At 43.2% G+C, this 142866-nt stretch overlaps 10 protein-coding genes across 22 annotated transcripts in view; 3 read left to right on the forward strand and 7 right to left on the reverse strand.

The window, feature by feature from the left end:
• LOC306794089 (polyhomeotic homolog 3) overlaps window positions 1-8964 on the forward strand; it is a 13357-nt gene extending 4393 nt beyond the window's left edge. The window contains exons 3-12 of one of the 3 annotated variants that reach the window (XM_079291984.1): window positions 208-360; window positions 797-898; window positions 1691-1892; window positions 3101-4156; window positions 4320-4672; window positions 5154-5340; window positions 5999-6110; window positions 6300-6420; window positions 7179-7482; window positions 8227-8964. In XM_079291984.1, the coding sequence (XP_079148110.1) occupies window positions 208-360; window positions 797-898; window positions 1691-1892; window positions 3101-4156; window positions 4320-4672; window positions 5154-5340; window positions 5999-6110; window positions 6300-6420; window positions 7179-7482; window positions 8227-8381 (2745 nt within the window). In that variant the 3' untranslated portion in view covers window positions 8382-8964. The remainder of the gene's footprint in view (window positions 1-207; window positions 361-796; window positions 899-1690; window positions 1893-3100; window positions 4157-4319; window positions 4673-5153; window positions 5341-5998; window positions 6111-6299; window positions 6421-7178; window positions 7483-8226) is intronic. The other 2 variants (XM_079291985.1, XM_079291986.1) reach the window with 2 other exon arrangements.
• Window positions 8965-9347: 383 nt separating this feature from the next.
• Window positions 9348-11638, forward strand: LOC306794092 (claudin-11-like). The gene is made up of 3 exons (XM_079291989.1): window positions 9348-9942; window positions 10483-10647; window positions 11089-11638. Exons 1-3 carry the CDS (start codon window positions 9717-9719, stop codon window positions 11346-11348), a joined length of 651 nt encoding a protein of 216 aa, XP_079148115.1. The 5' UTR covers window positions 9348-9716; the 3' UTR covers window positions 11349-11638.
• Window positions 11639-12662: 1024 nt separating this feature from the next.
• LOC306794359 (putative cationic amino acid transporter) lies at window positions 12663-17106 on the reverse strand (the record flags this gene model as incomplete). The annotated part of the gene is made up of 7 exons (XM_079292392.1): window positions 12663-13033; window positions 13360-14135; window positions 14214-14422; window positions 14896-15042; window positions 15136-15353; window positions 15910-16146; window positions 16806-17106. 7 exons carry the CDS (start codon window positions 17104-17106, stop codon window positions 12663-12665), a joined length of 2259 nt encoding a protein of 752 aa, XP_079148518.1.
• A 4310-nt stretch (window positions 17107-21416) lies between these two features.
• Window positions 21417-23127, reverse strand: rpl22l1 (ribosomal protein L22-like 1). Of its 2 annotated transcripts, none has more exons than XM_079292460.1 (4): window positions 23086-23127; window positions 21986-22099; window positions 21690-21811; window positions 21417-21593 (listed from the first exon to the last, which is right to left on the reverse strand). In XM_079292460.1, exons 1-4 carry the CDS (start codon window positions 23092-23094, stop codon window positions 21446-21448), a joined length of 393 nt encoding a protein of 130 aa, XP_079148586.1. In that variant the 5' UTR covers window positions 23095-23127; the 3' UTR covers window positions 21417-21445. The 2 variants fall into 2 exon arrangements, with proteins under 2 accessions (XP_079148586.1, XP_079148587.1); XM_079292461.1 differs by having other exon boundaries at window positions 21690-21881; window positions 23086-23122.
• Window positions 23128-24201: 1074 nt separating this feature from the next.
• Window positions 24202-28994, reverse strand: LOC306794107 (eukaryotic translation initiation factor 5A-1-like). 3 transcript variants are annotated; one of them, XM_079292021.1, is made up of 5 exons: window positions 28954-28994; window positions 27332-27519; window positions 25944-26048; window positions 25587-25718; window positions 24202-25482 (listed from the first exon to the last, which is right to left on the reverse strand). In XM_079292021.1, exons 1-5 carry the CDS (start codon window positions 28985-28987, stop codon window positions 25417-25419), a joined length of 525 nt encoding a protein of 174 aa, XP_079148147.1. In that variant the 5' UTR covers window positions 28988-28994; the 3' UTR covers window positions 24202-25416. The 3 variants fall into 3 exon arrangements, with proteins under 3 accessions (XP_079148147.1, XP_079148148.1, XP_079148149.1); XM_079292022.1 differs by having other exon boundaries at window positions 28862-28966; XM_079292023.1 differs by lacking the exon at window positions 28954-28994 and adding an exon at window positions 28782-28919.
• Window positions 28995-30334: 1340 nt separating this feature from the next.
• Window positions 30335-73578, reverse strand: tnikb (TRAF2 and NCK interacting kinase b). Of its 5 annotated transcripts, none has more exons than XR_013772923.1 (31): window positions 73324-73578; window positions 68702-68767; window positions 63521-63577; window positions 63160-63285; window positions 62279-62389; window positions 60940-61030; window positions 60583-60713; window positions 59611-59665; window positions 58967-59045; window positions 58244-58419; window positions 58080-58146; window positions 57384-57582; window positions 56199-56315; window positions 52825-53025; window positions 51511-51795; window positions 48969-49133; window positions 47259-47498; window positions 46352-46458; window positions 46054-46166; window positions 44960-45051; window positions 42357-42538; window positions 41649-41763; window positions 40255-40363; window positions 39848-40042; window positions 39615-39758; window positions 38358-38492; window positions 38007-38107; window positions 37287-37436; window positions 36351-36510; window positions 33664-33783; window positions 30335-33035 (listed from the first exon to the last, which is right to left on the reverse strand). XR_013772923.1 is itself a non-coding variant. In XM_079292432.1 (31 exons), the coding sequence occupies exons 1-31, from the start codon at window positions 73429-73431 to the stop codon at window positions 32952-32954; spliced, it is 4092 nt and encodes a 1363-aa protein (XP_079148558.1). In that variant the 5' UTR covers window positions 73432-73578; the 3' UTR covers window positions 30335-32951. The 5 variants fall into 5 exon arrangements, 4 of the variants coding, with proteins under 4 accessions (XP_079148558.1, XP_079148557.1, XP_079148560.1 ...); XM_079292432.1 differs by having other exon boundaries at window positions 33664-33803; window positions 44960-45042; XM_079292431.1 differs by having other exon boundaries at window positions 33664-33803.
• A 5367-nt stretch (window positions 73579-78945) lies between these two features.
• Window positions 78946-99427, reverse strand: LOC306794360 (phospholipase D1-like; the record flags this gene model as incomplete). The annotated part of the gene is made up of 25 exons (XM_079292393.1): window positions 78946-82128; window positions 82243-82360; window positions 82824-82977; window positions 83793-83927; window positions 84113-84162; window positions 84572-84685; window positions 86026-86114; window positions 86394-86504; window positions 87409-87522; window positions 88278-88396; window positions 88484-88612; window positions 91934-92117; window positions 92623-92805; window positions 94388-94498; window positions 95035-95116; window positions 95626-95709; window positions 96928-97077; window positions 97667-97819; window positions 97901-97993; window positions 98121-98179; window positions 98269-98334; window positions 98413-98524; window positions 98700-98842; window positions 99023-99183; window positions 99271-99427. 25 exons carry the CDS (start codon window positions 99425-99427, stop codon window positions 81904-81906), a joined length of 3096 nt encoding a protein of 1031 aa, XP_079148519.1. The 3' UTR covers window positions 78946-81903.
• Window positions 99428-118121: 18694 nt separating this feature from the next.
• Window positions 118122-126714, reverse strand: mynn (myoneurin). Of its 4 annotated transcripts, none has more exons than XM_079292007.1 (9): window positions 126671-126714; window positions 125716-125771; window positions 124243-124516; window positions 123162-124159; window positions 122263-122422; window positions 121754-121932; window positions 121183-121269; window positions 120673-120798; window positions 118122-119974 (listed from the first exon to the last, which is right to left on the reverse strand). In XM_079292007.1, the coding sequence occupies exons 3-9, from the start codon at window positions 124506-124508 to the stop codon at window positions 119604-119606; spliced, it is 2187 nt and encodes a 728-aa protein (XP_079148133.1). In that variant the 5' UTR covers window positions 124509-124516; window positions 125716-125771; window positions 126671-126714; the 3' UTR covers window positions 118122-119603. The 4 variants fall into 4 exon arrangements, with proteins under 4 accessions (XP_079148133.1, XP_079148135.1, XP_079148134.1 ...); XM_079292009.1 differs by lacking the exon at window positions 126671-126714 and adding an exon at window positions 126092-126135; XM_079292008.1 differs by lacking the exon at window positions 126671-126714 and having other exon boundaries at window positions 125716-125841.
• A 410-nt stretch (window positions 126715-127124) lies between these two features.
• lrrc34 (leucine rich repeat containing 34) lies at window positions 127125-129913 on the forward strand (the record flags this gene model as incomplete). Its single annotated transcript, XM_079292394.1, has 10 exons — window positions 127125-127216; window positions 127589-127714; window positions 127754-127877; window positions 127966-128052; window positions 128202-128330; window positions 128461-128556; window positions 128644-128798; window positions 128906-129061; window positions 129541-129667; window positions 129740-129913. 10 exons carry the CDS (start codon window positions 127125-127127, stop codon window positions 129911-129913), a joined length of 1266 nt encoding a protein of 421 aa, XP_079148520.1.
• Window positions 129914-131608: 1695 nt separating this feature from the next.
• Window positions 131609-142866, reverse strand: part of LOC306794469 (vasoactive intestinal polypeptide receptor 2-like) — a 24715-nt gene continuing 13457 nt past the window's right edge. Inside the window, exons 5-13 of the mRNA XM_079292545.1 lie at window positions 140299-140396; window positions 139881-140019; window positions 139102-139252; window positions 138115-138175; window positions 136861-136930; window positions 135568-135659; window positions 134991-135129; window positions 134108-134149; window positions 131609-134021 (exon numbers count right to left, since the gene is read on the reverse strand). Of these exons, the coding sequence (XP_079148671.1) occupies window positions 133848-134021; window positions 134108-134149; window positions 134991-135129; window positions 135568-135659; window positions 136861-136930; window positions 138115-138175; window positions 139102-139252; window positions 139881-140019; window positions 140299-140396 (966 nt within the window). The 3' untranslated portion in view covers window positions 131609-133847. The remainder of the gene's footprint in view (window positions 134022-134107; window positions 134150-134990; window positions 135130-135567; window positions 135660-136860; window positions 136931-138114; window positions 138176-139101; window positions 139253-139880; window positions 140020-140298; window positions 140397-142866) is intronic.

The raw sequence follows: 142866 nt of genomic DNA on the forward strand, positions 1-142866 counted from the left end.
ATAACGCGCTCGCTTTGCGTAGATGCAATCTTAGATACGTCGCCGGCAACGGCAGCATGAACTTTGCTTACCAAATTCTTTTATGACAGAGCATCGGGTGTCGTGTGTTAATGTTGTAAAACTGAGGTTTTAAAGGCAGTCTTGCTTTTCTGTGGAAATGTCTCTAAAAGCTCTTCCTCACCCCCCCCCCCCTCTTTTTTGTTCCAGGTATCACAGGCTCATCCCCTGGGCACACCTGGTCTTGTGCGAGCCAATCAGAGCCCCTCCCCTGTGAGGCAGAGGGTATCCCAGCAGACATTGCTCCTGGGGAAAGGTCTCAAAGGGTCTGGCCAAGACCAGGTTCTGCTTAGGGCTCAGATGGTAAACAGTAAACATAGTCTCTCTCTCACACACACACTCACACACACACACTCACACACACACACACACACACACGATAAATCTTGCGGGACCCAGAGAACCAAATGTGGATTAATCCGCCGACAACAAATGCACCGTTTCCTCCTTTTTGATTGATTAAAAACTACAGTGACCAACTGTTGTAGGAGACTTAATACTGAATATATTTGTGAGCTGTTTGTAGAGATCCTCAGTAGGAGCCATGTCTCATATCTCAAGTGGTTGAAAACGTTTGTTTTTACAGTAACAGTAACTTGGACCCAGTCTGAGATATTATTCAGTGTAGAGCATATAAATCCTCACACACACATTCGTCTTCATGACCTGAGTGTGATCAGACTCTGTGCTTTAATTCCTGCTCTCCTCTTTTTATTTCCTCTTCTTTTTCCTCCTGCAGCTGATTCTCACGTCTGCTATGAGACCTTCCCTTTCCTCCTCTCCTCTTTCCTCCTCTCCTCTTTCCTCCTCTCCTCTTTCCTCTAACTCTGCCTCCGCTAAGGTGAGCTGTCGGGCAAATTCAACCTTTTGTGCACGTGTGATTTTCTGTTTGCTAAGCCCCGCCCCTTTTATTTACTGTTGCATGACTGTCAAGCTTTCTATTCTGGCAGGAAAAGATGTGCAGTTTACAGTGATGACATTCGTCATTAAAAACACTTCGTTTTTTATTTAAACACGGGAAGTTTTGCTTAAAACTCTCCCAAAATGTTTTGCTTTTTAAAAAAAACAGTCGTCTTATTTGCTTTCTGGATTAGAGTTGATGAGAAGATTCATTCCACTCTCACATCTGTGTATTAAATATGAAGCTACAGCTGGCAGCCGGGTAGCGTAGCTTAGCACAAAGACTGGAAACGAAGGGAAACAGCTAGCCTGGCTCTTTCAAATCACAACAAAACCTTCCAACCAACATTTCATAGACTCTGAATAGTAACCTCCTGACATTTCCCTCAGTTTGACAAACAACCCTCATTAAAGTGGACTGAACTGATGAACTGTAACGGGGTAATTCGGGCATTTAAGAGGTGCTGGATGGCCGATTTTGATCAGCATTTGACCCGAGCCAGGCGAGCCGTTTCCTGCCGTTTCCAGTCTTTGTGCCAACTCGTATAAACTCCCCCCAAAAAATAGAGAGGGACTGAGCTGTGAAGCTGAAGTAGCATCCAGGACCGACTTCCACAGACTGATGTCGTCAGTTACTGACATGCCGACTCTTCGAGGTGGCGGACATCATGCCTGGAAGTAAAAAGGTGTTTAAGGATCGAACTGATGTTTCTTTCTGTCTCCCCCCCTCCAGCTCCAGAGTCTCACCCTGAGGCCTCCCCCCCCCGGGGCCCTCACCATCCCTCCTTCACTTCGCCTCAAGCCTCCTTGCTCAGCCCCGCCTCCCCTCTCTCGCCCTCACGCCCCCCTCTTCCCGCCTCTCCGGCCGCGACCGCAGCCCTGCGCCACGGAGAGCCCCAACGCGCCCGGCCGCCACCTCTACGTCCCGCCTCCAAGTAGGTCCCCCCCCCCCCCCCCCCCCCGGGGAGGAAGACTCCCATGGGAGAGGAGGAAGATCTCAGACACTCCCTGTTTCATAGTGACCGTTAATCAGCTTATTATTATTATTTGTTTCATGACTGATAATTATAGATAATACTGATGAAGTCATTGTTTCACCCCACATGGCCCCATTAAACAGAAGGGAGACATTTGCCTTCTTCCCACAGTGGAGATCAAACTCTTGTGTTCAGGAACGAGGAGATAATCCTAACATGCATGAGCTTCATTATTAAGAAGCAGAAAGTGAGATGATGTAACCGGATCCTCTCGTCCTCTGTAGATACAGGTACCCACCTGGGCATTCGTGTTGTGCAGCGATCTGATTGGTTTGTTCGTTTGTGCAGCAATGATCTCAAAAACAAGCAGAGAATGTAGCGATTGTTCAGCACAACGGCTGCAAATCATTTCTCATTACTTTTGGATTCATCGATGAACTCTTTCATTCATAAAATGACCAAAAGAAAAAATGTTTAATTATATTATCTGACCATTAATCAAAGTATTTTCTTTTGGTCTTTTGCCGTTATTAAATAAGGACGAATAAGGTCCTAAACCTTTAGGCGAGCGGTTCAAATCAAAACGATGAACAGAATAAGAAAAATAGTATTTCTGAAAAAAATAAAATGGCTTATTCTTTTAGACTTTTTTTTTCCTCATTGTTTTATTTCTAGCAAAATATCGGGAGAATTTTCCCTCTTCATGCTCCTCGAAACACACAACAATGACACAACCTGGTTATAAATGCAACTCGTGACGAGTAAGTGTGGCCGAAGGGTCGGGTGCTTCTGCTCTAAAAGAGAAACCTGCAGATATTCTGCAGCGCTTTCGTTTCCTCAGTCAAACATGTTCTGACATACTCTTAACGTTCCGGCCTGGGGGGGTTAACGCGGTACTAGTTGCTCCTGTTTTACTTTCCCACTTGTTTAAACAAGAAAACCACATAAAGACGAACGTTTAGGCGAAAAGCTGGAAGCAGCCGGTGTGAAACGAACATTCAGAGGATCAGAGTTTCAGTAAGCGAGCAGTCAGTGAAGCCTCAGGTGACCCGGAGCAGAGATTTGACCTCTTTACTCTTCAGAGGATTTATTTTAAAATTCTAAAATCAACTCGAACTTTCATCTGCAATTAATTCGTCTTTCTTTCCGTCTCTTTTATCTCGCAGCTCTTTACTCTCCGGTCCGAGCCGTCCCTCTGAGACCCAGACTTCATTCTCCGAACGGTCACAGAGCGGCGTCGCCGCGCCAAACCTCGCCGCTGCAGCCGATCGCCGCCGCCGCCCCCCCCGCCTGTCAGGCCTCGCCCGCCGGCAGGCCGCTGGACGGGCTGAAGAGCTGCCCGTTGACCCAAACGATGCTCGGGGGGCCGGGCCAATCCCAGCGCGGCCCGCTATCTGTGACCAACCCCACGTCTGCTTCGTCCCGCTTTGAGCGCTCGCCGTCCGCAGCGAGGCAGCTGCAGATCATCGCCCTCTCTTCAGGACGCCAATGCACCTACGCCCACACGGTGCAGTCGGCACCCCCCGCCGCAGAACCGCCCGAGCCGTCCGGACAGCCAAAGAGGACGTTGAGCGGCGACGTGCTTCCTCTTCCTCTTAACCCGTCGTTGCCAAAAAACACCTCGCCACTTCCCTCGCCTCCGTCCCTCCTGAGTCCGGCCTCCCCTCCGAGTCATCCCGGTCCTCTGACACAAACTGTGAGCCAGAGAGGAGAGGGGAAGGACGGCGAGGAGCAGCGAGAGAGAGGACGAGGGGTGAGACAGGGAGGCAGAGGTGAAGCGAGTGTTGGCAAAGACCTGAGGGGGGAGAGAGACGACCAAAGGCAGGAAGGAAGCCTCGTCGGGCGGAAGGAACAGGAAGTTGAAACGGCCGGAGAGGAAGAGCAAATGGAGGTGACGGAGGAAGGCCGGAGGGACGGAGAGAGAGGCGAGGTGAAAAAGATGGAGGAGGAAGAGGAAGGAGAGACCGCCATGGACCAGTCTGAGAACCGGACCAGTCAGATTCTCCATCAGTGCCAGAACCCGGATCCTATCCCGACGCCAGTTAAAGACTCCAGCGTGGAACCGAAACCCATCCTGGGTCTCGTTCCTGTTCCAGTCCCAGTCCCTGTCCCGGAGGTCTCCGTCCAAAGTCAGAGACTACCAGAGGCTCATCGGGACCTGCAGTCGGTCCCCCAGGAGGACTTCTGTGAGAACATGTCAACGCAGTCCGACAACCAGTCAGGTACCTCAGAGGGCACGTTTTACGCACGCACACCAACATATCCTCGTACAACGGTTAAAACAGTTCGCTTTCACAAAAGATGGTGAAAACTAAACTAGGTTTAGCAAAACTATATATTTACTTTGTATTTATTGACTCTGATCCCCGTCTTTGTTCCTCCCAGCGCTGTCCAGCCTCTCCTCCCAGTCTCCCCCCTCCTCACCCTTCGTCACCCCCTCGTCAGAACACCCTCCCCCCCTCCTCCCCGCTCAGACCGCCCTCCCGACCGACCTCAGCCAATCGCAGCAATGCGACGTGGAGACGGTCGACGGAGCGGTCGGAGAGTCGCGGCGGCCGGCCGAAACGGAGACGGAACCTCTCGGCCAATCGGGCGACGAGTCCGAGAGCTTCGACCAATCGCCGGCCGGCCCCTGGGAGCCGAGGGCGTGGCCTGAGGGCCGGCAGGTTCTGACTCACCTGGTGGAGGGATTTGTCATCCAGGAGGGGCTGCAACCGTTTCCTGTACGAACACACACCGTTAGTTTCACATCGAGCTACAGAAATATCATGATTAATGATGTAACAAAGACATTTATCTATTTAAGTCTATTTTTGCCAGATTTGCATTAATATTTGAAGAAGCGACATGTTTTGCTCAATGCTACATGTAGCATGCCTGTGTAGCTAAATGCTACATGTAACATGCTTGTGTAGCTCAATGCTATATGTAGCATGTCTGTGTAGCTAAATGCTACATGTAGCATGCCTGTGTAGCTCAATGCTACATGTAGCATGTCTGTGTAGCTCAATGCTACATGTAGCATGTCTGTGTAGCTCAATGCTACATGTAGCATGTCTGTGTAGCTCAATGCTGTAAACTGCAAACTCAAAATTTTACTTTGGTACAAAAGTATTAGCATGAAAATATACCTAAAAGTCATTCTGCAGAGTGGTCCATTTTCAGAACAACACACAGTGAAATGCAGTGCGTTTAACTGCCTTTCTTTTCGTCGTGCAGGTGAACCGCTCGTCCCTGCTGGTTCAAAAGCAGGAGAGCAAACCAGAGGACGTGAACGGGACCAATGGCAGCGCGGCGTTGCCTGTGACGGACACGACGGACGACGCGACGGACACGACGAAACAAGCGGTGATCTCCAGCGAGTCGGAGGCCGAGGCAGCCGGAGACACGGACGACCTCGCCGACAGTAAGAGTCTCTCCTGTTGTAGGTTTTAAAGTCACAGACAACAAACAAACTGAGAAATTAAAGGTGACACAAAGAATGCATCCGTCTAATATTTTTGGGATTAATCAACTAATTTCATTGATAGAAAAAGTTTATAAAGAGATGGAAATCTTGTCTTTGCTGACCTCTGGTGGTTCAATGTCTCAACTTGCAGCGGTGATGTACAGGTGTACTTCAGGACGCTGTGACGTCACACATTGACTTCCTTCAACATCTGATTTGCTGCTTTTTTTTTGCCTTAAATGTTTTGTCATCTCCGAAGCAATTGAATGATTTTCAAGCAAAAAAAACCGAATATTCTCCGGTTGCAGCTTCTCTAAATTATTGCTTTTCATTGTGTTTCTATTTCTGAACTTGTATTTTTGGTGGTTTTGGATTGTTGGTCGGACAACACAAGCAATCTGAAGACAGTTTTCACTATTTTCTGACAATTAATGAACAATTATTTGAATAAATAATGAAAATAAAGGTTATTTGCAGTGAGGAACAATTGCACACGTGTGTCTGTTGCATCCAGAAGTACTTCGATAAAAAGAATGGCTTTTAAAAAAGTATTCTGGCAGCTTTTAAAAAAGGGTTCTGAATCAAAGCCAGTTGACCAGGTTTGACTCTCTCACAGGGTCGACTCACAGGGACAGGACGGTGCTGCACTGCCAGTTCTGCGGGAAGAGAGGCCACGCCCACAACTTCATGCGGTCCAAGCGCTTCTGCTCCACTTCCTGTGCACGCGGGTGAGACCCGATGCCATTGGCTGGATCGCAGAAAGCAGCCAACAGTGTCTGGTTTTCTTTGAGAGGCGGCGGTGTGTTCAGGGTTCAGGATGTGGTGTGAAGAGAGACGCGCAGGTGTTGAATGCAGATACGAGTGTGAGCTTAAAGCAGCAGAACGAAGGAGGCATCACCATTTTCTTTTCTTCTCAGGTTTAACGTCCGTCTGACGAAGCGTCTGCGGGCGCTGAGTGCAGGTAGTCGGTCCGAGAGGCCCCGCCCAGTCCTGAACAGGGCGGAGTCTGTTCCTGGGAAGCCTCTTCTCCTGCGACTGGTAGGGACCCTGAACTCACCACCAGTTTAAAACACTGATACCGGAAAAGAATAAACCCACGAGTTTAACTTTTCTTCCCAGAAAGAGAAATACATTGAACACCTCACACATTGAACACCTCACCTGATATTTAGACACTCACCTGTTGATGAAAAGTCGTCTTTAAAGAGTTTGACTGCTTCAGTTTAATCTACTTCTCTGTCGTCCACCTGTTTGCTGAGCTCACTCCAAACTGATCCAAAATACACCGACGACTCTCAGTCCTCCCACACAGGTGTTAACGAGCACCTGAGAATTATGGGATGTGGAGTTTGGAGGGCTGTCCTGAAGCATCGCTGCCATTTTCATGTAGTTTCAACAGGCTGAGCGTAGAGAGCAACAAAACATACTCATAAGTATTTTTAGCTGATGATGTAAGATTTTTTACTTTTCTTACTATTTTTACATCATTTACTTTCATACAGGTCAGCGCAGTTCAAAGTGCTTCACAGGCAACAGATAAAGCAAAAAAATTAAATAGGAGTAAAATCATTTTTATTTAACAAATTGAGATAATCGCATGAAAATTAAATAATAAAATGTTATAAAATAGATAAATATAATAACAATAAAACAGAGTAAAATGCTACTACTCAAAAACAATAAAATAAGTGAATAAAATAAAAAATACATTGTTGCATTTCCACCACATTTATTTAGACTTTTAATAATTAAACATTTAAGGATCCTCAGGTATTAAATAACTCACCTCTCTGCAGCCTCGTGATCTCTGGAGCGCCGGTCGGCGAGAGAAGGAGGGGAAGGAGAAGGCAGCGGCGGCAGACGACGATGAGGAGGAGGAGGAGGAGGAGGAGGAGGACATTGAGGGAGGAGCAGAGGAGGAGGAGGAAGATGAGGACCCTGCTGTTGCCATGTCGGCCAGGATGGAGCGTCGGGCGGCGCGGAGAGCGAGGAGGGCGTCGGCTCCGGCGTTGACCACCTCGACGCCCTCGAGCACCTTTAAACCCGCCCCCTCCCAGTGGAGCGTGGAGGACGTCACCGCCTTCATTCACACGCTGCCAGGTGAGCTTCAGCATTTAATCAGTAAAACGCTCGAGCGTGTTAACCGGCAGCAGATGACAATTAAGTATTGAGCAAAGCGCTGAAACTGAACCGCAGGCTGAGGTCACGTGCGAACTTTAAATCACACAACTGTCAGCGTGTCGCTGGGAAACATCTGGAAGAAAAACTAAACTCAAATCTGTAAATATCTGAAGTTCACTTCAGAAGATAAGATGATTTAATTGTGAAGATTTTAGTTTCATAACAATTATTACACTCACACCTCATGATTATTGTAAAGCTCTGACTCCTTTTCAATAAAGTTTAAAGTAGATGAATGACAAAACCACAGAGGGACTCAACTGAGCATGCTCTGTGGGCCCCTAAAACCTTTCCCACAATCCATTGCTGTGCAATGCAGCAGGTCTTTGACAGGAAACATCATCACATGTACCAACAGAGTAAAGTAGAGCAGTTCAGAGTCGTGTTCACTCTTTCATCTGTTTTATTTACAAAGAGTTCTTGTGTTTAGACATTAATATAAATCTGAGAACGTTTAATTTGTTAAATAGAAAAGATTGGAGTTGCAAGAAAACATGTTTCCTTAAAGTAAAAACTCACTGATCATGGTGACACTCAGCTTGTTTGATCACTGGGAGCTGAAATGTGTCACATGAATTGGATCACTGAACAGTTCATTTGAGGGGTAAAATAAATGAAGAGATGTGCGTTGGAGAACTCATCTTCATGCTTTGTGTGTTCCAGGCTGCAGCGACGTGGCCGAGGCTTTCCGGCTGCAGGAGATCGACGGTCAGGCTCTGCTGCTGCTGACTGAGGACCACCTGATGACCAGCATGAACATCAAACTGGGACCGGCTCTCAAGATCTGCGCTCACATCAACTCACTGAAGAACCAATGAGAGCGAGAGAGAGAGAGGAAAAACAAACTGATACCAGAAGAGACAGTCGGGGCGAGAAACCAGAGAGAAGAGAGAAGAGAGAGACAAACGCTGACACCAAGGATGACAGAACAAAGTCACAAAAAGAGATTCACGGTCATTTATGAGATTATAAATCGAGCTGTGGCCTTAGAACGGGACCAGACGCACGAAGACACCGGAGTCCAGGAGAAGGTTCATCCGTTTTGGGCGCTCTGACTGTAGCAGGAGACCGGGGCGGGGGGGTTTTGTAACTTTCTGTACATTTGAAGCTATTTCATGAAGGATTTTGAACATTTAATATATAAAATTTGTCTATTTAGTTTTTTTAGAACGTGACGTCAACAACAAATCTATCCAGTAGCTAACATAACCGGTGTGTGTGAAAATAATAATATTAATGATACGTAGACTTTGTAAGTGATTAATGAAAGTTTAATGTTTTATATCACTATATTCTGGACATGTCTGTGGATTTAAAAAAAGGTCACTATCAGGGTAGAGACTGGTGTCTTTAATCGTCACATTTTTATGGTATCATGCTTGAAATTATTTAATAAATCAATAATTAATCAAAGTGGTTGTAAAAAATTAGTTGTTTTTTTAACGCTGAATCACCAGCAGAGGGCAGCAGTGAGGCAGGTGAGTGATACAAGAACACAAATCTGTGTTTTATTAAATAACCTGATTTGAATTCAAGTCACAAAGTTCCTTCCGGAGATCTAAAAGCTCAAATTTAAGCGAAATATTCCAGTTCGGTCCGTATCTCCTGCTTTTCTGATGGATATAGGTTTTGTATTTCTGTCTCGAGTCTCTCCATATCTGGCTGAGGTTAATATCTCACATGCGCTCTGATTGGCTGATAGTTTGGACTGGAAGGTATGTTTTTCAGCACCCCGATAGTAAATCTTATTCTCTGCGGATCAGCCCGGGGCGCGTTAACGGCACACAGCAGGATTCCTTTTTAAATCGACTGTTTTTGAAAGGATTCTGATCTGAAACACTTGTTTTATTCACATTTGGAAAATTATCTTAATTGTGATTTTGAGATCTTTCGGAGCAGTGCAGTTCAACTATTTATCTTTTATGAAGAAAAGATAAAAAAGCAGCGAAGGATTGAAATATAACTTCTACGAGTTTGATCCTTTTTTACTGAGTTTTTCAGTATCTGGAAGAACAAACAAGGCTTTAAATTCATACAACTGCAGCGAAACAAAGAACAAAATCAAACACTGCAATTAGTTGTTTTTTAAATCCACATTTTTAAGATTTCTTTTTGTCGGAGTTGAGCGCGTAAAAACGCACGGCGGCGGCTCCATGGCGCACATGTGCAGGCAGATGACTGGCATCGCGGCGAGCTGTGCGGGCTGGGTCGGCATCATCGTCGCCACGGCCACTAACGACTGGGTCCGGTCCTGCAACTACGCGATGGTGACCTGCATCCGCATGGACGAGCTGGGCTCGCAGGGACTCTGGGCAAAGTGCGTCATCTCTCCCGCGCTTTATCACTGCATGGCGCGCACCCAGATAATCTCCCTGCCAGGTGAGAGGGGGGAACGATGGGTGGATGGAAGGAAGGATGAAACTATGGATGGATAAAATGATGGATGGATGAAACTATGGATGGATAAAATGATGGATGGGGATGCATGGGGGACAGATGGATGGATGAAACTATGGATGGCTGGAAGGACGAATAGATGGATAAAAGGATGGATGATAATGGATGAATGCATGGAGGGAGGGTGGGTGGATGGATGGAAGTATGGAAGGATGGATGGATGGAAGGAAGGATGGATGGAAGGAAGGATGGATGAATGAATGAATGGATGATGGAAGGTGGGAAGTGTAGATGGATGGATGGATGCAAGGGGGGACAGGTGGATGGATGGAAGGATGGATTCATGGGGGATGGATGGATGAATGGAAGTGTAGATGGATGGATGGATGGCTACAAGGGGGATGGATGGATTGATGGATGTATTCTCATTATATCCCGTATTTAAATGGCAGTATTGTTTAAAAAGCAACTCGTGAGTTTGTGACTGACCTTTAACCCAGAGTCTCTCTCTCTTCCTCTCAGCGTACGTCCAGACGTGTCGTGCCCTGATGATCTGCGCATGTCTGCTCGGTCTGCCCGCGATGCTGCTGGTTCTGATGTCGATGCCCTGCGTCAAGCTGCAGACCGACAACTTCGCCATCAAGCAGCGTCGCGCCATGGTGGGAGGCATCCTCTACATCCTCATGGGTGAGGACACACACACACACACACACACACACACACACACACACACACACACACACACACACACACACACACACACACACACACACACACACACACACACACACACACACACACACACACACACACACACACACACACACACACAGTTTTATAAGACTTTGATACGATTTTTAGTTTCAGAGGACAGTAGTTGTAGTTGCAGACTAGTTTTGGGAGGTACAGGACTCTGGTCTCTCCCAGCTGTTGCAGGAGGGAGGACGGGTGGAAGGAGGGTCAGGGTCTGTCAAACCAGGCCTCATCCTGATCGGCTTCATCTGCCAGAGCGTCCTCCTTCCTGTTGGATGAGACGAGCACTTCCTGTGACAGCCTCGGGGTCGGGACATCCACACAGATACATCATCAATGAATGTCTTCATGAAATGACGTCTCCGTGTCCTCCAGCTCTGTGCGGCATCATATCGACCGTCTGGTTCCCCGTCGGCGTTCACCAGGAGCAGGGCCTGATGTCGTTCGGCTTCTCTCTGTACGCCGGCTGGGTGGGCTCCGCCCTCTGCCTCCTGGGCGGGACCCTGATCCTGTTCTGCCGCGGCACCGACCCCGGGACCCCGAGCAGGGACAACAGCTTCTACTACTCCAGGCAGGGGGGCACGGCCACGCCGCTGGACCCCCCCGCCAACCACGCCAAGAGCGAGCGAGTGTGAAGCCGCTAAACTTAGAATAAAAGTCTGTGCATTTTTCTCTTTTTATAGTTTGCTGAGTTCAATAATGTCATCGGCCAATTTTGTGTCTTCTTCTTTCAGATTTTACATCATTTGAAAACAGCAAACTGTTGCTTGTATTTGTTTGAAAGCTCCTGTTGTATTATTTTACTTTTAATCGCATGATTTCCAAATATTACCTGAAGTACAGATAATTCAAGAAGATATCTGAGATAGATTCATGTACCTACAACACATTTAGCTTCATATTCACAGCATAATCAATATATGTATCAAGAAAAATAATAAAGGTCTTTCAGTCATTAAGAGTCTCAGAGTTTCACTCAAAATGAGACATTTATTCCTGCAATGCCCGGTTCTCATTTACACACGTGAACACAAAGTGCTGCTGCTGCAGACGCTAAATAGAGCAAACACGCTTTCACGGTAAACACCATTCACTCAAACACGTCAACAAACACAAAGTAACAGAAAGACGCCATGTTCTTCAAGCTTCCTCTTCAGATTGAAATTTGAGTTTTAACAAAAAACAACATTTAAATTCTGGCTGATTGGCTGAGATCAAACTCAGTGGGGTTTTTTCTGGGTAACTAACAATGAACAGAATGGACAATGTCCACCTTTGCCTTTTCAAGTCTGCTGATGAGTCTCTGGCTCCGCCCCCCCTGAGGTTTGACTCAACCAATGAGAGAAAACCTGCCTTCTGGTATTGATTGTAAAAGCCTTTCTGCTGAGGTAAGCAGCTTCACAAACAAGACCTTTGTTTCTACATTTGGGTCATAAAAATATCGAATGTGAGCGAAAAAAAAGAGCTCCGAGGGATGAAACGGATTTCCATCGAAGCCACAGAAGCCGTCCCAAGTCCTCTAACGTTGAGTATCTGGGTTGAGTAAAGATACAGAGTTCAATTCATCCTTTGCTCCAGTGCACACTGGAGATAAACGTCCTTTATAACCACCAAGCACGATCAATACCTGACTTTAAGTACACAACCAACACGTTAAACAGACGCAGGATACGTGAGGCAGAGGTGCTAGAAAAGCGTCGCCACCATAGATTGCATATAAGAAGTGGTCTTATAAGACGCAGTCGTCGTGACGTCGCTCGTTGGTTTGTGAACTGACGTTTTGAAGCCTTGAGTTCCAAACCACACCGAGCAGACAAAGACAAAGGGTTCTTTGGTGAGTATTAAAATAAAACCGTGTGACCTGTGATCATTTGATTTAGTGTCTCGGGTCGGCGGCACTTTTCTTAAGTCATCATTTTTAAAATCTTTTCAGAGGACGCGTCCTCCGTTCAGTTTTCCTCTTCTTCCTCCACATCAAAGCCGTGATTGGTCCTTCCTCTGGACTTGCTGGCAGACTGGCTTCCCGGTCCAGACTGATATCCATACCGGTCGCCATTATGCTCGTACTGCTCCCCATTTTCATATTTTGCCTCCTGCTGCTGGTGCTGGTGGTACCCCCTCTCCTCCGGGGCGGACCAGCCCTGGTAGGGCTTCTCGTCGCTCTCCTCGGGTTGGAGGTTGTCGTCGGTGGGGAAGACGTCGCCGTCGTCGTCCAGGTGGTCGTCGTAGCGCTGGTAGGAGCTGGCGTGCGCCTGCTGCTCCCGGGCGTTCAGCTCCAGCGTGCTGTGCCACACTCCGTAACAAGCGTAGATCAACAAGCCTGAGGGCGGACAGACGGCGACGGTTAAACCCAAAACATCAAGACAGTGTCCAACCGTCTACTTTCTATACGTAGTTTACATTTATCTCAACACACGCTTCAGTTTAGTGTCTCAAACTTGACACCATGAGAAGCACATCTGTCACAAATGTAATGTGGATTTCAGCGGACTGGGAGGACCCTGAGGTCTTACTGGACTCACTAATTGGACTTACAATAGCATATTCCTGAACTGAAGGCCCAGTCCAATACAGCAAATAACAGAAGATGAAGACAGCTTGTTGCTACTGCATTTGAAATCCAAGATCAAGAGTGTTTCCTCTCACCTATGAAGCACCAGACGGTGAACCTGGCCCAGGTAAGTGGAGACAGTTTCAGCATGAGGTAGCTGTTGACCAATATGGCCGCCGCAGGGACGAAGGGCACGCAGGGCGCCATGTAAGGCAGCCTCCTCCCGCTCTCCGGCTGCTGTATGATCGTGATCAAAAGCTTCGCCAAGGAACCCGCCATCAGTGTGGCCACGAGGCCGGAAAACACCGCCCCGGCGCCGGTTCCCTGCTCGACGCCGAATATAACGGTGGACCAGAGGAGGAAGGACGTGAGGAAGAAGAGGAGGGTGCATCGGGTCACTGTGCGGCCGGTGACAGGCGTGGGTCGGGCCGACGCGTCGGGCATCGCCAGCCGCAGCCGCAAGGTGTAGTAGTGACCTCCCAGGAGCCTTTTCAGCAGGGAGGCTTGGCCTGTGTGGAAGTCGGAGTCGTCCCCCTCTCCTTCAGTCCCGCCAGCGTGGTAGGACGCTGATCCATCGCCGTCCGAGCCTCCGATCAGCACTTGGTCGTCTTCGGTTTGGGCGGCCGCGACATCCGCGCTGCCCGCGTCCTCCCCGGGGTCCAACTGGTGCCCGTCGCTCCGTTCATCGGGCTGGTAGCGCAGCAAGAGCACGCACACGCTCACCAGCGTGTAGGCCAGCAGCGTGCCGATGGACATCATCTCGATCAGGTCCCTGAGGCTCACCAGCAGAGCCAGGAGCGCCGCCAAGCACCCCGACACCACACACGCCACCGCGGGAGTGTGCGTGATCGCCGACACGTGAGACAGGAACCTGCACACGCACACATTTAATCGCAGAGTTAGCCGGGAACCGGAGAATCCTCGGCACACCATTGTTGCGCTTCCTCACCCGAACAGCAGGCCGTCGCGGGACATGGCGTAGATGACTCTGGGCATGGGGAACAAAGAGCCCAGCAGAGACACGGTGAGTCCGGCTATGGAGCCCACAGCCACGATGTATTTACCCCACAGGAAGCCGTGCAACGCAAACATCTCCATGAGGGGAGCCGAGCCGTCGATCAGGTCGTAGGGGACCATGAGAGTCAGGATCACGCTCACCTGCACAGAGGACGGCCACTCATTCACTTTACGTTGTTCTGAATGTTGTAGCCGATGTGAAAGTCCCTTAAAAGCAAGTCCAGACACGTTTTAATGATGATATCAGTGATTACATCTAATTTTGCTTGAATTGTCTTTTTTATTATATGACTAGAATTGGTTTTATTAGAAAATCTGATGCTTTTATAATTAGATGAATTTAATTTGCTGCCTTGTGTCAGGCACTTTGTCCCATGGGTTTTGAAAAGTGCACCATAAATAAAGATTATTATCATATAAAACTGTGTATGTTTGAAGCTGTGTTTTTCTTGATTGACAGGTTTACCAGCCAATCACCTGCTGTCCAGTTCAACACAGGCGTCCATCTTCTTTGCCCATATTTGGATATTATGTCTCCACGCTCCAAAATGACGAACCCACATTTGTTTCAGAAATTTTGTTTTGTTCATGTTACATGCGCGCACGCCACTGACCGACACGTAGGCCGTGAGGCAGGTGACCAGCGAGGCGGTGATGGCGTACGGGATGGAGGTGTTTGGGTTCTTCGCCTCCTCTCCCGTCGTCGCGATGATGTCGAAGCCGATGAAGGCGTAGAAGCAGGTCGCCGCGCCTTGCATCACCTGATCAGCAACAAGAGATCACTTTTGTCTTGCTTTTCCACTCCAGTTTGAACAAGTGACAAAACAAAATGCCAAAGCGGTTGAACATCTCACCCCTGACCAGCCGAACGGCAGGAACTTGCCGCTCTCCCAGTTGCTGGCGGAGAGGAAGAAGAGTCCGGCGATGATCATGAACACCCAGACCACCAGGTTGACCACGTTGAGGACGTTGTTGATGCCCACTGTGTTACGCACACCGAGAGCAACGATCACTGTGACCAGCAGGGCGATGAACAGGGCCAGCAGGTCCGGGTACGTGTCCTCACCTTTACCTGAGACCGGCGGAAGCACAGCAGCATTCATGGGGAACATATTTCATCGTCATGAGGAGGAGACACAGGAAGGGGTTGCTATCTGTTGATCAGTTCGTCAGTTCATCACTTCTAGTCCAGACTGAAATATCTCAATGAAATTTGTGTTCATTCATGTCCCCCAGAGGATGAATCCTAATAACTTTGGTGATCCTCTCTTGCCACCATGAGGGTTAGATTTGTGGTTTGAAGTGAAATATCTCGACAACTATTTGATGCATTACCATAACGTTTAGTACAGGCATTCATGTTCACCAGAGGATGAATCATGATCATTTTGGTGACCTTGTCACCTTTCCTTTAGCGCCACCATGAGGGTTACATTTGATGTTTTAAGCAAAATACCTTAAAAACTATGACTGGATTGCCATGAGATTTGTTTCAGACATTCATGTTCCCCTCAGGATGAATTGAAATATCTTTATGGCTGTCCTTGGCCAAAGAAATCCTGAGTCGACCAATACTCCGGTGACATATCAGGTTAGTTAACAGACTTACACCGACTGATCGTACTGACCGAGTCCTCTGAGCGTGCCCAGATGTGTTATCATGTAGTTACTGATGCTGTGATTGGCCAGAGAGTCAAACATGCTACTGAGAGCCGACGCCCCCGCCGCTGTGCCAATCAGATACTCCAGGATCAGGTTCCAACCGATGAAAAACGCCACAAACTCCCCGACCGTCACGTAGCTGTAGGTGTAGGCCGAGCCGGTCGTCTTCGGGACCCGGACACCAAACTCTGCGTAGCACACACCTGAAGACAAAAGTACACGAATGTAATGAGTTCAATAAGACAACAGGCATTTTGTAAGATTAGAGTATCGTGACATGTTTCCTCCCTCAATCCGACATCAACCGTCCTGCTGCCACAAATACTCACTGGAGGACCAAATGTGGATTAATCCGCCGCTGAAAATAGGCCGCAATAAATGCTCTATTTTCTCCTGTTCGTTTGATAAACTAAGATTCCTGAGCATTGGAATATAAAACTGTTATTGGTAGAGACTCTAGGTGGGTTCCAGACAAAACCCTTGGAAAATGAAAGGGTTTTTGGTAGAACCTCCGAATGGGTTCTAGACAAAACCCTTGGAAAATGAAAGGGTTCAAGGGGGGAGGGGCGGTGTTTCTGGGTGGAATTTTTTGTAGATGGTTCTAGGTATAACCCTCCAAAAGGGTTCCAAGCAGAACCTTTCTAAAAGGCTCTATCAGGAACCAAAATGGGTTCCCCTTTGAGGAAAAGCCAAAGAACCCTATATGTTTCTAGTCGGCGCCTTCATTTCTAAGAGTGTAGGAACCAATGGGCTTGGAGCTGAGAGATCAGAAGTCGGACAGTGTTGAGAGACGGACGAACACATCGTTGATTTTGGTTTTAAGTTGAACAATGTTCTGTTGTGTCACCTCGTGTTGCCTCACCTGACAGAATGGACGCCACCGCTGCAATAATGAAAGACAGGATGACCCCAGGCCCAGCCGTCGCTTTGGCCACCAGCCCGGCGACCACGTACATCCCGGTGCCGACGCAGCTGCCCACCCCGAGCGACACCAGGTCCACGGTGGTCAGGATCTTGGCGAGCCCGACCTCCGACCCCTCCCCGAGCTCGGCGAGGTCGTCGGGGCCGTGAGCCATGGAGCCCACGGGTTTGGTTCGCAGCAGGCGGGAGTACATGTTGTACCAGGCGTCGCCCGACGACAACCGGCCGAGCCACGCCGCCATCACCACGCCTGTTTATCACCTGTTTAATGTAGGTCCGTGACTCCTTCTACCTTTTCTTTGACCCTCCCTCTATCATTCTGTCACTCCTCATCAGGCGTCCTCTTTCTTCAAGATCTAAATGAAGGGTATAGACAAAGCAGACATGGAAGAAGAATTCAGATCATTTGATTGAGTAAAAAGTATCAATGAAACAATGAAAGAAGTACAGATGGAAAAACACAGAAGTGCCCACAAATACCTTTCTTTATTATTAAATAATGACTCTAGTTTAGAATTTGTCTCCCTATTTTATGGCTTAAATGCTGTTTAAAATGTAAAATATCAATCTGGTGGAGAAATACTAAATCTTTTTTGATATTTTTGGACAAAAAGCAGTTAAATTAAGAATAAAACTCTAAAAAAATAAAACATATCTTTAGTAGAAAGTAGCTTTGGCTGCAAACGATTCACCTCCATTTGTTTGTAACATGGTGACTTGATACCACAACAGGTAACAGAACAATATGTTTTGTATAATTTAGGAGAACCAATTCTTTAATGAATTCTTAAATAAATAAACAGTGCAATCATAAAAGGCCAATGTCGGGCAGGTATGTGTGGATGTGAGCCAGCAGGTGATGATGGGATACCATCAGCTGTTCTCATCACTCACTGGAGCGAGACTCCCTCTCTGAAACTTTAATGAAGAACGAAGATCTGCTTTCACAACGGAAAGGTACGACTGAGGAAACTAAAACTGAACCAACTTCTACAAATCTAAAAAAGCCCCGAATGTAAATCAACACGTGATCAACATCAACAGGCAGCCTGACGACGGTGAAGAGCGCAGGCGGAGACGTAAAGATAAAAACACCCAACATGCCGGATGAAGACGCTCACCTGAGCAGACAGGTAATGAACTCACCTGTTGTGTGTTTGTCCTGAGGAAGAAGTGTTGGTTGAGTCCACGTCCTCTGCAGACCTGGAGGAAATGGGGAGGAGACGACAGCGTGAATCCTTCAGACCGGACACCACGCGATCGGGTCGATACATTATTCAACACCTGAGACTGGCCAGGTGTGTGTGTCATAATTCATTCATGAGCGGAAGGATAGAATAGCTGCTGTGAAGGTGTGTGAGTTAACTCTGTGCTGCAGCTGCCACAGGTGACGTTTCTTTACTCTTTGTATGCAGAGCTGAGAAAATCACCAGTGTGTGTGTTTGTCTTCGTTCTCATGTGTGCTACATAGTGAGGACCGTAACAATCAACACAGCGGGGACATTTTTTTTTAAATGTATTTATTTTTGGTGTTTCGGGATCTCTTTGTAGTTGTTAAGCATCTTATTGTGTCATTTTATATCTCATTGTATTTATTTTGTTCGTTTGGCGTCTCAAGTCCTTCAGTGCACAGACTTGTGTTCTGAACTTGTACACACTGAACGCTTTGTGTTGTCTGCTGGTGTAATCTGATGCACAGAGTCAGATTACACCCGGCAGACGTGGTAACGCGAAGGTCTAAAATAAGAGAAACAAGACACTCAGCTTCTGATTGGTTGATTATCAGCCAACCAACAGTCGGTTTTGTGTAAACGGTGATGGAAACATCAAGGTTTTCACAAAAGGAATTTGTGTGTTGGTGCATAACAATAAATACAGTAAGAGAAGTGAAAAACAAGCATTACAGCAGTCAAGAATCATGAATATGAAATATAAATGTATGAAGAAATAAAGATGTAGAGGAGAGGATGGACACTGTTAGGCCAAAGAAGAACCTGTGCAACATGTTGACTGAAGAAATGATCAAAGTGTGAGTTCGGACACTTTTCCTCGAAATTCAAAACCTTTTTTGAAACAAGTTCGTTAAAACAAGACTGTGACTGAACTTTGTCATAAAATAACATCGGGGGAAATAAGTGTCGACTTGTTGGGACTGAAAAGCGTTCACGATCGTTGACTCAGGAAATGAATAGATCCGTAGCAAACTCAAGTCAAAGTGCAGACACGAGTCGTTGGTGATGAAGTCCAAGTCGAGTTTCAACTCTTTTTTGATTTTGTTAGATCTAAAGTCTTCAAACTTGTGACTCTGGTCCATTTTTTTCTCGAGCTTTCACTTTCTGAATACTCGTCTTTTTGTGGTACAGATGCTGCGATTTGGAAAATACCTGAATCACCAAATATCAGCAGGCGGACGTGAAAAGTCTTGACAACATGTAGCTCCTCGATAGCAGCTGCTTTGATGACCGTCATCTTCTGTTTTTTACTGTTTATCTCGTGGACTTTTGAATGTACTGAGCACAAGAACAACAAATGGAAACTGACTGTGTGCTTTCTGAATGTATGGATCGAACTGTGAGCTGTTGAGTGTCTCTTTAGGGGCTCTGCATGTTATAAAATAACAATAACACATTTTTGTATGAAGATTTGAGAAGCTGACTGCAGAGCAGCTGAAGGTGAAGGCATTCCTGAAGCTGCGTGCTTTATACACAACAGATGAGCGAACGGGAGTGAATCCAGACACACACACACACACACACACACACACACACAGTAAAACATCCTTTTCTGTTTAAGGGCGTAAAGCTTTTGGTTGGCAGCTTGAAGCAACAGGAGATAAACTCGGCCTTATCGTGCCAGTCTGAAGACCTCAGGTTAAATAAAAGACCCGTTGGTATTTTCAGTGTCTTTTTGTAAAGCTGACACAAACCAGAGGTTCCAGTCCGTAGAACCGTTAATATATTGGGGAAATTAAACTTAATGAGACAAAATATTTAGTGACTTATCAGAGAATTCTCAAACTGAGAGAAAATCTCTGTTGAAATATTCAGCCTCAGTGTCATTTTCTCCACCCTTTAACCGTTAATAAAACACAAACGAGTGTTTCAGGAGCTCACATCTTGATTTGAACGCATCGCATTCATTCACAAGGACTTCAAATTGTTTTCCAGAAGTCACACATCTGTTCTCACAGGCTGAGTGAAGCTGGATGATGACATCAGGAAATGGGTCAAAAAAAATGGAAAGATCCAGTGATTTTGACTCATAATATAGTTTTACTAAAAGTCAGTCCAAATTCAAAATACGCTTTTCAATTTTTACCTTTTAAAAGAAAATAATAATTCTGTCCCAAGGGAACCCTTTGTTCCCTTTGGTTTCTGTGTATGAAAGTAAAAACTATCTGTAGCACCACCTAGTGTTCAGAGTACTGCCACACAACCGCCTTCAGGCAGAAGGACAAGAATCAAGCGGCGTCGATCTAAGGTGGGCAAAATAATAGGAACACCTGTTGTAATGCAGCGGGACCACGTGATTGGTTTGTCAAGTCTTTACAAAATCTGACGCGTCACAAGTGAAGTCGTAACTCAAGACTTCTGAGACCCAAATCCTAAACTTCTGAGTTTTGTGTCTGTATTAAATGATAAAGAGCTTTTTCGGCAAATGTAACGCCATTTAAACAAAACAGCAATACAAGTTTCATACAAATAGTTACAGGGTGGACAAAATAATAGGACAACTTTAGTATAACGCAGTAAAATTAGCCCCAAATAATCATATTGAACAACGCACAACGAACAACAAGACGGTTATATTATAAGCAAGATGTATTTCAGGACTGTAAAGCTTTGGTTTGAGGTCGTTGTAACTAATTCTCGGTTAATTATCTAATCAGAAAAATTGAGACACAAAATGCTAATTTTAGTACTTAGTTTAGACTATTTTTATGAGAAAGGTTACTTTATAAAAAACAACTTCCAATCTGTGAAAATTGACACATTTACTTTGTTCTGTTCTTAAAATATTTGGATTTTTTGTTTCAGACTTTTTTTTAAAGAACAAAATCACTTTCTTACCTGATCACGTGATGTTCTTCATTCTCCAGCTGACTTAATATTTGTGGTCCTCAAATCGGGATTATTTGCTCATCATGTATATGTATATATGTGTGTATATATACATATATGTGTATATATACATATATGTGTATATATAAACATATATATAAACATATATATAAACATATATATAAACGTGTATATATATATATACACACATATATACATACATATATACGCATATACACATACATACACACATATATACATACACACATATATACATACACACACACATATATATATATATACACATACACACACACACATATATATATATATACACACATATATACATACATATACACATACACACACACACACACATATATATATATATACACACATATATATACACATACACACATATATATACATATACTTTGTATCTTTCAACAGAGACTTTTTGACAACAGCAGAATAAAAACACGAGGCAGAAGTTATTTTCCCACATTTATTCTCCAGACGTTTACTCGTCTGCCTCCGACTCCTCTTCGTCGTCCTGGCTGATCTGGAAGTAACGCAGCTCGTACGTCTCCTTGTCGGATGCCACGACTCTCAGCCAGTCACGGAGGTTGTTCTTCTTCAGGTACTTCTTCGTTAGGTACTTCAGATACCTGGCGGAGGGCGGGGGAGGAGGGGTCATTCAGTCTCTGATTTTTTTATTTCTAATATTGTTTGCTCTGTTAAAATAAATAAAAATCCCATCCGACCTTTTGGAGAACTGCTTCTCAGACGTGACGTTGATCTTGTTCTTCATGCGGCCGACCTGGACCACGTTGCCCAGGTTGCCAGTCTTCCCGTTGACCTTAATCCTCTCTTTGAGGAAGGTTTCCTGTCGGACAGAACACAGTGACGCACTAGGGAAGGGAACCCTAGTATATTCGGAGCTAGGGAAGAGAACCCTAGTCCAGACGCAGGGTTAGCTGCTTGTTTCACGCAGTTTTCCTGATTCCTAACTAGCGTCTTTAATGAATGAAAAGGGTTTAATAAGAGGAGGAATACTTACAAAGCTTGCAGAGTCCAGGATCCCATCCTCCACAGGGTGGGTCAGGTCCAAGGTGAACTTCCATGCAGCTCCCTTTTTGGACTTCCTGCTGACAGTTGGTCTTTTCTGTTTGAGCTGTGAGGGAAAATAAAAATAAAGCAGCAACAGGTTCAGAAACGTGAGATGTTTCTGGTCCTCTTTAAAGTCCCGAAAGGCATTCTAGCTTTTACTGATTCTATATTTCACTGCTTGTAAACATATTAAAACATTGTGACATCTAGACTTCAGTAAATACTCTTAATTACAGAGTAAATCCTTTGTTTAAGTATCCTTAAGATATCTACAATCTAATTATTTACTAATTCTTAGGTGGTGTTATACTAAATGGGGGATATTGGTAACTTACAGATGCTCTTATTTATAAGAATGAATAAAATATAATCATAAAATGTAAATTCAGGATTATGCTAAATGTAAATTATATAAGAGATATATATATAGATATAGATATATATATATATATATATATATATATATATATGTAGGAATATATACCACAATACTTTAAATTAGTGAATACAAAACGCTCAGAAATTAGATGTTCATTCATTATAAATGCAAAAATAGTATAAATAAAAATGAAATATTTCTTTATATGTACAACATCAGTCATTGAAACAAAACGATTTGTTAGAATTTTGGGTGCCAAACAAATGGAAGCTCCTTTGGTAGAGACATCCACCACTAGTTTAGTTTCTACTTTATTATGATCTATTAGAGGGATAGTCAATATGAAAGTTATGCCGAACTGATCGGTGGGTCCTGTACTACATGTAGACTGTAACAGAAGTCAGGTTTACCGGTCAAGAGGCAGAAAAGCCACCGATAAGAACTAAAACACTCCTTTACTCTGTGGAGACTGGCCTTGAATGAATGGAACACGTGCCAGCTAACTCTGCTAGTTTCCTGGTTTCCTGCCCTATAAAAACGATGTTTAACACACAGTTACGCGCTTCAATCGTTACTTTGTTTTTAGTAGGTAATGACCGGAATAACTCTGGGAAACGGTAACGGAATAAACACTAAAATGCGCAGATTCCAGGGGAGCTAGCACGACTTACCGGCGCCATGTTGGAAAATCGGACGTGAAAGGGAGAACCGGATGTGACGTGGCTGTGACGGGAATGGCGCCGCGTGCAACGCCCTTACCATATATGGTAACCCCAGTATAGCTGCAGAGAAGAGGGAAAATAAACACAGGAATCCCGGAAAATAGCTCGATTAACGAGTTCTGAAGTGACCGAACTCATATTTATGAGTCGTATTTTTACTTTAGCTTCATTTGACCAACAATACCGACAGATTTATTTAAATTAAATTAAGTTGTCTTAAAATAAGAGATTTATAGTGGAGGTTTTGCCTCTTTTGTAGGACAAAAAGTCCAAAAGGTCTTTCACAGCCCAAACACACCCTGATAATAAACCTGCTGAGCCTGGTCAATCATTCACGATGTGTACACACATATATCTCTCTCACACACACACACACACACACACCCACAGGGCCTCAGACCAGCCATGTTCATTCAGCTGCATTTGTGTGAACACAAAATGAAATCCCTCCTGATGAGTCAGCGAAACTGTGACTGGTCAGGCGGTTAGCATGCATCCTTCTTTCCACCACTACTGGGGACCTTCAGGCAGGGTGTGTCGGAGTCTGAAACTACAGCAGTCTTTTCATATACTCCCTTGGTGGTGAGTCACCAGGTTTCCTAAATATTGTTTTGCAAGTCAGTGAGGATCTGCATCTGCAATAAGCTTTTTCCTCCAACATCTGCAGTGCAAAATAAACTTAAGTCCAGGTGTTTTTCTTGGTTCTAGAGCACCAACAGCTCAATATGTGTCCATGTTTATTTAACAGGTGTGTCACCTTGAAGAGAATGATTAAGGGATACGAAAACATGACGTCATGTGACCCACAACACCCGATGTTTACTTATTACACTTGATACTGGAGTTAAAGTCTCACTAACACGTATAACTGAAGTAAAGGTCTGAACCAGGACTTTTGATTTGTGTATTTACTTGAACCTGAAACTTCTAAGAACCCTTTAAAACATGCATTTCATCAAAAGTGCTTGTTTTTGCAGATTACACTTGTTTCCAACCTTAAAAGCATCCAGACATCCACAGTACAACACACCTCTCAGCAGCTTTCAGCACAAACTACAAAATGTACAACTTTATTGATATATTTTTACTATGATTTTAACACTTTATGTCCATCGTGCGTCACAAACATCATCCCTTTGACACCGTGACTGCACCTTTACAGCGTACATCAGAGACAGAAAACCAGACGTAGTTTGCAGTTTTTGTCCATTTCGTTTCGTGGTTTTATTTTATGTTTTTTGCCATCTCCAGTCAGGTGACAAAGGCCTCGAGTGAACAAAAGTTTGCAACTCTACCACCCTCCCCAACCCGATCGAGTCCCTCAAAAAAAAAAAAAAAAAGACACACTCCTCACTGCAAACCGCCTTCCACATTTCGGAGGACCACAACGCGACACACTCATGCCTCTCAAAACAAAATATAACTCCTTTTGTATTGGGGGGGTTAGGGGGGGGGGGGCGACCGCCCGCCCCGGTGGACAAGAGGTGTAAGCGCACACGCTCCCATCCAACTTCTACAGACAAGAGACTGACATCACAAGGGTAAATCACTGAAGTTTCTGTTCTTCTTAGGGGGGAAACAAACAAAAACACTTCTCTTTTCTTGGTTTTAGAGCTTTGACATGCTGGGGTGGACCTCAAGTGCTCATAAGTGCTAACCACCACCAATCCAGCAAGGAGGAGGAGCGAAAACGAGCCTCGTCGAGCCCCGAATCCACGCGGGAACCGGAGCAGAGGCCATGCTGGAGAGCGGTACGGCTGCGAGAGGGACGGCCTGAACCAGAATTTAAACATCTATCCATCTGCTTTAACAACTCAAAAACTGTCCCCATCCCGTTCCCTTTAAACCCGCTATTCAAGAATATATAAAAGAAAAGAATCATACAAAAGCTGAATCCCGTTGTTATTAAAACATTCAGGAATGCGAGCGGCAAAACCAACACTTTGAAGGCAAAAATAAGCAGGAATGAGCAACTGATCGATATTTTTGGAAGTCGTTTTTTTATATATAAAGTAGATTTGTTACCAAACAAAACCTCAGTGACCAGAGCAGAGGACCACGCAGCGAGCTGCAAGTGGAACTTTCCCCAACAAGCAAATGGAAAAGAGAAATGACAAAATAAAAAGGGAGGATGGGGAGGAGGATAAAAATGAGAGAAATCACAACAGAATGATTGAGGTTGTCTGTGAAGGCCGACCCTTTGGTGACAGAACCAATGAGGATGCAGGAGACTGGTTGTGGGTGGTGCTTGTTGCCTGGGAAGCAGAGTCCGTCTTCTCCTTATTTGCTGGCTAAGACCTTCGTAGCGACAGCACATTCCTCGCCCATGGCAGCGATGACAGTGACCTGCAGGGAGAAGCAGCACGTGTTTGAGTCAATCATCAGAAACTTTACACACACACACACACACACACACACACACACACACACACGACTAAATTTACACTCACCATGAATTCGTCACCAGCTTCAAACTTTCCCTCGATTTCTCTGCCGATTTCGCTGTCGGGGACACGCAGGTCCTCCCTGATGTCACCGGTGTCGCTCATGAGGCACATGTAGCCGTCATTGATGTTAATCAGCTGGGACGGTGGGGACACATTAGAAAACATTGTTCTTATTCCAACTTCAAAACTCGAACGAAAGAGCAGGACTGACATTGATATTTTTTGCAAAAATGTCTGATAATTCCAAAGCTCCGGAACTTAAAGCTCAAGAAAAGCCAGCAGAGACGACCGCGCTCACGTCCTCCTCTGGTTAACTGCAGCTACGTTTGTGTGATAAGAGTTCTGGGTTGTTTGTCTCACCTGGTAATCTATCCTCTTGATGGAGGGAACATCCATGTTGTGGGTGGAGGGGCACATATCTTCATGCTTCTTGTTGGTGAAGATGTCGATACCAACCATGTTAACCTTAAAGAACAAGATGTGGTTTATTACAAAGTGTCAAGTATTTCATCTGTGCAGGTATCAAGAGACCAAACAGGAGGTTTATGAACGCAGCACAACAAATCAGACAGAAAACAACAACATTATGATGCAAAACTTCAATAAATTAAATATTCTTTGATTTAACAGAAAGCAACTTTAATAAACATAGCTGTAAATGAGCCGTAACTGGCCACAAGGCTATTTTCCCCATCGGTAGTCCATGGACAGATCATAAAGAAACCAAAGCTCATGTTTTCCCTCCCGGTTTAGGAAGCAAGTGTCAAGTGATTCGAATATTTAAAATGTACTTCACACATTTCAAAATGTATAGCCAAAATCTTAATTTTTCCATCCACGTTGAGCACAAAGGGAGAGCAAAGTACATGTGGGAGAACCGCAGTGTTGGAAGAAAAAGTTGAGACTGTGCATTACTTAATGCTGCAACGAGGAACCTTCTTTTGGTGGCCCCCGAAGAGGAAAGTGGTAGTGTCTCCGAGCACCAGTCTCTTTAGAAAACCTCTCATTTTACTGCAGCAGGGTCTAGTATGCCCCTCTCAGTCCTGGTTCTCCCGTACCTCCAGCAATATGTCCTGAGTCCCAGAGAGGAGAAGCTCTGCTCCTGGAGGAGGAGACGCTGCTGCTGCCGGGAGCTGAGCTCTCCTCCTCCCTCCGGAGCTCAGAGGCTGCTGAGAAGCCAGATCTGGTCTGACCACCTCTGCTGGAGGATCTGGGTCCGTCCACGGTGGACCGGTCTCTGCTGGAGTCTGAGCTGAAGGAGGTTCTGGTGAACCTGCAGGAGGTCATCTGGTTTCACCAGAATCCGACCCGGTGGCCCCGATGACGAGCATTAAGAATAACTTTATCGAAACAGACCATCTTCTCTCTGATGGTCTCTTTACTGATGGAGGTGTGATAGAGGATCAGGACTAAACTGGTTCCAGAACCAGTTAAATGTTCTCCAGAGAAACTTTAAAGCAAGAACCACAGAGACAGCTCGGATCAGACTGGGCTGAAATCTGAGAAGCCCAAACTGAGCCTTAGCTCTCTGCCATCGTTGACACTGGTTCAGTTTTTTATTACCAAACTCCATTTAACACATTGCGCTGCTACTGAACAGCTGCTCTTATTTTGACGGGGCTTCTTAACCACACTTTAAAGGAATATATCCTCCAATCACTGAACAATATGAAACATTTTTTCCCCCAGGCTCTTATCTTTTATAACCGGTGTGACAATAAACAGCTTGAAAAACTAAAAGTTTTTACCTTGGCATGTCCGTGCTTGCCGGTCTTGGAGGTTGACATCTCCACAATTTTGCAGGGGTGTCCCTTCAGCACCACGTACCCGTTCTTACGCAGAGCAGAGCACTGCATGGGGTACGTGGCGGAGGCGCCAGACTCGCCAACCGTGAAGTCAAGATCGGGATCTGACATGGTGCGATGGGTCAGCGGTGCTGCAACAAGATATTCACAGATCAATCATCTTAGTATCAATCTGAGGAAAATATTAAATACGCTGCAGTCTGATTACAGGTCAAATAACTTATTTATATCACATGCATCAACATCAGTGTTTGATACTAAAACTGTACTGACACTACTGATACTAGATGTTAGGGAGGTGGTTGAAAACGGCCAAATACACAACTGAAAATACTCCAACAAATACAGTATGTACTATTGCTGGTTTGTAGATTTACATTTAAAGTTAAAACCAGTGGATTTGGTGGTAAGAGCCACAGACAGGGTGCAGGGTGGGATTAAGACACATTTACACATCCTATCAAAAGGTGTTGACAATAACAAAAATGTAATGTTTTGCCAGGTTTACCCGTTAATTTAAAGCGCTAAAGTTCTGATGTTTACATGACAGCTGCCATAATCTTTGCGTGAATATTATCAATTAACACCCTAACAAAAATATATTTTTACAGTCTCAATTTTGCTTAATTATTGTTGGTTAAATGCCAGTTTAATCGACTGTCCTTGGCTCTTTTTTTTGCTCTGGGCCCCAAACTGTGAATAGATTATCGCGAGATCTCGGGGAAAAGCAGCACCCCTCATGATCTGTATTAAAAATAAAGTCAAAATAATTAAGTCTAAATTAGGACCGTACAGCGATGCAGACATGTGGAAGCACGGACAACTTAGACCGCGACACAACACGAGGCTCTGGAAATTGATACATTTAGCTAGCGCGAGCAAGTTAGCCGGCCTGGAGTTTACAACAGCGGCAGTTAACGGTACACAGCCAGCTAACAATAACGTCACGTATACGGCTAAAATCAGCTAATATTGTGCTATATTTTTTATCTAAACGACATTTAGCAAATTAACAAGCCTGATTCAGATAAGCTTATAAAATAAGGTGTTTATAAAGTGGCCAAACATGCGCCCGCTTCAGCTGCACAAAATAAAGCGAGTACCGTTATGTTAGCTAACGCAATGCTAACGCTAGCCGTCTCCATTCAACTCTGTTGAAATTTAAAAAAAAAAGCCAGCGGATTGACGCTCGAGCGACGGCGGTTGGTGGGGGCGTTTTTTAATAAGATATTTAAACAGTGGGATGACAAATACACCGCAGGCTTCATATTCATATGTACCGGGAAAAATTTAAGTAAATTAGCGGACAGAATGACAAGCGTTCTTCCTCCGAAGGCCGCATGTCCCGTTTGATTAAACCCTGGTAACGTTAGCTGGGAACATGGACACCCACCCTTTAACCCTGCGACTCGACCACATCCACGGAGAAATTAGAAACCAGCCGCTCAGACCACCACGCGTGTACTATAGTACCTCTGAAACGGGTAACTGTTCACGTAAAAAAAGCCGTTAGGTCCAACGTTTATCCCCCCTCAAGGCAGAAACACGCGCCATGCCACACTTACCTTCCAAGACAAAAAGTTGACCGAATGTGCGCATGCGCGGCCAACTTTACTGCAGCATCCGTAGAGGTGAGGGAGGGGGGGGGGGGCGATTATGGGTTCCGGTGGCAGCCTGGCAGAAAGGGTTGCCAGGTCTGTGGTGAGCAAACATGGCAACCAGGTCAGCGGCGGTTCTCGGGATACCGGGGCTCCCCAAGAAGAGTTGGGGCACCCTCTTCCACCACCATTACAATTTATTACAAGTAATACTCTTATTTCAGTAAAAGTAGCAATATCATAGTGTATAAATACATTATTATGTACAAACTGTCATACAAATACATACATTATTATCTATCCCACACATCAAAATATACGTTAGAAAAATGAGCTGTGGTGGAATAAATACTCTTACTTTTAGAAATGCAAAAAATAGTTTGAAGCTTCTTTTCTTTACATCTAGCGCCATCATCAGGTCAACATTTTAATTTGTCCAATACTTTGATTTATGGCCAAATACTTGCAAAACTAATGACATTCCAGCCTTAGCTGTACTTTTCTGTTTTCAATTCCTAATTAGCAAATGTTAGCATGCTGATGTTAGCATATGTGCAGCATCACAAAGCTGCAAGCACGACTCTTAGAAAGAACAAGTTGATTTCACTTGACATATTGAGTTGGAACAACTACACAGAAAATGTAAGTAACTTTAACAAGTAGATATGTGTACTTACCTTTTTCAAGGCAATGAGTTTCCTAGATTTTTAAAAGTGAGATCAACTTGTCATATTCTACAGTATATTATTTATACGAGGTGATTTTTATCTTAATCGACTCATTTCAGCGCTGATGTCAAGCGCTAATGTTTGATGATTGTAAAAAAGAAACCCGGCATGACCTGTACTTGTTAATACAGTGAGTATAAGTGTGAAGCCTCACAAAGCTGCAAGCATGACTTTTAGTTCATTTTACTTTTTAAGTTGGAACAACTTAACAAAATGAAGCTACAGCTAAATGTAAGTAACTAACATAGATAGAAAGTACACATAACTCCCAGATCTTCTTTTTGAGTGAGATCAACTTGTCAGCTTCTACATTGATTTTATTAATAACTAATGAGTTGATTTTTCTCTAATGATTAACTCATTTCAGCACTAATGTTTGATCAGAGGTTGTCTGAGTATAAGTGTGAGATTTCTTTTGGTTTCTACGAATTCAATATTATTTTTTTATGACATGTTTTTATCCTGCGCACCACAGTGTGCAAGAAAAGTGTTGTTGTTGAAATCCTGCACAGTATTGATCACTTGTACTCAACAGTGATTCCTTTTGTCAGTCAATAACACCCCAGGGTGCCAGAGCGTTGTCGTACAGAACCAGCGTGAAGAAAGAGTGAAGCAGGAAGTGTTGCTGCACAAGGAGAGGACATTTATTTGTAGAGTTTTTCAACATCACAGATGTGTGTCACTAGATTGAGGTCGTCTTTTGACTGATTCCAGTGATTCAGACAAGGTGAAAACATACACTCGCATGCATGTCACACACCTGCTCTCTCTCGCTCACACACACACACTGGCTGGCAGCCGGACATACGTTCACAGTCTTGATACCTACAAAAATTGAAATACAAATACAAATAATACCACAATAAAAACATTGTATTGTTTTGTTTTTTTTAAGAAATTCTTATAGCTATGTTCTCTATTGTGTAGAAAGACAACTAAGCTTTAATAAGTGTTTGTTTTTTTGTCTTTCTCTAAAATGATCAGTAAGATATAATGAAAATTCTTACAGTATATATATCTTTTTTGTTTTTTAAATCTACGGTCTCTCACACGGACCCTGCCTCCTGACCTTTATTCACAGGGTGCTGATTAATGCTAACATCCTGCACATGTAAAAGGCTTCAGCTGGCCTCAGTCACACCCTTTAAGATCAATGAAGAAAAAAAGAAATGTCAAGTAAAAGGTGAACCACTTTCCTCTCTCGCAGCCTGAACGCAATCCCACAAACGTCGGCGTTTACGTCGTCAACCCAGCAAAAAATAAAATAAAAATAGAAAACGCCATCCTAAAGTGATGCTGAGCCCGTCCTGCTCGCTCCTTGTGTGAGCATAAAAAAAAAGCCTAAAATAGAAATTGAATGGTAAACTTGTAGTTATCCAGTGTACAATCTTGACTTAATCGTGAGATAAAAAGCCCACATGCTAAGCTGATTCTTACAATTAAAAAAAACAACGTTCACTTTACAGCTCAGTGTAGAAAGTTACTCTCAGCGTGCTGCTTCTACAGTCAGACCCGTCTGTGTATTGCCTTAAAACTTACAATTCATAACAAGTGACGACAGGTCAAACATGTGTCACCATGCAAAAAATGCACAACTAAATAAACAGTGATGAACTACGGAGGAAAAAAGTCGGAACCAAACTTTTGCGCAAGTCTTCGCTCGTCACAAAAGAAAAAGAAAAGCCGTCCCATCTGAGCGAAGCAGACAGATTTACAGAAGCATGACAAAAAGAAAAAGAGAGACCGATATTGTTTCGTTTCTTCAGTGTCATCTGCTTTTGCGAAGTCCGTCGTCAACATCAAAGTGAGTATTTACACATGTGCAGCGTACACAGAACAGCAGACAGAAAGAGGTGGAGAGAAACAAACAAACGGCAGAAAAAACATCCAGAAGTTTGGCAACTGCTGTACGCCAAGTTCTTCCTGTGAGAAATGAGGTGAAGATATTTTTTTTGTAATTGTGTTGCTGTTGCAGCAATAATACAATATCTACAACCTTCCTTGTCCCCTCCCAGAAACACACCAGGACGAAGTAGCCGCAACAAACCGTGCGGCATCCTCAGCGACGGGTAGAAAATGTCGACATTTCCTCTCGCTGCTCTGATGTGGCGTTTCTTTTTCTCCGAAAGGGGAAGGTGTTGTTCAGCAGCAGCGCTCAAAGCGAGTGTTCACACCGTGAGCAACGCCGTCATCGAGTCCATTCACGTCGACCAGGGAAACAACGTGCAACTGTTCTGAATGTCGTCATTTTGTTTTTTGCTTTGCAAAGAAAACATCCGACAGCGCAGAGAAGACGCCGCTGAAAGGTTTTGCTACAAGACGTTAGTCTAGAAAACATCTCTTGAAGTGCTTTAGATGATAACAAGACCATGATATCTATGAGCTGAATTCAGCTTCTGGTCAGTGGAAAATGACGTGCGTCCCACATTAGGTTTTGTTGTTTCTGTAAAGGTCTCTGTTCATTATTAAATGCATGAACATGAAACATTAAAATCCATTTTTAAGGCGCAAGATCAGTCCAATGAAGTCACAATCTGCGTGAGACTGAACAATTCAGGTTTGAGGCATGTCAGAGTGTCCGATGATGAATGTCAAAATGCTAGATTGAAGCTGTAAATTGTGATTGAGGTCATGTTTTCAGCCGTGGCTTTACACCATAGTGTTAGAAATAAGGGTTCCAAAGACTAACGGTTCCACTGAGAACCATTTGAACTGACCTTTGTATTGAGACACTTCAGTTAAACACACTTTAAAAACTGCTGCATCTGAGTTGTCTTCTTCTAACGATGCTACGTTAATAACCAGCGATGTTTACTCACGACAACATGCGCAGTAAACGCAGTCGAACGGTACTCGCAGTGTGAACACCCGGTAAGAACTCATGAAAGTGCTACACAGAGAACTTCTCCACGGCTCCCCATCTAGTCTAAGGAAGTCAAAAAAGGCTCCTCGGCATGATGTCAGTGTCCTTTAAAGCCTGGATCAAGACCCTTGAGAACAACCATCCGCCCAACGGGGAAGGGCGAAGGCATCCATGAGGCCTGCAGCGCCCCCTACAGCTGGAGGGTATCTTTACGGGGGGGGGGGGGGGGGGCTCAATCGTCTGTTCAGCAGTCCGTTGATTTCCTCCACAAACACACACACCACACACACACACATTGTCATCCTTCGCTCCTGATGTCGGGGCGATGCTCAGAATGAAGAAGAGGAGGAGGGTTGTGGGTCGAAGGAGAAAGGTTACCAGTTCATCATGGAGCTTCTGTTGAGGGTCATGAAGAAGACTTGACTGCTGCCTCCAGAACGCACCGAGGCGAAGAAAACCTGCAGGGGAGGAGACGGACGGCGTTGAAGCATGAACACCTGATAGGATGTTCATTTATCCATCTATTGATTGTGAAACTGATCGGAGGCTAAAGCCACAGTGTTGAACTATGTGTGAGATGTTCATCTGAATCTAAATGGAGTTTTTAAGGTGATACACCACAGAAGAAGCTGTTTTATACTGGAATCACACTGAATTCATTCCAGTGTGTCAGATACAGATTTAAACAACATTGAGGTTAATATGAGTGTCGGAATGAACTCCGTATCCAGTCGAGGAAATCGTTTTGCATTTGGTCCGAGTAACGTAGTGTAACGAACGAGCGTCATTGAGAGTTACATCGTATAACAAGTGAGAACTTGTTACGCAACACTGTGATTGTTATGTATTATGCTCGTTATGTTGTTACGTGACATTGTTGCGCTTGTAACATTAAAAAAGTCTGCTAAGGGCAATTTACGCTGTAGCGTTGCTACATGATGTTCTGACGCTTGTAACGTTACAATTGTTACGTTACTGTGCGCCGTTACCGTGGCTGATTTCACTGGCAAGGAAATCCCTGAAGTCGTAAATGCTTTGAGGGACAAACGCTGAGGGACACAAATGTCCAGGTGTCCTCAGACTCACCTTGTCGTTCCTCTCCGACAGGAACTTCAGTCGCTGAGCTCGCTTGTGCATGAAAACTCCGTCGAGGTGTCCCGTCTCCACGGAGCGGATCTCAATGGCCTTCTCTCCCCAGCCCATGATCTGGTTGGAGTGGATGTAGGCTGCAGGGACAGGAGAGGGCGCACACACACACACACACGCACACACACACACACACACGCACACACACACACACACACACACACACACGCACGCACAGAGGGGGATTGGACAGGAGAAGACTCAGAACCAGTCTCACACCCAAGCCAGTCACACATTGAGGCCTCACCTCCAGGGAGATTATTGCAGCAGTTTCTGACTGATTTGAACGATCGCGACCTCTGAACTCTTCGATTTTTGGGACGTGAGGACGGCGTGGACAGGATGCTCGCTGGCGTTTCCATTTGATGCATTCAGTGTTTGATCTAAATGAGTTACGCGAGCGTCAATCGACTGACGCCGGTGGTTTGCATGTCGAGCCCCAGCTTTAAATAAAGTTGTGACGACTCGCTTTTCTTTCAGCTGCTTTGCGATGAAAGTCCAACTTTTGATCTGAAGCATCAGCAGCAGGAAATGTTTGGGAATCATAAGCAGCTTTTTGTTAACACCGCTTCATCAGCACGCGAAGGAGAGCGAATCAGATATCGTGAAACCTTTAATCAACTTTCTTTTTCATCGGCAAAGACCACAAACGTTGAGCCAATTAGGATGAGGAACTTGGCTGTGGAGGCCATCTTGTTTTGGCACTTTAAGGCTTGCAGAGACTAAAGTGTGCGATACCAAACCAGCAGAAAAAGGGGTCCAGTTGGAAATGATGTGCACCTTCCTCTGTCAGAGAATTAAAGTCCAGTGGAAGGTCTTTATTTGTCACACCCCCCCCCCCTCTTCTTGCAATAGAGTTTATTTTCTGTTTGTTGAGGAAGGAGATCGACCAGCAGCTCAGATAAAATGATTTGTTTGAGGTGCCGGGCTTGGCTGTGAGAAACTCTGGCCTCTGATAGTAAAAATAAATTACACACACAAACATGTTAACAGGAGATGACGTCCACACAACCACCGGTGCTTCAGGACACAGACGCCAGTCAGCCAAACATTCATGTTTAATCAATCAGGATATTGTACACGGACATCGGAGAATCAAGAGAGTGAAGGCCGGATGAAGAAACACACACACACACACACACACACACACACACACACACACACACACACACACACACACACACACACACACACACACACACACACTCGGATCAGAAGATCCAAGATCCATCCTTGATGTGCTCGAGTTTCCTCTCTCTGCAGTTTGACTGGGTGTGCTAATAAATAACAGATTCATTTAGATGCACTGCATTTTTTATCTGACTTTTTAGTCTGCTGTTAAAAAACGATGTATATAAAAATATATCTTGTAAGTTGTTTTAGAGCTCACGCAATCAAGGATGAATGTGTGGATATTTTTTAAATATTTGTACAGAACAAGAGAACAGAAGACAAACAACACACAAGCATTTCCCCCAATAACATAAAACAGTGTTGTATCTAAACACAGCGTGTGGTGATGATGCTCTGTGATTCACTCATGCAGTAGATGGATGTTCAACACTTGACATTCAAGAGACACTCTGAGTTTTTGGGTTGTAAATATTTGGTCAAAGTGATGAGAACATATTAAAAACTCTCCACGTGTCTCCAATAGATCGCCACACTGCAGCGCTTCATGATAACACTTTGTTTTGAAGTTACGTTGATGACGTTTGTGATGTGTTTTCTGCACTTACGTTACATTATGTAGCAACGTAACGTTACAGCGTAATTCAACGTCTCTAGCGTAAATAAATTGCCCGTAGCAGATTTGTTTAATGTAACAAGCGTAACAATGTTACTTAACAACATAATGTAACAACGTAACGAGCGTAATGAATAACAATTACAGTGTTACGTTGTTTAATGTCGTACTGAGTTGAATTGACACGTGAAATGGCAGAAATGCGTCATTATAAAAAGGGGGATGTACTTAAAATGCTGCTTAAAGGCACGGCGCATGAGATCAAGTTGCTTGAATTGTCCTCTGGCACCATTTGTCTCACACTTTGGTTTATATATTTTTTCAGTTTCGTTATAATGAGCATTACAGCGTTAAAGAGCCGCTAGCGTGGCTATTGACATATGTTGGTCACAATTCTTCAAATAACACATTTAAGGAACACTTGTCTGTTTAAAGTTAAAACATGAATATCGGCCGATTTACAATCTTGTGATATTATTTCCCCTCATTCACCAAAATAAAAGCCCAAAGCAGCTTCTTACTCAACAAAGTGTTAGCATGAAGCAACAGAGCAATCAGTTTTACGAGGATGATGTTCTTGGGCTTCCGACTGCATGTTTTCATCACGTCACCAAATGAAGTTGAACGGTCGGTTCAACCTCCCAAAGAAACCCTGTGGTACTCCTTTGAGCCGGTCATGAGACAGGTGAGGCTACAGTCTGGGCTTCTCGTTTTAAAGGTGCAACTGAAAGCAGAAGGCAGGAGGAGAGAGAGGAGTGTTGCTTTGAACGGAGAAGGTGTGGTAGATAGTAGTGAGGGGTGAAAAGATGACCTGCTGACACCGCTTACAGGAGGTCAGAGGTCAGGGGGACAAGCGAGCTGATTTTTGGGGTTGACGTACCGACGGAGGTGGGCATCTCGCCCCACTGCAGCACCACGTCTTTGGTGATGCGTCCGTAGGTGTTGACGTAGACGCCCTCGTCCTCGTAGCACAGCAGCATCTCCATGCCGTCCGTCTTGGGCAGAACCACGATGGCGTGCGGGGTCACCTGACCCTGAATCTGCCGGGGCGACACACGGGAGGAGGGGGTTGGAGGGGGGTTCGGGGCAGGGGATTAGGAGCTGCCGTGAGCCTACAGGTGGGTAACCCCTATAACCCCCCCCCACCCTGAGAGAGAAGAAACTGCTGCAACAATAGAGTCTCCCACACCATCGCCATGGAAACAGACATGAGCACAGCGTGAGTCATGACTCCAGAAAGCAATGTGAGGCGGTTGCCGTGGTTACCGTCTCCTTCCAGCGTCTCTTACTGTAACAAGACCGGAGTTAGAAGAGGACGCTGATTCACCCATTCATTCATTAAGGCTGCTACACCCTCAATCAATCAATCACTCTCTCATACATTCATACATTCATCAAGGGAGCCGTTCGTTTATTCTCTTATTCACTCGCTCACTCACTCCCTCATTCACCCCTCGCTCGCTCAGTCGCCCCCTCGCTCGCTCAGTCGCTCACTCGCTCGCTCCCTCGCTCACTCCCTCGCTCACTCCCTCGCTCACTCCCTCGCTCCCTCGCTCACTCACTCCCTCGCTCACTCCCTCGCTCCCTCGCTCACTCACTCCCTCGCTCACTCCCTCGCTCCCTCGCTCACTCACTCCCTCGCTCTCTTAGTCGCTCAATCACTCGCTATCTCACACTTAAATATAACTTAATTAATTGCAGGACACACAGAAACAGACACACACACAAACACACACGTACACACACGGAAACAGACACACACACACGCACACACACACACACACACACACACACACACACACACACACAGACTAACATGTGAGGGGATGTAGATGTCGTAGGGGTTTCCAGAGTCCACATCGATGACATGGAAGCCGACACTGGAGCCGTAGATGACCTTTAACCTCTGTCCCTCCTCCACAGTCAGGTCGACCAGCTGGGGGCGATGCTGCAGCTCAGTGAACGACTGAGGAGGAACACAGAGCGATGAATCAAACACGTGTAAAATCAACAAAGGAAAGCACACAACAACCAACTGACACCAAGGAAAAAGGTTGACATTAAAATTGAAACGTAGGTAAAAGTACACAAGTATTATCAGCCAAATGTACTCAAAAAGGTAAAAGTACACATTATGGAGGTCTAATTTCCCCTCACTGCAAAAAGTGTTTCTTCTTCATTATTGATCCCTAAAATTCAAATTTTCCTTAAACAGATATACAAATTCAACCTGTCCAAAAGTTCAAATCAACTTCTTTTTAAGCATTTTTCAAAATAAAGTGTAATTTTTCTTCATTTGTACTTAAATCAATCGGGTTTATAGTTACACGACTTGATTTCTTTACATGTTTTTTTAAGCCATTGTTTATTTCTTTACCAGGCCCCCTTTTATAAAACAAATCCTGTATCTCAGGATGACTAAACATCATGCTGCTCATCTGCTTCCGTCTCGTTAGCTCACATGTTCCCAAAAACAAAGTTTATCCACATTTAACAATCTCTTCAACACCTCAGGTAACATCCTGACGCATCTCACCTTGAAGGCCATGAACTTGTGATACGGTTTAGGCGCCCAGGCGTAGATCTCCACGGCGTTCTTCAGAGCAATCACCAAGAATTTAATCCTCTCGTACTTCACTGCAGAAGGAGAGCAGAGCACCGTAAAAACAGTCCGATGTGTCAAATTATGCTTAACTACAGTTAAAAAAAGATGTTTGTTGCTTTGTAAACTTCACATTTAGTAATACAAATGTGAATTAATGTGTAATCAACCAATTAATCAAAAGATATAAAGAGGAAATCAACCCCAAGTTGGAGGATAGTCCCCACGATGCTGGTGTGTTTACATGTTAATGTCCCCACAACCCACATAAACGAGTTTACCTACCGACTTTGTAGTGCACGCAGCCCTCCAGCTCCCCGACAGTGATCCAACCCTGTTTCTTCTCCACCTCGGGGTCGTTGTGTAAGATCCTGTTCCTCAGCCAGGACAGGTAGTAAACACGCAGCTTGTTCTTCTTCCCTGGTGAGAGAAAGACAATTACAAAATGAAAACTGTAAATGTGCTCAGGGTTTACACTTCAGGTGTTGATGCTACTCGTCAAATGTGACTTTTTACTGCATCAGTGCAAAGATCTGTGATTGTACATCTTCATCGCCAGCATCTGGTGTTTATGAGGTGTTTTATTTTAAAAAACAGAAACACACGGAGAGACAAGAGTCAAAAATAGAAACATCTCCGTCATTAAAGAGACGACTGTGACCAAGTCACAAGGGAAACAGGAAACACTGACTGATTGTTGGAAACTTCACCTGCAATCGTTACCTCTGAGGTGTAGTACAGTAAAAAGTACAATATGTACCTCTGAGATGTAGTACAGTATAAAGTACAACCTCTGAGATGTAGTACAGTATAAAGTACAACCTCTGAGATGTAGTACAGTATAAAGTACAACCTCTGAGATGTAGTACAGTATAAAGTACAATATGTACCTCTGAGATGTAGTACAGTAAAAAGTACAATATGTACCTCTGAGATGCAGTACAGTATAAAGTACAATATGCACCTCTGAGATGTTGTACAGTATAAAGTACAATATGCACCTCTGAGATGTTGTACAGTATAAAGTACAATATGTACCTCTGAGATGTAGTACAGTATAAAGTACAATATGTACCTCTGAGATGCAGTACAGTATAAAGTACAATATGTACCTCTGAGATGTAGTACAGTATAAAGTACAATATGCACCTCTGAGATGTTGTACAGTATAAAGTACAATATGTACCTCTGAGATGTAGTACAGTATAAAGTACAATATGTACCTCTGAGATGTAGTACAGTATAAAGTACAATATGTACCTCTGAGATGTAGTACAGTAAAAAGTACAATATGTACCTCTGAGATGTAGTACAGTATAAAGTACAATATGTACCTCTGAGATGTAGTACAGTATAAAGTACAATATGTACCTCTGAGATGTAGTACAGTATAAAGTACAATATGTACCTCTGAGATGTAGTACAGTATAAAGTACAATATGTACCTCTGAGATGCAGACGTATCAAGTTGCATGAAATGTAAAAACACTGAAGTACATGTACCTCAACTTACGTACAGTACTTGAAGGACTTGATACCCACCTGAGATGGTGACCAGGACGTTGAGCCCCTCCAGGACGTCCATCTGTTGGAAGCGCCGTCGATTGATCAGGTTGTAAACTTTGCCCTGACCGCTTCGATCCAGCAGCATCAGGCCGTTCTCCGTCCCCACCAGCAGATTCACTCCTGCACAAACACACAGATGTTTGTTGTTTCCCGTCCGTGTGAGCGCACACTCATCAATGCCATTGTTGTGAAGCCGTCTCTCGTCTCACCCCAGAGAGCCGCGCAGAGGATCTCGGAGTTGAAGCGTTTCTTGTACTTGCGGATCTCCGGCGTGTCGCTGTGCGGCCTGATGTTGGTCGGGTTGACGTTGACCACCGAGATCTTCCGGGCCTCGTTGAGCCTCGCCTGCTCCTGCTCCTGCTCCTGCTCGTGCTCCTGCTTCAGCAGCTCGTCGGCAAACAGCGCTGCAGCACAACGCGACAACATTATTATTACGTTTCTCACGGTGCCACGAGTGCTTTTATCCTTTCTCTTCTGTGGAGAAAATCGGAGAAATAAACCTAATTTCCTGCAGAATGTTGTTTTTCTTCCTGTAACTGTCTCCAGAGCCGTTATATTCTTCTCGTGTCCCCCCTTCTTAGAGGTTGCAGGTTCAACGGCGTGAGTAAAAACCTACCCGAGGCCGAGATGTTGTCGCCGTCGCCGGTCGGGGAGGTCCCGTACACCCTCGGATCTACGAAGGGTGTGAAGGAAGACTTGGAGCCTCCGCTGCTTGCCATCCCGTACTGCAGAAATCACAGAAGCACAGGTTACAGTCACACACATGTTCGTCTGGTGGTACGTTCAGTCTTTTTGGGAAGAAACGGGAAACTGTTGAAATAAAGGAAACACGGTGCGGTCAGAGATTCGACAACTTTCCACTGTTCTCCAGCACCGACGCTTCAACTCTCAGCGTTTCTTTTATTCTGTCAGCTACCAGCGTCATGTGATCAGGACACTTTCGGGATCCCAAGTTGGAAAACTGAGAGCGGGAACGGGAGGGGAAAACGAGCGCAGCGAGGGAGGGAAGAAATCCATGTTTGTTCCATCTGAGAGGAAAAACACTGGAGGACAAGCTAAATATAAATAAACAGAGCAGGAAATGAAAGGTGCCACATGTTGTCATTTGAGTCTCATTTCCTATAAACCCTGAAGCTCTGTGATGCAAAGAAAACGAGTTTCTGTGTTTTACTGCAGTAGATGTAGTACTGGCGTAGGAGTAAAGTAATGTACTGCTCCCGCGCTGGTACTCCATCTGCTGTAGTAATACACTGTGACGAACATTGTCCACTATTTCCTGGCATTTTACAGACTTAACAATTAATTCATTTAACAATAAAATAATCAGCTAAATAATACAAAAAATGGAAATAATCAGTAGAAATCTGCAGTTAATACACCAATTAAAACGAATCACTGAAAAGTTTGTTACTTTCATTATTTATATTTATTAATTTAATTCTATTTTACTTCGTTATGATGTGTATATATATATATATATATATATATATATATATATATATATAGTATATATTTATTTTTTCCTCCCTCTATATTATTTGTATTATTCTTTTTTGTGTACATGTGTGTATGTATATATATGTAGTATATATTATTAATGTGTGTAGGTGTATATGATTATGTATTCACTACGTGCTGAATAATTATTACGATGATTATTCTATCTTGTCCCTTGTGTTTTGAGGTATTTTGTGAGGGACTGTTTAAGTTCTATTTGGTTAAAAATGCAAAATAAAAGTTCCAAAAAGAAACCTGAATCGCTGCCTTAATGAGCTGGAAAATAAACTAAATATATTTAATGACGAGAATCTGTTATGAAATAAGAATTTAAAAAAAGAACAATCCCAAATAACTCAACTGAGAAACATCCAGCCAGATGTTCAACCAGCCAATCAGCCCAAAGTCCAGAATCTTTCACTGGACAGACAAACGTATGAAAAGTGTCCGGTGACACTTTGTGCTGAGTCGGCGAGGAGACAGTCTTCGGGTCAAAGGTCAGCAGTGACTCACCTCACGCATCCTCAGGGTGCCGTCCTGAGAGCTGTTTCCATACGAGTCGTCGTGGCCGTCGTCGTGACCTCCCATCATGCCGTAGGACTCGTTGGGACCTTGACTCGCTGCTGGCCTGAAAGAGACAAGTCCACATTTTGAATCCATATATATGATCACATTATCGAGTTTTCATCTATCCAATGGTCCTTGAACACATCATGTGTGACGAACGCTTCCGTCTGGAAAAGAAAGCAACCAAATCGAAGCTTATAATTGTGATATTTCAGTATTCTACATGTTCTCATTTAAAAATAATAAACCGTTTACTTTAACCAGATTCTGTAAAAAACATTAAATTCTGAGCTCCTCAACGCAACTATGAAGCCATGGTTGATTCATCTGAGACCAACAGCCGTGTGACAACAAATCAGAGAAACTTTGACTGAACTGCTGCTGAACACAGAGGTGTACAAAGTTGAATGTATCTTTAAAAACTTAAAAGATTCAGAGACAACATTTAGGCTGGAACATTTCTGTGTTTGTTAATTGTTAGCATTGCGAATCTTTGGTTTTTCTCTTTGCATTTTGTGAGTCAATAATTAAGAGAAAAAGATGTTATTGGACTGCATCAGTGTCCCCAATAAAGTGGCCAGTGTGTGCACGTGTCGGTGTGTGGGAAGCCAGTTGGGGATCCCGTCCCAGGAGACAGGAAACACTTCTACTCACATGATGCGTGGTATGTCGCTGACAGCCACCGACCCGTCGTTAGCCCCGCCCTCTCCGTCCTCGTCCTCGCTGCTGTGAGAGTCCTCGCTGGATGACGAGTAGTCCGTCACTTTGACGGGCGGGCGGCTCGTCTCCTCCCCCTGGCGCAGCTCTCGCAGCTCTTTGGCCAAAGCCGTCAGGTCCTGGAGGACGAGACCACCGACAGAGTCACGCCACAAACGTCTCTGCTGACTGATGTTTACTTACATGCAAAAAAATGACTTGACTTCACAGGGGTCATTCAAGCTTTTTAAATAAATGTGTAGTTTTCGTTCTCTGAAATGTGTAGTTTACATCGGTCTGGTAACTACTCAATAAATATAACTTTAAACATAACTTCCTGCACACACTATTTCATATTATTATATGTTATTATTTTGTCTATTTTAGCTTGTCTATATAACTGTTTATTCATTTTATCTCGACTGTACACCACAGTGCTATAGTTTATAATATAGTTTATTGAATTCTATTTTATATCAATTCTATAGTTTAATTCATTCTATTTCAAATGTATTTTTATTCAATTCCATTCTATTTTATATATAAATAAATAGCTTCTTTAATTATATTTTACACATATTATGCATTTTATTTAATTATATTTCATATATATTATTTAATTATATTTTATAAATATTAAATAATTTATTTAATTATATTTTATAAATATTATATTTTATAAATATTATATAGTTTTCATTCTATTTCATATACATTATAAAGTTTATTTAATTATATTTTATATATATTATTTAGTTTATTTCATTCTGTTTCATATACATGATATAGTTTATTTAATTATATTTTATATACATTATATAGTTTATTTAATTATATTTTATATGAGGAAAAAGACAAAAATCTATTTTAGAAATAATCGGTGTTTTGAAAATAAGAAAATGAATTCATTAATTAAACAACGTTAATAGTGTTTATTGTAGTATTTGTCAAAATGAGAAAAATCAACAGAATAAAATTAAATAAAAATATATTAAACCAAAAAATATATTTTAAACGCAGTTACATTGAAGCTGCCTGTAATTAAATGAAAGTTTGGTTGGAAAAAATAATGAACCAAAGATTAAAAACAGCTGAGGTCGTGATCGTGTTTCCATCTGCGTGAAGATAAACAACTAATTTGACTCCGATCGGTGACGTGATTAACAGACGATCAGCAGAACGTGAACATGAACTGATCTCCAGCTTTAAAACAGTTCAACGTGTTTTTACCCAGAAATCATTTCAGTATCAGAGAATATACAGCTTTAAATAAAACAAGCAGGAGAGAGAAATAAAAAGGGTTATACGGTTTGTTTAACAGGCTGTTAATGTGTTGTGTCACATGACTGAGTGTTTGTATGGGGGGGGGGGGGATCATGCCTCAGTGCAGGAGGGTCAGGGGTTAAAGTTCAGGGACCTTTAAATTCATCCTCTGTGACATCATCAGCAGCAAAAAGGGGGCGGTGCATGTGAGAGGTTAGGAAACAGGAAGTGGACAAGAGGGGGAGGGGGGGGGGGTATCTTACCAGCTCCTCCTGATGAGAGAGAGAGGAGATAGAATGAGAGAAAGTGACTGGACATGAAACACGAGAGCAGAGATGTCTGAAGTGATAACAGGAAGTAAAGTGGGTGAGACGGGAAGAATGAATGGAGAGGTGAGTGTGAGGGAGACGGGGGAGAGAGAGAGAGAGAGAGACAGAGAGACAGAGAGACAGAGAGACAGAGACAGAGACAGAGACAGAGAGAGAGAGAGAGAGAGATGAAGGAGGAGAAATGTCACTGACCTCGTCTACAGCTTTCTTATAGCTCTGAAGGACGATGAAAGGAGGGATGGAGGACAGGATGGGAGGAAGAGAGAGGAGTGGGTGAGATAGGAGGATAGGGGAAGAGAGGGGGAGAGGAAGAGAGGTGAAGAGGGGAAGAGAGAGGATGAAAGGATGAGAGGAGAGGAAGAGAAAGGGGAGAGAGGAAGAGAGGATGAGAGGGGAGAGAGGAGGAGAGAAGAAGAGGTGAGGAGGGGAAGACAGAGGATGAGAGGGGAAGAGAAAGGGGAGGAGAGAGGAAGAGAGGTGAGGAGAGAGGATGAGAGGAGAGGAGAAAGGAGAAAGGGGAGGAGAGCGGAAGAGAGGTGAGGAGGGGAAGAGAGGATGAGAGGGGAAGAGAAAGGGGAGGAGAGAGGAAGAGAGGAGAGGAGAGAGGAGAAAGTGGAGGAGAGAGGAAGAGAGGTGAGGAGAGAGGAGAAAGTGGAGGAGAGAGGAAGAGAGGAGGAGAGAGGAGAAAGGGGAGGAGAGAGGAAGAGAGGTGAAGAGAGAGGAAGAGAGGTGAGGAGGGGAAGAGAGAGGATGAGGAGAGTGAACATGAACAGTAACGTGTTAGTTCAGAGAGTGTTTGTTTGTTTACGTGTTCTCCAACATCCTCTAATGTTTATTTAATCAAACATTTAATCTGTGTGTGTGTAGGTATGTGTGTGTGTGTAGGTGTGTGCGTGTGTGTGTAGGTGTGTGTGTGTGTAGGTGTGTGTGTGTAGGTGTGTGTGTGTGTGTGTAGGTGTGTGTACTCACTGCAGGCCTGCTGGGTCGTGTCAGTTCTCTGCCGTCATCTTTGGTCTCGTGGGAAGAAAGTGTTGAGCCTTCAGTCTTAGTGGCTGAATTACCTGAACACACACACACACACACACACACGCACACACACACGCACACACACGCACACACACACACACACACACGAGGAGATTTTTAAACATTAAGAAGTTTTGAAAGTGAAAAATGTTATTTAAAAAAACGGAATCTGGAAAAGTTAAGACATTTATGGAAAATTAAGGATATTTTTATAAAGTATGGATTTTTCCTTTTTAAAAGTGGAGACATTTTGGATTTCGGAAACTTCTAGCTTGATCCGTTGAATTATTTTCACGCAAGTCCCTTTTTATTCAGTAAATAAATGTAAAGTTGAGGTGAGCTCTGGAGGCTGTAAATGAATGAGAGTCCTCACAAGTAAAGAAGTGTAAACACGTGCGTGTGTGTGTGTGACTGTGTGTGTGTGTGCCTGTCTGTGTGTGTGTATGTCTGTGTGTGTGCCTGTGCATGTGTGACTGTGTGTGCGCCTGTGTGTGTGACTGTGAGTGTGTGTGTGTGTGTGCCTGTCTGTGTGTGTGTATGTCTGTGTGTGTGCCTGTGCATGTGTGACTGTGAGTGCGCCTGTGTGTGTGAGTGTGTGTGTGTGTGCCTGTCTGTGTGTATGTCTATGTGACTGTCTGAGTGTGACTGTGTGTGTGTGTGTGTGTGTGTGAGACTGTGTGTGTGTGTGACTGTCTGAGTGTGACTGTGTGTGTGTGTGTGTGTGTGAGACTGTGTGTGCGTGTGACTGTGTATGTCTGTGTGTGTGCCTGTGTGTGACTGTAACTGTGTGTGTGTGTGTGAGACTGTGTGTGTGTGAGACTGTGTGTGTGTGTGACTGTCTGAGTGTGACTGTCTGAGTGTGACTGAGTGTGTGTGTGTGTGTGTGACTGTGTCTGAGTGTGACTGTCTGAGTGTGTGTGTGTGTGTGACTGTGTGACTGTCTGAGTGTGACTGAGTGTGTGTGTGTGTGAGACTGTGTGTGTGTGTGACTGTGTGACTGTCTGAGTGTGACTGTCTGAGTGTGTGTGTGTGTGCACCTCGTTCGTTGGAGCCTCCCTGGGAGCTCGGGGTGGAGCTGGAGGAGCTACCGCTGCTCGTCCTCTTCAGGGGCGTATCCATGGAAACGTCGGTCCTCCGCAAGTCAGGGTTGCTACGGCAACACAAACACAAAAGTCTCATTCATTCATGTTGTTTAAAAAAACAAAAAACACGGTTGAAGTCATAACACCTGTGTTTCCACAGAGCTATGTGTGTGTGTAGGATGTGTGTGTGTACATGTGTGTGTGTGTGTGTGTGTGCACACAAGTGTGTGTACGTGCGTGCGTGTGTGTGTACCTGGCCCGTATGTGGTGAGCTCCAGCTCGAGGCCCGAGGCCGGGTCCGTTTCCAGGAGAGTGTTTCCTGACCAGAGCAGGAGAGATGGAGGTCGTCCTCTGAGGAACCTGGAGAACACACAGCAGAACCAGTCTGGGTCAGAACCTCACACATGTTTTATATTGATATATCCAGACTCTGTAACACAGAGTTTATCAGAGGGGACTTCCTGTTTGACTACAGAAACACGATTAGTTTACAGCAGTTACTGTGACTTTAAATGATTTAAATGAAAGTGATATTTCCTCTTTGAGGGCCTCAAGTTTGGGAAAAACATTCCTACATTTCTGTAGAATTTTATAAATACAAATTAAAAATATGAGCAAAAATAAATTCCCTCAGAGAAGGTGTATTTAATTTTTTCTACAACTAACCGCAAACAATACTTTGTTATTTAATATTAATATTATTTTTATTTACAGAATAAACCAAAACACTGACAATGAGGAATATGTTGGGAAGTTAATAACGAGAATAAATAAATATAAAATAAATAAATATAATATGTATATAAATAAATATAAATATAAATATATAAAATATATAAATATTTACATATAAATATAACTATAAAATAAATATATAAATATTAAATATTAAATTATACCATCTAAACAAAAAAAATAAAAAGTTTGCATTGAAATCAAACACTATTAATAAGCTCGTTTTACAAGATATTTAGTATATTTAGAAATCATCTGTTCTAAAAATAAAACAAACAACATATCAGGAGAGACTCCCAACAGACACAGAAACTAAAAACTGAACACAGACAAGAAAACAGAACTCAGACAAAGAAAAATAGAGCGAACACACAAACACACACACACACACGGTCAAAAACACACAGCTGGCGGCATGCAGAGACCTTCGGCGGCATGTCGTCGTCCTGCCGCAGCCAGGAGCTGCGGTCCAGCTTGTCGAGGGGGGGCGCCAGGCGGGAGAGGGACGGGGGAGGAGGGGTGTCAGAGGTGGGGTCGGAGTTCTGCCGGGGCATGGGAGGCCGGGAGGGGGAGGGCGACGCCGAGGAGGAGGACACGCCGTGGGGGTCGTACAGAGACTGGGACCCTGACAGACCGTGACTCTTCACCTGCACCAGGTGGGCCATCTGGACACACACACACACACACACACACAAGCAGGAGACAGGCAGGAGTGAGGAGGAAGAGCAGGATCAGGACGCGTTCACACAATGTGATCGAGATGAAGCAGGAGATGAAGAGTGATGAGGAGGAGAGAAAAAGAGAAAGGAGGTGCGAAAGAAGAAGAAGTAGAACCACATGCCTGCAGGGTGCGTTCACAGCCAGTCGTGTTCAAACACTGTTCGGTTCAGTTACAACTAAACGACATCTCCTCTAAGAACCCTGAAAACACAACGACTGTTCTCACCAGGCAGCAAAGCTTCACGTGTTAAAGCTGCATTCTCTCTAGTGTCCACCAGGGGGCGACTCCTCTGGTTGTATAGAAGTCTATAGAAAATGACTCTACTTCTCTCTTGATTTATTCCCTCAGTAAACATTGTAAACATGAGTTTATGTCTCAATCTCTAAAGTCTTCTTCAATACAGCATGATGTTCATTTAGTACATTATGGTCCATTTAGAGTCACACAGACCATAAAGCAGGGGATGCTTTAGGGCGGGGCTACACGTGATTGACAGGTCTCTACCAGAGATGTATACGCGTCTCTACGTCACTCCTTCACATTCCAAATACGATCACTTCCTGTTGCACCGGTTGCAAAAAAACATGATGGTACTCGAGGCATCAAAACATCAGTACACAAACCAACGGGTGACGTCTCCGTGACAATGTCCACTTCTTATCTACAGTCTATGTTTCTCCAGCAGGAAAACTACTGTGTGTCGGCTCACAATCCAGCATTTTAGGCTGTATCGAAGGCATTTCTGATACTGTTATCAGAATATGAACGACTCCATTATAGATGCTCAAGTCACTTTAACTCACTCAGTGCACAAACTGAAGCCGCCCCTCTACTGCCACAGGCGTAGCTTCATTTTCAGGTCCGATTAAACAAACAGAGCTGCATCATCTGCAAAGAAGTTGAACTGCAATAACAAAATCTCCACAGCAGACACTCCGATTCATCTTGCGATTACGGCCTAAAAATCTGAAGTGGAATCAGCTCCCTATAAACCACTACGGTGGCGTTTTTCCTCCCAGCTGCTTCACGTTTAGGTCCAGAGAAGCAAACAGAGCTGCATCATCTGCAAAGAAGTAGAGCTGCAATCCAATAATCACCACAGCAAATGCTCCACGGCTCTTTTGTAAGATTACGTCCATTCAGATAAGAAGCAGAATCAACTCCCTCTTGCACCACATGAGTCCTGTACGGTGTTTACATCACAATCCATCTGTGGATGTCCCAACCTGAAGGGACCCATCAATCGTTTTTCCTCGAGTCCTCAAGACATTGTTTCTACTTTCACACGGACCAACGAAACCAAACTCCAAGTGTGATCGCACTCCTGTAGGGATGTAAGTTTGTGTCGCATGCTAACACACACACTGTCGCTCAAACGCACACTCGCACACACATAAGGACGTAGGACACACACCTGGGGTTCGACGGAGCGGTGCATCGGCGGGGTCCGGGCCTGCTGGATGCCCCCGCTGCTGAAGGACTCGGACCGGGGCGGCAACGACGGGTCCGAGATCCGGTTGGAGACTTTGTGCTGCAATGCAGGAGAAGTCTGTCTGTTCATCTTATAATGCTCCTCCACCTGACACACACACACACACACACACATTGGTATTTCATGAATGGGTTTGAATTGGAAAGACATCAGTTCATCTTGACGTTGGATTTCCAAAGTGTATAAGAAAGATTTAATTCCGGCCGGCCTGGGGATCTGCCCTAAATGTGTGTGTGTGTTCAGTGGGGGAGGGGTTCACGTGAGTGCTTTTTAGGCCTTGATTTATGGGGAAATATTAGTAGAAATGTTATATAATATTCATAAATATTATTTTAATTTGTGTTTAATCACCGGAAATTAAAGAGAGTTGTATTTTCGTTCATTTAGATTGAGCCCTTCATAACTACATAAGGAGCGGGTCCATTTGAACTTGTCTTTTTTAAAACATTTTTTATTATTTTCAATAAATATATTCAATTTTACTTTTACTGACATTTATCTCCTTTATATTTAGGTTGAAAGATATTATTCAATTTTATTGTTATTTGAATTCTTACTTATTTCATTGTATTAAAGTTAGAAGAATTAAAAAAGTTATTTTAATTCACTTATTTTATTATATTTAAGTTGAATTTCTTTAAATTTTATATAATTTTTATTCTCACTTATTTTATCATAATTAAATTGAAAATATGTTAAGTTTTATTGTTATTTTAATTCTCACAAATTATAGAATTTAGTATATTTAGTAATATTATAATTATGTTTTATTGTATTAATCTAGTTTTACTACTTTTTTAAAATTGTTAAATAACCTAATTGCTTTATTGTATTTTGGGTTATTTTCACGGTCGACTCATCTGTGGTGCACTTTGAACGGCACTAAACTGTATGAACGGTGCGGTGCAAATGAAGTTTGATTGATGTGGCATATGACATATTTCTACAGTAACACTAAATAAAAGCAATAAACACATTAAAAAGAAAAGAAAGAGAAAGGAAAGACTTGAATTTAAAGGGACCGTGTGCAGGATTTGGCGGCATTTTATACACTCAAGAAAACCTACTTATTAATATTATATCAGTAAGAGAACATCAACAAAACCTGTAATATGAAGCAGATGCCGGTTTGAGATGTTGAAGTTAGCACCTGTTAGATAAATGAACCCATCACACCACAACATGCAACAAGCTGAGCGTTTGAATCTTTAGAAGACCAAGAAAATATTCCTCAAAACATGAGCGTTATTTCTCATGTTGCATCATAGTTATGGCGATAAGACCAGCAGACTGAGGCATGAGGAGGAATCACTGTGTCAGTAACCTGTAGAATGGAAAGCGAAGTTAAACATCGACACGATTCAGAGAAGATTGAACGTTATCGACCGGAGGAGGAAACATGACAACGGATTAACAGAGAGGAAGAAGAAGAATCAGGTTATTTAGGATTTCTAAAATAAAGATAATCTGTGAAAATTAATTTATTTTTAACAGCTGCCTAAGAATATTACATTTTTTTAAAATTTGACTACCAATTTGTTCAAATGTCGGCATCGAAGCTTCATCACTCGAGCTACTAAATGAAGGTGTCCACTTCAAAGGACCCGTGTGGACATTTAGCTTTGTGTGCGTCTCATTAATGACCTTTTGACACACCCTCGTAAAGCTGCACACAAACGCTGTAAAGCACCATCAAGGCCAGAAAAGGCACGCTGACGTTCGCACTTAGCTCAATGAATGCTACCGCGCAGCCTCACATACGAGACCTCGAACATTGTTCAGGACTATTGAGACAAGAGGCGGGAGTTAAACGTAGTTTATACTCGCCGGAGTGAAGCCGGCAGGAGGTCTTACAAATCTTCATTTGAGAAAATATTTTGCAGCCAAATCAAACAGTTTACAGGATATTTAACCTTCATTTCTTTATAATGCTTTTAATACTTGACTTCTTTCTTTACAGGTCTTGTATAAAGTAGTCCATGAATGTGAGATATAAGTTTACAGACGATTACAATCCCTTCTTGGCATATTGGAGGTTGGTTTATGGCTTTTTGCTGGTTATACCTAAAGTCTGTGGTTTACACTCGTCTTTTTGTTTCCTCAAAGTCAATTTAGTTTGTACGTTTTGCAGCGCAGAGAGTTCTTTCATGCTCGCAGCTCCCGAAAACAAAGCTTTAGTCTCAGTTTTGGAAGCACTGACGGCACCGATCAAAGAGGAAGTTAATCAAAAGACCCCCGTGAGAAACAGCGAGATGAAAGGCTGTTAAATGAATTAAGAAAAGAAAAGAGGAGTCCACGTTATCATCTCCACCGGCGGAAGTTAATTCATGCGAGTCCACCTGGTTAGAGAAATAAAAATGTGATTAAAGGAGGAAATCCCTCCAGCAGCCGGGGTTAGTAAATCAGCCCGTAACAGATCAGAGAAGGAGAGGAAGTCAAAAAGTCCGTCCGTCCTCCCACTGACCCGGCGGCCGGGGCTCCGGCCCCTGGAGTCGGGGCTCCTCCCGGTGTCCTGGCCCCGCATCCTCTGCTTAGAGGACTCGGGCACACAGGTGACCCGGATATGAGGCACGTGCTGTTGACTCCTAGAGGGACTGTTGTGGGCCGGGTAGGAAGGGGGGCGGCGGGGGCGAGGTTTGTAACCGGGGAGCAAGAGGAGGTTGCCGAGGTTGATGTCTCGCGGCTGACTGAAGGAGTGGTACTTCTTGGGAGGGATGCGAGGCGAGTTGCTCTGAGCTCGACGCATCACCTGGAGAGCAAGGTGAGTGTTTACAAGACAGCAGGTGGACACGGGGGGGGGGGGGGGGGGGGTGCAACACGCCTCCCCCGGCAGCCATATTGGAGGTTTACAGATCAGCTGATCAACATTTATCAAATTAAAAACACAGGTAATGATTCACTTTAGCCTGTTTTTGACTGGAAATCTAACCAGTCAGGCTGATTCTCAGTTTAAATAATCGTGCTGAACTAAATATCTGCTTTTTTACATTAATTGTGTATGGAGCACGAAATCTGTCAAAATAAAACATCTCTAAAATAATAAATGCCTTGATAAATAAATGAATATGTCATTAAATGTACCAAAAATAATATAAAAAATAAATATAGGCATTAATTAAATAATAGAATGCGACATTTTGTTGATATTTTTTTTATAATTAAATGTGTATTTATTCATGTATGTATTCATTTATTTATTGATCGATGCATCGTTTTTCCTTTGCATTATTATTACGATTATTTGATGTCTGATTTTGTCAGATTTCGTCCTCCATACTTTCAGGTCATACAAATAAGCCACTTTTTAGTTGTTACTAACTTAGCCAGTTCTTTAACAAAAATGTGCTCCGTCTTATAAATCATCTAAATAAAGACCTCAGCGATAAAACTCCACATCTGTGACATAAAACATAGAAGAGGAATTTCACAGCACATGAATTATTGTCACGTTGCTGCACCTAAAAACAAAAATATCAGACAGTGGTCAAAGGATGAGATGGACTCCTCTGCAGGTGAAGTACAGGTGACACCTGGAGGGCAGAAACTGAAACAAACATTCACATGTTGACAGAGTTGTGCGTGCGTTTGTGCGTCTCCTCCTCCACAATAAAATAAACATGGAACAAATCAAATCAGTGTTTCAGCAACAATAAAAATGTTATTTCATATAAACCGATGACAGCATGCAGTCTCATTTATTATTAATGTTAAACAAGAACAGTTTCTCCTCCACAAACTTTTATAAAGGTTTTCTGAAGTCCAGAATATTTCTTTTTACCTCTTTGGCCCAGGTCGGCTTGTCGTTGGCGACGGGCGCCTGGTCTTTGTAGTGGTACAGCAGCTTCTTGTCCTGCGGCGGCCGCGGCGGCTCCTGCTGCTGCTGCTGCTGCAGCGACACCAGGTACGCTCGCTCCTGCTGCAGTTGCCTCTGCAGCCGCTCGGCCTGCCGCTGCTCCTCGATCTGCTTCCTCTTGTACTCCTGAACGTCCAAAACACACCGAAGGAGAGGTTAACGGGAGGGAGGAACTCACGGAGAGTGGTGCACGTCTTAATGTTGAGGTTTCATCTTAAATCTACTCATTAAGAATATTTAAACGAGCTGATGAACATTAGTTTGCTCCCGTGTCCATTTAAAGAATATTGCAGCGCTTTGTCCATTATTTACGCTCATCAGAACACTTTCTCATGCATCCTCACATTAAAGTTAGAGATTTCTGTTTCCCAAAGGCCACACATCTATTCTGGAAAAGAAAACACAACTTCTGACATAAAAACTTCTTTCTAATACAGATTTGTGTGAGACAAAACTGTGAAATGTTCTTTACATTTGATGCAAAAGTGCATTCACTGTGATTCATGTTCAGTTGAAACATGATTTCCACTAGACAGCAAACAATGTCAAAGTCAGATTGATGAAATGCTTTTAGTGTTGGCAGCTCTTTCGTGCAGGATGACCCGGAGCACTGACTCAGTGGTGCAGAAACTTTACTATCTCTAAATAATAATCAATTCATAAAGCCATGAGGGAAACATACTGAAACAACTCCTGTGACAGGAGGCTTCACCATATTGATGGACATTAAAATAAAGATTATGACTGGTGTTCAACCCCATATCGGTCTAATATTTGATCTATTATTTTAGAGGGTGAGAATTTGTTTATGACGTTGTGAGAAGTTTTCACAAGTTCTCCAAACTTGAGAAATGCCAAACTTGTCTTTGCTTGTTTCTCACACCGTCCCGTCAGAGAAGTCTGGCATTTAACTGAGCTGTGTGTGGACGTCTGCAGCAGCCGGTGTGTGTGTGTGTGTGTGTGTGTGTGTGTGTGAACAAACGGCACACCGTAGAACGGACATTCCCATTCAAATAAACGTTGACGGGTGGCCAACATGTACCTTGCGACCGTTGAAGCGGACTAACTTCCATGTAAACTAAACCCACTTTGGATAAGTCGTGGACGAACGTGGGGCAGATTTAGAGCATTGTTAGCATTAGCTTGGGATACTGAGTGAACAAAAAGACAAAAGGTGACTTGATAACAAAGAGCATATATATTAAAATCCGACAAAGAATCGAAGTTTGAAAAGCCAGCTAGCTTGCCAATTCCTCCAAGCTTTACTGCTACATTGGTTACAGCTAGCTAACTAGCAGCTAGCTTTCTAATGTCACCCTGCTTTACTGCTACATTGGTTACAGCTAGCTAACTAGCAGCTAGCTTTCTAATGTCACCCTGCTTTACTGCTACATTGGTTACAGCTAGCTAACTAGCAGCTATCTTTCTAATGTCACCCTGCTTTACTGCTACATTGGTTACAGCTAGCTAACTAGCAGCTAGCTTTCTAATGTCACCCTGCTTTACTGCTACATTGGTTACAGCTAGCTAACTAGCAGCTAGCTTTCTAATGTCTTTAATGCTACATTGGTTACAGATAGCTAACAAGCCAGCATGTTACTAATTCCACCATGCATTAATGCTACATTGATTACAGCTAGCTTAATAGCTAGGTTGCTTGCAAATTCCTCTATGCTTTAATGCTACATTGGTTACGGCTAGCTAATAAGCCAGCTTGTTCCTAATTCCACCATGATTTAATGCTACATTGGTTACAACTAGCCTGCTAATGCCCCAATGATTAAATGCTACAACTAGCCTGCTCATGCCGCAATGCTTAAATGCTACATTGGTTACAACTAGCTAACTAACCAGTTCGCTTGCTAATTCGACCATGCTTTAATGCTACATTAGCTTCAAAAAATGAGTGGAACTGCTGCAGCGCTGGGTCTTAAAGTAGGACAAGCTAACAAGCAAACTAGCCAGCCACCTTCTCCGGAGCTGCACCAACATTTTTTGGCACTACAGACGTGTTTTGTCACCATACTAACAAACAAATAATCACCATTGTTCTTCTTCTAATCTATTTATATGCTGCACACTGTCCCTGCTGTCCGGTTTTAATGACGACTTCATTGGAAACAATGAAGTTTAATTTAATTTCAGGACCGCCAGCTATCGACTGACACGCCCACCGCTGTGTGTGTCTATTGATTTCATGTTTGTTAACTTTTTCCTGGAGCCAGTGTGTGATTCTTTCTCGTCTCAGTATTGACAGATCGACTTCTTGATTTTTGTGTGTAAATAACAAACGGGTTCCAGAAAGTGTTCTTGTGATGTTACCAGCAGTAAGGCCTGCTCCTGCAGGAGCTGCTGCTGCAGGATCTCCAGCTGCCTCTGCTCGTCTTCCAGCTGCCTACGAATATACTCCTAACCAATCAGCACCCGGGGGGGGGAGGGGGGCAACGTGAGGCGCAGCCAATCAGAGAGCGCCGAGGAAGCAAGTTGGAGCCCAGGCAACCAGTGACATCAGCAAGGCAGGAAACAGGAGGAAAGGAAATAAAAGGGGAGGAAAATAGATTTATTGAAGAGCGGGGGGGGGGGTCTTAATTAGTAGAGCAGGGAGACGATGCTAAAGATAAAAAAAATCAGCTGTGCAAGAGACAGAAATGTCGGAATAAAGAAAGAGCGTTAAGGCAGTGTGGCACTGCAGGAAAAGTTAAATATTAGTCACAAAGCCTCCTCTAATGTACTGTTAAATTTGATGTGTGGTGATTCTACATGTTCTCCATTTCTCTCTTTATAATTCTAGGAATGTTGCATTTAAACTGCACCACAACCTTTAAATGTATTTTTAAAAAACATGTGCCACCAGGCTAATGAAGTAGATGATGCCCCATTTGCACATTTAAACATACAATTTCAGAAAAATTATAATACAAAAAATATTTTCTTAATGTCAGTAATCATTCGGGGAAGTTTTAACCCACTGATGTCACAGTGGACCAGATGAACTCATGTTTTTATAGATGAATCAATTAATCAATCAATGCCACATTAGGGTCAATACATATTCAATAAATAACAAATAAAAATATTCATCTGTTCATATGTTTGTTTGACACAAAAGGAAAGAAGAAATAGCTCAGGTGAAGAAGTGCAAAAGATGATGTCAGTAAGCCCCGCCCCCCCTGTGTATGACACCTGTGATGTAACGTGGGGCTCAGGTGTTCTCCTACCTGCTCCCTCTCTGCGTGCCTCCTCTCCTCCCCCTGTGGATGACACCTGTGATGTAACGTGGGACTCAGGTGTTCTCCTACCTGCTCCCTCTCTGCGTGCCTCCTCTCCTCCTCTCGGCGGAGCTGCTCCATCTCCTCGTACCTCCTCCTCTGCTCTCGCTCCTGCTGCTTCCTCATCTCCCGCTCCCGACGCTGTTGCTGCAGGTGAAGAAGATTATTATTAACATCGCTTCTGCTCTGTGTGTGTGTGTGCACATCAGGTGTGCGTCCCTGGCATTTGGATGAGGCGCTAACAATCACAGGTGAGGAGGAAGACGAGTCATTTCATAATCAAAGCTGAGTGTGATGTGAAGCTGCGTCTTTCGTTAACCCTCTGAGCCCCAAAAACTTGCCGGCGGGATTGAAAAGCATGTTTTCTTCAAACAATCGGCAAAAACGACACCGTTTATCACAGACAGAAGCTGTAAAAAACGCCACTATCGTCTGATTTTCATCTTTCCGACGATCCTTGAACACATCATGTATGACGAACGCTTACATCAGAAAAAACAGCCAAAAACAAAGATACAAATTTTGATATTTAATGAACAACATTTTATTCTACATGTCTCATTTAAAATCTGGCTTCCGAATAAACAGTTTGAAGTCACCAGATTCTGTAAAACACATTCAATTCTGAGCTTTTCCAACATTGGTAACACTTGTGGACACTTGGAACATGTTCGATATACCGATTCCAGTGATTTCCAAATTTTTGTAAAAGAAATTATCAAAGAAATTCAACGACGGTTCTGTTCGGTCACATCAAGATGCGTTCAGGCTCCGTTCAGTATAAAAGAGTATTGTAAGAATGTAAATTATAACGTTATCATGATGTGTTCACATGTGATCACGTCAAATGTAGTTTTTGGTGAGAAACTTGAATAAATTAATTAATGATGAGCTGTTTACACTAACTCTAATGAAACATCATTAAAACTAATGACAAGATTTGTTTTAATCAATAAAAATAGTTTTTTAATTAATTTTTTTATTTGAATTGTGTGTTTTTATGAAGTAAAAAACACACAATAAATGACGATAACAAAGTAAAAGGATAACATTTTGAATTTATGATGGTTTACTGACTGGACGTTGCACCTCTAGCGTTCCCTTTGCTAAAGGAGATAAGTAAAGGAAGCACTGAAGCACCTTTCCTTAGCATTTTAAGGAATTTCAACCAGCTCTTATTTTGGCGGCCACTTAAGGAACCTTCCTAGGAGTTACCTCCTCCAGCCGTCTCCTCTGCTCCTTCTGCTCCTCGATGCGTTTCTGCCTCTCGGCCAGCAGTTGGCGCTTGTGCTCCTCGTTCTGCTGTTGCTCCAGCTGCTGACGCCGGATCAGCTCCGACCGCTCCTTGTTGGCCAGCTGGAGGCGCAGGAAGTCCCGCCTCAGGGTGGACTCACCGGGGATGTTGATGATGGAGCTGGAGGACGGTTAGAATAAAAAAATATTGATTTCATTGATTAATAATAATAATAATAATAATACTGTATTAATTACAAGAATCTTTATCTCATAAATTATATGAAACAAAGTGGAGGATTTTTAAATTTAAAATTAATTTAAAAGCTTTTAAGTGAAGTTGATATTCAGGATAAGTACAACCAGTAGTATCAGCAGCAGTAGTACAATCAATTTTATATTTCACTTTATTTATATTTTACTTTATCTTATATTTTCTGTAAATTTAATTTGTTTCTACTTTGCATTGTTGATTGTTGTTCAATGTTACGCACCTGCCGTCATGTCAAATTCCTTGTATGTTCAACATACGATGGCAATAAACGGTTTCCGATTGTGATTCTGATCTGATTCTGAATAGCGGTAACATTCGGTGAAGTAGAAGTAACTATGGCAACAGCAGAAGTAGTGATGCTATAGCAGTAGCAGTAGAAGTGGCAGTAGTAGTATCAGTAGTACCTGGGTTCTCCGGCGTCCCTCTCTTCATCCTCCTCTTCACTCCCGCTGTACTCGTATTCAGTCTCATCTGAAGGAAACACACACACACACACATCAGGTCAACATCCACATGTTCTGAAACATCTGGCCCATCGTGCAGCTGTCTGCTGTGAGGTGAGTCTCACCCCTCTCCCCCCTCCTCTTCTTGGTGCGGTCGATGTGGTCCTTCAGCTGGATGCGGACCTGCCGCTCGTTGGGGAGGTCCCTGATGAAGGGGTGCTTGAGGAGCTGCTCGGTGCTCGGCCGCTGGCTGTGGCTCTTCAACAGACAGCTGTCGATGAAGGACTGGAACTTCTTCGACCTGCACGCACACACACACACACACACACACACACAAAGACATCTTTATTTTCTTTAAATGATCAATGATATGGAGGATTTAACTATATTTGTAATGCGGACGTAAAGAGACGCCTTATACGTCTCTGGTAGCCACCTGTCAATCACTGTGTAGCCCCGCCCTAAAGCATCCCCTGCTTTATGGTCTGTGTGACTCTAAATGGACCATAATGTACTCAATGAACATCATGCTGTATTGAAGAAGACTTGAAACTAGAGATTGAGACATAAACTCATGTTTACAATGTTTACTGAGGTAATAAATCAAGAGAGAAGTAGAGTCATTCTCTATAGACTTCTATACAACCAGAGGAGTCGCCCCCTGGTGGACACTAGAGAGAATGCAGCTTTTACTTCACTTTAAAGAATCTGGTTAAACCAGGTTATTCTAAATTGCTTAAAATGCACCTTTACATAGTAATCAGATTACTGATGAATGAATAATGAGACAGAATAATAAGAACAGAACAGGTGCAGAGGACACATCTGTGTGTGTTTTAGTGACTCACCACTTCTTAGACTTGAGTCTGGGGGCGGGATTTCTGGGGATGAGGAAGAGCGCTCTCATTGGATGCATGTCGCACAGAGCTGAGGAAGAGGAGGGGAAGAGAGAGGACAAAACGACGGGAGTTGAGAGGAGACAAGAGGAAAGGAAAGGAGAGAAGAGGATCGAAGATGAGGCAAGAAGAGAGGAAACAAAAGGGCAAGAGACAAGAGGAGATGTGAAGCGGATAGGAGACAAAAACGCAGCAGATGAGACAAGAGGAAAAGGGAAGGATAGGAGAGGACACACAAGGGCAAGAGACAAGATGAGAGGAGGAAAAGAAAGGAGGGGAAAGGGAAGGACAGAAGAGGAGACAAGACGAAACAGGAGGAAAGGAAACAAAAGAACAGGAGAGGAGATGATAACAGGGCAATGGAAAGGACAAAAGGAAAGAAAAGGGATTGAGAGGAGAGGAAAAGAGGAAACAAATGAAAGAGGACAAGAAGAGACAAAGAAAGGAAAGGACAGAAGTGAGGAGGTGAGAAGAAAGGAGAAAAAAAGAGAAGGAAAAGAGTATAAAAAAGAAGCAGAGATAGATTTAGACTTCTAACCAGAAGACAAACTGTCCTCACTCGTGAGGTTTTAATGAGTCGGGCGTTTCACACTTACGTGGTGCTCCCTCTGCCATCTCTATCGCTGTGATACCGAGCGACCACAGATCACTCTGCAGAGAGAACGAGAGAGAAAACTGAAAACTTTCACATCCTAAAAACCTGTTACCGACTTCACACGTCATATTTTCGAGTTCCACTGGTCAGTGTTCTTGTTAAGTGATAAAAATACAGAAACTACCCTCTCAGCATCTCCCATCTGCCTCCGTTTGAATGGAACGTATCTGCTACTTAAAGGTGACGTTGATACTGAAAGATGAGCTGAGTGAGGGGGGGGGGAGGCTCGGAGATAATGGCGTCTTAGCGGAGCGAGGTTTCCGCCCGCAGGGATTCGTTCTGCCCCCGTTACTGGTTCACATCCTCCGCACATACAGCGATGACTTCAGGGTTCAGTGTTCCTGTTAAGGAGACTTTACACGAGTCTGTGTGGTCAGAGTTTTGTGCAGTCGATGAACGGATACGATCGCAGAATCTTTTCACTTATATACGTATCTCTGTATACATATATATATATATTTTAAAGGTCAGCCTGTGTTCATAACTACAAGCATTTTGATTGATGAGGAGCTGATCTTTGGGAGTGCTCCAAAGACAAACACTTGAATTATTTTCTTCTTTATTAAATAAATACAAGATTCTGTATTTCTTTGCATGGTGTAAAAAAGAGGTGGTCGTAACAGAGCATGTGACTGAAAGAGGGCAGAAATATCTGAAGGCGGCAATTAAACCCGACATTTAGATATTTTAATATGTGGTATATAAACATGAAATCAAATGACTTGAGTGTGATGAACATCAGCTTTTAGCCTCTTTCAGCACGTTGTTTTGATTGTCTGGCTGCACGTTTGCAATAAAACTTCTGAGGCGGTGCATCCCTGTGTTGCATAATGACAATCAATGATCCTTGAAGTGGAGTAAAACACACACACACACACACACACACACACACACACACACACACCAGTTTTACCTTGAAGTCGTATGTGGCGTCGGGGTTTTCGTCGCAGGCGATGACCTCGGGGGCCATCCAGTACGGCGTCCCGATAAACGTGTTCCTCCGTCCCACCGTGCGGTCCAGCTGAGCGCTCACACCAAAGTCCACTACAAAAAACACACAAACACACAATGAATGGATTGAATTAGTTATGAGTCATGCAATATTATTAAATATTCATGTAGCACTCGTTTCCTTTGTAAATATACGTCATTTATGATCAGCAAACAGTATGTTCTCGCTGTGTATTTTTTGCTCAACACCAGCAGACAGTAGGGTGTGTGTGTGTGTGTGTGTGTGTGTGTGTGTGTGTGTGTGTGTGTGCCCTCTCACCTAGTTTAACCTCTGCGTTCTCCGTCAGCAACACATTCTGGCCCTTGATATCTCTGTGGATGACTTTGTGCTGGTGGAGGTGGGTCAGGCCCTGGAGACAGAGAGGAAAATGTACTTACTACTTCCTGTTACACGGACCTCACTGCGATGGTGAACTACACTCCTATCAGCAGAACACACACTGTAGTCAAAGTGTCCCAAACGTACTGTGAGCGGTCTGTCTTGAATCTACTTTGTGAGCCTTTTCTTTAAAATTGTATTTTAATGTTTATTCAACAATCATCATTTCATTCCATCTACCGTTTTTGACAGAAACAAAACATATTAGCATAAGACTGTGTATTTAATTTAATCATTTACTAAAATAAGGTGTTCCTCAGGGAACCTTCTGGGGTTCCCTTATGTTTGCAATTTCTTCCGAACAAAAGTGTTATTTTTCAAGATAACACCTAAAAAATATGTTTTTAATAAAAGAAAAACCCCAGCTGTAACTTCTACTTGTTATAACTGATAATACCTCAAAATGTTCTTTATATAATAGTAATTATTCATTAATATGATTTCTTCTGAGATCCAATATGGCCTTTGTTAAAATCAATACGATGGCTCATCGATAACCCTCTATGGTTCCTTTAATGGACACATATGTCCTCATCATGAATGCTGTATGAAAGATACAGTAGCTACATTGTATTGAGAGTAACTTGGGGTTTCTGCACAGAACAGTAAAATAAGGGGTTCCTCAGGGAACCTTCTGGGGTTCCTTATGTTTGCAATTATTTTCCCATCAAAAGAGTTCAACCAAACATGTATTTTTTTAAAGATAACACCCACAAAAGATGTATGTAATAAAAAACCCAGCTGTAGTTAATAGATATTAATAATAATCCCGAAAATTGTTCTTTTAATCATCAATTTTATTCTTTCAGTCGAGATGTAATTCGTTAAATACCACCTACATGTAACAGTAAGAATGATCATGGTTAACTCTACAGGGTTGCGGATGATTTTCTATCAGATCCAATATGGCCTTTGTTAAAAATCAATCCGATGGCTCATCAATAACCCTCTATGGTTCCTTTAATGAACACATACTGTAGGTCCTCATCATGAATGTTTTATGAAAGACACAGGAGATGCATTGAATTGAGAGCGTTAGATTTCTGCAGCAGAAGATAAAATGCTTAAAATAACACAGAATTTCTAAATAAGGTGTTCCTCAGGGAACTTGCTTGGGTTCCCTTACGTTTGCATTTGTTTTCCCATCAAACGAGTTCCACCGAAACATGCATGCTGACATGTAACTAGTGGTGAAGTTAATATAAATGTCCGCTCTCACCCTGAGGATCTCTCTGCAGACGTAGGCGATCCACTCCTCCTTCAGAGAGTTCCCTTTGGTGTTCTTGATCAGATCGGTAATCGATCCGGCCCCACAGAACTCCATCACCAGCTGCACACAAACAACGTTCAGATCGTCGTACGTTCTCACATCTACTCGTGCTTTACAGTATTTATCCGTATGTTGTAAACTACGCCATAGGTTTTAAACATGTTTTTTTTAACTTTTTCAAGCAGTTTTCTATGGAACTTGCTTTAGATTCATCACAACGAGCTGTTTAAAATTGATTTGTTTATTATTTAGCTATCGAGTACATTTAAGACATATCTCAAGCGGGATTGTTGAATCTAAAATGTTTTTCTACCATCGTAAATTGTAAAATCTTTGTTTTGAGTCACTGACACCTGAAACCACACCCACAAGTGACATCACGAGGTCCTGGAGTCCATGCAACCTGTACATCACAGCAGCAAGGTGGGAAGTTAAACGTCTAATCCGTCTCCAATGAACCTCCATTGGAACATTTTGTCTTGTTTTAGTTGTTTAGTAGGTGGGACCGGAATCTATTTATCTTATGTTCAGGCTGGAAGACGGCTAACAAAAGAACAATTTTGTCTACTTATCTTAATTTAAAAGTCTTAAAAACACACGACAGATTTTTTTAATCGAATAATCTTTATCTAAATAAATGTCTGTTAACTCACTATCTATCGCCGACTGATGTAACACAACGGTGGTTGTGACCAACTGTAAAAATCACAATAACCCCAGAACAAACTAACAGGAAAGAATAAAGAAGGTAAGAGTGAACGGGTGTGTTTTAAAGCTAACACGAGGTGCTGCGTTGCTCTTTAAGCTCCAGACACGTGTTCTGAACGCACCCAAAGCTGGTCGTCCATCCCAGGAGGGTTCTTCTTGACGAAGGCTCCGTAGTAGGTCGCTATGTTCCTGTGGTGGCTGTACTTCTTCAACATGTTGATCTCTGCTTTAATCTCCTCCTCCTCATCCTAAAACACACACAAACACAAACACACACACGCAAACATTTCAAATATAAAAACAATTCTGTGTTGACTGAAATGTAAAATATTAGAATCCTGGAAAGAAGAAACCCCTCCAGTGGAGTCAAGCGAGGACAAACTGCATCAAGTGCCCTCGAGCAAGGTACTCGATCCCAAAGGTGTGTTTGTGCACGTGTAGATTTAATGTGTGTGTGTGTGTCTGTGTGTGTGTGTTACTTACTCCTGTGACGTCCATGACCTTGATCGCAGCAAGCTGTCCTGTTTTGACATGGCGACCCTGAAAGACACAGAAAAAAAGTACAAAATGAGAATAAAATAAAACAATTCAAGCACGTGTGTGTGCGCGAGTGTATGTGTGTGTGTGTGTGTTAATGCATTTTGCATTTTTAAGGGGAGACACCTGATGAATAGGGTAACCATGAAACTTCACCAGTTCATTACTGACATTAAGATGATTAGTTTTCTGAAATGTTATGTTTAAATATGCAAATGAGGCATTATCTAGTGGTAACTTTTGGTGAATTTAGGAGAAATCTACAGACACAAATACACAAAGTAGTAAAATAAATGTTTTCCTTCCTCTAGTCTGAAAGAAGACGTGTAATGGAAGTGAAATAGACCAAAAGATAAAGTGATCGGTGCATTTTATCACTAAATAATACTCAAAGGCTGCCAGGTGACAATATCACCTTTATAAAATGAACTTATTCATTTTCCTGAGATACTAAATAAAGAAGAGTTAATTAATTCTAGTGTTTCATTTTATCTCGTAGTCACACATCTTGGTCCACCAAAGAGAAGATGTTTAAATTGAATGTTTTTTGGAGGACTTTACATAAAAAAAACAAAGAAAGTATCTTTTATGTAGGTATCTTGTGGCCCCTTGGAAGGGCCCCGACCCTTATGTTGGGAACCACTGCACTGGAAAGTGTCCTGAGTCTCCAAACCAAAGTCAGCACCGCAGCTGTTAAAGCGAGAAAGTGGAAAACGTATCCTCCTCACCAGCATCAGCCCACCACCCCATCACACACACCATCATCTCCTCATGGTAACCTAGCAACAGGCCTGGCAGGTTGTTTAGTGAGGGCAAGGAATGGGGGGGTGGGGGGTGGAAGAGGCAAAGTGACGGCAGAGTGTGTGTGAGAGAGAGCAACACGCATGTGAAAGTGACCCAGAGTGTGAAATATCATCACACACACACACACACACACACACAGTCCTGGTTACTCAGTGTTGCATCAGACGCTGAATGTCTCCGACAGTACAGAAAAGTCTCTTGTTCTCCGTTTCACATCTTTGTTTTTCCTGTTTCACATCACACAACTCTATCTCTCTCAGCAGCTCTATATACTGAAGTGTGAGGCGACTGTCAGTCCAACTCATACCTCTGAATCTGTAAAATATATACAGCGAGAGAACAACTAACAATGAAGCGGAGCGACCACAGATTAGCATTAGCTAGCTAGCTTCTGGCTAATGCAATTCAACAGCGATGCTAATGATGCAACAATGTCCTCACACAGCCGCCACAAGATAACGGTCGTCATGAAACGTGAGCAAAGCTCGTCTGGGTTTGTTGTTTGCTGGAATTCTTTGTTTACAATGACGTACGTTTGGTAGGTGGATGTAGGCGATTGTTTATCAGATCACAAATGAGACAAGAATTAGCGTTAGCTAGCTAGCGCTGTTTAAATGTGATCTTGTAAAATGTAGTTGTTGGTGAGAAACTTGAATAAATACAGAAATAAAATAGATATCACAGCACTAACTCTAAGCATCTTATAATACATTTAAATTCATTAAATCAACTTTTGTTATCAATCAATATACAATCTTTCATTTCCTGATCATTTTGTGTTTTTTTATAAAGGAAATTTAAATTTAAAGGATATTTAGAATTATAGACGGATTACTCCGACATCCGGACGGTTTAAATAATTTATCCAAAAAGTTAGTCTGAAGGAAACCAAAGTAGTCGTCCGTCTTATTTTCTATTTTGCATATTTACTGTTGCTCCCTAAAAAAGCAAACATATCACTCAAATAATCGATAGCTGCCGCCCTAATGACGCGTTAAATCATTGACCAGAGATTGAAAGAAGCTGTAGAATATGAATATTTACTGTTTCGGTCTGACTGAGCTGTGTCCAGAGATCACCGGGTGATAAATTCATTATTCAGTCGGTCCGTGCACCAGATTTGTGGGGATTTATTAAAAAGTTATCAACCAGAAACCTGAGGTAAAGTGTGTGAAGCGTGCAGGACGATCCACAGAGCTGAAGCAATAAAAGTGGAGGCAGATAAAAAAATAAATAACAAAAAAAAGCAGAGATGAGAGGAAGAGATCTCTTTGTTTTGCTATCTCTCTTCCGTCCGACACCGACGGCCGGCCAAACAATCTCCCAAAGGTGACACCGAGCTCCCGGTGTGTGAGAGATTATGGCAGAATCAAGATGGCATGAGGAAGCTGTATTAAATCCACACATGCAGGCAGGAAGGAGGGAGGAGGGAGGGGGGAGATAAAGATAGCGACAGAGTGAGAACAGAGGGAGGTGGCAGGTGAGGAGGAGGAGGACGGCGAGGGGACTTTCAAAAGGCAGCTCGAGGCGTAAAAACACAGCTCGCGTTCAGACAAGCTTCACATTCTTAACCCGAAACACAAGCCTCAACACATGAAGACGGAGACAGAAACAGACCGACGGAGGCAACATATAACTTCATATCCCAGCACCGTAACAATTAAAATGGAAACCAGTTCTCTGACCACGTTTTACATGCACCAAATATTGGAAAAAGACAATATCCCTAACAAGCTGTTTACATGTATCATGAAAATTCATATTCCACTGGTGTTTCAATTTACATGCAACTGTGCAAATTCTGATTTAGCGTAAAACGACCCCATGTTGCATCCTCATCACCGACGTTATTCTCAATACTTAAGTCTCTAAAAACCTGCATTCTCTCTAGTGTCCACCAGGGGGCGACTCCTCTGGTTGTATAGAAGTCTATAGAAAATGACTCTACTTCTCTCTTGATTTATTCCCTCAGTAAACATTGTAAACATGAGTTTATGTCTCAATCTCTAGTTTCAAGTCTTCTTCAATACAGCATGATGTTCATTTAGTACATTATGGTCCATTTAGAGTCACACAGACCATAAAGCAGGGGATGCTTTAGGGCGGGGCTACACCGTGATTGACAGGTCTCTACTACCCGTTGTTTGGTCTGGGAGTTGTTGTTTTTTCATCTTACCACTTTAACTCTTTCACAGTGTGTTTTCACTTCATTAGAGTTAATTGTAAAAATGTTTGGTTTATCTAAAAAATTCAGTGTTGTAGCTCCGCCCTCTTGTGTCCCTTCTGGTTGCAAAAAACAAGATGGCGACGACCAAAATGCTGAACTCAAGGCTTCAAAACGGCAGTCCACAAACCAACGGGTGACGTCTCGATCTCTCCACCAATTGCATGTTGATATCCGACCACGAAACATTGGGACACTTGCTAATGTCCTCCACTCACGAATACACAGATCTGGAAGGTCCCTTTGTTTCGGTTGCATCCTCCATCTTGGCTGGTTCATAGTTTCACAAGCTATTGCAACTCTCCGGACTTCCGTTGCCCAAAAACATGATTGCTTACAAACTGTAAAAGGGTCAGACCAGCATGTAAAGATGCTCAGATGTTCCCATAGAAACCCTTTTATTCTGAAACTATGAGAATCATATGGTACTTTATGAACTTCATTTGCAGCAAATAATCCGTTGTTTTCTAAACAAGAGCGTGACAACACGTTCCCAGGAAGTAAAATTGTGACGAAAAACCCCCAAACATAAACAAAAGGCTGTGACATCATGACATCATGAATAAACTCGACTCAGATCAGAGTTTGTAGAGCGGAGGTCTTTGTACGTCACGCGTTTTCATCCAGCTGACAGGAATGTGATGAAAGTGAGACATGAATGAGGAAGGAGGCGTCGCTGGAGGGCTTTAAAAAAAAAACAGATCTGTGCTTCACCGTCAGCGACGCCTCCGGCACCAGCGATCAATTTAGAGTTCAGCGTGGACAAATAACAACTAGAAGCCTTCTCCCTGCACATGAAAAGCATGAATGTGATGAATTAGACCCAGTAAAGTACCTCTGATTAACTGGGTCAGAAGGATGTTTAGACTCTTAAAGCTTACAGTGAGTTTCAACCAATAGAACTAATTGAACTCCGTGTTTTCAAACGCTGATTCACTGATTCATCAAATCCAGGAAACAGAAACAGAAACTAAATTGTTTGTATACGTTTCTACTCTGGATTAATAAAGTTCTATCGTATCAAACGTGCTGGTGCAAGAAACTCTGAACAGCAGAAAACGAGTACTTGAAGTCCCCCCCCCCCCATGTACATCTCAGAGGTAAACATTGTGTAATACTTTAGTGTACAACTCCAGCAGCTCCATAAATAAATCCCAGGTAGCAAAGACATGTACTTGGTAGAAAATGATGGAATTTGGCACTAATTATCGGCAAAACGAGACAATAATTAATTAATTCCAATTCATTTGTAGCTGAGCCTTGAGAGCGAGTCTTTTGTTCATTTCTGGGATCGTGTCTCGTCCCCGGACTCTTTATATCCGGAGAACGGAAACATGATTCGCCATCGTGACCGATTAAGAGCTAATTTGTGCTTAAATGAACGTTCCCGACCCTTCTGATCATCTTGAACAGGTAAACCAGCCACTTGGAAGAGATACACGTTTGATGCACGTGTTGTTGAAAACATACACAAGTTAAATACTTAACGCTGTGCAGAAGAAATGGATATTTTGTTTTTAGATAATTCAGTACATTACAATTTGTAGTCGGAATATTGATTTCGTATTTCTCGAAACACTTAATGCACAAAGGATTGTGGGTGTTTGAGGTGCACGGAGGATGCACATCCTGAAAGACATTCTCTGAACGAAGGACTCGGCCGTCGCTGGAAACCAAAGGATCCTCCGCAGTTTCGCCGTTCGATGACATAAAAGTGTAAATGTTGTGATTCTATCATCGATTGTCAAACACTCACTCAAGTGTATTGACCCGCCCACTTCCACAGCATCTTTTACAGGGTGATAGTTCTTCCAGTGAGTGTTATTATTTTAGATCTTAATTTACCCACAATGCTCTACGATCGACCCCAGTTTGTTCTGTCAATACTTTTTTTCCAAAGCAGCCGTCGCCTTGTTGAAGATCAATACCGAACCAACGCGTCTCGTTGTGTATCAGCAGACGCGTGCGAGTGTGTCGAACACACACGCACACACACACACACACACTTCAAACACACTTCGAGCCAAAACACAGCATATAATCCCCATATAATCTGTCATTTTTCCATTAAAACTAATTGAATTCCTATTAAGTCTTACCTTGTAGACCTGCCCGTAGGTGCCGTTTCCAACCAGTTCGACCAGCTCAAAGATACCAGCTGGGTCCTAAAAGAGAGAGATGAGGAAGAGGAAGAGGAAGAGGAGACAAAAAAACAACAAGACAAAGTCAGTCAGGAGAACATAAACTGGATTCAACTGAACACAAGATGGATTTAGAAATGTGTGTGAGGAATTTGACCCCCCCACACACACACACACACACACCATTACCCTTGAAAAGCCTCTCTCTGTATCACCACACTGTCATTACTCCTTCAGTGGGGAACTAACGCGCGAGTTTTCAGAAACCATCACATTCAGCAGGATTATTCTTCTGCACCTAAAACCACAGAGTCACAGTGGACTTCCTGCAGAGATCCGAATTATGAAAACGTCACGTAAACAAACACGGAACCTCGATGAGAAACATGACGCGTGTAAACGGGTTTCTCACCAGCTTCTTCTTTGTGACTACGTGCATGAAAAAGACTCAGAAAGAGATGAATCCTCAGATTCCATCCAGAGTTAATCCCGATGAGTAGCTTTCTAACAATGGTGTTGAAGTCAAGTTTGATCCTGCTTTTGCCCAGCCGTTATGCTAAACTAAGCTAACCGGCTAACCGGCTTCTGTAATATTAACGCGGGAACTTGAAGTAAACTTTAAAATGAGGCAAAAAAAGAAGACAAGCAAATAAGCGGCGACTCCATCAGCTGGTTTGTAGCGAATAAACTTTGCTTCAAATCTTTTATCAACAGAAAATAAAAAACCTCAAGACAGTAAAAACTTTGATAGAAACATAAACTTTCTGATGCCGTGCTTCAGAAAGAGCATACAAATATGTGAATGTAAACAAAGCTGTTGAAAGAGGAAACCCAGACGCTCACACACACACACCCATGCACGCTAATACCAAACACACAGGTATGCTTGAAGATCAAAATCAGTTTTTGAATTTGAATCAGCCTGGAGATAAGAGTGTGTGTGTGTGCGCAACAGTTGGAGCCTCCTGAAGGGGATTCGTTTAAAAAGGAAGCGATTCTTTTCACTCAAGGTCAAACAGAAGCACATTTAGTCCTGCACACACGCACGCACACACACACACACACCTGTTGCAGCCTTTAAGACCACACACATAACAAAACCACCAGCGAAGAAGAAAGAAGGAAACCAGGAGCTGATGTTAAAACAGGCCCACCTGCAGGTTGCTAGCAGCTAGGAGGCTAATAAGCACACAGGTGCACCAAAGAGCATGAATACAAGTGTGTGAGTGTGTCTGTGTCTGTGTCTGTGTGTGTCTGTGTCTGCGTCTGTGTGTGTGTGTGTGACCGTCTGGGTCTATGTGCGAGTGTGAGTGCATTTATAAAAACAAGTTTAACACGCTCAGCTCAGTCGGAGCACACAGCTTATAATTAAGGCGAAAAGAAAACCATGACTCCTAACCGTGTCTCTACAACCGTGACTCTACAACCGTCTCTCTACAACCGTGACTCTACAACCGTGTCTCTACAACCGTGACTCTACAACCGTGTCTCTACAACCGTGTCTCTACAACCGTGACTCCACAACCGTGTCTCCACAACCGTGTCTCCACAACCGAGTCTCTACAACCGTGACTCTACAACCGTGACTCCACAACCGTGTCTCTACAACCGTCTCTCTACAACCGTGACTCTACAACCGTGACTCCACAACCGTGTCTCTACAACCGTCTCTCTACAACCGTGACTCTACAACCGTGTCTCTACAACCGTCTCTCTACAACCGTGACTCTACAACCGTGTCTCTACAACCGTCTCTCTACAACCGTCTCTCTACAACCGTGTCTCTACAACCGTCTCTCTACAACCGTGTCTCTACAACCGTCTCTCTACAACCGTCTCTCTACAACCGTCTCTCTACAACCGTGACTCTACAACCGTGTCTCTACAACCGTCTCTCTACAACCGTCTCTCTACAACCGTGTCTCTACAACCGTCTCTCTACAACCGTGTCTCTACAACCGTCTCTCTACAACCGTCTCTCTACAACCGTCTCTCTACAACCGTCTCTCTACAACCGTGTCTCTACAACCGTGACTCTACAACCGTCTCTCTACAACCGTGTCTCTACAACCGTGTCTCTACAACCGTCTCTCTACAACCGTGTCTCTACAACCGTGTCTCTACAACCGTGTCTCTCCAACCGTGTCTCTACAACCGTGACTCTACAACCGTCTCTCTACAACCGTGTCTCTACAACCGTGTCTCTACAACCGTCTCTCTACAACCGTGTCTCTACAACCGTCTCTCTACAACCGTGTCTCTACAACCGTCTCTCTACAACCGTGTCTCTACAACCGTCTCTCTACAACGGTCTCTCTACAACCGTCTCTCTACAACCGTGTCTCTACAACCGTGACTCTACAACCGTCTCTCTACAACCGTGTCTCTACAACCGTGTCTCTACAACCGTCTCTCTACAACCGTGTCTCTACAACCGTGTCTCTACAACCGTGTCTCTCCAACCGTCTCTCTACAACCGTGTCTCTACAACCGTCTCTCTACAACCGTCTCTCTACAACCGTCTCTCTACAACCGTCTCTCTACAACCGTGTCTCTACAACCGTGACTCTACAACCGTCTCTCTACAACCGTGTCTCTACAACCGTGTCTCTACAACCGTCTCTCTACAACCGTGTCTCTACAACCGTGTCTCTACAACCGTGTCTCTACAACCGTCTCTCTACAACCGTGTCTCTACAACCGTGACTCTACAACCGTCTCTCTACAACCGTGTCTCTACAACCGTGTCTCTACAACCGTCTCTCTACAACCGTGTCTCTACAACCGTCTCTCTACAACCGTGTCTCTACAACCGTGTCTCTACAACCGTGTCTCTACAACCGTGTCTCTACAACCGTCTCTCTACAACCGTGATATGATCCAGACCGTGAGTTTACCAATCTTCTGCACCACTACGTGGAGACGGGCACTCATTCGTCTGGCTGCAGAACGCCATTTCTTTCGCCAACATGCACACTTGTATTTCTGATGACGTCAGCTGTAAAAGGGTCTATAGATGTTGGAATATACAGGAGAGTGAAGCCTCCTCCTCTGTTTACAACCTCTCTGACCGCTCGTCTTCCTCACCTGTGGGACTCTTCTAAATATATCTCAGCCTCTGATGGGACAAGACATCCAGGTTATAAATAAAACTGAGTTTTCCTTCTGAGGGAACGTAACGAGGAGGACACAACCTCTGTGACTGAAGTCTCACGGTGAGAAGAGGAGGAGGGTAAATGAGATAATTTTGGGAAATGAAACAGGAAGTGTGTGTGTGTGTGCTTGCGACAGGCTTTGCGTCACACTTAACCCCCCCCCCCCTACAGACAGAGTGACCTAATTTCTAGTCGGAAAGCAAGGATTCTCATTTTTACAAGAACGTGCACATCTCTTCTGTCTGTCTTTGTCCCAAAGTGTGTTTGTATGTCTCTGTAACACACACACACACAGTCGATCATGTCCAGACTTGAGTGTTGCTCTGCAGGTACGACTGTGTTGCGAAAGCAGCAGGCGAAAAGGAGAATAACGCACACACACACACACACACACACACACACACACACACACACAGTCATATCGTTCATCTTTAGCTGAGCAGTTAAATCCAAATCAGAAATTTCCCCTGAATGCATCACCACAGTCCATCTACCCTTCACACACACACATTCCAACACTGTCTCCTTCCCTGCACACCTCCCTGTCTTTTGGCAGTCGCGCACGTGTACGCGCACAGACCAGCAGCCACTGCCATGCAATGCTGCTGCCGCCACAACATCGCGAAATGGCGGAACTCGCTCCTGTTGCGGTTATCATCATTATTATTCAGTGTGTGTGTGTGAGAGAGAGAAAGTGAGCATGTGTGCGTGCATCTGTAGGCTCTGTGTGTGTGTGTGTGAGAGAGAAAGTGAGCATGTGTGCGTGCATCTGTCGGCTCTGTGTGTGTGTGTGTGAGAGAGTAAGTGAGCATGTGTGCGTGCATCTGTAGGCTCTGTGTGTGTGTGTGTGTGTGTGTGTGTGTGTGTGTGTGTGTGTGTGCTGTGAATCTGTCAGTGAGCAGGCAGCTTAACATCTGCCCTACATAGTTGGCTGCAGACAGAGCGGCCTCTATTATGCTGTCTGACGCACGCGCACGAGGGTGGGTGCACGCGCAGTATAAGCAGCAGCAGCTCAGGGCCTCGTTACATCACGTCCCAATTGTTGAGAAAAAAACAACAACAAACAACAACACTAGTGTCGGTGGGAGGCCACATGATCCCACGTTCTTCCATGCGACCTGATTTCCCTCAATCACTGGCCGCCGTGCACGAGCACTACAGCCCCGACACACACGCACACACATGCTAACGTACATGCACGCGCACGCACACACACACACCACCATGCAAGCAAATCGCAGGGAGACGCATCATTGCGAGGAGAGGAGGGAAGTGGGTGAGGAGGGAAGTGGGTGAGGATGAAGAGAGGAAATAGGGAAGGGGGCGGGGGGCAGGTGTTCAACAGCCACCACACGCACGCGCACGCACTTCGACACAGACACCGCATGCACGTGCACACACAGAGAGAGAGAGAGGAGACATTACCCGTAGTGCAGACAGGTCTATCTCGTCCAGACTCCGCGCCGGGGAGTCGCTCGCCATGGTGCGCTCGGTAGATACGGGACTCAAGATGGAAGCTTCCTCAACGACCATCGACCGAGAGGTGCAGAGCGGCGGGGACGAACACACACGAACACTCCTCTAAAAGAAAATAAAAAACAAAAAAGCTCTCCCCACCACCGCCGGCCCTAGAATGAAAAGAATCCTCGATGTTGCGCGCTGTGCTCCAGGTTGCTACATGCTGCTCCGCGCGGTGAATCCGGCGCTACATACCTCCACCTCGACACAACCGAGCACGGGACTGAAGGAAGGGGGGGGGCACACGTGCACGCGCGCAGAGATAGCGAGAGAGAGACGGGTGCACAGCAGCAGCCGAGGCGCTCACACACTCACATGGAAACACACACACCGTCGGTCCGTCCGTCTGTGAGGTGGAACAGTAGCGCGCGCGCTTCCCGGGAGTGGCCTGCGAGGAGGCTGCGCTACAGACAGAGACGCCCACAATGACACGCGCACGCACGCACGCACACACACACACACTTAGTGTGACAGGAGAAAGACGCATATCTGCACAGCTGTCTGCTCCTGTATGGCGGCTCATTAAGGGCAACAAATAGATCTGCTGCAGGTCACAGTCTCACACCCTGAGCTGTCAGGGGCGTGCACACGCACAAAGGGGGTCGACCCCCCCCATGCCCCTCATGCCCCTCATGGGACATTTACATGCTTCATTTATGTCTTAATGTCACATCAGAGACATTTAAGTGGTGCCTCCTCTGAGGGATCGAGCTCCAGTTTGTGTCCAGAAATAAGCATCTGATTATCCTAAAATATAAACATATAACCAGCGACATTTGAAACACAGAGGTTTTTATTTTATAGTAACAGCTGCTCTGAAGGTGTTTCCAGATTCCTCAAAGACTCTTTGAACCATCTGGATGAAACATCATCTGCTGCATAATGAAATAAAATGTTTTTATGTTACAACCAGCTGGAAAGGACATCAGTGTTTTTGCTCTTTTCGTAAAACACAAGCAAGATATTATTGCGTTGTATTGCATGAAAATATGAAACTATGAACAAACATAATTGAATTAGTTAAACTTGAATTGGATGCAGTGCTTTCCCTACTTACATCTGTGACTTTAAGAGGTACCTGTGTCTCAGGTGAAGGGCGTGTTCTTGGACTTGGCACCACTCACTTTTGGATCCATTATCCAATAGATTTGGAAGCCTCTTCAAACAGGAACTTCATTAGCTGTGATCGTCACTAGTTTAGTTTTTTACATCACTGCAGAACTCCTGACATGACACATGATGATATATATGCAGTATTATTACTTATATATTTTAATATATACATTAAGTATGATTCCTTATGATTTATATTACATTTCTTTGGCATCTTTGTAGTCGTTTTGCGTCTCTTTTCGGTAGTTTTGCGTGTCTGTGATCAGTTATTGTCTCTTTATGACTATGGCTATGGTGGAAGGGATGAGCCTTTACTGTGTCTTTTGTCCTCTTTACATCTGGTGAGGACTCAGCATTACTGGTCTGTTTGTAAAACGAAACGCTGCAAATCAGAGCTGGTGCTCCAGTCCCGTTCCCCTCTTTTGGATTTCAAAGCTGCTGAGATTCGTGACTCACCTGCAGGACACGCCCGTAGTCTGTTCTTAGGATCACACATCTGTAATCACACGCTGAAATCTGCAGGCACATGAACGACTGTTGACCTTATATAAGACAAGATACTGAATAATATATATATAAAGAAACCAATGTCACATCATGGGACAATGTTGTCTGGGGCACAGGCATGTAAAGCCCCCCCCCCCCTACATAAGAACATAAGAACATGAGCCACGGATTCAAAGAGACACATTTTTGGTTGTTGTGCTTCTCTTTGTAGTTGTTTTGCGTCTGTTTGTTGTGGTTTCCTGTCTTTTTTTGCTTGTTTTCCATCTCTTTTCGGTTGTTTTGCGTCTCTTTGGGAATTCCCCTGAGCCTGCATGTGCCCAGCAGGCCTGATCCAAAATCTCTCCTGATACGAAAATAATCAGCAGACTTGGGAGAGCGTTACTGGTTTTAATGCAACGGCTGCAAACAAACACATCTAACACATCTCCTCAGAAGAACTCTGAACGTCCTCAGTCGTGTTTCTGTCTGTGCACGTCCTCAAGTCTCCACATGCTGCTCCACTGAATCACTGCATCAGCAGAAAAACGAAATGTCATTTCACTGAACCGGCAAATCACTAAATTGTGTGTGTTGGAGCTGTAAACAGCAATTCATATGATGAGTGTCCAACCTTTTGTGTGTGTGAGGTCATGAGTCTCCTTCCGGTTGTTACAGACAAAAGTTCTCAGGACACACGTGAGTCAGGGATGTCACGCCAAAGCAGGTTTACACACCCACACAAACGAATGTCTCCACAAAGTCACTTCAACTCTCAGCTGAAGGTTTGAGGCTTCACACAGACCTCGTTTATCTGTTGCATTGGATTCCATTCGACTCCACAGACGTGTATATATATATATACACACACATATATATATATATATATATATATATATATATATATATATATATATATATATATATGTGTGTATTTAAATTAGGGGCTTCATGGTATAGAAAAATGAAATATTGACATAATGTACAAAAATACACGGATGATCATATCAGAGCTGCAATTATTCATAAGTTGATTCATTAGTTGTCAACTGTTCAATTAACCGGCAACTAGTTTGATCATCGGTTGAAGTTATTTTTTAAAGTATGAAGTATTTTTGCTGAAATGTGAATATTTTCTGGTGTCTTTGCTCCTTTGTGACAGTGAACTTAATATCTTTGAGTTGAGGACAAAACAAGACGTCTTCTGGACTTCTTTCACCATTTTCCAGCATTTTATAGATACAGTAGATATTTTGGTGTAAATGATCCAGAGCCTCTTAAATCATTTCATATATATATATATATGAATACATATATATACAGACTCGCTCCACCTCCTTACACTCGTATTTTGAGTCTAAGACAGCCTTCATATAAAAATACATATATATATATATATATGTAACCCTAACACTATAACAAACAGTCTTTATACAATTGCTTCTGTAAATTGTAAACAATTACAATCGTGCCTTTTTTTAAAACAAAAATTTCATTTTAACGTGATTCTGACGTCATTACGTTGCTGCTCTGACAGCCTCACAAGGAGTCCAGAACAAACAGACCCGGACCAGAAGCCCATTAGTGCAGAAACGTTGGCACAGTTCTGTCAGTGAGAGTCAGATTAAGAGTCAGATCCTGTGGCGCCGCCTAGTGGCACGAATGAGAGCTGCAGGACGGAGGAGTTTGGGGACCGTGGAGGTGTTCTGAGGACACAGCTGATGCTCATTCGCATCAGTGACACGTTTTACATTTTGGTGACAGTGTGAGCGATGGAGGGAGGGAGAGAGAGGGAGAGAGAGAGGAATATTCAGTGAGGAGAGAGGAGGAAGGAGCTGACGACAGAGATGAAGATGCAAACAGATGAGAAGGAGAAAATGTGTTTCATCCTGTTATAATCTTATCTTGTTCTGAGGCTTTTTCAAATGCACTTCTGCAAATACTTGCAAAACATTCAAACACGTGTTGTTCGTGAGCTCCCTTCAGCAACGTCCCGTTTACATAAACATTCAATAATATGTTTTAAGTCAAATGTAACTGAAATGTCAAAAGTGTATTCATTCAAACGCTTAAACATTACGTAAATATGCTTCAGTATAACCTGAATGCAGACAAATCAAGTCAACTTGGCTGAATCATAAAGTGACGCTCTGCGTGAGGAAACGTCACGTCACCCACGTGACACGTGACCTCTTAGCCTTGACATTTTATTGCACATGTCTGCTGTTATGTTGCAGCAGACATGTGCAGCAGCCTACCTTTAACTCGCGCTATGATTCTTTGATGTTTTTTCCCGGGGCCACTGTGGGACCCACCATCGCTTCTTAATGACAAGCCGCGACCCAAAAACATTTTACTCTCACAACCTGGAGATTAAGCGTACTGCTCTGCAATGTCTTTGCACTAAGAGTCTGCAGGTCTCTGGCTCTGTTCTACCTAGAGACACAGAGGTGAACTCTGATTGGATGAAAGCTCTACTTAACAAGCTGCACTGGAAGCAGAGCAACTGAGGAAGACAGGAGCTGTGCAATGAGAACATAAGATGATGGGAAAAACATTTTTATAAATTATAATACATGTAGTGTATTTCAGAAAAATGATTGAATTATAAACTAGATATAGCTTTGTGATTCTGTTCGGGCCAGCAGAGAAGGCCTTGCAGGGTCTTGCAGGGCCGTGCATTTTATACCTGGGCCTTCACTTCTATCCTGCGGCTGAAACAGCTACGGTTATTATTTGTTTCGTGCAAAAATGAAGCTCGAGAAAACTTTGCCTCATATCAAAATCAGTGAAAGCTGATAAAGAGGAATGTTAGAATTAGTTATTGTAGCCACTGTAACTGTTTCATTGAATTGAAATAGTTTAATGTGATTGTTGTGTGAAAAAGTTAAATAAAAACACAGCCTTACATTTTGTAAGTGTCTGAAGCAAAACAAAGTATTCTGGTCCTTTAAAACAAAGTACCCCTCTTCCCCTGTCCGTTAACGGTGCGACGACTGAAACATGCAGAGGAGCTTAAGGTGAGTTCTGTGGGTGAAGACTTGGCAGTGTTAGTCATCAATGGTGAGAGTTCATCCACCGTGACAAACTGACTTCAACAATGTCTCCGTCTAAGCCTTCTACTGTCTCTTACACGCTATACCGACGAGGCTGCTGAAAGAACCAGTTGCAACCAGTGTTTGGTTTGTCCGTTCTGGGCTGCCGTAGAAACATGGCGGACTCCTGGAGGAAGACCTGCTCACTATGTGGATATAAAGAGCTCATTCTAACTTAATAAAAACACAAGGATCTTAGTTCCATGTGACTATACACCAATGAAAACACAGTTCTGAATATTTTATTATAATCCACCAAAATTCCACACACTGGCCTTAAAAACATTGTAAAGAGGAATTCAGTTGGCTGTTATTCTTATATTTTTATCTAATACCTTTCATTATTTTCTGTAAATTTAATTTGAAAGGATCAGTTCCTTTCATCAACAACTGCTGAGTAAGTTGTCAGTGAAATAACTCTCAGATCTAGTAAAATGTAGTTTTTCCAAAATCAAAGTCCAGACGCTGTTGCAAAGTCCTGTAAACGCTGGCGGGAATAACCAGGTGGTGGTGAAAGTGAATGATGTATTTATTTGACCTGAAAGTAGTTTTATTCAATTATACCAAGTCTAGAAATACTGCCAACAGATTGAGACAGCGGTGATGTGGTTCTTCAGTTTGTCATGTTTATCACATTTATTACGATTGTTAGTTCTACCACCACTGACATGACCAATATACGTGTGCTAAACTGCAAGAACACTATTTTATACCTGCTATGAGCAGAAGACTTGATGAACACAGCCTCATAAGATAATGAGTATAAATGGCTCATTCTGATAGAAGACCACATTTTATTCCATCATTTATTTATTCCATCATTTCACAAAAAGCGACAAATGACATGCAGATCTTTTAAGAGGTCGCCACAAGAAAACAGTCTGTGCAAAAAAGTGCATTTTCATAGAGACACGGTGATTAAAAGCCGGACAGAGAAAAGAAACGTGTTTCTGAACCTCTAGACGTGTGAGGAACGTTTCAATACTCATTTACACCCGTTATGACTCCATGTACACAATGTTTGTGTTCCTGATAACTCAGAAATGACTTTAAACAATACTCATAAACAGTTATGGATTTAAAGTCAGTTATTCCAGATGCACAGAAAACACTTGCATCCGAATCAACTTCTTTGCTGATGACATAACCCTATTTCTGAAGGGTGAATTCAGTTTTAGTCTGTCAACATACGTCATGTTTGCACACAACAGCAAACCTTTTCTTTGCCTGTTCGGATGACTTTACCTGGTAAAATGTTTCGGGGGGGATAGCTTTAAATATTCCTGATTTTTAAAGCTTAAAACATGCACTGGAGCAGGAGGTAGAAACACAGGGAGGTAGAGAGGACGATTAAAAAGAAGAGCATCCATCAAGAACAGAAGAGAAGTTTCAGGTGCATCCGGACGACACAGGCACAGCGTTCAGCATCAATCACGTCCACGGCTTTTAAAAAGGCAACCAGTTCAGCTTCATGCTTTCATCCGCTTCATGGCAATGAGCAGCCGTCATGCTGTCAGCTGCGGGTATCGTCTTTTTTGGTCAAATTTATAGCACAAAACAGCATCATGCAGATCATCACAGACCAGCGAGGAAGACACGGAGGACATCGATGCTGCGTTGCAGAAACGTCGGAAAATATGAGACTCAAAATTGTGATGACCTGACGTTGAGTTTAACAGCGTGAAGGCTGGACACCATCGTTTCTAATTGTATTAACAAACTTAAACTTCAAGTACATCTTTAGGACGACAAAAACCTTAAAACTGCACTCATAAATATCTTAGTAATAAGAGATTATTTTGGACACTTGGTGGCAGCAGAAACAAAGGCGCTGAAGGAACTTGCATCCGCTCAATCGTTGCCCAACAAACTAATGTTGCCCAACAAACTAATGTTGCCCATTTGCATCAACTTGGCTGTTGCTAAAGAATTCCCGCTTGCTGACACTAATGAAATGCAGCATTGTAATAAACTGATCATGCATGAATCTGAGAGTTCTGCAGTGAAAGAAACAGAACGGCAACGCTTTATTCAAGTCTGTAATTACCTGGAAAGGCTGGTTGTGTCCACGTTTTCTATAATGAATACCAAAGAACTAACAATGTTACTTCGATTCTTTTACATTTAAATTCAACTTTGTCTGCAGGCAGAAAACTATTATAAGGAGTGAAGTTTCCAATCAAAGGAATGTTTATTTAGGTATGAATAAAGATTTCCCCGTTACTGAAACTAGCACCAAACTATAGCAGCTCTTTCCAGAAAATGGTATTAATTGGAGATTACAGACCTGCAAAGTAAAGTGCGACCAAAAGAACTACAAAGACCAGATCAGAGCACAAGAACAGGTCACTTAAGGCTAAACGTAGAACAGTATGAGGAATGTAATGCATGTACGTACTGTACTAACAACAGTCTTTCATCTTTGGCACTTGTGATTTCCTGTTTGACATAAATATTAAAAAGCTTCAGAGACGTGCGACAGCTCTTCATCCTCTTCTCTGCACCTTCAGTAAAGTCCCCTTCTTCTTCTTCTTCTTCTTCTTTATATTATTTTGTGTCTTTTTCAAACCCTCAGAGCTGCGTTTGCCGGCCCTGAACGTTGCATAGTGTTGTTGCAGAAGGAAGGAGACTGCAGAGGACAAGCCTGGTGGTTTGCGCTCCATGTTTGTTGGTACATGCGTGTCGTTCACGTGTCATCGTAGTCTCCATGTTGTTCCAACGACACGGTGTCAGTGTGAAACTTATTCACGTGCATCCGGTGGCACCGCTGGTACAAAAGGCTTTGTTCACAACCACAGCTGACGCCATGTTTGGAGGTCATTTTGCAGCTAAAACCCATCTTCTGTAGGATCAGCAGCTGTGACCACAGGTTATCTTAAAGGGCCAGCGCGCCGCATTAAAGCGAATCTATCGGCGGAAAGGGAAAGTTCTGTTTAAAATGATGTTCTTTAGTGTTTAATCACCTGAAATATCTTGATGATATATTTTAGGATATAGAAAGTTTTCTGAAAATAAATAAATTTAATTCAATTCACAAATAAGTTTGTAAAACCATGTCTCATATATACGGAGTACTTTGTCATTAAATGAAGGGAGTATGTGCTCGTTATTATCAATATAGACGGGTTATTATGCATCAGGATGCGATTCAATTGACAGATGATGAATTATATTGAATTATTAAGTTTAAATATTGATAAAGCGAAGAAAGCCTCCACTACGGTAAGACCAGCCGGTCAGTTGAACCACAAAGACCGTCTGTCCACTGTGAAGGACGTTTGGAATCATTTTTACTTTGTGTTTCTCGTCCACATGCATTGGTTTACGATCGGTTTGCTCACGTTTGTTTCCACGATCATCACAACCGAAAGAACCACTGATGGAGGCACAACTGTCTCGATCCATTCCATCAGATGTGTGTGATCACTTTCACACTACAACAGAGATTAAAGTAAGTAGGTCCGACGTTTATCAATTATGTCCAAACACCAGGTTTTTATCTCCAAAGAAACTCTGCGTTGAACTCTAACTTTTACTTTTAGTGGCTCGTGTTGAGCAGCGTTGCAGACTGCACCAAGTTCAGCACAAACAAACTGGTTGGAAAATATTGTTCAATTACTTTTGTAGTGCAAAGCTAACATGTTATCAGATACAGCTGTCAGTTTATTAACAACACAGAAAGGCTGTTTTCAGCCACTGTGACCTCCAGAATGGCACCAGAGTGGGTCTCATGAACCTGAAAGCTTCCTGATGTTGAGCGTGAACACATGAATGCACTGGCGAGTCCCTCTCGGCCTCAGGTCCAGACCTCCATGGGCACCATGGCCTCCTTGCAGCCCATGGGGGGAAGCAGGTTCTGCTCGCACAGGAACTGAAGAGGGAACTGGACCAGGAAGCCGCGGATCTTCTTCAGCTCCTCGTGAGCCCGGGCCGGGTCCTCCTTATCCAGGCCCGGCGTGGCGAGGTAGCCCTCCAGCTCCAGGATGCTACGGACGTCGCTGGACGGAAGACTTCGGAAGACCTGAAGAGAGAAAAAACAAAAGACACCAGGACGGAGTCAGAGAGAGAACCAGGGGCTGGTGTCCCGAACACATTTATTAAAAACAAAAGTGTTTCAATGACGCGTCGGACTCACCTTCTGGTAGATGGTGGCGTTTCGAGCGCAGGTCGTCATCCAGACCTCCTTGTAGAACTGGTCACTGACGGGATCCGACACGTCGATGGAGGGATCCGTGTTGGCGCCCAAAATCATCCTGAGAGAGAGCGAGAGGTGAGGAAACGCTGACGGCACCAGAAAAGAGGAACCGCTGACACATGCAGGATATTGCGAGCTGAGACATTTGGCAACGAGAAGAAGACGTGATGAGGAAATTTAACAGACGAACAAAAAAACTCTAATAAATAAGTTAGATTTACATTTAAAAACTATTTTTCTCTCAGTATTCAACCTCAAATTTAGAGACGGTTGCGTGACGGATTGCTGAACGGGCCCAGGGGCCCAACATGTCAGGGGCCCAACATGTCAGGGGCCCCCCTGGACAAAGAACAAAAAATACATGAAACAAATATTGTGCGTGTAATAAGTTATTTTAATTTAAAAAAGTGTCAGAAGAAGTTCTCCCTCGCTCCTAACGTTCTCTTATTTCATGTTTCTACGTCTTTGCAGCCTGTAAAGAAGCTCTGGTTGAATAACGAGTTCATCTGACGTGGCAGTACTTGAAGCACTCGAGGCGGAGCTGCAGGGCGTATTTTCCAGCTTGGTACTCCTGCCCGTCCATCACCGCCGTCACCGTCTCAGAGTCCTCCACGATCACCGCCACCTCGCTGTCCCTCTTTCCCAGCATGCTCCGGTCGTTGATGTTGGCAGAACCTGCAGAACCACAAAATGAGTGCGAACCCAGAGTCGGCCAGCAGGGGGCGCTGCAGCGCCCGAGCTCAGACTACATGTTGACGTTCAGACGAGTAAAATACAGGAAATGAAATAGTCCAAAGAAATGTACATGAAAAAAGAATGAACGAGATCTGTTAAATACTTAATAAATTGGGTCTTCACTTTCATATCAAGGGCATGGAAGAGAATGACGTCCTTTATATTTAATAGTTATGTTTATCTTTATGTCACTGTAGACAGGAGCTGGACAAAATAACAGAAACAATTACAGAATTCTGTTGTTAAATAGTTGTTTCAGACACAAAATGAAAGTTCCTTTGTGGTAACTCTAATCTTTAATGATGGCGTATTTACACTGAATTATATTTTAGTTTCCGTTATTTGTAGCTGCGCTGTACAGTTATCTGTGTGGACAAAATAAAAGAAACATCTGTTACCTGACACATTTTTCACAGCATATCTCATTACGGTACAGTTCAGACATTTCTGCATTCAAAGGGTCAGAAGGGGAAGTTTGGGAACCGCAGTTCTGCTTTAGGTTATGTGGAACCTTTAAAGGTTCCGTTCTAGTTCAAAAACACAAACATGTTGAGTAAACCAGCAGCAGATGACTTTTCTTTGGAACATTTTCAATCTTTTTAAATCTTTCCTCTTTGATATAAAAGGACGCTCCCGTCTCTTTCTCTATTATACATGAGCCGTCTGGACTCAGGGGAATATTTCACGACATCTTTTAATCTTGCGATGGAGGAATACGAGCCGCTGACACCAGCGTACGAACGTGAGTAAATTACCGATGATGACGGTGTTGTCGTCGGCGATGAGCATCTTGCTGTGGACGTAGATGAGCTCGGTGACCAGTTTCCCCTCCAGCTCGGCGTGAGTCCTCAGACCGGCGATGGAGATGTAGTTCATCCACTGGTCTCCCACTGGAAACCAGCAGCAAGCAGTCAGAGGCGCGCTCGACCAACTCATTTAGGACACGACGAATGACTTTTTAAAGATTCTTCCAAACAAATCTCGAGTTTTTTCACGTTGATATTTCTAAAGAAAGTCAGACGAGCAACACACGAGAGACTCTCGTGTAACGGGAATGTGAAATTTAAATCCTCACTCTCTCTCTTGAGCTGGGACATGATGGAGTGTTCTCCTCTGTTCATGGTCCTGCAGGGAAAACAGAAGGTGGATGAGCAGCAGGTCCACATTCCTCAAGCCTCTGTGTGTGTGTGTGTGTGTGTGTGTGTGTGTCACAGTGTTTGCATGGCGAGGGTTGAGTGTTTACTCAAGAATGCAGGCTAGATAATGAATGTCAGCCACAGAACGAATGGCATGCGCACACACACACACACGCACACGCACACGCGCACACACACACACACACGCACACACACACACACACACGCACACACACAGGGTTTACAGCATTGTGGTTAAAGAGTTAAGGCGTGGCAATAATCCATCACTGGGATTTAACCCTCATGAGACAAACTCAAACAGAAGGTGGGTAAAAGGCAGCTTTATCGTCTCTCACACACACACGCACGTACGCGCATGCACGTGCACACACACACACCTGTAGTTGAAGTGCATGACGGCCTGGATGGCGCTGCCTCCTCCGGTGTTGATGTCTCCTTCGAAGCCCGGCAGCAGAGGCGTCACCACGTACACTCGGTACTTTTTACCCTCCCTGAAAGGGAGAAAGAGAAGGACGATATCTCACCGCCGAATGATCCACAAAGATAAGAACACCAGCCGATGACGGAGGATCGACAGCTCAGATTCATTATTATGATCAATAACTGTGTTCAAACAGTGTTCGTGAGGCTGGGTCACAAAGGTAAGACTGGAACATTCCTCAGGTGGTGAACAAACGCCGTCTAATGCTGTCCAACTAATTATTAGAGCATATGGAGGTTTTTTAAACACGAGAAAACTCGACAATATCACCGTTTCTGTCAATGGAGTCTGGTGTTCAAGAGATGATGAGGCTTTAACGTCCGTTTCTTTTCATCTAACTCTGAATTTATGATATATTCTGACTGAACAGCTGGTGATTGTTGGACCGGTGGAAAGACTCGCAGTAATTATGAGGTTTCTTTTGTTTGTCGAAGTTTGTTTGAAATGATTGTTTCACGATGATCATGAGGTAAGATGACGTTCCTGTCAATGGAGTCTGGTGGCTTTGAGGAGGGAAATATTACGACTTGGCTGAAATGTGAAATGTCTTCATTCATGTAACTGGTAATGTATTTTTTTGGCTATTTTTGAACGATTAAAACAGACAGTTATACTGTTAGTGAATCAGTATTTTGAACGGTTCATACATGAACACATGTTTTGCAGTTTGAATAAACACATTTTCGTGACACTTGCAAGTGATAAATAAGCGTCTTATGATTTTAGAGACTAGATCCTTCACTTTACTTCTGCTGCTGGTTAGAATGTTCTAACGTGAATCATTCCAGAAAAATACCAGTAAAGTTTCTCTCGACTTTCTATCTGTGAAGCTAAAACTGTGAAAGTGTATTTATTCTGAGTCTGATCTCGACTGCTTCGTGAGGCACGTTGGGAACTTTATGAGACGGAATGCTTCAGTTGATCCGAGCCGAGCATGAAACCATAACAACATTTTAAACAACCGTCAGTTTAACAGATTTACAGCCAAAGAGACGAGAAAAATCACCTTGAGAATTCATTCAGACGCCCGAGAAACATGAGGACGTTTGTGCCGACGCTTAATGTTGCGTTTATGTCATCTTAGTGTTTGTACGCTGAAGAAATCAGGTCGGGTGTGTGTGTGTGTGTGTGTGTGTGTGTGTGTGTGTGTGTGTGCGTTTGCATGTGTGTGTCCTCAATTCATCACAGAGAGGAAAAACAAAAAAGACAGAAGCTGAAAATATTCAAATAAATCTTCACGAAGGACAAAGTGAAACGCAACATATGTCAAGATGACATCAGTGTGTTAGTTCTCTGGAAGACACACCCATGCACTGTGTGTGTGTGTGTGTGTGTGTGTGTGTGTGTTACTTGTATGCTCTGATGATGCGCTCGGCTATCGCGTCTCCTATCTTGTTGAAGACGTGTTTGTTGTCTGCACAGCTGATGAAGAACTGATTCTGAAACACAAACACACGTCTGTTGATCAACAAAGAACTTTGATTTAAATTAAATTATGAAAATGAAGAAAAACTTAATTCCTCCATTGCTTTCGTAAAAACTAGAAAATCCAGTTCATACTTCCGTCCTTTAGAGACGTTTAGTTGCATTACAGATATTTAGAGACTCTACAGGTGAATAGAGTCACAACATGAACTCACAGATATCACCATGAAACTTCACCACTTCATCACTCACATGAAGATCATTATTATTCAGACGTGGATACATTAGAGTACCTCGATGTAAACGAAGTGCTGGCTGTTCTGGATGACGTGGACGTAGGCGTTGTGGATCGACTCCTCGTGGTATTTGATGCCGGCGGACCAATCGCACGCCGAGCGAAGGATCTGAAGGACGCGAGGAGGGAGGGAGGGAGGGAGAGAGAGAGAGAGGGAGGGAGGGAGGGAGGGAGGGAGGGAGGGAGGGAGGGAGGGAGGGAGGGAGGGGGAGAGAGAGAGAGGGAGGGAGGGAGGGAGGGAGAGAGAGAGGGAGGGAGGGAGGGAGGGAGGGAGGGAGGGAGGGAGGGGGAGAGGGGGAGAGAGAGAGAGTTTAGGAGGGACAACAGGAAGACAAACGTGAAAACAAAAACTTTGCAAAGAGGAATGTTTGAGTCTTGAGACACGCGAGTACACAACTACCATTCATACATGAATATATATAATATACTTAATCTGTACTTTATGTACTTAGTGTTTAAGATTGTATTTTATGATTTTTGTACCAAAAACATCTGAAAAGAACTTAAAGTAGCAACTGTTTATGTCACTTCACACATTTTCGTGTATCTCATTTGTCATTTGTACATTTTTATAAATCTGTTTGTCTTTTTATTGTTGTTTTTTTCAAATACGACTTGATATCTAAAACCTCTGATGCACAATGTTCTAACTTGTTTACGATTTCTACTTTCTAAAGTGCAAATAAACATAAATGAATTCATAAAAAGGTGACGAGACAACATGTCTCTGAAAATGAAACTAAACAAGAGGAAAGCAAAGTGTTGAACCACTTTTCGTGGTTTTCTGGGAACCTACTGAACTCATCTCGCCAAATCTGATTTCATTTTTTTTCCAGCCGTGAGAAGCTTTGTTTCCTTGGTGCATTGCATTGTGGGACACCAGATTTACACTGGACACTTAAAAAGCCTCTTCCAGTGCAGTTCAGAGCTGAAACCACAGTCAGCATGAGCTGCAGGATGTAAAGCGGCGTCTTGAAGTCAGCCGTGCTAAAATGAAAGCAACAAGCACCGACCTGCACTTTGGTTTGGATGCAGTTGGGGACTTGGTACCGCTGCTCTCCGGCCGTGGCGTGAGACTTGGGCAGCAGGTACGGGTACGACAGGGAACGGTACTTCGGCTTCACGAGCTGGAAGACAAACAGAGGAAAACTCAAAACACGGGTCACTAATTTACTGGAGACAGCGACGTGGTCGTCTGCAGTCACATCAGAGAAAACTCTCTGTACTTTATTCCAGGTATCTTCTGCTTCTTCCACATATTTAATTTCATCACTTCTGTCCAGAAGGAGATTATTTAAAGGGTCGGACTAAATCAATGTACTGCTGTGGACGTATTTTAGACACCTAAAAGAATCAATATCAGTTTAATTGAACGCTCTATTAAGAATACTTTCAGGAGGAGTTGCTGGTCGGTGGCCTGGTCTTCTTTGTGTCTTTGAAGAGAGCAGAGACAGCAGCTTCTGTTCCTGATACAGATTTTTATTGTGGGTGTAAAGAGAGCGCTTTACAACGAGGGACTGAAGCCGTTTACTCCATTGACGTAAAGAGTCATTTAACCTCTCAACACAGGAGTTGCTGCTCTACTGCTGCCTCCATCGGTTCGTTTGTGTGTTGTGTTACTTTGGTGAATTTAAACCGAATCTCTAAAACACCAAAGTCACAAACAAACTATCCGATGGAGGCAGCGGCGGACCAGCAACAGTAAAATCACTGTTTTTGTCAACGGAGTCTGGTGCTAGATACCAGCTTTCTCCTTCAGGAAGAAAGGGCTGGACACAAGTAACAACTGTGACACTAATGTCTCGTGAAAACAGATTATTAATACGCATATTCATTCGGGATAGATACAGGGTGAGGAGACAACAGCAGCAGGACCTCTGACCTTAGTGAAGTTCCACCGCTGGATGAAGTGTCGGGCCACGTCCCGAGCCGCTTTCCCGTGAACCACCGAGGAGATGTCGTGCCACGGCATTCTGGGAGTCGTGTGTCTGTCTATGAAATCTACAACGGGAATGTGAGGAGGACGGGTGAGTGGAATAAATCTCTCTCTCTTCTCTCCGTAAACTGTGAGCGTGACGGTGTTCTCACCATCGAACGGTTTCTCCAGCTGAATCCAGTCCTTGTACACAAAGTTGCAGTAGTCCTTTCCGTGCCAGAACCGCGTGTTTCCCAACAACTCCCCGACCCCCGTATGCTGACTGTGCACTGAGCCGCTCCCTAAAACACAGTTATTAATCAGCAGTGCAATGCATTAAAACTGGGGTGATCGGATGTATTTCTCAAAGACTGTATATAACAAGTGGACGTAGTCGTGACGTCACCCGTTGGTTTGTGGACTGATGTTTCGAAGCATTTTGGCCGTCGCCATCTTGTTTTATTTGCAACCAGTGAACAGGAAGTGACCATATCTGGACTGAGGAGTGACGTAGAGACGGCGTATACGTCTCTGGTAGAGACCTGTCAATCACTGTGTAGCCCCGCCCTAAAGCATCCCCTGCTTTATGGTCTGTGTGACTCTAAATGGACCATAATGTACTGTAGTGACACACTGTAGTGACACACTGTAGTGACACACTGTAGTGACACACTGTAGTGACCCACTGTAGTAATACACTGTAGTAACACTGTAGTAATACACTGTAGTGATACACTGTAGTAATACACTGTAGTGACACACTGTAGTAACACACTGTAGTAATACACTGTAGTAATACACTGTAGTAACACACTGTAGTAATACACTGTAGTGACACACTGTAGTAATACACTGTAGTGACACACTGTAGTAACACACTGTAGTAATACACTGTAGTGACACACTGTAGTGACACACTGTAGTAATACACTGTAGTGACACACTGTAGTGACACACTGTAGTAATACACTGTAGTAACACACTGTAGTGACACACTGTAGTAACACACTGTAGTAACACACTGTAGTGACACGCTGTAGTGACACACTGTAGTGACACACTGTAGTAATACACTGTAGTGACACACTGTAGTAATACACTGTAGTGACACACTGTAGTGACACACTGTAGTAACACACTGTAGTGACACTGTAGTAACACACTGTAGTAACACACTGTAGTAACACACTGTAGTAATACACTGTAGTAATACACTGTAGTGACACTGTAGTGACACTGTAGTGACACACTGTAGTAACACACTGTAGTAACACACTGTAGTAATACACTGTAGTGACACACTGTAGTAATACACTGTAGTGACACACTGTAGTAACACACTGTAGTGACACACTGTAGTAACACACTGTAGTAACACACTGTAGTAATACACTGTAGTAATACACTGTAGTAATACACTGTAGTAACACACTGTAGTGACACTGTAGTGACACACTGTAGTGACACACTGTAGTAATACACTGTAGTGACACACTGTAGTAACACACTGTAGTGACACACTGTAGTGACACACTGTAGTGACACACTGTAGTAATACACTGTAGTAACACTGTAGTAACACACTGTAGTAACACACTGTAGTAACACACTGTAGTAACACTGTAGTAATACACTGTAGTGACACACTGTAGTGACACACTGTAGTAACACACTGTAGTAATACACTGTAGTAACACACTGTAGTAACACACTGTAGTAACACACTGTAGTAACACACTGTAGTAATACACTGTAGTAACACACTGTAGTAACACACTGTAGTAATACACTGTAGTGACGCACTGTAGTAACGCACTGTAGTAACGCACTGTAGTGACGGACTGTAGTGACACACTGTAGTAACACACTGTAGTAACACACTGTAGTAACACACTGTAGTAATACACTGTAGTGACGCACTGTAGTGACGCACTGTAGTGACGCACTGTAGTGACGCACTGTAGTGACACGCTGACTGTGGAGAAGAACCTCATACAAACACTTAAAAACATCACTCCTGTCCTCTTGAAAGAACGTAAATAATAAGACCATCATGCCATCAATGAACATAACTAAATATATTAAATAAATATCTATTGTTGGGGTCTGACCATATGGCTTCAACATGTGCTGTGGGACAAAGAGTCAGGTCTTCCCTTTCGCAAGCAAAGGTTTCATCCTGATCATGGTTTGATGAGCACCAAACCTCCTCTGAAGGAATTTCACATTAGGGTGTGAATTTCCTCCCCCCCAAAAACTATGGGTCCCTGAAGTCACCTGAATGCACCGCTGCAATCTCATTGGCCGAGGGCCAAGAGACCCCAGGACCCCTGTAGTTCAGCAACTGTTCTACAAAACTCCTGCAGCCCCCCACCTCAACGCTTTTTCCACCGATCCCCTCCGGGATCGCAGGAGGCGCGCATCAACGTTGCTTCTCTTTTTAACCAAAATCCTGGGTTTAACAGTTTATATTCGCTGGCCGAATCCACCAAACTGTCTATTTTATCTTTGTTCGCATCCACGAAGCGAACCCGTTTATTCCTGCAGAAGTGAAGAAGCAGACTTCTTCAGAACGAGAGACCGAGAACTTCCACTCTCCTCTCCACAAGCGCCTCGTCTGCTCCGGCCATAAGGACGCGAAAGACCCTTCTCCAGACGACAGCGATCCTCTCCTACCGAGAGAAACACGGCTTCCGACGCCGCAGGCTGAGCCCACCGAAGCTCAGGAGAAACCCCCCAGAAGACTCAATCACCACGACTGCATCGTACCGTAAGGCGAACAGAGTCTGGGCAGAGTTAGAGAGAGTTCATTTGTGTTTATTTTATCTTGTTTACCTGCTTAAAGTACTGTTCATCTTTATAACGAGGTGTATGCTTCATAATCGCCGACACTGACGATCGCTGAGATCGTTGGGGTCGTGTGTAAGTAGCGTGTATTCCATGCTGCTGTGATCTGTGTTGAAACAGCCGCAGTGAGGTCGAAGCTGCGTCTCATCAGTTCAGGAGGTCAGAACCGCCGGCTGAGACAAAGAGTCGCTGTTCTCTCCCCGGGCTGAGAGAGCAACCTTCAGAGGATCGTAATCGCTTGTTTTATTTCATTTTGTTTTGTTCCTTTCCCTTCTACTAACTCACACACACACACACACACACATAACACCCACACACACACACACACACCCCCCCCTCTTTTCAATAGTCTGTTGATTTTAGATAAAGTGCTCATGAATGTATAGTTGTTGTTAGTTTAGATATTCGTTGACCAGATCATTCGTATTAGAACTTAATAAACTGTTATATTTAAAGAGCAGCTGTCTGTGATTACTTCGTGCATGTATTGTGATAATAACTGTATATGTGGTCTGTGCTCGAACTTAAAAACCTTCACTTTCACTCTGAATGTGTAATAGTACTCAGACTACTGACATTGTGAGTGAACACTAATTATGAGACTTGGTTTTATCGTTTGGTTATTGGTCCCTGTTCGCAGGGTGGTGCCCCATTATTATTAATAATCATTAATAATTGTTACATACATCAATAATTCTATTGATGTCAAGAATTTAGTTTCTTGGATGCTGATAACCCAAACACGCTCCTCTACGTTCCCAACACTATCCACTCACTCTCTTCTTCCTCCAGCTCGCTGTCGCTGTCGGCCGAGGCCAGTCCTCGTTTCTGCAGGTGTCTCCGGATGCTGAACCTGGACCTCTTCGCCCTCCCCTGACCTTTCAGCCTGGGCTGGTCCGCCGAGTCCGTCACCGTGAAGATGCCTCTCCCGTTGCTCTGGGCGCCGCCGCCGCCGCTGGCCTGAGAATCATTTAAACACGGTCAGCGTTAATCAGGGTGTCAAAATAAAAGCACTGAAACAAGAGAAGAAATACAGAGAGATGAAGACTGGTGTGTTTTCTTTCATTCCTCTGAAACGTACCGTTTTTACAAAATATTTCACTATATTTTATTCCTCAAGTATTGTTCTATATTAGAGTGTTACATCTGTTGCTAGGCAGAAAAGACTATACCGTGTATCATTGTGTTTGTGACAAATAAACGTTAATTTTTTTATGAATTAATTTGAATCTCGGGTTGGATTAATAAATCATATTATTATTATAATCAGTTCAATAAAAAACAATGAGGAATCCTCTAAAAGTTAAAATAAGAAATGTTTTCTTGTTTTAAGCTTTGTGACTATGCATATTTTTATCGATAATTCAATGGGTTTTGGAATTTCTTTAGACGTATTATATGTTTGTGTGCGTGTGTGTGTGTGTGTGTGTGTGTGTGTGTGTGTGTGTGTGTGTGTGTGCGAGACCTGCTCCAGGTGTGAGAGTGTAACACTCCCAATGTCCGTCAGCCGGTGTTCTCTGTCGTCCCAGCGACCGTACGCCAGGTCAATCCCACCGACGAAGGCCACCGATTGGTCGATGACGATGATCTTCTCGTGATGCGCCCACAGGTAAACGCTGGAGGAGACGTGGTCGGGGTGACGCATCACCTTTGGAGGAAGACAAAAAATAAATAAATGCAAGAACTCAAGACAGGAAACTGCAGTTCCTCAAACGGCCACTTGAGGCTCCAGAATCGAGTCGATCGAGTCGACCTATGAGAACTAAAGCTGAACTAAACCTTGGAGGCCTGCGCACCCGGCAGATTGAGTCTCTGGCAAAAGACGTAGAGCGTTTCAATCGAGCATCGATGACTACCTTAGGGAGATCGATCGCTGCCTCCTCGACCTATCGCGCCCCTCATCGCGCGAAAAGCTAAAGATAGTGTGGAAACTCACAGCGCGAAGCGTCCACGCTTTCATGGAAACGCTCCAACCGAGCATCCGCGACCGCTATTCATCCCTGTGTCACGCCCTTAGGGAGGAGTACTCCCTGTACACCGACCCAGCTTCTGCCACCCTTGGCGCCTTTGCCATTTCCCAGGAAAGGCTAGAGTCTCCGAGAGACTACTTCAGGCGCTTGAGATCTGCGTACTTCCAGGGACGTAACGCCCCAGGTCTAGAAGAAGACCAAGCCTTCAAGTCGCTATTCTTGCACAATCTCCACGACGACGTGAGATACGATGTTACTATGCACTGCAGAACGAGTAACCTCACCATGCCAGAGATTAGGAAGTACGCGCAACTTGCATGGGAGACACGCGGACGGCCGACTTGAACTTGACTGGCTCAGGGGACCTGTCTCCATCTCTAATTAGGAGGGTGGGGGGAGGGAGATATCACCAGCCCGCCATGACACACTCCAGAGTGAAACCGTTCGCAACGTTTCCCTGAGTGCTGGCGGTAACCTGGGGGGTATGCACCCTCGCCACTTGAACAGCTCGAGGGGGGGGGCTCTGACAACAGAGACTTAGAGAGATGCACTTCGCAGACAGTGCAACTCCACATCCACACCCTCCAATCTCGCCAGTGCCGAACCCACCGGCAGAATGGCGGCTTACTATTGACTTCCAACGCAAAGGTTTCATCCTGATTGTGGTTTGATGAGAGCAAACCTCCTCTGAAGGACCAGAAGAGGCACCGGGCCCTTCTCCCCCCCCCCCCCTGTTCGCAGGGTGGTGCCCCGTTGTTATTAATAATCATTAATAATTGTTACATACCGGTACATTAATAATTCTATTGATGTCAAGAATTCAGTTTCTTAAATGCTGATAACCCAAACACGCCCCTCTTAGATCCCAACACTGACATGACTTCATTTAACAAGTCATTAATATATTTATTATAATAAGAAAGAAAAACCTTATCTATCACAATGTTCAGGTTAATATAAATATATATGCACAGAAATAGAATAAATGCATAAAACGTATTTATTTAGTTGATAAATTACTTGTTTTGTATGATTTATTGCTGGTACTTAACTACATCCTAATTTATCCACTTTATTGACCTGTAGGTGAAGAAATACAGAAATTAAAAAATGTATAAACAAACACAGAAAATACTACATTTATACAAGAACTCAGACAGGAAACACATTTGTAAGGTAAACATGTGGAGGTACATGATTACATATATGAACTGTATGTATTAAATACATTAATATTCATAATATAATGCAGAGCCGCACCTTGATGTTGGGGTGAAGCGTCAGCAGCGTTCTCTTGCTGTATTCGGAGTTGATGCCCAGCGCTAACTCCACCTCCTTGTACAGCATCACAAAGATCCGAACGCCTTGTTGCTGTGAAAACACGAGAGCTGAACATCAGCAGCTCCAACGTCTCAACATCTGTATGAACATCACGACATGAACATCTGGTTCCAGCTCTTCTTCTGTGATAACGTGCGTTTGACGTCTCACTGACGGCTTTGTGCTAAACCTGAAGAACTAAAGCCGACATTATTTCATCCATTTAATTAATGAGTCATTGATTCATTTATTATAAGAAAGAAATGTAGAAATAAAAACCTCCGTCATCACATTGATGTGCAGGTTCATTTGAAAATAAATAAATAAATATGCGCAGAAACAGATAAATAAATGAAATGTATTCATTTGTTTACCAAATAACTTATGTACTATATATTTAGGTACTTGATCACATCCCATTTGTCAAATAAATAAGTCATTTTTTCCGTGCGTAATTATTCACAATGAACCTGCACATTTATTTGATGATCGAGTCTGTTTCTTTATTATGACGGCAGCTTTAGTCCTCCATAAAGAGACATAACTGCCTCACTCGCTGACCACAGAAGAAGCCGGTTCCCGCTCACCGCTTTGCGTTTCAGGATGGAGTCCAGACGCCAGCGGTTCCCCTCAATGATCGGCCTCTTCAGGAAGACCTCTGGACTCAACCTGTGGCGCGACGCACACACACACACACACACACACACACACACACACACCATTTCTCTCCTCTCGGTTTCCTCCAGACTTCACGCTCTACTCTCTTTTTCCTTAAATAGTTCACTTCCTTCTTCTTTACTTCCTTCTTGAACAAAACTGAAAGCATGAAAATCCTTCAAACAGTAGTCTTACAGGATTAATCTTTACTGTCTTTACATTACTACCATTTACTCAGGAGTACTTCTTCCAACACTGTAAATCACTTACGCACACACACATTTCAATGCTACATGCTGCGCGCGTGTGTGTGTGTGTGTGTGTGTGTGTGTGTGTGTGTGTGTGTGTGTGTGTGTTCTAGTGTAACAGTAGTCAGAGCCTCAGACTGTAACAGATCTGTTTGCACTTGGCGGTCACCTCTTGTGGAGGTTTTCTGGTCACTCACTGCACTCTGAGAGAGACACACACACACACACACACACACACACACACACACACACTTTCAAACCACACATACTTACCACCAGTCTGTGATGAATATTTCCTCCTTGGCTTCTTCAAGAGCATCGGCCACGTCCTCCATGAATTGATGTCCATTGACATACCTGCAAGGCAAGTTTATTAGTACAGCACATTTCAACAACAAGGTAATTCAAAGTGCTTCACATGAAACCATTAGAAGCATCAAAACATAAGGCAAAAGAAAAGGAGATTTAAAAACAATTAAGAACAGTGTAAGAAATAAAATGCAGTAGTAAAATGCAGAAATGGAGGAAATTGATTAATATATTAATTGAATGTGGTTCAATTAAAGGCAGCAGCAAACAGAAAAGTCTTCAATCTTGATTTAAATGAGCTGAGGGTCTCAGCAGACCTGCAGCTTTCTGGGACTTTGTTCCAGATATGTGGAGCAGAACAACTGAACGCTGCTTCTCCATGTTTAGTTCTGACTCTGGGAACAGGAAGTAGACCGGTCCCAGACGACCTGAGGGGTCGGGATGGTTCATAAGGTAGCAGCAGATCAGAGATGTATTTTGGCCCTAAACCATTCAGTGCTTTGTAAACCAACAGCAGGATTTTAAAGTCAATTCTTTGTTGGACAGGAAGCCAGTGCAAAGACCTCAGAACTGGAGTGACGTGATCCACCCTCCTGGTCTTAGTGAGGACTCGAGCTGCAGCGTTCTGAATCAGCTGCAGCTTTCTGACGGACTTTTTACAGAGACCTGTAAACACACCGTTACAGTCGTCCAGTCTGCTGAAGATAAATGCGTGCACAAGTTTTACACATCCTGTTGAGACATAAGTCCTCTAATCCTTGATATATTCTTCAGGTGATAGGAGGCTGATTTAGTAATTGTCTTGATATGGCTGTTCAGGTTGAGGTCTGAATCCATAACTACACCTAGATTTCTGGCTTGGTTTGTGGGTTTTAACATCAGTGACTGAAGCTGAGCGGTGATTTTCAATTGTTCATCCTTGATACCAAAAACAATTACTTCTGTTTTATCTTTGTTTAATTGAAGAAAATTCTGGCACATCCAGTTGTTGGTTTGTTCAATGCAGTTACCCAGCCCTTGTATGGGATTATAGTCCCCTGGTGACATAGTTATGTAGATTTGTGTGTCGTCTGCATAATTATGATAGAGGGGGCGCACACACACACACACACACACACACACACACACACACACACACACACACACACACACACACCAAGAACAACCCAAACAAACACTTCCCCCTCTCACTTTTCAACCTCTCCATCTTCTGTTCTTTCACCTTAAATGTCAAAAGGGGAATCAGGTGTCTGACTGTGTGGTTACCATTTGGCGGGGATGTTCACTTCCTCTCTGGCGAAGGAGCCGAAGCGGTGGTCCTTGAGGAAGGCCGAGCCGTGTTTCTGGACGAAGCCCTCGATGGACTGACCCCACCAGCGGGCGTGTCTGAAGCTGGTGCACTTCAGCACCAGTGACCTGGAAACACACACACACACACACACACACACACACACCTTATTTTACCAAAATTGGCAAAAACAAGAGGAGAAAGAGGCTCCACTTGCTGCAGATACTAAACTATTTACAGACTCTCCGGTCCTCTGTGCTCCGTGTAAACCGTCTTTAGTTCAGTCAAAGCGTCTCTCAATTTTAGTCACATGACTGTTGGTCTCAGCCGTTTAGAATAAAAAAAAATACATTAGAATAAATAAATACATTAGAATAAATAAATACATGTGTAACAAGAAAAAAAAAAGTACATCAATCCCTTCTTTATATTTTATCAATAAACTATAATGTTCATCGGAAGTATTACAACTTTCCGGCTCATTGATCGCCCACACACACACACACACACCTCGATCAAATGAATCAAATCAAACAGAAACTAAACAAAACAATGAAATCAGAATAAAACGAATCACAAACATCCTACATATCCTGCACCAGGTCCCTCCAAGTAAACCAGCTTTTAGGTTCCACTTGATGAGCTCCTTTAAAGTTACCAGCTACATAAAAACACACACACGTAGTCTCACACACACACACACACACACACACACACCTGGACAGACTGTCGATGCGAACGCCGTGTTTGGTCTCCGTGTCTCTGGAGTCCATCTTGATGCTGAACTCTTTGTCGAACAGCATCACGAAGGAGATGGCGCCCGAGTCGGGCTTCATGTAGAGCAGGAACGAGTCCTTCACCACCAGCCAGCTGCACGCGCACACACACACACACACGTTTGAGTAGAACAAAGTGATGTCTACAGGACTGATGACGTGTCTGTTCACTGACCGTTTGGACCAGCGGTAGCACATTCTGCTTCGACCGCAGCAGTTCAACCCGGGGATCCGATGGCCGCCGGATCTCTTCAGCACCATTCCTTCTCTGAAAGACAAGAAGAGCTCTTTCTCTGTCAATCAATACCGTAAACACGAGTCTTAGAAAGCAGAGATGAAGGCTTCTTTGATATGATAGTGCGTTGTTGTCTGGAGATGATGTGAAACGTTCTTACTGGCCTTTTGGTCCCAGGTCGTGGATGAAAGACAGCTGGCTAATATCAATGAACTCCATCTGAAACAGACAAGTGTTTCCATGTGTTCCACATTCAACATGTTTCATCATCGTCCAGAGAGAAACCCTCCTGATAAACATTTACATACCGTTGCATGGTAGTTCCTGTACATGGGCGTCTTCAGCAGGTTGTTCAGGTAAACCTCCAGTTGTTTCTGGAGCATCAGAAAAACATCAGACAGTCAAATGAGGTCAAGTGTGAGAAGTGTGAAGTCAGACGGCTGGAGGCGTACCCTGCGACTGGACACCTGCCCGTCTCTTTCCAGCTCGTCTCCTCCTCCTCTGGGGAGGTTCGGGATCTGCCTCCCCTCGCTCCTCGCCGCCGACTGCCTCTTCACCGTGTGGCTGCAGAGAGAAAACAACAAGAGAGAAGGTCGCCGGTTCAAATCCCAGGTCGGTGCAGCACAAAAAAAAAGTGTTTTCGTGTCAGCAAAACGTCCTGGAAGCTGCTTGCAGAAGACTGAAGCCGATGACGTCTCTAATCTGAGCTCATAACCTCTGAAGCGGAGAAGCCTTTTACCTTCGTGTCGGCAGCGGCAGCCTCATGAAGGTCTTGTAGGTCCTCAGCTCTCTGTGGAGATCCATGAAGTGTTTCTCCTTCCTCTTCACCAGCCAGGTGAACTCCCCGTGTTTCATCTCGATCTTATACACCGCCGGCAACGACTGAGCACAGACACGCAGGTCAGACGTGAGATGTAGACGTTAAAATGTGCACCAAATAGAGTTTGGACTGTGAACCTTCTTGGCAGATATTTAAAACCCGTTTGAGAATTTGAGGACAGCATCGTGGTCTTTGTGCCACCAGAGCTCCCCAATAAGAAGTAAAAGCGTGTCTTTGAGCACCTTGTTGACGCTCCTCTGCGCGGTGACGTTGAAGCGGTCCTGAGCCGCGGTGAAGCGCTCCACCTCCAGGATCTTCACCGTGACCGGAGAGGACAGGAAGACGTCGGCCTCGGCCTCCTTGAAGCCCACCACGTGGTAGACCGCCGTGAACGGCAACCGCTCTGCATGCAGAGACACGTGTGACACACGGATACGTGCGGCCGTCGAGGCGGAAGACGAACGTCCACAACAGACACAATTGCGCTCACCTGACGAGTGGGCGTCGGTCTCTTCGTACGCGCCGTCTTCCAGGTCGAGCTCGCGGCTGTCCAGCTTCTCCCGGCCGTCCAGATTCTCCATGATGCCGGTCATGTCGTTGGCGACCAGCTGCAGGGTGCTGGAGGTCGGGTCGGCCTGCCGCAGCATGCTTAGCACTCAGTCTGGAGCCCGGGGCTCAGCTGGAGAGACAGGTAGGGGAAGAGACGTGGGACAAACGGTGGAACAGAGAGAAATAATGGAACCACAATGGAACCTGAGCACTCCTCCTCCCGGAGGAGGAGCGCCCGGCTGCTCAGCTTACATTGTGCTTTGAAGTTCGACATTTCTTATTACAATTTACACTTGAAATGATGAAGACACTTGCAAATGACAAGGAACAGCATGTAAACCATTGGTTTCATTTTGACATCTTTAAAGAATGAGTATTGTACTTTGACCAATTATTCATGAACATTTCATCAAAATGGCTCCAGTGTATTTACTGCAAACCGTCCTTTTTAATTGCGATGTTCTTCTTCACTTCATGACCAGAAAACAGTGACGTTTCCTCTGGCTGTTGATCTTTGTGCTGAATAAGCAGAAACACCTCATTTCTTTAACGTTGCTCTGCGTCATTTAATCAAAGCGCAATGTAACAATACAGCTTGTGATAAGCTTGGAGGGAACTTTTAATAAGAGAAATATCTCCAAATGGTCAATTTCACTTCTCAGAGTATTTAATGTGAATGAATTCAAGAAAAGGTGAAACCACAGAATTCTGCAAAAAATGAAGCAAAGTTCAGAGAAAAACACCTTTTTCCTTCTTTCCTATCATCTTGCGACAAGCTGAGGAAGACCTGAGCCCTTTAACACCGATTACATTTGTGATGTTCAGCTGTACAAATAAATGGAATTGAATAATATCTGACATTTCAAATATAAATACACACAGTGAGTTATATCTGCTTCACCCTTCTGTTCCCTCACATTCAGGGAATGTTTCTCACTGCAAACTAATGAGATGCAAACGCAGCGACATTTACTGCACAGCCATAACGCTGCAAACATATTTGGTTTGCACGGTCCACACACACACACACACACACACACAGTCTGTAGTATGCAAACCATCCACAGCATTAACATCCTGAGGTGAAACTGTGCGACAGTGCGTCTGCAGAGGTCTAACAAAAGCCTCCTGGTGGAACCGGTGATGAAGGGAATTAAAGACTAAAATAAGCGCAGAGCCAGCAGGATCATAAGTAAAGGAGGGGAAGTGAAGAATCCAGAGATTATACAGACGGCATCAAATGAATCGGCGGGGGGAGAGACGGCGGGTTCACACTGCTGGCTTACGTTTCTTTGCAGGACGTTAAAGCAGCAACGCTTCGGTTACGTCCACTGCTTCACGCTCCGATGTCTTTAGTCTGCGAGGGAATAACGTTATCAGCGCTGAGGAATCACACTGATGCATTTTTTCACTTCCTGTTCAAGAGCTTTGGCGTTTGTCCATACGAGCATTAATTCATCAAATACAATGTGCCAAAATGTGCCGTGTGTCATACGAGGTGTGACACAAGCTCTGAATTCGTTTGTTGAGTATTTTTAAGTGTTTTTCCCTAATTGGACACTGAAGAGTGTAGTAGAGCGAACGATGTCCATGTCAGATTTCACTTTTAGGCAACTAATAGTCTCTATTCCGCTTTCATGCGGGACTATTTTAACCTGGGGGCCTCAAGTCATTTGTAAAGATTGTGGAGGTCATCTCTGATGTTAATCTTATGCAAATCTGCCATTTGTCGAGTCCATTTTTGCACGTTGAGCATGTTTTTGGTCTCCTCCAGCTCCAGGGGCACACATCTGTCTGTTTAGCTGCCGAATGCTCCACTCTGTTCACCAGTTAGTCTGGAACGGGTCTGGCTGAGCCGGCAGTGTACAGTGGGTTCATTAAGCGGCCTGCTGGAAACACTGAGACTGAACCAGCCGCTAAATGAGCCGTACGATCAAAACAATGCCCTAAAAGAGGCTCAAAAAGCTCTGCAGGGTTGGTGGGAATGTTCTGTGTTCAGAGCTACAAATGAGCCGCTTCCTATTACATCGGAATGAAACGTGAACATGAAACAATGTAGATTGTTGGAGCTGGACGGGTAAACGCTTTCTGTTTAAGGAGTTAAATCTACGCGACTCGAACAATGACGATCGCTGCTGACCTTGGAAATAACAAGAACATATGTTAAGATGATTAAGTGTGTGTGTGTGTGCGCCTTCTACCGGCCCAGTGAGCACTCACATTAATTGGGTACAGTTTGGAGCACCCCCCCCCCCCGTGCATCACTCGCCAGCCAGGTGGCAGGCTGCTGAGTCCACACACACACACACACACACACACACACACACACACACACACACACACACACACACACACACACACACACACACACACACACACACACACACACACACACACACACACACACACACACACACACACACACACACACACACACACACACACACGAGTTTTAAATCATCCTCTTACACTTCTCCAAGTCGTCAGCGATCAGTGACCAGACATGGATTCATAAAGTCACCGGGTAGAGACAGCATGTGTTGTTCCTGAACTAGTTTGGTGTCTCATGCACAGAGTCCAAAAACAAACAGATACGAGTCAGACGGGAAACGGCAGAGACAACAGTTCTCCTGCGCATCTCATCCATGACGGTACTACCGGTTCAAACGTCAAACACACCAGCCAGTGTGTGTGACGTTGTTCGGGTAAGTAAGGGCCAAATCATATGCAATGCACCAACAAAACTGTCATGTTCTGTGTTCATTCATGGCTGCTTGCTCGAGGACCTCTCGCACCGACTGTGTTGCGATATCAGTTATAAAACCTGTTTTCAGCACAGTTATACGTTTGTCTCTCACTTGTAGTGTTCTGAACGGTTTGTTTGGCAAACAGCTGACAGGAGTACCGGTACACACCCTGCTGAGTACCTCACAGCTGCTTCTCTGCGGTTTATAACCGCTTCATCACACGTAATGGCCGCCGTGTTAACAGTTGATGAAACGACTCGGTCACACCCTGCTGAGTACCTCTCAGCAGAGTGGGAGGAAAGGGCTCGCTCAGTGGACTTGAAGCCTAAATCAACGGCCCGCGAGACAGACGTCTGCACAGAGACGGTGTGTCCTTCATCAAATCAAACATCACAGCAGAGGTGGTGGCTTCAGACACCTGGCAGAGATCTGCGCTCCACTGAGTCACCTTTCTAGTGTATTCTCCGCTTTACTTTGAAATAAATGTGTTATTGGGTTTCTTTGTCTCTCAATTATCAATGTCTATATCAGGCTAAAAGAATGCACTTCAGGTCAGCCTCTACAAATAACCTATTTGAAGACGTTACTTTAGGCTCCGACATTTCACCTTAGTGATGTCATTGATCATTTAAATAACAGTTTACTGTAGAAACATGTGGCAGCTCAACACACACACGCACACACACACACACACACACACACACACAGTGATGTTATCCACTGACCTGAGCCCGCAGAGGCTCGGGGAAGCCCATCTTCATCATCACTTCCCTGAACTGTCTCTCGGTGAATAAACTAACTCATAAACACAACGCAAGAAGCCGCCGCTCTCCTCTTCCTCTGACCTGAGAAAAGACACTGCAGTCTTTAAATCTCCTCACACACACACACACAGTCACTCACACACACCCATCCATAGACACACACACACACACACACACTGAGACCCGACCGACAGGCCGGGAGGTTGAGAGCGGAGTGCAGCAGCGATGCAGACAGAAGTCGGGAAGATTCAGCTGGGCGGGACACAGAGGGGGGGGGGGGGGGGGGATCTGATTGGCCAGAGAGCCATTCAGGAGCTCCGATACAGCCAATCAGAGAGAGGAGGGGGTGGGACTTCCTGTTTGAGGCACCCGTCTGTGTAAAAGAGGCTTTGTGCCACTTTAAGAAACGTTTACCAACTTTATAATTCAATCACAATTCTTGATTTATAGATTGGATCGACAGAAAATTCGTCTGCAACTTTATTGATTGTTTAAGTTGCTGATTTGCAACTTTAATTTGATAATTAAATTCAATCTCCATCGCAGCGCCTCACAGCCAGAATGCAACACGAACACATTTTGGCTTCATTAAGCAGATCTATTCAACCACTTAAACGTCATGACGACATGACTCGAAACCTTGTTCTCAAATATTTTACCGCCGAGAGTTCGATGAGAAGATCAATACCGCTCACAGGTGATCAATAATGAAGCTACAGCCATTAGCTTAGCACAAAGACTGACAACAGGAGGAAACAGCTAGCCTGGCTTTGTCTCAACGTAGGATGATCTGGTTATTATCACCTCTAATGTTCACACATTAACACGTTAGTGTTGCAGTCTTGTGACACAACGATTTATTGTCTGGGTGCAGACTCAATTCATGCTAAGCTAACCCGCTGTAGCTTCATATTTAGCATACAGACATTAAAATGTTATTGATCTTCACATCTAATTCTAAGCTAGATACCGAATATCTCCAAAAATAGCAACCTTTACTAATAACACTCGGGACGCAACTCATGATTATTTTCAAATCACTCATGATAATGAGGATTCTTTTTAAGATACCTTTTAAAATATTGAAATATGGCCATTGCAATTTCCTAAATCTGAAGTCCTCAAATGTTGCTTTTTGTCCTAAACCCAAAGATACTAAATGTATTATCATATAAGACAGAGCAGGGCAGTCAATCCTCACGTCGAACAAGCTGAAACCACTCAATGTTTGGCTCAAACAAGTATTTAAATCCGATTCAAGAGGCCTGGCTTTACTTTTCTGAAGACGTCCAAGTGTGAGAGGAAACACAAAACACAATGGATCCAAAAGTTCATGACACAAACCTGCATACAAGTGATTTAATGTTGATTTGGGGAACTGGCTCAACCAGTGTGGTCTTTACAGTGAGCGTGAGTGACGCTGGGTTGCTGAGCAGCCGCCCGCCCCGAGTTTCAGCAGACCGACGTGACTCATTGTTGACATTCCAGAGAAGGACCGAAGCATTCAGACGCCCTGAGATCAACACACAACGAGCTTACGCAATACTACCCGAGGGGGGAACGGGTACGATTATGTTTACAGCTGTATGAAGAAACTTCTCTCTGGAGTCCGGTCGGTGTCAGAGGGAAAGTACAGTCCTTCCTGCCCTCACAATCACAAATCATCTCCTAAAATGACTCACGATACTTGTTTCCTCCCTTCACTTCAGTATTTCAGTCTCTCAAATTACTATATTGTGTCCTCACACGACTTCATTTGACCCATTGTGCATTTGTCCAAAACAACAAAGGGCTCCAAGACTTTGAGGTTTGTTATTTATGAGCTCGATGACGAGTCAAGTGACTGTTTAATGTGAAAGAGAACACAGGGATGCGTTTAGCAGGTGTAACGTTTACAATGTTTAGCATCTTAGTTTAGCCTGTTAGCAGGCTTACATGTTTACAATGAAAACACTAACAGTCTGATGTTTAGCACATGTGATGTTTACCATCTTAGTTCAGCCTGTTAGCAGGTTAATGCTAACACGCTGACGTTTAACCCGTGTAATGTTTACCATGTTCATCATCTGCGTTTAGCGTGTTAGCATGTTTACATGCTCAGTGACAATGCTAACACACTAGCACGTTGATGTTTACACTGTTTACCATCTTTGTTTAGCGTGTTAGCATGCTAATGCTAAATGCTGACGTTTAGCAGGTGTAATGTTCACTCTGTTTACCATCTTAGCTTAGCATGTTAATGCTAACATGCGGTTGTTTAGCAGGTGTAATGTTTACTCTGTTTACCATCTTAGCTTAGCATGCTAGCAGGCTAACATTCAGTTAAACACAAAGTACAGCTGAGGCTGATGGGAATGTCATTCGTTCTGCAGGTATTTAATCATCAACCAAAGTATTGGACACTTCAAATTGTTGACCTGATGATGGCGCTAGATGGAAAGTTAAGGGGTCACCAAAGTCCATACGATACACTCGGTATATTAATGAAAACACCCGCTTCTAGGCTGTGGATATCTGGAAAAACTTTCTCCCAGAGGTGCCTCGTGAGCTGCAGACAGGAGACTTGGCCGAGCACAGGAAAGACAAACTCTCAGTCCCACGGGAAATACTTGTAACATCTGAGAAAACATTCCTGGTTTATGTTGTTTATGCACAAACGAACTGCAAGGCCCTCAATAAAATCTAACATTTTCATTAGAACTGACAACAAATGCCCAATAAACGTGACACGAGACGTTTAAATTACTCAAATGAATTACTAAAATACACAAGATTACATAAGACTTGGTTTGATAATGAGATGCACGTACTGAGTGCATTTCACAAAGTGAGTTACGCTGCAACACACATTCAAGGCCGCCATTTCCTGCTCCGATCGACAGTCTTTGTGCTGCTCATTATGCAGCAACCGTCCCCACCATTATTCTTAATGGATTGTTATTGTGCAAAGTGCTTCTACTTGTTGTATAGCAGCTGTTTTCTTCTGAAGCGGTTTTGTTTATGTCTTAGTGGGGGGGGGTTGCATTTCATGTAAAGCAGGGGTATTCAAATAAAGGTCCAGATTGAGAGAATCTCCTCGGGCAAAGGTCCGAAACATTACAATAATATCTAACTCGCGCTATTTTGTGTCATTCATGTATACATATATATACATATATATATATATATGTATATATATATATACACATATATATATATACATATATATATACACATATATATATATATATATATATATGTGTATATATATACACATGTATATATACACATATATATACACATATATATATACACATATATATATATACACATATATACACACACACACACACACACACACACACACACGTACGTGTGTGTGTGTATATATGTGTGTATATATATATATATATATACACACACACACACACACACACACATATATACATATATATATTCAAGAAGCCTAGTAGTAGTAACTACGTCTCTGCGTAGTCAACAACTGTCAAATCAAATGAAGAAAGTACACATCAATTATATTTTAACAAATTATTATTCTCAGTTTTCAAATGTAACTGGATGGATTATAAATAAATGTTCTTCTCATGTCAAGTACAGTAAGGGCTGGAATAAAGAATAAAGAATAACTGACATAACAGAAAGCTTTTCAAATATGTGCATCTCAAAATAAAGAAATTCATTTTAGAAAAATGAATTTCACTGAATTGTCCTGCAGAACTAACTCAAACTCAACCACCATCAACGACTGGCAGAAGCATACGAGTCGTAAAGTATCAAACCAAGGACTCAGAATGCAATAAATACTCAACAGAAACACTTTTCCTTTAAATCGTTTGTCACATTCCCTCACAAATGCTGCATATTTCATTCTTGGAAAGCAGGAGGAGGAGAAACACACGTGGGGAATAAACTGAATCATTATCACAGCGACTCAAATGCACTAAAAACACGTCAGGATGCTGGCAGGTGAGTGTGTGACACCGCCGCCTAGTGGTCAGCTCTGTCCCCTGCATGAACCCTTTACTGTGAAATAACACATACTATCATTTTGCAGATAAGCTTAGTGGTAGAAAACACTGAATACTCCTTTACAAAACAGATCCTGCATTTAGAATGACGTTTAAAGGGCCAGTCCAACCAAAACAATGTTTACTTCCCTCAACAGCTGGAAGCACGCAAGTGGGCAACTGCCCGAAAACCCGTGTGTCTGTTTGTAATCATTTAATTGAAAATGTGTTGCACCACTAAAGCAAAATACTGACATGATCAATCAATAACACGTCTTCTTTCAGACTAGAGGAAAGAAAACATTTATTTTACTACTTTGTTCATTTGAAACAATCGGCAACAATGAAACAATATTTTTTAACTTAGCTTTTTTGTTCTCATGTTTCTGGTATTTATTCAAATTAGCACGTATTTAAAAAGCGAAGATCTCATTTGCTTATCTACATGTACATGTTCAGAAAGCCTGTATTACAGGCCGAGCAGATCACAGCAGGTTGGTCTGCTTTACCTCTCGTGGTGCGCTGCTATGCAGATAGTTTGGCTTTTATTTCCCGTCAATGTTTTGGAGGTTGATGATGCACAAATCTTTAACAGATTTCTAAAATCCGGAATAAATATAAAACCCCTTAAGCTAAGTGAGAAAATGTATTATTTAAATTCACAATTATAGTCACTTATTCTGTATTTAAATGATGAATTACAAGTTATAAGTGAAATTAAGGACCTTTAATAAAATCTGTCGGCCTAATTCATTCGTTTCCTGCTTTCTTTCGTTTGACTATAAACCACCATTTTAATTAAAGATTTATTCATTATGTTTTCTTATTTAAATGCATCAAATGTATTCATGAATTATAATGAAATGCAGTGGAAGTCGATAATTATTCCAGTCTCAACCTCTAAGTGAGATAAACCAGTGAAAAATGTATTCAAAGAAGTAAAAGTATTCAGAGAGTAGAGCGTGTACTCTCACTGCTGTAGAAAACATTGTATTTCCAGTAGTTCCAGTGTCGTGCTTTGCAGAAGTACAATAGCAAATACAGAAATAAAGAGCCGACTGACTGTGTATACGTGGAGTAAAAAGAGCAAAAAGTACAACAATTAAAACGTAGCGTTGCTGATGAGAGTCTTGCAAGATTCAGCAGCTGCCAACCACATCTAATATTTGTTTATGTAAATATTAACAGGTTCATATTTTCCTAAATTCCTGATCATTTCAAAGACATTTCCTCAAAATAAGTTTGGTACTAAATATATGGAAAGAAGAGAATGTTCAGTTGGTAACTTCTCAATGAATTATCATACATTCAGTGTTGTAACCTGAAGCGTCCTTCAGCTCAGATAAACATGCAGAAATGTGACGTTTGTCTAAAGGCAGGTAAACTATCCAACACAGAATCATACATTTCAGAGGCTGTTCCTACTTACTCATTATTTTTAGGAAACTTCTTGAAAAATGTTGAAGATTACAGACTCAAAGTGTCGCCTTAGTTTTTGATCATATCAGAATTATTTTATATTCCAAATATTTCAAGAACCATTTTCATGAATTTCCGTGAGATTCATGTCCTCTCACAGATGGATTACTGAACGTCCCACCGGCCCCCCCGACCGAGCGAAGGTAACTCAGAGAGACGCGTACCGACCGATAACAGACGTGAAATGAATAGAGACGCGAAAAAATGACCACAAAGAGACGCAAAACAAAAAGAGACTGAAAGCACAAAAAATACCAAGACAACTACAAAAACACAATGAGACGGGACAAAAACAAGACCATGCACAAAACATTCACAGACAAAAAAATAACTGTACTTCAGAAACACTGCTCCTCAGTCCAAATACATTCACGAGTAGCAAAAAATCCAAGATGGCGACGGCCAAAATGCCAAAGTTGAGGCTTCAAAACGTCAGCTGGCCTTTGTTTTGTATCCTGGATTGTTTCCATAGCAACAACAGGCCTGTCGGCAGACAGACTGAGTCAACCTGCAGGCAGCTCACTGAAAGTTCAACAGACGTTTGCTCAAGGTGGAGCGCCAGGTTCAATGAATGAATGATTCTTCAGAGTGAATTCAACTCGACGCTGCAGTGAAGATCAAAGCTGCGACCTTTTGGTTCCACAACAATCTGTTTCACCGCGGAGACACGATCACTTTGTGTTTGAGTAACGCAGAGATTTAAAGCCTCCGTCGGTACACTTCACTGACGTCTTCAGCCCAGCTGTGAAATACTACCTCGCACTGCATGTTGAGAATACATTCAAGTATTTAAGATCCGGGTAGTTTTACCCGCGGCATTAAATGACAAACCAAACGATAAATTGCCTGTATGGAGTGGAGTCACAAAAAAGAAGAGACACCGTCAGAGGCTTCTCAGACTTCTTCTACGGTTTATATTTCTGCAGACATTCCATGACCGCTTGGTGTTTGAGATCTGTTCATCTGGTTCCTGTCGGGTCTCGTTTTCAGTCTTTGTTGCTGTGTGTCCTGACATTTCACTGCTGACAACACAGACTAAAAGCCGGACCTCTCCGCCGCGCCCACTGCCCCTTGAGCACCACACACACACGCACACACACGCACACACACACACACGCACACAAAGTCAATTAAGCACTCCCTGGCTGTGCACCGTGTTTGCTGGAAAAGCCATTTCCTGAATATAGAATCAAACGCACACACACACACACACAGTATCCTACCTGAGCACCAGAGCTAAGCCCATTCGTCGGTCTGCATGGGAGAACTTTGCCCCGTTTAATTCATGACAAAAAAGAAGAAATGACTCACAGACTGGAAGATCAGGCCCTTCTAAAACACACGGACACGCCCATCTACTCACATGCCAGTAAAGAGAAAAAATAAAGCTCTTCCCTTTCTTCTCTCTTTGCTCAGACATCCGGTATTACGTCTCTCTGCCCCTAAAACCAGCATGTTGTTGCCCAACAGGACGAGCAGCGTTTCAACACCGCGACTGTGAGAAGGTCCTTTCTGCACTCAGCAGGTAGAACAAAATCAAGAAGAAGTCAACTACGACTCCCAAGGTGCATTGAATGAGGAAGACACGTCGCAGAGCTTAAACGAGACGGCTCACCACGGACGGATTATCAGACAATGGGCCCAGGCACGAAAGAGGCCCCGGGGCCCCGAGACACAAACTCTCAGAGTCCATTTTTAGTCATTTTACATTTCTATGTGTCTCTTTGTGGTCGTTTTGCATCTATTTGAGGCATTCTTGAGTCTCCCTATGAAAGAGGTTTTACATTGCTATGGTCGTTCCGTGTGTCTTTGTAGTAAGTTCGGGTTGTTTGAAGTCGTTTTGAGTCTCTTTTGCAGTCGTTTTGAGTCTCTTTTGCAGTCGTTTTGAGTCTTTGTTGTTGTTTGAAGTTGTATTGTGTTTGTGGTCATTAAGCGTCTCTTTGTAATCGTTTGGGGTTTTTTCAGCAGCATTTTGTAAGTCAGATCCCCTGACCGCTGACCCCTGACCCTAGGCCGGTCACCCATCCACACTGCTAACGACGAGCAGCAGTTAAAGATTACACTTTGTAAGAAGCTGCTTAAAACCATCGCGCAGCTTCATTCAGGCCAACCTCAGATTCTGTGGCAATGGCGACATGTTTTGGTCACAACTTCAGTTCTGAGAAGAAGAATTAAAGCGGCCGGTTGTGTTCAGGCAACGAAACGACGAAGTTACGTTTACAAAAAGATGGTTTGGTGTTAAAAAACATTCAGAAGTGGTGTTACTCAAGTTACGTGACGAATAAGTCAACGTTGACTCCTGGGGTCATGGACAGAGGTCTCCTGGGACATGGACAGAGGTCTCCTGGGACATGGACAGAGGTCTCCTGGGTCATGGACAGAGGTCTCCTGGGGACATGACAAGGTCTCATGGGGTCATGGACAGAGGTCTCCTGGGACATGGACAGAGGTCTCCTGGGTCATGGACAGAAGTCTCCTGGGTCATGGACAGAGGTCTCCTGGGACATGGACAGAGATCTCCTGGGGACATGGACAGAGGTCTCCTGGGGTCATGGACAGAGGTCTCCTGGGTCATGGACAGAGGTCTCCTGGGGTCATGGACAGAGGTCTCCTGGGACATGGACAGAGGTCTCCTGGGACATGGACAGAGGTCTCCTGGGGTCATGGACAGAGGTCTCCTGGGGTCATGGACAGAGGTCTCCTGGGACATGGACAGAGGTCTCCTGGGACATGGACAGAGGTCTCCTGGGACATGGACAGAGGTCTCCTGGGGTCATCGACAGAAGTCTCCTGGGGTCATGGACAGAGGTCTCCTGGGGTCATGGACAGAGGTCTCCTGGGTCATGGACAGAGGTCTCCTGGGGTCATGGACAGAGGTCTCCTGGGGTCATGGACAGAGGTCTCCTGGGACATGGACAGATGTCTCCTGGGGTCATGGACAGAAGTCTCCTGGGTCATGGACAGAGGTCTCCTGGGTCATGGACAGAGGTCTCCTGGGACATGGACAGAGGTCTCCTGGGGTCATGGACATAGGTCTCCTGGGTGAAAGTCCCTGAACTACATCAACTGTCCTTTGCTCACGATTACGTGATTTACATAAACATCGAGTTAATGAGACAAATATTTCCGTCTGGAGGTGGTGGAGACAAAAACAGAGCAAAAGAGAGAATAATGGACTCAAAGACCCCGAATGCATCATCATGTTGATGTGGAAATAAAGTTCAACACATCAACTTTAGTGTTGTGTTTACAGTTTGTTTCTGCTGCAAACAAGTAGAGAGAAAAATCAGTTGTTGCAGGTTTAAAGATATTAAACGTATTAAATACAACCGTTAATAGAAATACACAGCGGGAGAAGGGAACACTCCTCCCGCTCTACAACTCTGACCTTTCAGTCAGAAATGTCAGAAAAAGATTCACCAACTGGTATTTTCAAAACTATCTGGTAGAACTGGTTCCTGTGATACTATGAACTGGGTTTCAGACACACAGACACTCACTTGTTGTGCAGTAAACTCTCGTTACGCTTCTTTTCCACAAGCTCACTTCATAACTAGTGCAATGCTCTTTTTTTAATTCAGTGACCAGTTTTGTTACTCGGAAGAGACTTATTTTGTATCGATTCCTTTAAAGAAAGATCATTAATATATCTTTATATACAAAACGTGGGTGGCTGCATCACTTCCAAACGTTTTCACTACTTTTGTATAATTTTTGTGGCAAAAACAGGCCTAAAATATTCAGCTGGCTCGTGTCACATGACCTAATAAAGCAAGATTAATGGCACATGTGAGAGGAGGACAGAAAGGAAATGTAGATTTAAAAAACACAGCGAGATGCTCAATTTGTGACAGTGTTTAAAAACACCCTGAAAGTTGTCAAAGAAAAGAGTTCTTTATTTATACCATCTCTTCTTAAATCGGTTTATTAATTAGCCGATTTAAATCGACTGATCGGGAAGAATCACACAAAAGCACGATTTCAAATCAGACCAGAGGTCTGTTCACTCGGTTCTTGGAAATACGTCGTTCAGCATGAAAAAACAAAATGAAATCGACTAAAGAAATCTGAAGACCAAAACAACCGATTAGTAATAAATGATGTAAATAAATACATTTGTTATTAATAGCCGATATGAGTCATGTGATTTGTCTTCTTCTAAACATTATTGAATATATTTTAACAATAATAATTTAATCATTTTAAATATAATATAATATTTTTAAAAAGTAATAAATGATCGCCATCGTTAAAATTGTGACAAAACGTATCGTTAATGTGTTTTAAAAATGTGCAGTACAACACATTAATCAAATGAAATGTTAATTCTGTGTTGGGCGGAGGCGTTTCTGTTATTCTGTCCACGTCTCCTCAGCAGACAAACATTCGTCTTCTCACACAATGACCTGGAGAATTCCACATCCCACAATGCAGTTGGTTGTCAAGAGATGTCTGTTGGCGATGAATCATTGGTGACAGGAATGTTAATAAGTGTGTAAGGAGGAAACATTCAAAACTCAAACAGAGGCTGATTTATGATCAATAACTTGTGATATTGGGTTCGATATGAAGCTGTTGGATATGAACTCTGTGATGAACTGGTGGATTTTTTTTTGGGGGAGCGATTTTGTATCGACGAGAATAAATAAGGAGGACGCGCGCGGTGCAGCTGAGCGACTAAAAGTATCAGGTCTGACCCGTTCCGATCCTCCGGCCGCGAACCTGCCCCCGAGCCAGGGTTTGGCCTCCCGTTGGATCATCGTGAGTCGACACCACACATGGCGCTGAATGCGATATCTGGCCACTGCAATCCAGCCGCACACCGACGCCACTGCAGAGGAGCAGGACGGATGCCTTCACGTGCCAAAAAAAAGAGACTCCCGCAACATCAACACCGCGTCGCTGCTCCACAGATTACGCGCTAACTTTACGCGCAAATTACCGCTAATTACGCGTTTTACGCACCTGTGCGCCACCGCAACAAGCGCAAACTTCACCAAACACTGAGATGGTTAAATCCCCAAAACACAGACACACGCGCACACACACACAGCATAATGACTTACATGAGATGAAGCGCGCGGGTAAACTGTGAAATGATGTTTTATTTCTTACCTGCTCTCGTGAACTGAAGTGACAGCAGCTGCTGGTTTGAGTGACTGGAGGAGCTCTGAGCCGGGCACCACATCCACCAGGTGTGTAAAGACCGCGACAATGAGCAACGAATGGACTTCCTGTGAATCCACCTTCACAATAAAACTCTCTTTCAGTGACCTGAGTTCAGTTAACTTTATATTTACAGAATATGTAATAACAATAATAATACTCATAATGATAATACATTGTCAATATAATAACAATGCATACAATAATGCATTTTTGCAAACGATGATAGGCCTTCTTAGTCAGCAGCTTGAAGTTATAATTACATTTCAGGTACTTGAGGCCTGAAATCAATACTCATGTCTGTCGTTACATTTAGCAGAGTCACATGACTGCACGACTTCATCAGCGACACGACCGGCTGTGTTCATCGGTATGAAGAAAACAGATATGAGTCAACAGCAAACTTTATATTTAATCTGTTGTCACATCACAGAATATAGATTAAATATCTGACTTCTTCTTTCAAACTGAGGACATGAGGACATCACGCTCTCTGGCTCTCTGGTGAAACGGCTCGTTGGTGAAACGGCTCGTTGGTGAAACGGCTCGTTGGTGAAACGGCTCGTTGGTGAAACGGCTCTCTGGTGAAACGGCTCTCTGGTGAAACGGCTCGTTGGTGAAACGGCTCGTTGGTGAAACGGCTCTCTGGTGAAACGGCTCGTTGGTGAAACGGCTCTCTGGTGAAACGGCTCGTTGGTGAAACGGCTCTCTGGTGAAACGGCTCGTTGGTGAAACGGCTCGTTGGTGAAACGGCTCTCTGGTGAAACGGCTCGTTGGTGAAACGGCTCTCTGGTGAAACGGCTCGTTGGTGAAACGGCTCTCTGGTGAAACGGCTCGTTGGTGAAACGGCTCGTTGGTGAAACGGCTCTCTGGTGAAACGGCTCGTTGGTGAAACGGCTCGTTGGTGAAACAAAGTTGTCTATAAGTGCACGAATGCAAAGTGTTTTCTTTCTTCATGACATCACACCCCATCAGGTCACCAGGTTACTTTTAAACGTGTACGTGTCTCCATAGTCTGCTGTCTTTCATCTGCATTGAATGTGAAGCCAAAGCATGGTATATAATAACTTGTAGACCATGCATTATGCAAAACACTGGATTAAATATACCACACTGAATATAAGATAAGATAGAACTTTAATAATCCTGAAGGACATTCTTGTGCCAGAGTTCCATTGAAGATAACAACATAACAACTCTTAAGAGTAAAATAAATAATACTGACATCTCTGCCAATAGAATAGAGTAAGGTGAACAAATAAAGTAAAAAAGATTCAACTAAAATAGAAAAAGTAAATTACAACAACAAAGAATAAATAGAAAAGTGATATTGAGAGAGATAATGAAATAATAAGAAAGTCATATTGACACATAGATTAATGAAAATTACATTGCACATGAAGTTGAAATGTAATATTACACATTATATGGTTATTATTGTTGTAAGAAAGGGGGAGGAGTTAAATAGTTTGATGCTGCAGGTGGAGAAGACCTGCTGCGTCAGACAACATTAAAAATAGTATTTTATATTTTAACACGTCTTTGTTTCAATGTCTGTAAACTATAACAACACAAACAAACAAAAACAACGATAAGAAAGGAAGATAATTACATTTCGCTTTACCATTAACATGTTTATTTTGAAGGGTAACTCGCGTGACTTCCGGATGCGCTCTTTTTTCTCTCTAACTTGCTGCAGCTGATGACAACCAGCGGTTTCCTCTGTTAAACCACGCCTGCAGCTTCCGAACAGAAGAGACAGCTCACACATATATATATATATAAATTATATATATATATATATATATACATATATATATATATATCATGCATATGAGAGATAAAAATCATAGTAACACCACAGAGGTTTGGTTTCGTGAGAGATGAGAGGAAACTGCTTAACTTGAAACCACACAGTTAAACACACATGTTCTTTTTCTCTGCAATCAGCTGCAGCACATCATTAATGTGTCATGAGCTCTGTGTTTACGTGGGTGAGGAGAGGAGAGGAGAGGAGAGGAGAGGAGAGGAGAGGAGAGGAGAGGAGAGGAGAGGAGAGGAGAGGAGAGGAGAGACGGACCTTTCTGTCTTCGGTAATGTGGGAGCTTCAACAGGAGAACTGATGTATTCTGTTCTCCTGTATACAGGAGAGTTAAGAACACGGATACAGAATCCTCTGTGATCAATGATGTCACCATCATGTCCTGATGCACTGGACTCCTGAAATGACTCGTGTCAACACATCTCCATTTCAGAACCAAAGAATTTAAATGTATTATAAATCAGTGGATATGTTGCAGGCAAAACAAATGAAAGGGTTTAAATGGAAGAAAGGAGTTGCTCAACAACAACAACAACAACAACAACAACAACAACAACACGGCACAATGCAGGTCAATGGAGAGAATAATGTTCCCCTTAAAAAACAAGTTTAATGTCCATGAAGGAATCTGAAATCATTTCATGGTTTAATAAACTATGGACATAAAGGAGAGTTTGTGTGCGTGTGTGTGGACAGACAGGAGGACAGACTGACAGGTGGACAGACAGGAGGACAGACTGACAGGAGGACAGACTGACAGGAGGACAGACTGACAGGTGGACAGACAGGAGGACAGACAGGAGGACAGACTGACAGGTGGACAGACAGGAGGACGGACAGGAGGACAGACTGACAGGTGGACAGACAGGAGGACAGACTGACAGGAGGACGGACTGACAGGAGGACAGACGGGAGGACAGACGGGAGGACGGCCAGACAGCCTCCTCATTGATGTAAAGTTGTAGAGACAGTCAAACCTGTTATCTCATATTCAAACTCTGTCTCTCACACACACACACACACGCACGCACGCACGCACGCACGCACGCACACACACACACACACGCACACACACACACACACACACACACACACACACACACACACACAGGAACCGAGGTGTCAAAGTGCATGAAGCAACATTATTATGGAGGAAGTGTCGCTCTTCCTGCTCTGTCGATGTATAAAACGATAATCATAACAAACCTGGTGAGTGGACTGATCCTGGACCAGCTGCTACACATTCTGACCTCTCTGTGTGTTTAACGTCCTCAGAGCTGAACCAGGTTCACTAAAGACCATGAAAACAGTGTTTCTACCGGAGACAGTGGGTCTTTAAGACAGCTACTCATCACTGATAGAATATGAGAGACCGGTCCACCGCAGACAGACCCAGATCCTCCAGCAGAGACCGGTCCACCACAGACAGACCCAGATCCTCCAGCAGAGACCGGTCCACCGCAGACAGACCCAGATCCTCCAGCAGAGACCGGTCTCTGTGTGTGTGTGTGTGTGTGTGTGTGTGTGTGTGGTGGCACAGCATTCCACCAGTGAGCTGCCTTCACAGAGAATGTATTCACTGAACGAGCTTGACCTTTGTGAATGACACAATCACCTCTTGAAGCAGATCCAGTGAGTCTGCTGCTTTGAGCGCTTTGTTTAATAAAATCAATAAGTGGAGGCGGGGCCATACCATGTAAAAATCTAAAAACCAGACACACATCAGTGAATTTAATGATGTTCTCCCAACTCAGGATATGATGTTTGGTGAGAACATGCAGTGATGGTGACTTTTGGGTTTTTCATCAAGTGTTTTTCGGGCTTGTTTGTGGAGAACATGAATGGGTTTTAATGTCGTGCTGCTGGCTTGTGCCCAGCTGGTTAAGCAGGAGGTCAGATGTGGATAATCATTGCATGAAAATACAATTTTGCAGCTTGCATGGTTAGACAGTGTCTGATATATCTAAAATTCATGAGATTAAATTTCAAGACATTTGTCACATGTTTTACCTGTTTTTTAAAAGAGAGATTAGAATCAATAAAAATTCCTAAATATTGAAAATCTGACACGACCTGTAGCCTCTCACCAGCAACATAAACATCTGGCTCCAGTGACACTCTGCAAGCTCTCTTTGTGAAGAACATAAACAGTCTTTTTAACATTCAGGTGAAGGCAGGAATCTGCTGCCATCGAGTTACATTTGTCATTGTGGACGTGAGTTTAAGTGCAGCCTGTTCTTTGTTCCTCTGCGTGCGCATAAATCACAGTGTCGTCAGTTACGACGATCATAAATCAGAATTGTGCTGCAACTAACTGCTCGTTTTATTGTCGTTTATTATTTTGTCTATTATTTAATTGTTTGTTCTATAAAATGTCGGTCAGTGTTTTTAATGAGTTTCTTTTTGCACTTTGTCTTTTGATGTTTTTGTTGTGCAGTGAACATATCTATATGAATATAATATAAATATATATTTATATTATATTAGTTTGAACGTAGTACACATTCTTTTGTTGTAATGTTTGTACTTGATTGTTAACATGTGGAAACATCTGGAACATCTTTTACTGATGCTGGTTAGTAAATGAATACCGTTCTCATCAGCTGCTCTGCTTTTATTTTCTTAATGAAGTAGTTCAGCCCAGAAGCTAAAGCAGGTATGTGATCGATGTTTTGGGGGAAGTTATCACTGTTATACAAGTCCTTCCATCGTTGAATTATAACATCTGTATTTGATTCTGAGCAGCTTCATTTTTTGTTTTAAACAGAAATGTTTCTCAACACAAAGACATCAAAAAACAACAAGCATCATCCAGAATCATTTATTCCTCCAGTCAGAGACAAACACACTTCCTGTGTTACTTCTATTCTCCTGTTGTAGTTTTTAAACTTGTTTGTGTGATTCACATTTCTGTACAAGTAATGCAGACGAGTTTATCCAAAATTAAAAAAGAAAAACAAAACAGCTGAGAGAAATAAAATGCAGTTTTCAAACTCTTCTGCTAAAACAAAAACAAACTAAACAAGACTGAACGAACAGATGGAACCGACGATCACATTAACAATAAAACCATCACGTGTCACTTCATGACAAACAGAATCACAGCTCGACATCTATGAAAACAACGAGAGACACGTTCATCTGATGAACGTTTATTGATATTAGATAATCCATCCAATCAGAGCTGCACGTCAACGTCAGACGGCGGCCGTTAGTCTCGGTGGAAACCAGAAGCCGTGAGAGGAGAAACCAGAGCAGGGAGCCAAGTTTCACAACGTTACATCCTTGAGATGCATGCGGTGCTCAGAGCGACTCCAGTTCAGAAGACAGAGGAGGAGGAGCGGTGTTGAGACTTTCTAAACGTCTCCTTCTGTAAACTAAACTCACGTAAAGCGACGCACCGATTCACACTTTCTCTCCCCCGACACAGAGTCTGATTCCTAAAGAACGTATCAGCTGAAGTCAGAGCAGTTTCATTTATCTGCATCTTTAAAATCTGCCTCTTGGTGGAAAAACAAGATTTCTGTGGAAAAACGACAAAAAAAAGGATCTGTGGCTCGACACTGAACTGACGTTTGAAACATTGAGAATAATCTGTATTACATCTGTCTCACCTCAGACTCTTAACCCCCCCCCCCCTATGAACATTTCATAAATTACACCAATAAAGGGATTACAAAGTGTCCCTGTTGTCTAAACACTGTCGACTGTGGTGTTTAAATGGAAGCTGCTTGAGAGTGAATTCTGCACACAGGAAGTAGCCGAATCCACATCCGACAAAAAACTCCACCAAGATAGTTCCTGGGCCGTCGGAAAGCACTTTGAGGGACCAGGAACTACATGAACAGGGTCAACGTGTTCAGTGACCATCCTGCTCTGTTTGGGAGCAACAACTCAAAATGCTTTGTGTGAAAAGGTTCAGCTACAACTACAACTCAAAGTCCTGTTTGTAGTTTCTGCGAGTAATAACGACATTAAACTCACTCAGACCGGCTGTAAACAAACCTGTAGCTCATGTATTTGGAGAAGAAACCTGAAATGTTGGTAATTATCCCTCACTGCAACTACGGCAAGTGAGACGGGTCAAAAGGTACGGGAAGTCGATGACGGACGTTTCAGGACGGAGAATTTGGTCGATAGTTTCACCTTTGTTTTCTCCCCCATGAGTAAGGTTTGTTCACATCCATCAACGTGGAAAGTGAAGCGTCATTATCAGCGGAAAAATAACAGATGAAAGTGTGAAAAGTTGACTTTGACGTGCAGGAGGCCGACGGTCCGTTAGCTGCGACTCACTGCTGAGGAGCGTTGTGCTCGCCGTTGTCCACCGTCCTGATGATGACGATCTGCTCCAGGCTCTGTGCCGGAGACGGCGGCGGCCGCAGCTGCTCCACCAGAGCGTGGAGCGTGTCCGAGTTGATGGTCTGCTCCTGGTCGGCTTCGTAGGTCACCTGGTCGGCGGCGATGTGAGCGGGCTCCGTCTTGAAGTCCTGAATGACGGCGGCGGTGGCGGCTGCAGACGGAGGCGGGGCTTTGGGCTTGGGGGTGGTCGGTTCGGGGTTCGGCGGCTCGCCGTCTTCCGGGATGGAAGCCATGCTTTTGGTTTCCTGGGTGAGTTTACTCTGGACGAAAGCCACGGGATGACTGGAGGCCAGGAGGACGACTGCTCACACACACACACACACACACAGTTACCAAACAGGTGAAGTGTTCTTCCATTTCTGTATCGGTTCTTCACCACATTTCAAACTATTAAAGCTGTCAGCGATGCATAAACGGTTTGGATAGAGGACCAACCAGCAGGATGAACTGTTGTTCAGTCTAAAGCTCCTTTAAGATAGTTTCCTTTAGCGCAATGCTCAGCGTGAATGAGAGTTCTCTCTCTGGTGAACAGTTACACAGAGTTGAGGGCTTTTATTGTGAAATGTAAGAAGGGAAGGAAGGAGTGGATGTGGTCACGGTTGAAAGAAGTAATAAAGTTTGCCGTCTTAGTTCGGGCCTCAGTTGCCTTTTTTCTTTTTTAAGTACCTACTTTAACCTACTTTATTAATATTTAGATCAGGTTTTTATGATGTTTATTTAGAACTTATACTTTAAATCTATTAGAAATCTAAATATTTATGTTTTTAACACTCTGAAATATGTACAAAACCACATAAAAGTATGTGAAATGTGTAAACATGTGAGGAGACATAGTGGCAAATATGGTGAAATAAGAACAACAACGCCCCCTGGTGTTAAATCAGCGGTTTCTCTTAAAGGGACAAATAATACAAAATAAAAATAATTCTGATACCGAGCATCATGCGTCTCATACGTTACACATGGTAGAGTTTTAGAAACACACACACACACACACACCTGCTCTGGCTCTCTCCTTGTGTTGCCGCACTTCGTCAGCGTGAGCCTTCTCCTGGTGTTTGATCATGTTCTTCACGCTGGCGAAGCGGTTTCCACACAGCAGGCACTGCACTCCGTTGTTCCCCTCTGAACACACACACACGCACGCACACACGGTTAAAAGTTAATTTGTTTATCACTCTTTATAGTTTCCTGAATGGCGTCATGTTAATTTAGATCAGCTGGTTCCTGATTTAAATCAAAAAGATCTCCATCGTTTCCTGTTTTACACTGAAGAAAACCAGCCAGTTGTTGCCAATAAACTGTAGAACTCTTCTCGAGGGACGAGTATCGTGAGGGTCTGATGGATACTAGTACTCTTATCGGTTCTTTTTGATTGTTCAGTGAGGAAACAAGACAATTAATTCAGAAAATAATCGACATTTCTTTATTATTCTTGTATGTAAACAAACAGTCTGTCTTGCGCAGCAACACAAGAAGTTCTCTAATCTGTAAAATGTAAAGACTCACCTGGGTGAAGTCGCCTCATGTGTTTCTTCAGTTCAGAAGACGTCACAAAACTTCCTTCACACTGCGAACATTTGTACGGAGTCTCACCTGAAATACAAACACACATATTTATACAGACACACGTTAAATATTCACACCGCGACTCTAGCCGGCTGAAGAAATAACATCTACCGTTACAATCAACACTTGAAATGATGACAGGGTAGTGAGAAAAGCGTACTTAGATGTATCAGATATCATCAGAAACACTGGCAACGAGGCAGATAATAATGAGAATGAATATTTAACTACATTTAAACCGTGTCCTCTCAACTCAAAAGGAATCGGGTTTGAAATTAAATCAAACACTGTTAATTAAAAAGCTTCTCTAGAAGACACTCAGTCACTGATCCACAGAGGGAACCATAATTCATTTAATTTAAATGATATTAATTCTTTCAGCCCATAAAGGATTCATAAACAGTTACTCTTTGCTCCCAAATTTAAACCATCGTCTGGACTGGAAACAAACAAAATAGAAAGATATTAAACGTAAACAGTAACTACAGGAGAAGAAGAAGAACCCTCTCACCGGTGTGTTTTCGAGCGTGTGCGATGAGCGATGAGGAGACGGAGAACGACATGCCGCACAGGTCGCACTGGTACGGTTTCTCTCCCGTGTGTCGCCGCTTGTGATACGTCAGCGTGCTGGACTGAGCGAACGCCTGGCCGCAGATATCACACACGTAGGGTTTCTCCCCGCTGTGCAGTCTGAGGACGCGCGCGCACACACACACGCACACACACACACGCACACGCACACGCACACACACACACACGTCGCTACAATACTTTTTCTCTCCAAACACAATGTTACACTCTTCAGATAAATGGTAAAATAAAAGGAACACTAAAGTGAAAATGGATATTGTGTATTTTGCGTGTACCTGATGTGTATTTTGCGTGTACCTGATGTGTATTTTGCGTGGACCTGAGGTGTATTTTGCGTGGACCTGATGTGTATTTTGCGTGTACCTGATGTGTATTTTGCGTGGACCTGATGTGTATTTTGCGTGTACCTGATGTGTATTTTGCGTGTACCTGATGTGTATCTTGTAGTTGGACGAGGTAGCGAACTTGAAGCCGCAGCGCTCGCAGGCGTACGGCTTCTCCTCTCCGTGGTGCATCCGGCGGTGAGCGACCAGCTGACACTTCTGAGCGAAACACTTGTCGCACTCGGAGCAGTTGAACGGCTTCTCGCCTGCAACAAAATGCCGGAGACACGAAGTCAGAAAACACAGAAAACACTCGTTGACATCAACTCGATGTCTCTGGTATTTGATATTGCTGGTCCTCTACTTTAGGGGTGTGCTCATGCTGCTCTCATTAATTACTACAAACGAATCATACACCCTGATGCATCTTATCATCAGTTAACTGTAGTTAATAGAGGACGATTTGAATAAATCTCTTCACTCGACGTAGTGTGTGACGTAGAAGCGCCGCTGCTCGTTTTCCCTACAGCTCAATAAGCCTAGTATTACATTTCTTAAACACGTGATTATTTCTTCTAATGCTAGCAGAGCAGAGCTGATCTGTAGTTCAGGATTCTCCACTAAAATACACTGAAGGGCAATCTGTATTTGGCTGACAGAAAACCAGACAATTATGATCAATTGTTTGCTTCTCAAACGGGAGGATTTGCTTCCTTTCTGCGCTTGAAACTGAATATTTTGGGGTTTTTTGGTCGGACAAAAGAAAACATTCAAAGAGCTTGAAGTTATGAGAATTTATGGTCTTGGTGTCCTCGTATTGTATCGTATTGAGTTTTTGTGTATATGGACTCGTGTGTTGAATATAAATATAATTGATGAATAAAATGATCATTAGCAGACAGACTCCCTGGTTTACTTCTTCAGGACGACCGTACCCAAAATGGCAGAAAAAAACAAAACTGTAAATCCCCGTGCAGGCGGTTTATTGGTCGTCGCTCAGCTCACCTGTGTGGATGCGCAGATGAGTCTTCAGCTGGGTGGCTTGCCGGAAGTTTTTAGAGCAGAAGATGCAGACGAAGGGCTTCAGGCCCTTGTGGATCTTCTCGTGTCGCCGCAGGCTGCTCACGTCTTTGAACAGCTTGTTGCACTCGGTGCACAACAGCGACAGCTCGTCCATCTCCGACGGATCGCGTTCCCCGATGTCAAAGTCCTCGTCGTCGTCGTCCTCCCCCATCATCATTCCCAACATGTCATCATCCGACCCCGCCCCGCCGCTCTCCCCTTCCTCTCCCTCCTCCTCTGCCGCCATCTTCCTCCTGCCCCGCCCTCTACCACGCCCTCTCCCGCGGCCACGCCCTCTCCCACCGCTCAGCCGGGGCTTCTTCGCCAGGAAGTCGTCGTCGTCGTCCTCCCGTGAGGGGCTCCAGTCTTCGGAGAAATCCCCAAAATCCTTCACGCTCCCGTCAGAATCCTCCAAAAACAGATCCTCTGTTTTAATACCACCTCTCCCTCTCCCCCTCCCCCTCCCTCTCCCTCGGCCTCTCCCCCTCCCCCTGTAGCCCTGGGTTTTGGGTGTGCCGTCGGCCGAGCTGCTCGGCTCCACCTTCTCGCCGCTAAATCTCTTCGGCCTGCCTCTCTTCCTTCCCGTTCCTCTCCCAGCGCTCTTCGGCGTGACGGGGGTGTACTCGTCGTCGCTCTTCTCTCCCTCTTCCACATCCACAAAGCCGGCCTTCTCGGCCTCCTGGCCCTGCTCTCCCCCGCCGGCCGCCACCGCCCCCCCCTCCTCCTGACTCTCCCCCGCGACCGAGACGATGGACAGCGGGACCGGTGAGGAAGGGCTGCCGGGAGAGGCCGGACTGGGAGGAGAGAGACCGGCTTCTTTATCCATCTCCGACTGGGACGTTTCGCTGAGCTCGGCCCAGTGGGGGGTCTCCACCAGATACTTTGTGGCCTCCGATATTCCCAGGAACACGGCAGCTCGACGCACAGCTGCTTGTCTGGTGCTGAAAACACAAACATTTTAGTCTTTCGAGCTACTTGACGAATCGTTGAATCTAAAAACACCCGCGCTGAAGCCGTTTTTTACCTGCTGAGGTTCATCTGGCCGGTGTAGATGAACTCCAGCAGCTTCTCCAGAGCGTAGCGGCTGACCTTCTCGGGGTCCAGCGTGGTGACCTCCTGGCCCTTTTCCGCCTGGGTGGAGAAGTACTTGCTGAACGCAGCCAGGATGTTGCGGTGGGCTCTGAACTCCACGTCTCGCACCATGATGGTTATATCGCACAGGAAGTCCATCTCCCGCTGCTGATGTAAGCGCTGCAGCAGCAGCTTCCCGTGATTGGTGACCTGAGTCATCTCTGCTGCTGACAAACGATAGAAGACACACATTTACGCCTCTGTGATTAGATTCCTCCTCTTGTTGAGGTGTCGTCCTCTGGGGGGTGCTGCAAGAGGATACAACCAACTGAGAAGAGTTTCATTTCAGGAGAAATCAGCCTCATGAACCACAAAAGGAAACGCAATCTCTTTAATTATTGCTGCTACAAGATGTTCACGGATTGATTTATGAGATTGTTTTAATAAGTCTGTTTGAACACTTGTGGACTGAAAGCAAACAGTGAACGTCTGCTGCACTGACAACACAAACGAATGTCTCTCACACAACAAAGCGTGTTGTTCTATAAAACTATCATGGTGGTCTGCAATAGTCGCTTAATTTGAGAACTTTAGAGACATTTCTGACACCAAAAGGGTAAATTGTATGTAACTGAGGATGAAAATCAAAACAATTAACAATTGTTAATGCGACAAATGTAAATGTTTCTGATGTTCTTTTTAAATAGTTCTTCAAAGTTTCTATTATTCACTTTTCTTAATGCCAAAATCTAAAATGTTAGTCAGTCCTAACCTTAGATAAACCTTTAAACACAGCTCACACGTATAAAGTTTAATCATCTTTCTCTAAAATATATTAAAAAGGCTCAATAATTCCCTAAACAGCCGGCCACTGTACTTAGCAAAGATTATAAAACAGGAAGTAACCGTGTGGCTCACTGCTTGTTGTTTTTACGTTATTTTTGGACAACAATGGAGCTCTACAGTCAGACAGACAGGATCGTGAAGGACCCGTCTCACATCCGCTTCAAGCTTTTCTTTCCTCCTCACGTCTACAACACGACGAGAACAAGAAGACCGGTTTGATCCGTTCTTATGTAGATAGTAAGCAAAGGGGCACGTATTGATTCAAGTTGATTGCAGCAATATTGGCCATAAATAAAGTATATCTTATCATATCTATGGTAAAGAATAATACATTATATCAGGCGTGAGAACAGGAGAAATACTGACTTCTTGTAGTTTTGAAGTACTTTATTAAAGAGTATTTAATACTTATTCAGGCCTTTAAATAAACTAACATGAAAACATACATTTAAGGTCAGACAATTCAAATTGAATATGATTTAATAGGAACAACACAAACAGAATATCTCAATTAAATTATATGACCTCAAAGCACATAATTAAAATTATAAACATTAATATAATAAAGGTACCAACTTACTCTCAGTAGTGTGTCTGCTTCACCGCCTCCGCTTTCTGTTACTCCTAAATGTGTAGCTGTGTGTTGGAGATAGTTATGAATAAATAGAGAGATGGATAGCGAGAAAGACAGACAGAGAGAGAGAGATAGACAGATGAATAGATAGACAGAGAGATAGATGAATGGATAGAGAGAGAGAGAGATATAGATACTTTATTAATCCTGCAAGGAGAAATTGTTCGCTACAGCAGCATTATGATACAGGTAAAGCAATCTGAGTAAAAACTATTAAATGTAAAAAATGCACAATATCTATACAATGAAATAGAATAATATTAACTAACTAAACAGTGGTGCAAAGTTTAAACAACAATGAAAAAACCAAGAGCATCAATACGTGTAAGAAGAAAATCAATGGAGCACAATTAAAGCATGAAAACCAATACATTCATCGTGTATATAAACACTCGAATCGACGATATAAGTCTCTAGAATCAGCAGCTTTGACAGCTGAGATGGAAAATAAGTAGTTTTGGAAAATAAAAGCTTCCGCCTGCTTCCTGAGCAGGCCTTAATGCTAATGCTAGTGCTAACAGCGGTGTCGTAGATAGCTTAAACTGACTCGTAATGGTGGCCTGTCGATACACGTAGGCAGGTGAATATTTCGTATACTGTGCCAGCCACGTGAGGGGCGATTATAGCGGTTCACCGTTAAACCAGCGTGGGTGAAATGTACGAAGCTAACTGTGTTTTTTTGGTAGTGGCAAAAAGCGCGGAAAAAAAACATTGTGCTCTTATTTCGAAGGTTCGATGGTTTGTAACCGGCGACACAAAATGTCGACACAAAATGTCAGAATTCGGCTAATTTCACACGACGAGTCGTGCCAAAACGTCATTGTTGATTATAATACATCGCACATGCCAATGTACTTATTATTTAATCCAGCACAAAGTAAATAAAAGCAGGAAAAAGTACCTTCTAAAATCAGCGATCTTCAGCCATTATCCCGTGACGTCAGTAGTTCTCGCGAGACTTCGACGTTCAAAGCAAAGAGAGCTTGGATCGGTTCAAGATGAACACCGCCACGTCCAGTCAACGGACGGGAGTCAGCTGTGATTACGATCGCAAAAAATATAGGATCAGGCACAAAAAAAAGTAATTCACTTTGAATGAATCCACATTTTAATCCATAGACGTCTCTGTGTCACAACTGTTTAAGTACATGGCTTCTATTTCGGGCTGTATTCATGTATTACGAGATTAAGAAGACATTTCGAGTTATGATAATTATCTCAACCGGAATTTAAAGTTGTGGAGTTTGTTTGTTTTTGTCGTTATTTTCTCGTTTGTCCTTCGCGAGACGCCATCTTCCCTTGTCGCCATAGTGACCCAAACTCCACTTGCAGACTGGACGATGTATATAGAAAACATGTCGGAGTTTTACGCCGCTGTGTGCGCAGAACATAAGATAGAAATAAATCTACACGTCTTACACGTTTTAGAGAAGACCACGGGAACGGAGTAAGTGGTTAAATGTAAAATAAATGACTAAAAGTTGACATTCTTTAGCTGAAGGGGAACTGATAAAATACAACTTCGGAGATAAACTGTTGCCTTCAGGTGCTGCTGGTGAACACTGAGACTTTCTGTGACAACGTCACAGTTTATGAATAAAATGTTATTACTATTACTTATATGCTTTGGTTAATAGGCTACCAAAAACAGATTAAATGCCTCTTTTTATTTAAATTTTACGATTATTTATATTCATTTAAGGGGGAAAAACAGGGTTCAGATGTTATGCGGTGCACCTGAAGGCAGCATTGATGTCTGATCATCAAGTCAATTTAAGTGTTGTTGTTTATTTGGCAGTAATGTATCTCTCTCTGGCAGTAGTGTCACAATAGAACTGAGAGGAAACAACCGTTTGAGAGACGTGCAGCGACTTGATGACGGAGACGTTCTTGCTCTCTCAAAATGTTTGAGAAACCACACAAGTGTGACAGGTGAGCGGGACAGGTGAGCGGTCGAGTTTAGGTGAACACCTGAACTAAGCAGGACACTTTTAATTATTATTATTTTAAATAATCTAAAAGTAGTTTTGTTTGTACCAACAGGTCTTGATGTCAGGTTCAACAACATAACAGACGAAGGCGTTGGACACCTGGTTGACCTCCTACAGGTGAGCAGAAAATGGAGGATGTTATTGATTAGATTCTATATCTTTATTTCATATGATTCATGTTTATCTTTCTGTTTCCACCGAGCAGCAGGACAGCTCATCTCTGCGCTCTCTGGACTTGATGTTCAACGACATCCGGGGAGACGGAGCTGAAGTTCTCGCCAAGAGCCTGCAGGTTTGTGCTTTTACTTATTGCCAGCAAATCACAAAGACAAGACCAAAAAACAACAACAGGCCGCGAAGGCCTCAATGCCAAAAGCCTACAGGAAGGCGGCCATTTTGAATCTCTCTCCCCCCCCCCTCCCCCGTTCTCTCTCTCTGTAGTGTAACAGCACCTTGCTCTCTCTCAGACTGTCCAACAATAAGATAGAGAACAGAGGAGCCATGCAACTGGCCAGCATGCTGCAGGTGAACAGCACCCTGAGGGAGCTGGAGCTGGCCGACTGTGACCTGGTTAAAAAAACACACACACACACACACACACACACACACACACACACACACACACACACATACATATAAATACTGTCCCTGACGCTGGTACAATGAGTAACCACAAGAGAAAGTCATCCTTCTCTTACAGGACACTCAGAGCGTGATAGCGTTCTCCATCGTCTTGAAAAGCAACAAGACTCTTCGCTCTGTCGATGTCAGCCGGCCGCTGCTCTTCAGCCACCAGGTACGAACAACACGTCGAAGATCAGGAACACAAAGAGTCGGTTGTCGTTTCCAGATGTACATGAGCAGATAATAGATCGTCTCTCAGGAGGAGTGGGCTGTGCACGTGGCTGAGATGCTGGCGGTGAACAGCAGCCTGGTGGAGCTCCACCTGGGGAAGATGGGGATGACCGACACGGGGATGGAGAGGCTGAGCAGAGGCCTAAGGCTCAACGGCAGCCTGCGCTACCTGGACCTCCGCTGGTAAGAGACACAAACATCCTCCACATCAAAGCTTTCCTCCTGCTCTTCTGGATTAATGGAGGCGAGTCTCTGCTCTTGTCCTCCCGATCGTGTATTTGTGTGCGCAGTAACCGCGTGACTCGCGACGGCGTGCGTCATTTTGCCGACCTGCTGAAGAAGAACCGGACCCTGGAGGTCGTAGATCTGTCGTCCAATCAGATTGAAGATGAAGGTGCCGCGTACCTGAGTGAGGCCGTCGCCTGGCCGGGCTGCGTCCTGAGAGAGTGAGTCCAGAACATCCAGTTTTCACTCATTTTAAAGGGTTTTAAAGGTCCGAAGAGGAGAAGGTATGAAGTATTTCACTTACTCTAAGGGTTTTTAGCGACCTGAAGAGGAGTGAGTTCCATTTATTGTCTAAATTTAAGTTTTTTTAAAGGTCTTATTGGAGGTAAAAGTATCAAGTTTTTTTACTTAATTTAAGGTCTTTTAATGGTCTGAGGAGACTAAAGTATTGAGTATTTTACATTTTTCTTATTTTAGAGGTATGAAGAGGTTAGTATCTATAGTTTATTTTGATATTATTTGTTTTACTTTAAGGACTTTTAGCAGCCTGAGGAGTTTTTAGGACTTTAAAAAAAAAACTTCAGTTAAACCTATTTTAAGGATCTTTGTGGTCTGAAGGGGCAAAATATACCGTTTTTAAAATATGTTTTCGGTGACTTAATTATTACTTCGATAGATAAACACAGTTTGTGTCTGTCAGGCTGTCTGTCCGCAGTAACAACATCAGGACGGAGGGTCTGCTGTCTTTGGCTCATGCTTTGAAGGTCAACACAACTCTGGACCATGTTTACATCTGGGGGAACCACCTGGAGGAGCCCGTCTGTCAGGTAACATGTTCCACACGTCCCGTCACTTCACTGTCAAACTCGTATTGTAAACGCTGAACTCTCCCTCTTCAGGCCTTCAGGGGGCTGATCGCCAGCGGCCGCCTGCCTCCGGAGCAGACGGACGTCAGCGCGCACGAGGTGGACGGCCGGGTGTTTCTCGCTGAGGTCTTCCACAGTTTGAGGAGACGCTATTACAGGACAAACGGCTTCGACACAGACACGCGCCCCACCAACGCCCCACATTGAGTCAGCAACTGTTTCCCTGCAGTCCAGCTGAGCTTCAAAGCCTCTTATGAGTTCGGGTTACGGTATTAAAGAGCGTAAAAAACAACTCTGGTCTGTTTTATTTGGGGTTTTGAACATGTTTTATGAATCTCTGCAATGAGAAATGAGTGTTTTAGCATCTTGGCCCAACGGGTGCCACTCATTTGGTTCAGAGTAAAACCTCATGACCCGTTTGTATCGATCCCTACATTCATGATCGCTACAAACAGGTTTCCTGATAATCCCTGTGATCTTTCCTGCACTTTGAGATGAATGCGAGCAGCATGCTCACGTTAGAATTCTACTCTCCAAAGTATTCTGTAGTCATACACAGTGGAGCCATGTTCAGGTGAAACATGAATACACTACGTATGTTTAATCTTCGTGTACTTGAAGCCCTACTAATCATCAGTATACTTCAATAGTGCTATTTTGGAACAACTTATTTTGTACTTAATATATTTTAGTTGTGATTAAATAGTAGTGAGTAGTGAAGCCCAATTGAAGTGGATTAGTATATTTTATAGTATATATAAAAATATCCAAAATCACAAAGCAAAGGAACAAATCAGGAGCAAACGCTGGAGCAGGGGAGTATGTGTGTGTGTGTGTGGTGATGAGAAGATTGAAGGCAGCTGGGTGGACTGGGCAGGTGAGTATGATGAGTGCAATCAAGGGACACACACACACACACACACAGACCAGTGGAACCAGTGTAAAGTGTCTTGGTTGTGAAGAAACTTCAGAGTGTTAGCTTTCAATGGAGACTAAAACCATGCACTACTCCCAATGGTTCAGTTAGAGCTGTCAGTTTACTTTGGGTATGCATTGGATAGGCGCTTTAGGCACATTTTACAGGAGTGATAAGAGCCTTAAGAGTGATAAACAGCCTCCAAAATGATCATACAGTTTTGTAAAACCTTAATTATGACTTATAAACACTGATTTATTGCAGGATTCATATATTAGACAGTTTTAGTTGTGTGCAATCCTTATGTCTGTTTCATGTGTGGCGATTAATCTTTGATATTTCATCAATTACGTGGGGAAGTTATTTTCTGTTTCAGTACACCTGATTGTGCAATATGCTTCTTATATCACGTATCACCTAAATGAGACAAAAGGGGATTTGGGGATGCACTTTGTTGCATTTTTTTCCCACCTAATTGCAGAGAACATCAGGTCTCGTGCAGTGAAATTAACATATTATTGTGCCTTCTATCGTTATCGTGAATGCAAATGCAGACATAAAACACAATGCTTTCAAAAGCGTTGAGGTTAAAGGTGCAATATACAGGATTCAGTGCATTGATATAGCAGCAACTATTATCTAAGTACTATTATACAGCGGAGTAATGTCCACCTGCGCTGATGACGCCGTCCAGACTTACAGCGTCGTCATGTAAACACCGTTAGCGCTGTAAAATGCTCCCAGTCACGTGTATATATATATATATATATATATATATATATATATATATATATATAGCACCTTTAAACCGGCCTCAACCTCGTCAATTATTTCATCACATCGAGGATCATCTGGGGAGATTTACTTGAATATTTACACAGTATTTTAGAACATATGTACAATGTAGAGTGCATACTTATGGGAGAAAGAACAAACATGACAAGTCTCCATGATAAAAGCTTTTATACATAAAACAGATGGAGTCACACCTTTACAGTCGTGTTCAAAAGCTTATAAATCTCCCTTGACCTCATGTACATGACCAACATTAATACACACGACATAAACTACAAAACAATCATTCTCTGTAAGGCAAAGTAGTTTTTTTGGCTCCAAGTAGAACTGTAACTACTGCTTTATTCATTCTCTTACTGTATTTCATTTAAAGACGATAACTCTTTTATTGAATAGTTTTGGTGTCTAATGATGGTGTACTACAGTTTTGTGTTATCTTGCAATCAAGGGATCGTAAAATAAATCTGAAGGGTCGTGAGATGATTGACCAGATTCACCTGTTAAGGCCGTAAATATATTTGCATAAACTGTAAGAAGGGTTATAAGTGGTCACAACTGGTAGACACAAAAAGGGTCGCAAGTAGAAGCCGTTTCATTTTCAGGAGTCACAAGCAAGAAATAAAACACCGCGGCCACATGTCTTACTTAAAGTGACCACTAGAAAACTATTAAAGACATTCAATTTAAAGTCAGCAGGTAATATTTAAAGGGACAGTGTGTAGCAAATATTGGAATCTATTATTAAAACATTTGTTTTCTTAAATGTCTAATCACCAAAAAACAAATGTTTTTGTTAGCTAAGAATGAGCTTTTTAACGCCTAGTCCCGCTAGTGCTTCTGTGCTGTGATTGGCTAGTACTGGCTAGTACTTCTGTGCTATGATTGGCTAGTACTGGCTAGTACTTGTGTGCTATGATTGGCTAGTACTGGCTAGTACTTGTGTGCTATGATTGGCTAGTACTGGCTAGTACTTGTGTGCTATGATTGGCTAGTACTGGCTAGTACTTGTGTGCTATGATTGGCTAGTACTGGCTAGTACTTGTGTGCTATGATTGGCTAGTACTGGCTAGTACTTGTGTGCTATGATTGGCTAGTACTGGCTAGTACTTGTGTGCTATGATTGGCTAGTACTGGCTAGTACTTGTGTGCTATGATTGGCTAGTACTGGCTAGTACTTGTGTGCTATGATTGGCTAGTACTGGCTAGTACTTGTGTGCTATGATTGGCTAGTACTGGCTTGCACCACTGTGCTGTGATTGGCAGATTATCTGGCAATAGCAATTGGCTGAGACAGGAGTGTTTGGATGAAACGTGACACATGTGAAATTAGCGATGTGGCTTGTTAGCTAGCTAGCTTACTAGTTCCGCCATGCTGTAATGCATCACTGGTACAGAAAATGAGCCGAATAAAGTTGTCAGTCATCTGACAATAGCGATGTGCTTTCCTACGCTTTGACAAGAGTGTGTGGACGAAGCATTAAGTTGATTCATTCAGCAGCTAGCTAGTTAGCTGGCATGCTAATTCCACCATGCTTTAATGTTACAGTGGTTACAGAAAGTAAGCTGAATAAAGTTGTCACTAAACTGCTTTCCTACGCTGTGACAAAAGTGTGTGGGTGAAGCCTTGGGCTGTTTAATTTAGCAGCTGGCTAGTTAGCTAGCATGCTAATTCCTCTTTCATGCTTAATTGGTTACAGAAATTGAACGCACATGGGAGAAGTTTGCCTCAACCAGAAATCTCTTTAGGTTAAGGCACGTACCGACTTGGTTAAGTTTGGGTTTAAATAGAATATTCCTGGCTAAAAGCTCTGAAGGAAACTTCTCTCGTGAGCAAAATGAGAAGAACATTAGCCAATCACAGCACAGTAAGGTGGGATTTGTTGGAACAAAAATAACGCAGTCCGCCATGTTGCACCGTCATGTTTCTACAGTAGAACGGACGAACCAAACACAGGCTGTCGATAGGTCCATTCGTGTTTTCGCCTTGGCACACGGTAGAAGTTTCAATTAGTTGCAATCTGCAACCTCACCACTAGATGCCGCCAAATTCTACACACTGACCCTTTAAGATAAATCTTACAATCTGCTTCTTTGGACCCACGACAATAAATAAAACAATCATAATAATCAATTCACAAATGTCAAAATGTGATTCTCCACCACATCCTGTAATTCCTTTGGTTCTTAACAAAACTAAACAACATATTTATGATCTCTGTTCTGCATGATTTCAGAAGGCACTGTTTCATGTGTGTGACGGGAATTCATAAAATGCTGAAGACAAAATCTTCTGGAGGCGCACACGGTCCAACAAGAGGTCCTTCACGATACGTCGATGAAAGTGTCCTTGAGTAAGACTTCGAGCCTCGACTGTACCTGGTGACTACGAGGATCAGTTCTGAACGTCTCCATAACAACAGACCCCTCCAGTCAGAGCATGGTGGTCTCAGTCTGCAGGATGGACTGGGCTCGGGAGTTTCTGGGAAACTGAGCAGAGCTTTCGTTGCCGTTGCGGCTGACCGACATGGCGTGCAGCCGGTAGTCCCGCCCCACGTAACGCTTGAGAGATAAACTCCTCCACGTCCTCCTCAGCTCCATCTGGACCTTTTTGTTTTCATAATACACCAACAAAGAGTTCAGTGTCTGTGAAGTGGAGAAATTAAAGTTGGGAAACCAGTGTGTGCACTCACCTCGCTGTTGAGGAAACAATAGAGGACCGCCACAATCAGACCCTGAAACACACACATACACATCTGTTACTGATGAGGCAGCATCTCTAACAACAGACTTACTTTAACGTACTCTTAATCGGTTTGTTTGTTTATTCTATGATATATCTATTATATTTAAATGATGTGTTATAACATTGCACTGTGTTTATTGTGACGCACCAATCATAAAGACAAACTCCTTGTATATGCAAACGTCCGTGGCAATAAATCGATTCCGATCATCTTATAGTTTTGTAAGAAGAGTTAAAATTATAAAAATATGGCACGCACTGTTCCGACAAAAAGGCTTCTCACATGAAAGCAAAAAGGACTTAACTTGATGTTATTAGCTGCATATTTTGGGGATTTTCACCAACAAAACATTAACATTTGAGAAGAAATCTGCACTTTTAAATGTAATGATTGAGGTCAGGTGTGAAAACAAACCTGAATTGAATCTGAGACTACGTTCACACTGCAAGCTTTAAGACTTTCAGGATGTAAAGAGCTACTTTTAACGACATCTTTCAGAGCGTCTCCACTGTCATGAGTTGGCGTAAAAGTCGCATTAATTCCGATTTGATTCCAGTGTCTGCTTCAGGACCACATATGAAAGTGGACCAAAATCAGAACTGAAAAGATCATCTTCAATGCGAGTTGTGCTGTTCACACTGAAACAAATGCGCCAAAAAAAAATATCAGGTTTTAAAGACGAAGATACAAATTTAAACAAATCAAGTTTCAATAAACAGCGCCCATGTCTTCCAAAATGTGTAAAAAATACTTTTTTGTTCCTCTGAGAACGTGCACATCTGTTGTCTATTGATGTGGAATAAGTGGAACCCGTTGTATGTTCTGTTACCTGGAAGGATCCGAGGCCGAGTTCAAAGAAGATCTTGATGTGCTTCATGGTTTTGTCAGCCGGCTCCATCAGGTAGACAAACACCACGTAGTTGATTCCAAACAGAGGGATCAGCAGGAGGGTGGACTTAGCCAGACGTCTAGAAAACACACACACACACACACACACACACACACACACACACACACACACACACACACACACACACACACACACACACACACACACACACACACACACACACACACACACACACACGCACACACACACACCAAAACAACAGTGTTTCCAACTGCCTTTGTCATTGAATACATCTTTGTTTTTGTGCCAAATGTTTAATGTGAAGTGCAGCATTTGGTTTCTCTCCCCTCAAAAGAATTGGGAAACTGTCTTCTTTTATTTTGAAATACAATAAACAAACAGTTTTTGTCTTTTCTCTGTAAGTTAACAAAAAGATGTCCAACTTTAGAAGCACGTAGGACCGTAACTGCAGCAGGCCGATGGTTCACTGTGTCTCCTTAAAGCCCTCTAGAATGTATAACTCGGATCAATAGAAGCACAGAGGTAACATATGGACCTGTATTGCGACTGCTCATTTCCTCCAACATCACTGCAGCACAGCTTCTGCACCAGGATGCGGATGATGCTGATGAACAGGATGAAGTTGATCTTACGTGAAAGAAACGGAGACAGAAACCTGTTGGTCAGTGAAGGTTGTTCTTCAACACCAGCGAGATCAGAATCTGTGAAATTGACCAAAAAACTAAAAATACTTTCTCTTCAGGTCACGTTCTACTCCACTACATCTCAGAGGGAAATATTGTACTTTTTACATCACTGCATTTAGTTGACAGCTTTTGTTATGCGCACTTATTAGTTAAAGATATTTAGTTTCAGTCATTCTTCATGCAAACAGTTCCTGGTTCCAGCTTCACTAATGTGAAGATTTGCTGCTGATAATAATGAGCAGATGAATCCATAATGAAGATAATCAATGGTCAATAATTCTAAATGAGCTCCAGCTCAATCCACGATGGCAGGAAGTAACATTTTCAATGCAGGACTGTGACTTGTAGTGGAGAGCTTTCACAGTGTGGTATTAGTACATGTACAGTACATGTAGATAAATGACTCAGGTCCACATTTACTCTCCATCAGTGTCAGACTCACTCAGGTTGAGAATATATTCTTCAGTGGGAAGCAGCAATCAAAGTAGTTCAACTATGTTGTCGACAATGAATCGAGCAGAAAATATGCTTCAGGATGACAACGTGTTGTGATTGATCATCTGCTTTCCAACGTTGTTCGACACAAACTGCCCGACTGAAGCTTCTCTCTGGTTTCAAATGTTACCCCACGACTACGCAGCCATGAGGCGCTTTATTAGAGTCCTTATTGGACGGTAGAAGCACGGGGATGTTATAATAAGTCGATAAAAAACGTTCCCAGATGTTGCTCTTTGAGTAATTGCAGCTGGAAGTGCCGGAGGAATATATCTGTAAAATAATAAAATCCAACTGCAAAGAGTTTGAGGTTGAAACTGGAAATCTGAGTGAAATAATCTTAAATAAGTGATTTTGTGGATGACACTGAATGTGCATTTTTGAAGGTCCCACATTGAAAAAGTACTTTATTTATATATTTTATGAATTTAACTTTTAATTACCAGGATAATACCGTTGCAATTATGAATATTTGTTACATAATTCAAGACGGCAGCATAAAGGTTTCACCACATGAAAACACAGACACCAGACATAAAAAAGAGCATTTTTAAACATATACCGTCGTGGCAGAGAACAACAAGCATGACACAGAAAGTTACTGAACTGAACGCCTCGTTAGAATAAGATGTTGGTGCCAAACTCACGATGACAGACGCCATGATGGGCCAGTTCATCAGTCTGTTGGGGATCGGGTTCTCATTCATCTCCCAACACCTGGAAATAACAACATGAATCAGCATTAGCATTTTCATAAGCATGGACTCTTCAACCGTTTGTAAACAATGCTGTCGTACGCAGGTTTTAGGTGGAAGTACGACAGAGTGCAACAGCTCGTCACTGTTTGTAAGGACTGTTAGTGAGTGGGTGGAATGTACAAGCAAGTGTCCCGATACAAACTTGTATTTGGTGGAGAAACCTAGTGTGTAACGCTACACAACAGACACACTCGGAGCTACACGTCAATAGACGATCCAACTCTGTCATCCGTGTTCATGTACAGAACGTCAAACACCATGAAGAGACCCACAGGTTTGACTTTATTCTGTTTTAAAATGGCCGCTACAAACAGTTCAGTCGTCACGTTTCATAGCTTGTTAGCAATAGAGGCCGCCGGTGTTTCAGTTTAACCAGTGACCGTGTTAACTGGTGAATTTTAGCCGAATCGGTTTGTGGTTTCTCGTGGTGACTTAATGGTTGTTTTAGATAATATACAGAGGACTATCACGAGGAAACCGACATGTTCTGTTGGTGGACTACCAAATCTAAATACACACTCATCTGTGTTTATCGATGATAACCAGGCCACAACCTCCGGTTCTGAAAAGTGAAGCCAATGCAGTAGTGTCTTAAAGCTGCATTCTCTCCAGTGTCCACCAGGGGGCGACTCCTCTGGTTGTATAGAAGTCTATAGAAAATGACTCTACTTCTCTCTTGATTTATTACCTCAGTAAACATTGTAAACATGAGTTTATGTCTCAATCTCTAGTTTCAAGTCTTCTTCAATACAGCATGATGTTCATTTAGTACATTATGCTCCATTTAGAGTCACACAGACCATAAAGCAGGGGATGCTTTAGGGCGGGGCTACAGTGATTGACAGGTCGACACCAGAGACGTATACGCCGTCTCTACGTCACTCCTCTGTCCAGATATGCTCACTTCCTGTTCACTGGTTGCATAAATCTAAGATGGTAACGGCAAATTCGCCGAACTCGAGGCTTCAAAACGTCAGTTCACAAACCAATGAGTGACGTTATGATGATAAGTCCACCATAAACTCACTACGAGCAACCGCAGACGCATTCGGCTGAGAGTCACCAGTTAACACGGTCACTCGTTAAACTGCAACACCTGCTGCTCTTGTCTATTAAAACGCCTCTCAGGACGTTCAGACTCACTGTGTGTCCTCCAGGTTTATCCGACATATGATCCACGCCACCATGAAAACAAAAGGGATTCCTGTGAGACGAGAGGAGAGAGGAGGAGACGGAGTCTGTTTAGATTCTCAGTCTGCACATCCTCACGAGGTGCCAGGCAGGAAATGTGACGTCTACACGCACACACACACACGCACACACACACACACACACGCACACACACACACACACACACGCACACACACGTACATTAAGCAGCTGGAGCTGAATGTTGATGCATTAGGGAGGAAGTGTTGGGTAAAGTGGTGACGGATGGTGGAAGGAGGTGTCGCATGGCAGCGGAACGGGTCTGAGTGAACACAGAGGAGCCAGGAGACTGTTTACCAGCCGACCTTTCATGCAATATACTGGCCAGTCCGTCCGGCCGTGTGATTTTATTTTTGCAAGAAACTTAAGTGCAGAAATGATGCAATAGTTTCTGACGGTCGACACCACTCTACAGCTACAACTAGCAGCTGGTTAGCTTAGCTTAGCATAACGTTACAGAAGGAAACTGCTACATTTTTACACATTTGTATGGATGAAACAAAAACAATATTATGTGTTATTAGTGAGCTTTAGAGGTGTTGGTATGCAGACTTTGTTAACGTCAGACAGAGCCAGGCTAGCTGTTTACCCCCATTTCCTGTCTTTATGCTAAGCTAAGCTAACCAGCTGCTGACTATGACTTCCTATTTACCGTACGGACACCAGAGTGGTATCCATCTTCTCATTTAAAGTATAAATGAGAAATATAAAGTAAATATTTCCCAAAATGTTGAGCTTCTCCAATAAAGCAACTGTGCGTAGCTTTATTTCTTACTTTATTCTAACGTTAAAATTATTCTGATGCAGCATTTATTTGTTTATAGAAAATAACAAAAGTTCAAGTGAACATCTGTGCAGTCGTCGGTGTGTAATGCTCGCTGTGCCTTACATGAGATAAGACATGTTTCATGATGTACGAACCCCAGCCGATGAGCAGGTGCACGGAGAGGCGGGTGGAGTAGCTGTGGATGACGAGCAGCAGCGTGTGCAGGTACAGACCCTCCACCAGCAGCCAGAAGAAGTTGGCCATGACGAAGTAGTTGAAGAACACCAGAATGGCCTTACAGCCCACCTACAACAACACACGAAACAACAATTATAGGATGCAGAAATGTGTCGTTACAAAGATTAAATCCCCAGGAACTAATAATAAACCAGTACCAACACTCGTACCATGACAACGTTGATGAAAATAAACATGTCTCAGGAAGAATACCCTGTTGGAAGCAATAACGCAGGTAGAGTGGCAACTGAAACCGTAAAAATATAATGAAAGGTTCAGCTTTATTGTCATTTTACAAAACAGGATTGTGAGAAAAAGTATGAACAAATATTCAAATATTATAAATTAAAATAAAAACAATGAAATTGGCGATTAAAATATAAAAACGTATATAAAAGTATCAGTAAAGGAGAAAATAAAACTAAATTTACAAGGAAGTTATACATATTTATATACACACATATACACATATATATATATATATATATATATATGTGTATATACATATATATACACATATACATACATATATATGTATATATATACATACATACATATATATACATGTATATAAATATATGTGTGTGCGTATATATATATATATATATATATATATATATATATATATATATATATATATATATATATATATATATATATATGTGTGTGTGTGTGTGTGTGTGTGTGTGTGTGCTACCAGCGACGGCTGCGTGCTGCAGTCGGTGTTTTGGTCGTCGGAGAAGAGCAGCGTGTCTTTGGTCAGCACGGCGGCGGCTCGCAGCATGAAGGACAAAAACAAGTTCAGATGGATGTAGTTCCTCGTGCAGTGGAGCTTCCTGTATGTATATATAAACACACACATATATGTTTATATACATGTTTATATATCCATACACATACACACAGAGAGGGATGTTGAGAGTGTTTACAGAGGGAGTCTAGCGTGAACCCAGTGAAGGAGTCGGTCCAGTGAACAGCTGGAGTTGATCCAGACTGAGCTGAGTTCAGCAGACTCAGATGTTATCACCTCTGTGTGTTTATACATGCAGGTTTATATTATATATACGTATATGTGGAGTAATCCTTAAAACATCCTGGTAGTGTGACTGGTTTACCTGAACAGACAGATGATGATGGTGCTGGTGAGCAGAGTGATGAAGGACAGGCTGTGGCCCAGAGTGGACAGTATCTTCACCACCCTGTAGAAGACCAGCTGCACCAACACACCAACACACACAGCTCACTCATCCAGCAAAATGTACAAACATACAATAACAACATCAAATACATTTCAATTACAAGTATTCAGTTATTTTACTGAAGTAAAAATACAAAAGTATGAGCATCAAAATGTACTGATAGTACCAAAAGTAAAAGTACTCATGATGCAGAATGTCTCATTTCAGAAAACAATTATGATTTTAATTATAACCCATAAAATATGATAGTTTATAATTAGTAATGCATCACTTTAATGTTTCAGCTGGTAAAGGTTGGCTGATACTAAATAAAATAACATTTAAAATAAAGTAAAATAAAATGTTGAATTTAATTAAATAAAGTGAATTAAAATGTAAACACATTAAAAGCAGCTCAAAGTGCTTCACAGAGAAAAATAAAAACGAAAACACATCAAAGAGAAACGATACATAAAGGAATAGAGAGATACACGAAGCAAGAAACATGTAAAGTTGCTACAAAAGTTAATGGAATATACTGCATAATAATACATCATAATTATCAGCCGATTCATATTTGGTATGCATAAATAACCCTGCAACCTATTTTAAACAAACGTAACGCAGTAAAAAGTAGAGTATTTGCCTCTAAAGTGTAGTAGAATAGAATATGAAATACTCTTTCTGGTTGTAAAGACCATTACAGCCACTGGATGGCGCTGCTCTTCATTAGTCTACATATTAAATAATCAGGAACAGTATTCTCTGTGTGGAGAGACGCTTTCTTTATACCTTAAATAAACTGTTTTAGACGCGTAAAAAATACATTTTGGACAAGTTCAAGTTTCAAAATAAAATCTGCAAGAAAGAAAAAAAAAAGACGGTTTTAATCTGCACTCGTTGAGCTGCTGGAGCCTCGTGTGCCTCGATTGGACATGCCCTTTCACAATAAAAGCAGGGTCAGGAGGAGACGGGTCCATTTCAAACCTGTGTGTGTGTGTGTGTGTGTGTGTGTGTGTGTGTGTGTGTGTGTGTGTGTGTGTGTGTGTATGTATATGTGAGTGAGTCGGTGCCAGGCGTTCATCGCTCTCCCTCGTCATCTATAAACAACATTCCCCATGTCTGACACACCATCTGGCAATAAACCGGACACACACACACACACACACACACCCACACAATCATTGTATACATTAAGACATGCATGAGCACGTGCACTTTAACAAACGCATGTAAAAACACACCTGGTCTGACACCAACACAAAACATCACATGAGCATTGAATATGAACTTATTCATACTTTCACAAATGTCTCAATGTCTCACTTTGTAAGATACATATTGAGACACTTAAAGATCTCTGGAGACGTTGTCCTCTCCGTCTTTTCTTTCCACATTCATCCTTCACTCCTTTCCTTTGTTTTAATGAGTCCATGTTTCCTTACACTTTTCTTTACCTTTCATAATTATTGTTAAACTTTTCTTTCCGTCTTTTGTTCCGAAGCTTTTTAATTTCATCATTTTGTCTTTGTTTTCTTCTGACAAGTTTTAAAAAGGTTTTAATTATTATTATTATTATTATTTAACCTCTTCATGCATATAAACCTGACAATTGTTTCTTTTACATTTTTGTTCATTTCTTTACTTAAATCTCATAAAAACAAGCTTTAAAATCTGTGATAATTCTCTAGAATAGTCATCACTTAAGTCACAACAATGCAAACTAAAGTGTGTGTGTGTGTGTGTGTGTGTGTGCGTGTGCGTGCGTGCGGTTTAATCAGATGTTCACATGGCAACACAAACATAAACTGTCGTCACCTTTTAATTCAGACGTTGATAAATCCTGCACAACCAGAAAATAACGAAACTGTTTGGACATTTCTGACCCTCAAAGAAAAGTATTTTTCCGTTGTACTACTTTTCAGTACTTACTCTAAATACACAAATATGCGAGGACACACAGGCCCGTCACAGCCTGGCATCCGAGTCTCATTCCTGAGTTTGATTCTCAGGCTGCGAGCCGATGACCTGCTGCAGCCACATTTCCTTCTATGTCCAAACGCGTCTCCATCCAGAGCTACTCGCGGCTCGTCTTCCTCCCCGACACCGGGCTGAACTTTAGGCTGAGCGGCTGAGCGGGCCGCGATGGAAAGTCCAAATGTGGCGGACCGACTTCATCTTCATGCTCCTTTGTTTTAAAGCAACAGCATCGACGTTGTGATATTTATTGTTGTGTTTTCATCTCATTCGTGTCTCATTCATTCCTTGTAAATGTGTGTGAAGTCCTTTAATTCTTTGCACTATTTGAGGATGACGCAGCCGCCATTTTGTTGCACAATGACAATAAAGTTCTTGATTCACTGAGTCAGCGCTAAAGATGTACAATATTCTAAAAGTAAATTATTCACAAATACAGGTTGAAAAATAAATGAATGCACAATTGCTGTTGATAGTTTGGCACACACTGATGTTATAGATGTGTACATAACTTACAGCGCAGCAGAA

This window comes from Melanostigma gelatinosum, assembly GCF_949748355.1.
Source record: "Melanostigma gelatinosum genome assembly, chromosome: 20".
Taxonomy (NCBI): Eukaryota; Metazoa; Chordata; class Actinopteri; order Perciformes; family Zoarcidae; genus Melanostigma; species Melanostigma gelatinosum.

Excerpts from the sequence above, each read along its gene's own strand:
- LOC306794092 (XM_079291989.1), top strand. The coding sequence starts at position 9,717 with ATGGCGCACATGTGCAGGCAGATGACTGGCATCGCGGCGAGCTGTGCG. Across the intron at positions 9,943-10,482 it reads CCAGATAATCTCCCTGCCAG|CGTACGTCCAGACGTGTCGT; the intron begins GTGAGAGGGGGG and ends TCTTCCTCTCAG. Across the intron at positions 10,648-11,088 it reads CATCCTCTACATCCTCATGG|CTCTGTGCGGCATCATATCG; the intron begins GTGAGGACACAC and ends CGTGTCCTCCAG.
- rpl22l1 (XM_079292460.1), bottom strand. Across the intron at positions 21,812-21,985 it reads TCCTGGACTCTGCAAGCTTT|GAAACCTTCCTCAAAGAGAG; the intron begins GTAAGTATTCCT and ends TCTGTCCGACAG. Across the intron at positions 21,594-21,689 it reads GAGAAGCAGTTCTCCAAAAG|GTATCTGAAGTACCTAACGA; the intron begins GTCGGATGGGAT and ends GCCCTCCGCCAG.
- LOC306794107 (XM_079292021.1), bottom strand. The coding sequence starts at position 28,987 with ATGCGCACATTCGGTCAACTTTTTGTCTTGGAAG. Across the intron at positions 26,049-27,331 it reads GCAAGCACGGACATGCCAAG|GTTAACATGGTTGGTATCGA; the intron begins GTAAAAACTTTT and ends TTGTTCTTTAAG. Across the intron at positions 25,483-25,586 it reads AAGCTGGTGACGAATTCATG|GTCACTGTCATCGCTGCCAT; the intron begins GTGAGTGTAAAT and ends TTCTCCCTGCAG.
- tnikb (XM_079292431.1), bottom strand. The coding sequence starts at position 73,431 with ATGGTCGTTGAGGAAGCTTCCATCTTGAGTCCCGTATCTACCGAGCGC. Across the intron at positions 46,459-47,258 it reads ACGACGACATGCCGCCGAAG|GTTCCTCAGAGGACGACCTC; the intron begins GTCTCTGCATGC and ends TGTGTTCTCCAG. Across the intron at positions 33,036-33,663 it reads TGTCGGAGAGGAACGACAAG|GTTTTCTTCGCCTCGGTGCG; the intron begins GTGAGTCTGAGG and ends CCTCCCCTGCAG.
- mynn (XM_079292007.1), bottom strand. The coding sequence starts at position 124,508 with ATGACTCAGGTCACCAATCACGGGAAGCTGCTGCTGCAGCGCTTACAT. Across the intron at positions 122,423-123,161 it reads TCATCTGCGCATCCACACAG|GCGAGAAGCCGTTCAACTGC; the intron begins GTGAGCTGAGCG and ends ATTTTGTTGCAG. Across the intron at positions 120,799-121,182 it reads CATGAGGCGACTTCACCCAG|AGGGGAACAACGGAGTGCAG; the intron begins GTGAGTCTTTAC and ends GTGTGTGTTCAG.